This window comes from Rattus norvegicus, chromosome 1 (assembly GCF_021556685.1).
Source record: "Rattus norvegicus strain SHRSP/BbbUtx chromosome 1, alternate assembly SHRSP_T2T, whole genome shotgun sequence".
NCBI classification, from domain to species: domain Eukaryota; kingdom Metazoa; phylum Chordata; class Mammalia; order Rodentia; family Muridae; genus Rattus; species Rattus norvegicus.
The window spans coordinates 41,543,453-41,680,178 of NC_141534.1; the positions used below are offsets into that span (position 1 = coordinate 41,543,453).

At 41.1% G+C, this 136,726-nt stretch overlaps 2 protein-coding genes and 2 pseudogenes across 19 annotated transcripts; 2 read left to right on the top strand and 2 right to left on the bottom strand.

The window, feature by feature from the left end:
• The first annotated feature begins 6,226 nt into the window (after positions 1-6,226).
• On the top strand, positions 6,227-19,071 carry Nid2-ps6 (nidogen 2, pseudogene 6; annotated as a pseudogene). The gene is made up of 4 exons (XR_015645091.1): positions 6,227-6,514; positions 7,269-7,575; positions 12,765-12,995; positions 18,208-19,071. The product of XR_015645091.1 is annotated as a nidogen 2, pseudogene 6 (transcript).
• Positions 19,072-23,691: 4,620 nt separating this feature from the next.
• Positions 23,692-96,616, top strand: LOC120100087 (uncharacterized). Of its 16 annotated transcripts, none has more exons than XR_015645076.1 (15): positions 23,692-23,894; positions 53,760-53,831; positions 54,127-54,287; positions 56,139-56,204; positions 71,852-71,987; positions 72,085-72,386; positions 76,986-77,092; positions 78,392-78,578; positions 78,669-78,763; positions 81,976-82,211; positions 87,285-87,419; positions 91,126-91,235; positions 92,328-92,514; positions 95,408-95,645; positions 96,423-96,616. XR_015645076.1 is itself a non-coding variant. In XM_087598354.1 (13 exons), exons 3-7 carry the CDS (start codon positions 54,252-54,254, stop codon positions 78,702-78,704), a joined length of 432 nt encoding a protein of 143 aa, XP_087454480.1. In that variant the 5' UTR covers positions 23,692-23,894; positions 53,760-53,831; positions 54,201-54,251; the 3' UTR covers positions 78,705-78,763; positions 81,976-82,211; positions 87,285-87,419; positions 91,126-91,235; positions 92,328-92,514; positions 95,408-95,645; positions 96,423-96,616. The 16 variants fall into 16 exon arrangements, 3 of the variants coding, with proteins under 3 accessions (XP_087454480.1, XP_087454494.1, XP_087454491.1); XR_015645072.1 differs by having other exon boundaries at positions 54,201-54,287; positions 72,085-72,335; XR_015645074.1 differs by having other exon boundaries at positions 54,201-54,287; positions 72,085-72,335; positions 78,487-78,578.
• On the bottom strand, positions 58,745-60,340 carry Hnrnpa1-ps47 (heterogeneous nuclear ribonucleoprotein A1, pseudogene 47; annotated as a pseudogene). Its single transcript, XR_015645050.1, has one exon. The product of XR_015645050.1 is annotated as a heterogeneous nuclear ribonucleoprotein A1, pseudogene 47, transcript variant X2 (transcript).
• A 29,511-nt stretch (positions 96,617-126,127) lies between the features above and the next one.
• On the bottom strand, positions 126,128-133,253 carry LOC148006924 (retinoic acid early-inducible protein 1-epsilon-like). Its single transcript, XM_087602192.1, has 3 exons — positions 133,229-133,253; positions 126,666-126,917; positions 126,128-126,402 (listed from the first exon to the last, which is right to left on the bottom strand). Exons 1-3 carry the CDS (start codon positions 133,251-133,253, stop codon positions 126,128-126,130), a joined length of 552 nt encoding a protein of 183 aa, XP_087458318.1.
• Between the last annotated feature and the right edge of the window lie 3,473 nt (positions 133,254-136,726).

The following is a 136,726-nucleotide window of genomic DNA, read 5'->3' on the forward strand; positions in this document are numbered from 1 at the left end:
CATGCACACACATCAAAGCTAGAAGTATGTCAGAATTGGGCACTTTCTCTCTAACACCATCCACTGTGTCAGTAAAGCTCTGTCTGTTGCACCCAGGCCTGAATTACAGACTTGTGTATAGAATGGTGTTCCCAGCTTCCTTTGGGGTTCTAAACTCAGATCCTTATGCTTATGTATGAAAAACTTTACTCTTTCTCCCTTTTTTTTAGCTCGCTTTTTAAAAGTACATGTAGGACATAGTAAGTTAAACTCTTATTATTGCAACACAGAAACAAGTTTGTTGACTTATCACCTAGTATTTTTCCTCTTTTAATACTTTAATGAATAAATTTGGCCTATCAATGCATTTTATTACACCCCCTGCCCCCCCCACACACACCACAGACTTCAGTTGGCTCAAATAAAGGTGTCTTACTTAGTTAGGGTTTTACTGCTGTCAAAAGACACCTTGACCAAGCCAACTCTTATAGGGACAACATTTAATTGGGGTTGGCTTATAGGTTCAGAGGTCCAGTCCATTATCATCACAGTGGGAACATGGCAGTGTCCAGGAAGGCATGATGCAAGAAAAGATGAGAGTTCTACATATCATCTGTAGGCTACTAAGAAAAGACTGGCTTCCAGTCAGAAGGAGAAGGTCTTAAAGCCCACATCCACAGTGACTTACATACTGCAAGGCCATACCTTCAAATAATGACATTTCTTTGGCCATACATATTCAAACTACTATATTATACTCCGTGGCCCACTTAGGTCTTTTCAAACACCTGAGTATATGGTGCCATAAATTGCCATAACATAATGCTTAAATATTTAGGCCAACTTCAAAAATCCCATACACTATGACAGTCTCAATAATGTTAGAAGTCCAAAGTTCAAAAAGTCTTCTGAGATTTATCTTATTACTTACCTCTGATATCCAACTCAAGACTGGAAACCAGCTGGCCATACACCAAATATCTCCATGTCTAATGTCAAAGCAGTCTTCAGATATCAAACTCCTTTTTCATTTTTGTTGACTGTGACAAAATTCTTTCTCCTGGGCTGGTTTCTCTTGATATTAGCAGCTTTTCTTGGAAGGTATCCCATGTCCATAGCATCTTTAACATTTTGAGTACTATAAGTCAACCTCACAGATTCTTGTTCCAATGTGTGGGATCCAAACATGATCTTCTGGTCTCTTCCAAAGGGTTTGGCTTACTTCTTCAGTTCTGCCCTCTGTGGCACTCTATGGTCTCCTTGACTCAACTCAGGTACTATTGCTGTTATGGATGGCAATCTCATGGTACTGGCATCTCCAATACTCAGCGATCTTCTGTTTCAACTATGCTTCACCAATAGACTCTTATAATGTCTCTTTATAGTGCCAAACCTCAACATCTTCCCATGACCACTTAAGTATTTGTCCATGAACTGTAACTGATACTGCACCTTCACAAATGACTGTCCCTGGTCTTACCTACTCTTCATGACCCCTTCATATATTCAAAATGTACTACCTAGGTGATTCTTACAAGTTACCAAGTCCAGCTACAGCATAAGGTACAATCTTCGCTATCTTTGGAACACAAATTTTTTGTCCTTTCAGAAAACTACTGCCAGACTTCACCTCAGTAATGCTGGTGTCTTTATAATCACCACTAACTTATTAGCACCGCTAACCACCAACAATTGTTGCAATAGTCCCTTCTGTACTTTAATTCCACGGAACCATGTAGATAAGGATGCCTTGTGCTGCTAAGTTTTATGGCTGGAACATGTCCCCACCCACTCAAATCCCCACCCCTTATGCTGTTACAGCTTTCTGTTTTCCAACTTCCTCACTGTTTATGCATAGTTGTCCTAGAACTTGTTCTGTAAATTAACCTTGAACACAGATATCTAGATGGTTCTGTATCCAGGGATTAAAGGTGTATACTGCCATGCCTGGATCTAATCTTAGCTGGGTGGGATCTTGCCCTAAAATCTCTTAATCTGTTATTGCCTAGGACATAGGATACACTTCTATTGTGCTTCTTGGTGCGCCTCTAATATTTGAACCATATATTTTGTATTTTTCCTTTCTCAGTTTGCTCTTTTTCATTAAAATGTTCTTCATAAAAGTAAGCTTTAGGAACCACACAACAGAATTTATACCTGGCTATTTTGAGATTTGCCTATCCAAAGCAATTAATCTAAATCTTTGCACCTTAACTTCAGGCAGACTCTTCTTACAGTGGCCAAATGCAGCCAGCCAGATTCTTCACCAAAATGACACAAAAACTGTCTCTGTACCAAATACTGAAATTCTCCAATGAAACCATTTTGGCCAGGTCTGCACAGTTAAAATCACTTTTGACAACAAAGTCTTTCACAGTCCTTCTAGGATAGGCCATTAAGCTTCATTTAAAGCACTCCAATACTTTCTAAATCCAAAGTCCCAGAATCCACATTCTTCTAAGCAAAAGCATGATCAGGCCAATCACAACAATAGCCTAGTTTTTTGTGTCAACTTCTGTCTAAATTAGTGTTTTAGGGGACTGGTAAGGCAAATCAGGGGTTATGAGCACTGGCTACTCTTTCAGAGGTCTAGAGTTCAGTTCCCATCAACAACATGGTAGCTCACAAACATCTGTAATGGGATCTGGTGTCCTACTCAGGCAGGCAGAGTATATGCAAAAGGGCACTGATACATTAAATAAATTAAATTGAATTAAATCATTAATAAAAAAGTAAATAAATGAGTGTTTTAGAGCTGTTCATCAGACACCATTATCAACTCAACTATTAAAATGACAACATTTAATTGGGGGTGGTTTACAGGTTCAGAGGTTTAGTCCACATCATCAAGCCATTCGTAGACATGTAGGAGGGACTGAGAATTATACAACTTTATCTGAAGGCCACTAGGAGAATACTGGTTTCCAGGAAACTGGGACACACATACTAGAGCCCATACCCACAGTGACATACCTACTTCAATAAGGCCATAACTGGTTTTAATAGTGCAACTCACTGCATCAAAACTATTCAAACCATTACAATTGTTACTAACCCAGATGGGATGCTGTACACTGTTCAACAAACACGTTGAAAACCACCTTCATGGTACCTCCACCCACAGTTATTTTTCCTATGAAATAACAAGAAAAATGAACCATGCCTAGTGAAGACTTGTTGCTACCTCACTACCAGCTTCAATTTTCATGTCCTTCCTAGTGTTGGCAAAGATACCCCATGCCCCCACCATGGTTGTTGTCATCCTGCTTTCACAACATGGTTTAATTTATTCTCGCTCCTACCTCTGCCTATGCTAGAAGTCAAAGCTGATGAGTAGGAGAAACATAGAGGAAAGAATAAACAAATCTGTCAGGCAGAAAAATAAGACAATAAAATTTATTATAGGTTTTGATGGTCCAATTTGTTACAGAGAATTCAGATATATTAGTGCCTACAGCATTTACAATTCAGAGGCTATCGCTACACAAATGACAAGTGATGTTCCTTTAATTTATTATTGGTCTTATTTACATAGTATATAATCATTATGAAAAATCATAACCATTTTGTTACTCCTCTAACTGAGCTCCCTCAACTTTTTAGTTCCCTTGCATGCAGTTTTCTCAGGTGGCTGTTCCAGGTGGAATATTTTAACATGAAAAAAAATTCAACAGCCTCTATAATAACTATATGTTACATGATGCTGGTAAGTCATTGTACTTGAGCAAGTTGTTCTGTATGGTGTTCCAAAAAATGTCTAGTGTAAAGCAGGACACATAGAACACAAACTGTATGTCTTTGTCAGATATTCACTGACGTAAAATTGATAGATCGATAATAAAAAGGTAGATGACATTTAGGTCATAGACTGGCAAATTATATACAATGGTCTAATAGATTGAGTGTAGATGATTGATAGTTAATGCGTACAATATGGATGCTGACAAACAAACAGATGGACAGTGTGGTAGTTTGAATGAAGACTGAGAAGTGACACTATTAGGAATTATGGCTTTTTGGTGGATGTGTAGCCTTGTTAGCAGAAGTATGTCACTGTGATGGTAGGCTTTGTGGTCTCACATATGTGCACAAGTCTGGCAAGTGTGATTCAACCCTTCTGCTGACAGCCTTCAGATCAAGATGAAGAACACTTAGCTCCTTCTCTAATATCATATCTGGCTGCATGCTGTTCCCTGCCATTAGCTTAGTTTCCTTAGCACAGTGTCCTCCTGATTTGGTTATCTATTGATGTCCAGCAACTCCTCTCAAATGAAATGCCTTAAGACAACACATATTTAGTAATTCTCAGGGTCATTATGAATTAAGAATGTGTTATGGCTTAAATGAGGCCCTTGCTTCAAGGGTCTATCACATGGCTGCAACCAAAGTCAACCAGCGTTGTGGTGCTATCTCAAGACTCCACAAGCTCATTTATACGTCTCTTGGCAGAGTTTGGTTCTTGCTGGCTGGTGACCAGAGGATCTCTGGAGCTCTTTACTATGTGTTGCCCTCCTAATGCAGTATATGGCTTCTTCAGAACCAGTGGAGATATGGTGTTGACTGGCAAGCCAGAAAGGCCATTGAAGTGAATTCTGATCACTATGGCCCCATTCTGTTGGTCAGAATTCACAAGCAAGCCTATCCTTCTCAGGTTGGCAGGGGTGGGTTGTTGGAGAGTAGGAGTGCATGGGAGGATGGGGGTTTAGACAAGAAAGAGAACACTAGGAAATCAAGCTGTGGGGATTCCATCTTGGATTTTGGTTTGCCTCTAATTTGTAGGCTAGACCTCCAGTCAATGTTAGAGCTATTGTTATGCTGGATGGAGGGATGCTGAGCCAGAGGCAGAATGTATGGTGGGTGGAAGAGTAAATAAGGTGACTTTGGACAAGTCAAATCGCCTCCTGCCTCTGAGACATCATTTTGTCCTCAGCAAAATGTAAATACTTGGTCACAGGGGGGCAAATGAGAAAAAAAAGTGCAAGCTTCAGTTTGTTTTCAGAGGGAGAAAACATAGCTCTCTCCAGCTTGTGGGGACAAACTGCTCTGGGCCTTTTCTGTTGTGTTGATTCGGAGCCTATCAGTCTGGTATTTTCAAGGATTTTAGTATTTGGCCCCTTGGGGCCAAATAGTAAAGAAATATATTAAATAACATAAAAATAATTAAGAATTACATGGCTGGGATAAACACAACGAGAAAGCTGGTTTTGGGAGTCCTTTAAAGTATCTCTAAGGCTTTTTTAAAAACTACCTTTACTTCTATGGAGCCCGTGGGTGGGGGGTGGGCCTAGCTGAGAGAAAACTGGCTGTATGTGGGAAATTTCACGCTCCTGATAATAAAATGGTAATAAAATCTCATCTGGCTCCCGAGGCTTAGAGCAGAGGGGATGTTTATGGTGGAGGGGGTTCCCCAACACAGGTGCAGCTGCTTTCCAAGTTGTGAGGTTTTCCAGGCCTACAGGGCAGCTGGGGTTATGGACTCTGTGGCCTCCTGCTAGTGTAGTTCCTTTACTCCCAGGCTTTGGGAGAAAACACTCAGTTGTCCCGCCCTGGCGCCAGGCAGCTTCACTCCAGGCTCCAATTGAATGGTGTCACACAAAGTGGGATCCACAGTCTGCGCTGGGGTGGTTTGCCCCAGGGAAGGTAAACAGCTGGGGAGGACATTTCGGAGGGTGGCAGTGTCCTCCCAAAGGTTAGCCAGTGATTGGGGATAGAACTTGGGAGTCAGCCTTTCACAAAGCCATGCTTCTCAGCAGGAAATGAGGGTGGGGCTGAGCAGTCCCGGGATAGAGACGAAGGTCCTTTGAATCTATCAGAGGGCCTGGCCTCTTGCAAGAGGGGTACCCGGGACGCCAGGGCAGGGAGCACACTCCAGTGTGTAATCTCATTACCCTCCCTCGCTCTGCCAACCTAGCGTGCACAGTCGCTTACAGCCTACAGCTGCCCGCGCGCCTAGTGTCCCTCCAGCCCATGAGGTCACCTCCTGCAGAGCCATAACCCATACTGGAAAGTTGTGGGTAGCCCAGGAGTAGTTGGGACAGCCCAGACCGGATCTGGCCAACAGTCTCACCTTCCCGGCTGCTTCACCAATCTACAGCAGTCTTAGAAAACCTAATGAGAACTAGTTTTAGTGGCCGCTGGCAAACTTTCTCAGACTCGCTGATTGGTCAGTGGCCGAGAGCTGTAGCCAATCAGTGCGGTGGTTGGGCCCGCATTGCGGGCCGAAGGTCCGTGTGGGCATCTGGTGGGCACTGTGGCCTGCAGAGACTCAGGGTGTGGAGGGTAGAGCCAGGGAGGAGTGAGCATGTCTTGGGACCTGACAGCCAGGCGGCTGGCACCGCCATCACCGCTATCGCTGCTCCTGGTGCTGGTGCTGGTGCTGCTGTCCAGAGCCGGAGGTCTGCGTCCTGAAGAGCTCTTTCCTTAAGGGGAATCATGGGGAGACAGGCTGCCTCGGGAGGGCGACGATGAAAGCTCCGCGGCTGTGAAGCTAGCAGTACCTCTACACTTCTATGGTGTCCAGTTCAGCAACCTCTACGTAAGTTCAGCTCCCAGAGGTGCGCGGCTTGGTGTGGGGTCGTAGTTTCTTCCCAGGGTGTGGAGCAACTAACCTCCATGTTTAACTGTCATCGCCGCTGGGGACCAGGCTTAGCAGCGGCGCTGCAGCTTCTTGATCCCTACTGTGGAGGAATAAGGATCATTTCAAGGGAGAGCTGGAACCGTCCCCCTCTACTTCGACTTCCCACGCAGGAAGATGAAGTTGAGGCGGCTAGTGCGGTTTGCGTTTAGGGGCGGTGGGAGGCTGTGCATGCAGACATAGGAATCTAATTAAGGACAGGGCGCCCAAGGTGTGCAGGGGTGGAGAAAGATGAGCGGGTTCCAGAGAGGCCGCACCTGTGGGTCGCAGTGCACTTGAGGACTGTCACCAAAGTTGAGTTTGTTACCCTGGATGTGTCTCAACCTGCAAAGAGAAGGGAGTCTTCTTGACTCTATTAGAACTCGGACCGTAGGTGCGTTCGACTGGTGGCTGCCCTTGGGATTGAGCTACCACTGTTTTGCCCTTTTAAAAACGTTTATGTGGGGCGGGATTCACGTGCCACCTCATGCGGGTGAAGAGCAGAGAACAACCAGTTTTTTGTTTTTTTGTTTTTTGTTTTTTGTTTTTTTTTTTTGTTTTCTTTTGTTTTTTTTTATCCCACCTTCTGTCGGGTCCTAAAACTCAAGTCGTCAGATTTGATGGCAGAGTGCCCTTACCTGCTGAACTGTCTCACCGCCCTGTGGTCTTATTGTAGGTGGGCACCAATGGCATCATCTCCACCCAGGACTTACCCAGGGAGACTTAATATGTCGTTGATGATTTTCCTACTGACTTCCTAGCCATCGCCCCATTCCTGGCTGACATCCACTCGAGTCAGAGCAGTGGCCGGATCCTGTATGGAGGACACCTCCTGGGCTGTGCTGTGTCTGGCTGCTTGCTACCTGTGCACAGGCTTCCTGCTGACCAGGTCCAGCTTCCCCACTACCCACTTCTTCCTGGCCACCTGGGAACAAGTGGGCCCCTAGGAGGAGGACAGTCTTGGGGCTGCGTGGTCTAGAGAGGTAAGTGAGGGGTACTCTGCAGCTGAGTAAACAGAAGGGTTGGGCTTGAACCGGAAACTAAGGCATTGGCTAGGAGACATTCATTGAAAAAAATTAAAAATTTGGGAAATTTAAAAAGGAACACTTTTTTTTTTTTTTTTTTGTATGAGCTGGGTGTGGTGTCACTTGCCTTCAATCCCAGCAGAGTCAGAGAGGCAAACAGATCTATGTGAGTTCTAGGCGAGCCTGGTCTACAAAGTGAGTTCCAGGACAGAATACAGAGAAACCCTGTCTTGGAGAAACCAAAAATAACCCGTAGGTTCGTGTGTACATTTCTAGTTATTTCTTTAGCATATTGTTGCCGTTGACAACAGTGGGTCCACAGTGCCCATATTACTGTTTCACTTGCTTGTTCTGCTGTATAGTATGCTCTGGTCAATGTATTTCTGTAACATTTATTACAACCGTATAAAATCTCACCCTTCCTAGTGGTCACTAAGGTTGCTCCCGTGACGTTTTTACTATAATCAATACTATAAAATGCTTTATAAGGTTTTTTTTTATTCGTGTTTGTTTGTTTGTGTGTGTGTGTGTGTGTGTGTGTGTGTGTGTGTGTGTGTGTGTGTGTGTTTATCTTTCTCTGTGTCTGCTTGTGTTGGTAGGGCCAGAAGAGGGCTTGGGCCCCCTGAAGCTGGAGTTGTTACATACAGGCAGTTGTGAACTCCTTGACTGAGAATGGATACAGAGATTTGAGTAGCATGCTGCAAGGACTACAAGGTGCTCCTAACTGCTGAACCACTTCCTCAAAGCCAACACTTTTAATGTGTCAAAACACTGCACAGCCTTAGCTGACATCACAGGAAAGTGAGCAAGCATGCCATGAACTTCTTAGTAAGTTCCTTGTAGCTTTCTCCACATTGCCTTTGTAACAGTTTACATACTTCTGTCTGCAGGAGCCTGCTTTGCGGTCTCCCTGGAGAAAACACCAACTCTGCTCTGGCTTTGGTCTTGGCAACATGTGAAGCGGGTGTGGGTGGGTGAGGGTAAATGGCCTCATTCCTGGTGTAGGTAGAGACAGAGTCCTCTTGTGAAATTCCACCTGGGTGTAAAATGCCATAGACCTGGAGCAAATCTGTGTTTGCTTTAACTCCCCTAGAGCCTCTGAGCTACAGAAGTGATGTCTTCCCTAAGAGATTGCCACTGACACTTGTTCTTGTCACTGACAGTGGCTGTGTTTGTTCTGTGAACTTAAAGGAAGAGACATATTTTCCTAAAGCCTGCACCAGCAGAAATGGAGAAATAAACATTGTTTGAAGCTACAGTTTCTTACTTGACAGGTTAACATCCAGTTTTGTTTACTGACTAGCCTTGTAATGCCTTGGGTTTGACATCTCAATTACAGTTCAACAGAATACCTTCAACTCAAACACTGCCTCCTTGGGGCAGGCCAGCCAGCTAGAGGGCTAGAGAAGACGGTCCCCACTGTTAAGTTTCATTCACTCAGTCATTCATTTATACATTCTTTTTAAAACGTTTATCTAATATCATGTATAACAAGCTTATAGTGGAAAAAAATAAACTTTTCTAATACAAGCAACTGGGTCACCAATTCTAATATTTCTATTTTCTTATGGTCTTTTTTAAAAATTTTTCATTTATGAGTGAGAGTGTGGGTGTGCATGCACATGTGTGCATATGCATGTGGGAACCAGAGGTCAACTTTAAATGTCTTTGCTTGGGAGCCATCTTGTCTTTCTACTCAGGGTCTCTCTGGGACCTGGGGCTCCCCAGTTAGGCTAGGCTTGCTGGCCAGTGAGCCCTAGGGATCTGCTTGTTTTTCTCTCCAGAGCAGAGATTACAAGTGTGCTGCCACGACCTGCTTTTCATCTGGGTGCTGCCATTCAATTCAGGACTTCATGCACGCACAGCAAGCACTACATAGGGTGTGCTGCCTTCCCAGCTTCTCCTGTAATGTTAAAAAACTTTATGTCACAGGGTTAGGGTTAGGAGCTAGGGGGTTAGGGTTAGGAGTAAGGGGTTAGGGTTAGGGTTATATATGCAGAGAGTCATATATATCATATATGATCTCTATCTAAACATAGTCGATATGTTAATTCAGAAACTATTTTTACACAGTTTCCTTATATCGGCACTGAAATAGACATAGACTCTAAGCGGAATGCTCTTACTCTGAAAGGCCTCTCTTACATTTAGTAGGAACACCATTGATAACCTTTTGTTGTGGTAATATGGTAGACTCTCCAGCTAGAGCTTCCTCCTAACCCATCCTGATTCAGGGATTCCATTTGGGTAGGTTTCAGTGAGCAAGCAATTTCTCCAGGATAGAAGGCAGAGCATGTATCAGCCTGTGCACTGGAGGTTAATGTACTAGGGGCATGGCAGGCACAGTGTCTTTCAGAAGAGCAGGGTGTTGGGATCTGATGCAGGAGCACTCAAGGGTAGAGACGTTGTCCCCTCTGAGGACTGCAATTGGTTCCTGGAAGTAGGCAGCCTTGAACAATTTGAAGTTGGGGGAGTCTGACGTTTATGTTGTTCCTTTTGTTTTGCTTTTGATCCCCGCTCCCCCCCCCCGCCATGCATCTCAGGTTGGCCTCAAACCTCATAATGGAGGATGATCTTTTATCTCTGATCCTTGACCTGACTGACCTGTGCTGAGATAGTAGGTGTGCAGCATCACAACCTACCCATTTGAACTGAACCCAGAGTGCAGACTGAGCCACAGTCTTTCTGGTGAACTTAGTTAGTAAGGGTCGAAGGGCAAACTACTTAGACAACTGTTAAATAGTCTGTTTGTTCATACCATCAGACTTCTCTTTAAATTTTTAAAATTGTGTTTATGCATATGGGTCATATGCTTACACACAGTTGCATGCAGTGCTGGTGGAATACCCTGGACCGGATTACCTACAGTTGTGCGCTGTCATGTGAGTGCTGGGAAATGAACATAGGTCCTCTGGGGGAAGAGCCAATGATCTCAACCAGGGAGCCATCCCTCTGCCCCCTCTCCTTACCTTCTTGCAGGACTGTTTTATACTGTCTTCTCTACACAGTCCCACAGGATAAGTACAGTAATTACTGTTTATATCACAGAAGAGAAAATAATTTCCAAATCTGCCTTAAGTGAGGCAAAGTCACCTTAGAAGACATACTTTTCCCCTTTCTTACACTTTTCATGCAAGACCCATTTTCTGTACACGAATCATATAAGTAGTTACAGTAACAATCGTTGCGCTTTTTCTGAAGACATCTAATAAATAAGGTTAGCGTTTTAGTGTTCATTGTGGCTTTGGTGCTAGGACAGTTCTTGGAGCCATATTCAAAGGAAGTGTGAACTGGAGTGAAGTTGCTGTGAAGGATGCTTCTGATGATAACCTCACTTTGAAATTACTGCTCTGCTGCTCCCAAGGAAAATTCAGCTGAATTAGCTAGCCTCTTGCAACAGAAAAAACAAACAAACAAAAACAACATTTAGAGCAGGAAGCATTTACACTGAGGCTCCGGGGTCTTGAGGCTGTGGTGGGTCCCAAGTGTTTTAGTGTTTATTTGACATGAAGGTTACAGACCCAGAGAGATGAGTTTACTACTTAGGATTCTCATTTCATTAGCAATATTTCATTAGAAATGGTCTTTGACAGTTTCCTTTTGGTGTCCGTGCATGCTGTACCTGTATCTGTGTGTGTGCCTGCGCATGTGGGCGCACGTGCAGGCACACACAGACATTCATGCATGGCTCACATTTGTGTGGAGATGCATGTGTGTGCAGACCAGAGAAGAATTTTGAGTGCCATTCCTTAGGCACTCTCCACCTTTTAAAAATTATTTATTTGTTCTGCATATATGTGCATGCTTTGACACTGTGGTAGTTACAGCACAACTTCAGAGTCAGCTCTCTGCTAATCCTCCTTCATGGGGTCTGGGAATTGAACTCTGGTTATCAGGCTTCTGAGGTAAGCGCCTTTAACCTGTTGAGCACTCTATCCAGCTCCCTTTCAAATCATTTTCAGGCACGCCTCCCTCTGACACAGTACTCAGCAGCTAATCTAGGATTGATTGCTGGGTGACAAGGTTCTCGGAGCTGCCTTCCGTCCTGTGGAACTACAGATCTGGGACTGACAGACACCATGACTGTTTTTGTTCAGTGTGTATTCTAGGGATCAAACTCAGGTCCTCATGCTTGAATAGCAACTCCTCACACTGAACCATTTTCCCAGCTCTTCCTTCAATTTTGCAGTTCTGGGACTTGAACACAAGTCCTCATGAAGGTTAGCTAAGTAAGTCCTTCATGAATGAGCAACACCCATAGGCACAGTACATTCTTTCATTACACCTTCCAGGTACTTGTGTAGTCAGGCACAAGGCAGAAAACACTTGCAACAGTGGTCTTGGAAGACACAAGCCCTCAGTCTTCATTTTCTAAGCTGTAGATTGACATGGTAGTGCTGACTTTTTAGGGTTGTCATGAGAATTAACCAAGGCAATGTGTTGTTCCTGCCATGTAATGATCTTGTGGTAGAACTCCTTTATGTAAGGACTTGGTTTTTTTATTTCATGTTATTCTCTCTGTGTGTGTGCATGTATGTGTATGTATATGTTTATGTGCTACATGTGAATATGTATGTCTATGTATTGTGTGTGTACGTAAATAATCTATGTTTATGTTGTATATGAAATTGTGTGTCTGCATGTTCATGATGTGTATGTATGTCTGCATTTGTGCATTATGTGTGTGTTTGTATATGTGTGTGTGATGTGTGTGTCTGTGTATGGTTTATGTGTATGATGTGTGTATGTGCATGATGTGTGTGCTTTTGTGTGTCTGTATGGTGTGTTTATATGCATATGGTGTGTGCAGGTTGTGTGTGAGTGTGTGGTGTTTGTACGGTATTTGCATACTGCATTGAGGCCACTAGTGTGTGCATGATATATATGTGGGGTATGTGTATGGTATGTGTGTAGGACATGTATGGTATGTGGTTTTGTATGATTCATGTGTGCACATGCAGAGATTGGGAGGAGATCCTCCCGGTACCAGTTCTCTCCTTTTACATTGGTTCCTGGAACTGAACTCGGATTTCAAGGCAAGGGATCTGGCCTCTGCCCCCTTGTTGGAATACCTTACCTGTGTTCTGATTTTCTTCTTTTGTTTATTTCTTTGTTTAAGGGTGTCTGCAATTCCTTTTTGTCCACAGCTGAACACTCTCCAAGCCGTTCTGGCATCTGATGAATGTGATTCCTATGCCCTCTTTCTCTATCCTGCCAATGGTCTTCAGTTTTTGGAACTCGCCCCAAAGAATCCTACAGTGTCCAGCTGCAGCTTCCTGCGAAGGTGGCTTCTGCCAAGGGGAAGCAGATGACCTGAAGAGAAAAGCCCTGTATTTCAGCCTGACTAACAGTGAGCAGTCGGTGAAGAATCTCTACCCGTGAGTAATGTGGAGTGTGTGACTGTGCTATGCACTGGAAGGACATTAGTAGGGACACTATATCTAGTGGCCAGAAACCTTTGGTGGCTTCTAAGAAAGGCGCTGGTTCAAAACCAAGAGCTAAGCTGGACCTCTGGAGCTTAAGGCTCTCCAAGATGTAAAAGATTCTTTCTTTTTCCTGCACTATCTGTCAGGCATAGAAACCAGAAGCAGCAGTGATTATATGTTTTTGCAGAACTACTGGGGCTTGCTGTGAAAAACATTGTTCTTGGGGCTACACAAAAATATCCAGTCATAACTAACTGCCTCAGTGGAAGCTTTTCAGGTTAATGATTTCTGGAGAGGAGGCATCATGATTCAGTCTTTCAAACAGGTATTGTTAAGGATTAAATTATGAGTACTATAATGGGGGGAGGTAGATGAGGCTTTTAGTCATCTCAGGTTTCGCCTGGCATCATCACCTGAAATCATGCTGATTGGTTTACCCACACCGTTGCCAGAGACATATCCATTTCTTAGTCTCCCCAGTGGGTTATTCTGCTAGTGCTGCAGTAGGCTATTCTGCAGGTGTCTGTCCAGTTGGTGCTCCTATGAGACTATTGACTTCAGGTGGGCTCTTTTGTCTTTGTATTCTGCAATACCAGCTTAGCCCACAGGAGTTACTTTGTGGCTTCCCATAGTTGCTTCTCAGTCAAACTAAAACTAGATCGTGGGCAGATAGAGTGACAGAGCAAAAATTTGCTGATCACTTTATCTGCAGAGCATTGTGATAAAACACTTGCAGATATTATCTTAATTAAAACTCTCTCAGCTTATAGGCGGTAAGTATAACTATCTTCCCAGTTTTACAAATAGTCTTACTGAATTTATGAAAGGTGCTTATGTCAGAGTTAAGTGGCCAAGCCATAGTCAATACAACTCTGAAGTATGGATACAGGGGTGATCTCTTATGCAGAGTAGATAGGGTGTTTCTTACTTGGATTTCATGTTACCTGGTTGTTTGTATTTTGATTCATTTTATCAGTCACTCAGGGTTACAGCTCATTCTGCCACTCTCCTGCAATTTTGATATTTCTGGAAAGCATCAAAGGAGACAGTGAAGAACCGGAGTGAATGAATGACAGTGTTTGTGTGTGTGTGTCTGTGTGTGTGTGTGTGTGTGTGTGCACGCGCGCGCATGCATGCGCATGCATGTGTGTGAGCACGTGTATGAAGGCCTTTATGGCTCTAGTAGGGAAACACAACTTTCTCCTCACATGTTTTTTGCACACACACACACACAGGCACAGCAGCTTCTTATGGCTATGCAGGTACCAATTCTCATTCTAATACTCTGTGATTCTTGGTCCTTCCCAGATGCTGTTGTTGTCCAGGGGATCTGCCTTTAAAATCATAGTATTTCAAGCACTCAGCCCTATTTCCAAGGGCTCTACATACAAGTGTCCCATCCTGTTCTGTGATCCGTACAGGGTCTTGGTCTCCATCTCACCCGTTGTGTAGTCTAGACTCTAGAACAGACTTAGCAGTTGGCCTCTATCCTTTCTCCTCTAACCTCTTACCCTCTAGCTTAAAGACTCTCTCTCCCCAGGTTGTACCTAGAGCCCCTTGGAAGGAGGGCTGAGTGCTTGAAATACTACGATTTTTATGACACAGGCGTGTGCCAGAAAGAAGAAGCGTGAGACATGACCAGAGTGATTGACAGATTTGGTGTGCCTCACGCTTAATAAAATGAGACAAACTACAGGCAATGGAATAACATAAAATGCAAGTCAGAATTATCCTACCACTACTCTGAGTGACAACTCTGCTACCTCCCCTTTCACTGTGGGTTTTGCTTCCCATTCAGTGTTTCCATACTTAACACTGTCTCCTAGGTTTCTTTCCTCCAGATTCTGTCAGTATCGTTGTCTTAAGGGTTGAAACATTGCATCACACATGCCCAGCATTGAGGACAACATTTGTAAACAAAGTAGCTCAGGATCATGGTCCTAGCTACCTCTGGATACTTTGTTGTATCCCTCCAGAAGAAGAACATTTTCCTAGTCCTGGAATCTCTTCTTCCAAGAGAGGTCATACATTATTCATGTTTGCAGGCCTCTTCTGAAACATATGCATATTCAGGTAGAGAAGAGAGTAGTTCCTGGGAAAGGATTAGTCACAGGCAGGCCAGCATGGCTGTTCTGTTTTGTGATACAGTTTTTCTTTCTAGGAGACAAATTCTATCTGTGAGCATTCAAAATGACCTCAGTGTGGAGGGTAAATTAACTGTTTAGATTCCCCCCAGGCAGTGTGGCAAACGCCAGGATATTGATTTATGTCTCATTAGAAGGCATTTATTTAGCTCCACGCTTGCATGATTTGTATTTTCCTACTCTTTGAAGCTTTGAAGCTGTCCACTTCCAAACTCAAGAGGTTTCCCAGCTGCAATACCCCTGCTGTGGGATGGGCTGGGGCTCCAGGGTCTCTTCTTACTGATTGGTTTCAGTTTTTAAAATTACATTACTGTGTGGGAGTTGGGGGTTGGAGGCAGCTGTTAGGGAGGTGTCTGGGTCGGAATTCAGTTTGTCAGAGTTTGTGCTCTCCCACTACCACGTGGATTCTGGGTATAGCTCTCAGCTTTTGTAGATAAGTGGCTTTCCCTGCTGAGTCATTTTATCAGCCTGGAGTTTTGTCTTCTGTGGTGTGTTTTATTTGCAACCCTAATTTCTATAAGCACCAACTGAGGGCAAGAGTTGAAGCTCTGCTGGTAGAACACTTGCCTTGCTGACACAAAGCCCAGAGTTTTGACCTTGGTGCCACACAAACAGAGTTTAGTATCACAGCTGGTATCCCAGTGTTTGGGAGGTGCAGGCAGGAGGAATAGAAGCTCAAGGTTATCCTCAGCTACATGCGACTGTGTCTCAAAAAAATGAAAAGAAACCTTAGCAATTGAATATAACAAATCACAGAAGGGACGAACACTGACCTGACTTGGGGAGGAGAGGGTTTATTTGGTTTACTGTCCTGGGTCACACAGTGCATTAGAGGAGCCAAGTCAGGAACTAAAACAAGACAGGAACCTAGAAGGAGGCAGGAACTGGAGCAGAAGCCATGGAGGAACATTATTATTGGCTTGGTTCCTCTGTGTTACTCAGACTAATTTCTTACACAACCAGAGATGGTACCCTAGGGTGGTATCACCCATAGTGAACTGCTCTTCCTCCCACCAATCATTAACCAAGAAAACGCCCCTCCCCCAGACTTGCCTTCAGGCCTGTGTGATTGAGGCAGTCTCTTCTCAGGTCTGCATCAGAGTGACAAAATCCAGCCAGTACAGTAGAGTATCATGAATACACTTGGGTAGAGGTAGTGGCTAGTGGACAGTGCACAGAATGAGAGAGAGAAAGAGAACTGAAGAGAACCTCAACTCTCTTCATTATTGCAGTAGAAACCTAGACTAGAATGATGAATACTTGCCCCAGTGAACAAAGATCTCGTTATATGATTCAGTGGATCTTAATACTTCTCTTTAGCCATTCCCTCTTATTCTTGATTGTGGACTTTTGAGGAAATTACATAATCTGGGAGAATTTGAGCTTTGGTCTTTCATGCAAACACAGGATTGATATCGTTGGCTAGGTCCCGCTTTCCAGAGTCTTTTTTTTCCTCCCTCTTTATTAAATTGGGTATTTTTTATTTACATTTCAACTGTTATTCCCTTTCCTGGTTTCCAGGCCAACATCCCCCTAACATCTTTCCACTCCCACTGTATATGGGTGTTCCCCTCCCATCCTCCCCCATTACCACCCTCCCCGCAACAATCACGTTCACTGGAGGTTCAGTCTTGGCAGGATGAAGGGATTCCCCTTCCACTGGTGCCCTTACTAGACTATTCATTGTTACCTATGCAGTTGGAGCCCAGGGTCAGTCTTTGGGTAGTGACTTAGTCACCTGAAGCTCTGGTTGGTTGGCATTTTTGTTCATATGGGGTCTCAACCCCCTTCAAGCTCTTTCAGTCCTTTCTCTGATTCCTTCTATGGGGAGGTCCCGTTCTAGGTTCAGTGGTTTGCTGCTGGCATTCACCTATGTATTTGCCATATTCTGGCTGAGTCTCTCAGGAGAGATCTACATCCAGTTCCTGTCAGCCTGCACTTCTTTGTTTCATCCATCTTATCTAGTTCGGTGGGTGTATATATATGGGCCACATGTGGGGCAGGCTCTGAATGGGTGTTCCTTCAGCCTTCCAGAGCCTTCCTAACCCGAGCTTTCTCTTAGGGTTAGGAGTCGTCTTACGCATGGCTGTCCTCTTCACAGCAAGCATACCATTGACACTGAGATAGTATGTGACTGAGCTGGAAAAGTAGTGCCACATCCCAGCAGAAGATCTTGAGTTTCAGGATAGCTGGGACTGTCTGGTGAGACTCCTCTGAGAAAAGAGATTCTTGGGAACTAAGAGGGGTTCATGGTCTACTCTACAGAGAAAATGAAGATCTGTTCCCAAATACTGAGCCTCATTTTGACTAATACATTTGTATCTCACCCAAGTTGAACTTTTGCTCAAAAATTGTTTTAGACTTGGTCATTAAAAGTACTCATAGATCTATCATCCTCTGTCATTAATACATTAGTCCATGTGAATCACAGTACACAGAGATGTTTGGAAGACAAAGTTTCTTGTTAGCATGAAATTCTTGCCCTGACTTTGCCAACTTTTGGCTGTATGATCTGAAGATTAGCTAACCTCTCAAAACCAACTTTTTCCTCACTAAGATCTAGCACAGCTACCACCCCTATCTTGCAGAGCCCAGTGAAGACTGATAAGCACCGGTGTAGGCACGGCTTGTAGAAATCAGTACTATTTAAGTGTTTTAGGAATTGTAAGCCTAAGTAAGCTTGAGTCTGATTTAAGTTTTCATTCACGTAGAGAAAGCATAAAATATTCTTGCATTCCATGTTTGCTCTCAAGACAGCCAGGTTTTGACAGAATATTTGATTTGGGCTTCTGGAGCAGACATATAACCTGATGACTTAGTGTTCCATACACAATGCCAGACAAAAGGCAGCTCATAACAAAGTTCCTGTATGGTATTTATCTCAGTTACTTAGAAGCTTTGCTTCTGTTTGACATAGCAGGCAAAGTTTGACTTTGATCGTTAAAGTCTTTTGATTTCAAAATAAATTCTGAAGGAGGATGAATGGACTGGTTATAATCCACTCTTTCCTCTGTTCTTAGACTAAGCAACCTGGGGATTCCTGGGGTGTGGGCTTTTCACATCAGCAGCAGGCTGGCCCTGGACAATGTCTGTCCAGCTAAGGTCAGAGGTGACCATTCCACAGTCTGCTCCTCAGTGCTGGAGCACTCTTTCAACAGTGCTGGAGCACTCGTTCAACCATGCTGCAGCCCTGGAGATCTATACTGAGGACAGTTTCAATTATTACAATGAGAATGGAGAGGATGTACACTACCCACCAATTGAACCAGGGGAGGCCCTGGAAGGCCACAGCAGAATGGATGTATTGATGTGTCTTTCAAATCAAAGGCTAATCCGAGCTGTGTGGATGTTGGCACCCTGTCTCCAGATTCTGATCACGCTTCTCCTTTGCCACACCCAGCCCCTGGTAACTGGCCATCCTACCTGGAAACAGAATCGGCATCTTTGGTCCATCAAATCAAACAGGGGCCACCTGTGGGAGAGGTAGAGGTCCTGGATTTCAAGGACCCAGCATTGCTTTTGGATCCAATGGGCACCAGAACCCCAGCTCCTCCACAGGCAGATGCAGCTTTCCTAACTCCAGGCAGGAAAGACCTTGGGAACAGAAACACCCAGTCCTATCTAGTGCCTTCAGAGCCAGATGTTCCCGTCGCTCCTTTGTAAGGAGAAATCCTTCCTAATTACCCCGAGTCTAGTCACATGCCACCCCTGAGTGGAGGGAGGTATATGGTAGGACTGGAGGACCACGTGAGTTCTACAGCTCAAGGCAAGTGCATTGAAAAACTGGGCATTTGAGGTTTTGTTTAAAGAAAATATAGCAGAGTGGACAAACTAGACATGGTCATTTACCTGGGCCCATCCCTGTACCGGGCAGGCTGGGACAGGCTGGGGCAGGCTAGGGCAAGCTAGGGCAGGCTAGGGCAGCCTGGAGCAGGCGGGGGCAGGCTGGGGCAGGCTGCGACAGAAAGATTGTCTAGGTTCAAGAGTGGCCTGGGCCATATAGAGAATTCTATGCCAGCCTGGATTATGCAGCCAGCTCTCCTCCCAAGTGTAATGAAAAATTTTGGTTTGCAAGTTCAGAGAAGGTGAGCCATGTTGAGGCTTCATAGGCATTGCAGGATGGAGGGTACAGCCATTTAGCTTTGACTGTGGTAGTTACCTGTGCAGGCTTAGGCAAACATGCTGAAGAGCCTTAGGGAGAGAACATGGTGTAGACACCTGTGTCTGCTATTACTTCTGGTTCTTGTCCCCACAACTGTGGCCTTCACCTCCCCTGAACCACCTTATCCTGGTTCTGTGACTCACTAGCACTAAAGGTAGCAGGAAGAAGGCAGGGGAATGCCCAGAGGGAACAACTTTTCATCCACCCTGATGGACTGGGAAACTGGACCTAGATTCATCCTCCCCCACACCTTTCTCCCCCTCTCCCTGCTCAATGATCTCTGCAAGGAGGACGTGGTCACACCTCTCTCCACAGCATTTCAACTTCACAGTTTTTCTGTCAGTGTTTTGACAAAAACATTAACCTAGCAAAGAGGACCTTCTGGTCCTGGTGGGACATTTTCTGCAGGTTCAGGAGTTGTTTGGAGAAATAGTTCAGGAGGGAAGAAAACACTTTGTGTTTAACAGAGTATAGAGTAATAGTTAGGGTAGGAGCGTTGTTGTCAAGTTTGAATCTTGGCCATGCTAAGGCAACTTATTTTACCCCCAAGTCTCTGATTTTCATTTATAAACGTATTGCCAGGATTTGTTGTTAGTATATGTTATGTTTTGAGTGCCTGCATTAGTCGGTTCCTTAGAAGACAATTATGGCCATCGTTACTAATCTTTAGAGGATTTAAAACATATCAAACTGGAGGATGGGGTGGGGGAGGGGGAGAGAGTGAACAGCTGGGCTGGAAAACAGAGAAACTGAAAACAGAAAGTCTCATTAAAAAGCTTTTGCCTCAATGGTTGGAACTGGAAAATATCATCCTGAGTGAGCTAACCCAATCACAGAAAGACATACATGGTATGCACTCATTGATAAGTGGCTATTAGCCCAAATGCTTGAATTACCCTAGATCCCTAGAACAAACGAAACTCAAGACGGATGATCAAAATGTGAATGCTTCACTCCTTCTTTAAATGAGGAAAAAGAATACCCTTGGCAGGGAAGGGAGAGGCAAAGATTAAAACAGAGACTGAAGGAACACCCATTCAGAGCCTGCCCCACATGTGGCCCATACATATACAGCCACCCAATTAGACAAGATGGATGAAGCAAAGAAGTGCAGACGGACAGGAGCCGGATGTAGATCTCTCCTGAGAGACACAGCCAGAATGCAGCAAATACAGAGGCGAATGCCAGCAGCAAACCACTGAACTGAGAATAGGTCCCCCGTTGAAGGAATCAGAGAAAGAACTGGAAGAACTTGAAGGGGCTCGAGACCCCAAAAGTACAACAATGTCAAGCAACCAGAGCTTCCAGGGACTAAGCCACTACCCTAAGACTATACATGGACTGACCCTGGACTCTGACCCCATAGGTAGCAATGAATATCCTAGTAAGAGCACCAGTGGAAGGGGAAGCCCTGGGTCCTGCTAAGACTGAACCCCCAGTGAACTAGACTATGGGGGGAGGGCGGCAATGGGGGGAGGGTTGGGAGGGGAACACCCATAAGGAAGGGGAGGGGGGAGGGGGATTTTGCCCGGAAACCGGGAAAGGGAATAACACTTGAAATGTATATAAGAAATACTCAAGTTAATTAAAAAAAAAAAAAAAACTAAAAAAAAAACTTTAAAAAAAAAAAAAAAGCTTTTGCCTCCTGGCTCCTTTTCTCCTTGATGAAGTTTGATGAGCATTTGTTCTTGTAAAGCCAAAGGCGTGGATTTCTTTTAACGGTTCTAGAACTTTCAAATTCTAACAATCTCCAAAAATATTCAGTGTGAGTTCTTTCTATCTAAAGAGATTTAAAGGCAGGAATCAAATTTTCCTCAAAGGGATTTTGTGTTACAGATGTGTTTCTGAGTGGCCTTTTGTTGGGGTATGTATTTTCCTGGCCCAGGAAGAGCACACAGTTATTGGAAAATAGGTCTGTATACAGTTGTCTGAAACCTGAAGAGCAGGCTATGGCCCAGCACAAAACTGTAAACTGATCTAAAACCTTCAGAGAGTTTTCTTTTGCAACTCGGTCATGGTTCTTGAAGGGTGAACTTTGTAGATGACAATGTGTCACAGTGTCAAAGGTTGTGTGTGGCTGTTTAAGAGCTCAGAAAAGCCTGAAATGGAACCAGTCACTGGGAACTGAGGGTAACAGCATAACCCAGGAGGGACATGATCTGTGGTATTTAATCAGCTGCCAAATGTAGTCAATGCTGACATCTGAATGCTAGAATGTTTATGAAAAAGACGTTCAGGGGGAGATTGTCCAACTGGAAGCTTTTAAGTCTTAGAGGAGAAAAATTCTTTTAAATTTTATTTAAAAAATATTTATGTGTGTTCATGTGTGGGAAAGCCTAGCACTTAAGAAAGAATGTTTAGTGAGCTGTGTGAAGCATAGAAACATGTAATTGTTATTATTTATGTTGAGAGGAAACACTGGTGTCCTGGAGGTTTATCTGGCAGCTGTGGGCTTACTCTGGGCAGCTGTTGACATCGGGCTGAGACCTTCTAGTACCAGCTAAAGGTAGGAAATCCGCGCTTCTGGTAGTGGATGGACTTGAGTTCCCCACAGCTCTGTTGTGTAGTTTGAAGACAGATGCTGTTTGAACCTTATTTTCTGAATAGAGAGCACCCTTCCCAATAAATTTTAACTTCCCCTTGAAGCATATAGGATTGGATTTGCTGAGTCAGGGAATTAGGATTTTGTTGAAGGCTCAGAAAATTTCTCTTCTTTTTAATATTGTTTTCATTAGGGTGTGTGTGTGTGTCTGTGTTTGTGTGTGTGTGTCTGTGCTCGCCTGCCTGCCTGTGTATATGTATTGAAAAGAAAATTATACGAATTCTAGGTTTAGAAATATAAAATTAAAAGAGTTAGCCCCAAAAGCCACAAACTCAGGGCTAAGCCCTGCCGCCAGGAATAGCAGGCCATAAAGATAAAGAAAAGGAATGCAAAAACCAGCTCAAGCTATCAGCTTACTCAGAGTCATACTTTAACCAGATGTCCTCCAGACCCTGATAAGCCCCTACTTGTGCTTTTCAGCCATTGTGTCCTGCAGAGAGCACTCCAAGAAACTGGGCAGCCCAAGCCTAACCAGAGGTGTTTCAAATACAAATGCTCCATCAATTTTGACAAACTTTTAAAAATAATGAGGACCTGAAGACCCTACCCTTCTCCTGATTTAGTAGCTCTGTTCCAGGAACCAGGGGACCATAAAACCTTCTGGCGTCCCCTTATCTCCTGGAGCCATAAAACAATCCTGTAACTTGTGGTGCATTCCCCTTTGACATCCCCCATCCCCTGGTGCTCACAGCCTCTGCCTTTAAATACTCTTTTTCCCAGCCTCTCGGGGTCGACACCTCTGTCTCCTGCGTGGGATATGTGTCGGCCCGGAGATCTCTGTAATAGGTCTCCGTAATAAACCTCGCCTTTGCTTATTACATCCAAAATGGTCTCTCTGTGTCTGGGGTCCGCGATTTCCCAAGACTTGAGTAAGGGTCTCTCTGCGTGGGATCTTTCAGTATATGTGTTGTTTCCGCCCCATGGGAATAGGAATAGGAGGGGTGCTCTGAAGTGGCACCCAGGGCAGCTTATGCAGCATGATGGTATAGACAGGTTCCATGCTGCTACCCTGAGCAGTGTTTCTTTGTCCTGAGAGCTGGCTGCAGCCCTGCTCATATTGGGAGCTTTCAATTCCAGGCTGCAGTAGGTTTTTGGTTGTCACAGCAGAGAGTATCTGCATTCTCACCGCCAGGGAGGTGGGCTCCATTTGCAGAGAGAGAGATTCATGGGGAAAGACTGCAGTGCATTTGTTAGTCTCAGTAGACTGAGCAGCTGTGAACTTTCCCTTCACTAAGGCCATCCCTAACTCAAGCCTCAGGAACTGTTCCCTACAGCTTTTACTCTGGACTGAGCTCACCCTCCCTGTTGCCTGCCCTGATCCTCAGCTTCCACCTGGTTCCCAGCAGCTACACAAACAGACCAGTTCTTTTAGTATGGGGCAGGGATTTTGTTGCAGCTTTCAACCTGGAGTAGCAAGCGCTGCTGAGGTGCTGGGGTCCTCGCAGCTGGGAGAACTGAAGTAGAGGAGGAAGGTGCGGCCCAAGGTCGCAAGCTCTGGGCCAGGGTGTGGTGGTCTCACAGGTGGCCATTTCTGAGCATCATTTCCGCTGCTGTTTCTCACCCCCTGGCTTCTGATACTCACAGGCCACTTCTGACATTCCCATAGCGACGCAGGATGGGGAGGGGCCTGTGGGCAGCAAGGAGACACACCACCCAATCTGGATCAGGCGACCCAAGTGTGTCTGTTAGCCCCACCTCCGCCCTCTCCCCCATTTCCCACCCCCAGACTGCGGCCAAGCTGCTAAAGTGGTTCTAGCTGTTGGCGGGGTCCTGCAGCTGTGATAGGCTCCTCCTCTCCGGCCCCTCCTCCCCACCCACTTCTCAGGCCCTCCTGGGATAACTGTCCTCCTCTGGGGCCCTGCACCTGCTCCCAGCCATGGTGGCCAGCCTCACTGCTCTCCTCGTTTACCTCGTTTTCTCCTTGGCCATCCTGGTCTAGACAGGTAAGGTGAGTGAGGGCTGGGGCACCCGGGGACCCTGCCCTGGTGCCTGGGGGTCGCTCTGTGCATGAGAGGCTTTGTCTCTATCTGGCTGGCCTGAGGTGTGGGGTCGGGGTAGGAATAGGGAGACCTGGTTGCTCTGGGCGTAGGGCTGAGGGTCTAAGATTTTCTGGAACTGAACCAACTCTGCATTGAAGATGAGGGATGGGACCTTCTTAGGGCTGGTATGAAAACACTAGGATGTTAAAATCCTAGCCAAGTATCAGTGATAACAGCTGTCCCCAGCAGTTTACCTTGGGAAAAACCTTGGAAAAAGCAGTCATTTTGAAAATTGGCCTTGAGGCCACCTGCAGCAAAAGCATCTGGAGAGCTTCCCAGGAGACTTTCTGGCCACTTTCATCGGGAACTCGGAGGGTTAGTAGAGAGACAAAGGGAAATTAGGGTGGGGGCAACTTGTACTTCTTAACAGCATCCTACGTGCTTTTTGTGTCTGTCCCTACACTTCTAGAGACTTTGGTCATATTCTGTGGAGGAGGTGGACACAGAAATTGTGCTGAATCAAGGGAACACGTTTCTTTCACCTTGTCCAACTCAATTTGTAGACCATGCCTCGGTGGCATTACCTGGGGTCTGAGGTTAGAAATGCAGCAGTTCTGAGTTATTGAGACAGATTCAGTGATTTATTTAGCTAGTAATCAGATCCCCAGAATTTTCAGGCACATTCAAGTCTGAGTAGTGTCCTCTTATGATAAATACAATCTGTGATTCATAATAGCATCTTAAGCCTGGACCAGCAGAGTCTTCTTTCATTTATTATGTCCCATCTCCACATCAGGAGGGGAAAAATAGCTTCAAGAAAACACTGCAATTGTAGTTGATTCAAAGCAGCATTATGCTTTGAGCTTTCTAAAACTGAAGGCAAACCCGACCAGTGAGAAACATAGGTTTAGGCAAACCAAACTTGGCCTTAGCACTGACTTCTAGCAAGGTTTATGTCCCATATAAGGAACACTGGGAAAGAGAACTCCTTACCCAGGTCATTATGATAAATGAATGAATGAATGAATGAATGAATGAATGAATGAATACAGAAATGGTTTTCCTAAGGCAACTCTGCTGGTGTTGGTACAAGAACCTTTCAGTGAGCTACAGAGAAATGGCCAGTCTGGGTTCTGAGTTGTAGGAACTGATGCTGCAGAGGGTGAAGACAGCCAACACTTGTGTCTCTGCAATGACAATATGGTAGAGGAAGAAACCCAGCACAAACATCAGATCTATGTCATGGACTGCTATGGAGGGAAGAAAGCAAACAATCACAGGGATAAAGAGTGGCTTATGATTTTAGTCTCCCTTTGGGGATAAAATTTTTATTGTCTAGTGGCCTTTTGTAGAGAAAAGTATCCAGTAGCCCACCTTGAGGTTTGTGTCCCACGCACTGCGGGAGATGACTGAGACTGTAAATGTCAATAGTTTTTCATTGCTGAGTTGAAACACGAAGCCCTGTGCATGGTAGATAATTGCATCTTATAGCATGGAGGTTTTGAAACTAGACTGAATGCCCTTAGCTTTTCCTGCTTTGAAGTGAGAGAGATGGGAGAAGCTGGTAGAGGCGAAGTCATACAGTGATTAATTGGCGGCTAGGGTTTGCTCCCAGGATTCTATGACTCCACAGTCACCATCTTAAAACACGTGGCATAATTCATTTAGACCTGGAGGTTGCCCCACTTCTAACCTTCTGTGGCTTTCTGAAAACGAGTTTTCTAAACCCGTTCAATCAGTTCATAAAATGACTAATATTAGCAAAAGACGTCTCTGGTTCAGGAATGTGTCCATCTTAGATCAAGTACTACTCCCTGCGTGTTTTTGTGCCCATCATATTTCTTCCATCCTTGTTTGCTTGCTTCCTTTTTTTAAAAGACAGAGTCTCAAATTTGCTCTGTGTTCAAAGCTGGCCTTGAACTCTTGATCCTCCTGCCTCTGCTTCCTGAGACCTAGGCTTACATTCCTGATTCTCTTGCCTCTCCCACCTGAGACTTGGAGTTACACTTACGTGCCACCATGTCTGACATGCATCTTGGTTTGAATCAGCACTACAATTGTTTAGGTTAGATAATCCTCACTTCCAAGTAAGGGGACTGTGGCTACACATCAGAAAGAATAGCAGGGTTCAACCAGATAAGAACGCCGCTCTGTAACACTTTGTTTTGTTTCGTGTGACCTAAGAATACTGAACCAGAAGTATCTTTGCTTTAAAGGTCGGGACCTAATTTTTCTGTAGTGGGGTCCAGGGAGCTCTGCCCCAGTGTCCCTTTATTCTTGTTCCTGGTCCTCACTAATGGGTTGTACCTGAACAACCCTAGAAGGCATGCAAAAGGTTCCAGAAGCACTTTGGAACTCCTGGAGGGTTCCAAAGTCCCTCCAGGCGCTAGGAAGTAGCAACACATTTTAGCTCTCAAAAGTTGAAAGGGTGATTAAAATGTAACTCTATAGAGACAAAGGGGAGTTAATGGTAATGTGTTCTACTGCTTCTGAAACATCTTTTGACGACAGGTGCATCACACACATGTATGCCACATACCAACCTGGGAAGGTTACCATAGTTATCTGCTCTGACACTCACCGTACATAGTGACTTGTTTCAAACTGCTTTGCAATTCTATCTCGCCATAGTCAGGACCATCCAGTCAGATAGACAGCTCTCAATGGACAAACTACAAATGGCTAATAAATATTTGAGGAAATGTTCAATATCCTAGGTCTTTGGGGAAATGCAAATTAAAAATGCTTGAGCTTAGAATGGTTTTGATGAGGATGGGGTGGGGGCGGCTTACTCAACATTGGTGCAGCCACGGTGGAAATTAGTATGCGGTTCCTCAAAATCTGTGAATAGAACTCCCATATGATTCAGCTTCACCACTCCTGTGCATATACCTAAAGGAGCTTAGGTCAACAGACCATGAAGATAGCTGTGCACCATGTTTGTGATCATTCCCAATAGCTAGGGAATGGAATCAGTCTAGACGCCCATCAGTTGACAGGTAGCTAATGACAATGTGGTACATAAATGTACATAATAAAGTTTTGAGACGATTATCATTATCATTATTTTTATTATTATTTTACTATTGGGGTATATATGTCTAGCCACACTGTAGGGTACACATGGAAGTCAAAGGACAGGTTTCTTTATTTGATTGTCTTCGTCCACCCTACAGGTCCCAGGGATCAAACTCAGGTTATCAGGCTTGATGGCAAGTGACTCTACCTACTGAACCATTTTACCAGCCTCACAATGGATTTCATTCATCTGTGAACAAAAAAAGTTATATTCCTTGCTGGAAAATGGGTAGAACTGAATATAATCATGGATAGAAGTGAATATGATCATGTTAAGTAAAATACGTCACCCAAAAAAACAAATACCCATGTTTTTCCTCTCATGTGCTAAGTCTATATGTGTATCCATGTATATATTTATATTTATAAGACATGAAGATAAAGCCGAACTGTTGAGAAGAGGTAAGGGAATAGTAATGTGGCAAGAAAAGGAGGAGGTTAATAGGGAAAAGATAAATAGAACCTTTTTCTCAGATGTGAAATCAGAAGGAGACTAAGTAGTGGATAATGGGGACGGTGAGCATGAGTGAAGTATGAAATGTCATAATGAAGCCCACTACTTTATACGTTAATGTTAAAAACAAAATAAAAGAACTGGTCAGTAACAGTAGGACTGTTGGTCCTACATAAGCAACGTGTAGCTCTAAAGGCTTTAGCAACCTTTTGGGGACGTTACTATTCATTTCTTCAGTAATCCATGGGGATGATGGCCCTTTTCTCCTGGTGTGGCAGTTATCAGGATTAAATAAATGTGTCTAAAGTGCTTAGCAAAGGATCTGCCTTCCAATAGCCCCTTTCAGATTAGTACTTATTAATCTTACTTCTTCGATGTTACCAGCAACATTTTAATAAATACACTTTGCAAATCCTGACAGTGTTGTTTACATGAAATGGTCAGAGATCTCACACCTATACAAACAAAAAGGGGGAAGGGGATGATGGCAAGTGACAGCTTAAAGGGCAAAGGCTTTGGGAAGTAACATAATCCTTCTAGAAATAGAGAAAGGTAATGCTGTACGTTCTTAAAGAATCATAAAAATCATTGGATTAGACACATTGAAAGGGTGACTTGTGTTATATGAATTCTATATTCATTTAAAATAATCCCCAAAGGCTGAAGATGTCGCTCATTGTCAGGTAGAATATATATTTCACATGTGCAAGGCCCTAGGTTCTATCTTCAGTCCCACAAAAAGAAAGGAATGAGTAGATAAATGTAAGTTTTTTAAAAGGTAAGCTGGATGTGTTGGCCTATGTCTATAATCCCAGCATTTGGGGATGATGCAGAAGGATTGCTGTGAGTTTGAGAGCAGTCTAGATTACGTGATGAGGTCCAGGCTAGCCTACGGAAAGGAAAGGAGTCCAAAATACCACATCACGTCCAATAGAGAAAAAATGCTTTCCTAATTATACCCTATGTGGTGACACATGCCTTTTAATCTCAGTGCTCCACGAGCTGAGTCAGGAGGATCTTGAATTTGGGGCTAGACTCCGCTCAGCAAACAGCCAACCAGAATAAGGTGTACATAATTGTGGGTAAGAGCACAATGACCCCAGTGCTAATTATGCCGAGTGGCCAGGCTGGGTTCCTAACAGGAACTTGTGCACTGATTTGGGGGTATCAAGCTTTATAGATGTGCCCCAGAAAGACTGTGGGATTGGCTTCAAGCTCCTTGAGTGCCTTCATCAGTCCTGGGAATTGGGCATCATGAGGACAGAGAGAATTTTCTTTCCCTCTGTGGTTCTGGGGTCACCATTTTGTCAGCTAATCCTCCACAGGGTCTAGAGCCTCATTCTTAAGACGTTTGATAAGTTTTCAGCCCCTCCTTTGGTGGTATAGGCCATGTCTTCATTTTTCAATACAAGACAGACACCAGGTACCTGTATCAAGTGTACAGAAGACATTTGAATGGATATTTGTGGGTAGCAACAAAACTAAAGTTATGGTTGGGGGTCTCCACAGCGTGAGAAATGGTGTTAAAGTAACACAGTGTGAGATGACAACGAAAAGACTGCTCAGAGGGGCCTGAAGCCAGGAGCTTCACTGGGTTCTGAGAGTAGACTTTCTAGACACACTGACTTTCCTATCTCCAGTTGTGCTTCCTCATTGATGGTTTGGCTTTTCCAACTTTGTGTCTACTGTCACTTTGTACATTTTGAATGCTGTTCCTCTGCTGCTCTTTGTTCCCAGAAAGCCTGGCACAGAAACTCCTGAACCTTTGTTTATTCTAGACTCAGCTCTCCCAGTAGCCCGCTCAGAGGTCCAGTGACTGAGGATTTGTTGTTCTAAAGTAGGTATATATAAGATCACCATTGGATTTCTGGTGAATGTCTGCAATCTCAACACTCAGGAGGTGGAGGCAGGAGAACCAGGACTTCAAGGGTAGCCTCAGCTACACAGCCAATTAGCGGCTACCCAGTGGTATATGAAACCTTGACCCACTTTTCCATACATCTGCATATCTGCCCTTTGTGGCCTTCACAGTCACACAGTGTTGCTTTCATTGAACTCTGCACATTGTAAGTCCCATAGGATGGTGGAGAGTCTAGGTAACGGTACATATTCCACCATGAAAGTGGAGGAGTGTCCAATGAACTTTACCCCAGTTTCTCAACAGGCACAAACTCATGGAGTTGTAGGGTCCAGCTGAAATGCTGCACCCATAAAGTTTTCCCCAGTCTTCCCAGTGGCAGTGACTGTATACCTCTAGCATGAAACTGGTCCCTTTAGTTCTTTGAGTAGCAATGACCATTAGAGGTATTTGGTGACCTGCACATCTCTTTATTTCTAGCCCTTTGAATGAGGCCATGATGTGTCTGTCAACTGTTGGTTGTCACGTTCCCTCTCCATTGGGGTTGGGCGTGAGCTAGTTGGATCCAAAGATTTTTCTAGAATTTTCTCTATGGTCGAGGCTTCATACAGAGAGTACAATGTCCAGTGGGACAGGTCCCTTAGTGGAATTGGCAGAGCATCGGTCTTCAGAAGTCTAGATCAGGAGCTGGGGCAACCTGGGGGTCCTTGTCTATGACAGAGAAAAGTTACGTAGGTTTGCCTGTTTCTAGATGCAGACTGCAGAGCAGTTCCTTAGCACCAGGCCTTTGAATTTTAGCCTGGAAGTTGTATGCGGGTTGGGGTAGCATAGTGTGAGAAACCTGTCTAGCATATATGAGGTTCTGGGTTCCAGGAAGTAGTGGTGGGGCAATAACAGGAAAAGGAAAGTTGGTTGATTGATAGTAGATATCTTGTAAGCAAGGGAAACGTGGGTGTTATCCTGTGTGGTGTAAGATGTTTGGCACATAATCTCTTGCCTTTACCCAGCAAGTACAGCACCCTGCTCACTTGCCTTGCAACCTGAAGACGACTGCAGAGAGCACCCAGTGTGTGCCGGGCAGTAGATTTCTACTGGTGGAGCACCAGTGATATTGACAAAGATGTCTATCTCATGACTCTTGAGATATCTCTGTATGTGTGTGGTTCTAGGGCTGGGAAGGAGGAGAGCCTTGTACATATCACTCAGATGCTCTACTGCTATGACACAGCCTAGACCTTGGCAGAGTTTTTCAGAGACAAGATCTCTGTGTGTATGTCAGGCTTGAACTTATAAGCCCCTCCTGCTTCTGCTCTGAAATGCTAGGATAAAAGGTTTCAGACAGCTTGCAGATGGTTTTTTTTGTTGTTGTTGTTTTTTTTTTTTGTAGTTCCCTCTCTTGATTTCAATATACTCAAACATCAAAGTTTTCTGTTTTCCCTGCTGCCTCAGGACAGATGTGTTGGAAGAATTGAGGTCAGGGGCCATCTCTGTGGGTTGGTATCAGCCGCACTCATCTGAGACCTCTCCTGGACTCTGGTGAGCTTGGGCTGTCCTAACTGTATAGCAAGTCACTGAGATGGGTAGATGTTAGGTCTTGCCAGTCTCAGTGCCTGATGACTTTTATTTTATTTTTGTTTTTGTTGTTGTTTGTTGTTTAATTTGAAAATCTTTTATAACAAAAGTTTTAAGAAAAAATGTGCTTTGATGACTAGTGGAAGATGTACTCTGTCTTATGCCTTAAAATATATTTTAACCTGTAATATGATAGATATCAATAGTCAGAAACCATATTTAAAAAGTACATGAAGGTCTTCAAGTGTTTTAGCATCTAGAGTTGTAAGACCAAAAAGTTTGATGCTTCCTTTTGCAAAATGATACTCAGGAGTGTGGTTTCTGCTGTGCACAGTGTTTATCACTTTATTGTTATGAAATGATACTCAACTGTCTCCTGAAGTGGCTGTTTTGGTTCTGGCTGCCAGCAGTGTACTAAAGGAGCCATTGTGTAATGGCCTTGCAGCACTTGTCAACTTTATCATGATCTAAACCCACAAGATTTACACATTTATTATACAATGACATTATAATTATATATTTGTAATTATATTTAATTTACATGCTTCTGATTACTACGGGGTTGTCTAAGATAGTTAAGACTTTGGCTCAGTTCCTTGTGTATATTTTCTCCCGGTTCCTGCTCACAATGCTCTTTTTTCCTGTTTTCTTTGCTGTATTTTTTCATTTTTTTATTATCATTACAATATCTATCTATTGATCTGTCAGTCTTTCTTTCTATCTATCCAAGTCATTCCCATTGTTTGCCGTAATCTTAAGTAGTATATGAAAGGACTGATAATTTCTTTATTGACTTATTTTAAAAAGTCAGTATCTTTTGTTTATCAAGTCACGTACTTTGTGTTAATAGACAAGGACGTAAAATATTCTTCTTTGCTCTCAGTTTATAATCTAGTACAACAAAATCAGGAGAATATAATATAAACAAGGGATTGAACCTAGCATAGTCGCTTACTAGCCAAATGCTTCAGAGTTCTATGCACAGCCCCAACCTTGTCTTTCTAAAATTATGCTTTGTTTTTGAGATCTACTTACCTGCAAGTTTCTGCCACGTACAGCTGAGAATAAAATTTTCAAAGTTTTAAATGCTATTAGGATTCCTCCCCACTGCCATTGATTTTTTATTTTTTAGAGATCTTCCTGTGTAGCTCAGTCTGCCATGAAATCTCAATCCTCTGCCTTAGTGTTTACAGTGCTGCCACTGGAGGCCTGCCCCACTATGCCTGGCCTACCTTGGGCTTTAAAATATTGTTTTAGATTTACTTTTTACTATTTTATCACTGGAAATATTTTTCCTACATGCATGGATGTGTATCATGTGGTGCTTTGCGCCCGCAGAGGTCAGGAAGGTGTTCGATCCCCTGACACTGGAGTTACAGATATAAGCAGCCATGCAGAGACTGGAAATCAGTTGCCAGCACCCCGGTCAGGTCACTTACAACCACCATAGCTCCATGTCCAGAGGATCTGAGGCCCTCTCTGTAGGGACTGCACTAATACAGATTTAACCCCTCGGCCCCTATATGCATAATTTAAAAAATCTTAAAAGATGTAATTTTCTTTTACATTATTCACATTTCCCATTCAAATGTGAGCTATGTAATTCTTTTAACTTTGGGTTTGTTTTCATAATCTTATTCATTTTCATTTCTCACAGGGCTGTTGCCAAGCATTGTATAGTATAGATTCCTGTTATGAATAGGATCTTTTCCTCCTCCTCCATTTCTCTAACTCATGAATATTGTTGCCTGAGAAAACTTAAGATTTTTTTCATATATCTGAAATTAGCAGCAACACCCTTAACTACTTTTTAAAGTTTTGTGTGTGCATGTATAACATGAACAGCTTCTGATGATGGATGACCCATAGTCTCTAGTCTATACACGCATGCACACACAAAAACACACACACATGAGAAAGAGAGAGCTAGAGAGGCCGAAAGATAGAGATAAAGATAGAGAAACAAAGACAGAGAGACAAAGACAGAGAGACAGAAAGACACAGAGACAGATGGAGACGGAGAGAGGGAGACAGGGAACACTTCACTGACTGAGCTACATTCCTCCACCCATGTTTTGTTTTGCTGTGTAGCCTAGGAATGTGCCAGAATGCTTGGTTTTGACCAAGTTTTTGAAATGTGTAGTTATAGAATACTATCCATTAAGTCCAGTTGAATATATGATTCGTACACAAACAGGTTTTTTGGTCTGTTTTATTTACTGTTATATCCCTAGGACGTGCAAGAGGGTAGGTGTTTTTCAGTTCAGTGGAAGGAATAACAGATAAATACCAAATTTTCCATTCACAAGCACAGAGCTATAGTGATTTTGTTTAGAACCAGGCATAGTGGGGAAGTTGAAGTAAGAAGATGGTTTGTGTGTCTTCTTATTCTCTGATTCCTTTTATATGGTAGCTCTCTGCCTCACCAGGCTTCTTATTCATGAATTTTCATAACAGCTTTATTTGAAATTGCCTGATACTGGAATGAACTCATATGTTCCCGACAATGGAATGAACTGTAACAATCACTTGGTGCACTCCGTTGGGAGAGATGGCTTCACAGTTGGGGTGAATGGACTCAGACAGTGTTGAACACGTCAAGTAGTATGATGCCACAAATATGACTTGGTTGGAATTTCCTCACTATGGAGGCAAAAAACAAATTAGTGATCATTTGGGTTCTGAGGTGGGTAGTGGATGGAGACCTAGGAGAGGTAGAGACAAGTATGTGTGTTAATCGGAGGTGAGGAGAAGGGGCCATTATTGTGATATAACTGTTCTTTGCCTGGACTGTGGTGGGGTCACATGACACATTTGACAAAAGTATGGCTGAGCAAACATTCTCCAAAGAGCGAAGGTAAAACGGCGGAAGTCTAAACCCAGTGTACGGTTGTGTGAATTTCAGTATTTTTGTTGTGATGATAGACTATGTCTTGCCATAACATTATGGCAAGGAAGCTTTTGGAGGAAACTGAGCGAAGCACAAGAAATCTCTTCTGTTCCTTCTTACTACTCTGTGACCCTGTAGTTATGTTGGCAAACTTTTGAGATCCTGTGACTCGGTAATTCTGAAAATATCTGCATACATGTCATGGGTAGAGGGCAACACCATGTGTCTTCAATTGTTCTCTACTTTAAAAAAATATATTTATTTATTTGCCCTTTTATGTCTGTTTTGGCTGCTCATATGTAAGTGCATCACTAGAATGCAGTGCCAGAAGAGGGCGCCAGATCTCCTTGAACTGGAGTGCGGGTGGTTGTAAGCCAGGTAACATACCCAGTGCTAGATTTACAGCCGAGCACCACCACATCCGACCTTTATATGGCTGCTGCACACCTGAACTCATTCAGGCTCTTATGCTTGTGCAGCATTAACGTTACTGAGCGATCTCCCTAACCCTGTTTGACTGTTTGAAATAGAATAGGCTTTTCTGACATTGGAATCGTAGCGCCCAGTTCCTCATGCTCATGTGCACAGCTGGTTTCATGCTTGGGCAGTCAGGCTTAGGTTTTGGTTGGAAGCCACATATATTTATGTTCCTTAAGACATAAGACCTCCCTCTCTCCACCTCACACCCTGAATACTTGGCAATTTTTCATCCTTCTTCTCGGCACACATTATACAGGGCATCACTGATGCAGATGGGAGCTGCAGAACTCCTGATCCACTAATATGTGAGACATGTCATCTGCTGACTCTTGTGGTCCCTTACCGAGCCACTCTGTTAGGCCTCCCTCACCATGATGCACTTTATCCTCTAAGACTGGAGTCAGTGTGAGGCCTTCCTCTGTAAGTTGCTTCTGTCAAGTGTTTGTCCCAGCCACAAGACTAGAAGTCAGAGAGTGGAGAGATGGGCTGGGCTGTTCCTCACTTGGTTCAGAACTTGCTTGGTCCCTACCATCAGGTAATCCCAGGCACAGAGACTGCACTTACACATGCTGTCAAGGTGCATTCTAGCTGCAGCATGGCTCAGGACTCTGTGCCTTTGCACCTGACTGATAGCCCACTGCGTAGCTGGACTGCATCATAGGAGATGACCTGTCCTTACCTTTCTCTAGTTTTACTTCTCTCTTCTTTCCTTCTCCTCTCTCCCCACCCAGTTTCTTCTTGTATTCCTTTCAGCAGACTGGATTGCCCCAGTGATCCTGCACTTCTGCTTGTCATGCAATGGAAGATAGCTGTGTTGCTGTCTGCTCAGTAGTGTTACAAGTGATATGTGATTGGCCAGCATCACCCTTTTTATTGTTCTTGGGTAATTTTCCATATCCCACGTGTTTATCCTGAGAATAGATGTTTGAGTTGCTTTGTTTTTATTACAAATGAAACATGTCTGAGAGACCAAGGAGGGGCATTCCTGACTAATGGAGCACATATATGTCTAATGTCTTAAGAAACTTCTGGGGGTTTCTAAAATGTTCCTACCATGTTACACTCTCAGTAGCAATGCATGGCACATTCCATTCTTCCTAAGATTAAGAGGAACTTCCAGAGAAACAGAAGTGACTTAAATCATAAAAACAAATTCACTGAAGAAGAGCTTTGAATCACTAATAAATGTTGACTGAAACACAGAAAAATGGTAGAAGCACTTTGGAATGCCTCCTCTTTCTAGCTAGTGTCTGTGGACACCCATGTGCTCTTTTTTTTTTCTTTCTTTCTTTTTTTTTTTTTTTTTTTTACTGTTTCCCAGGTGTTTGGACAGACCAAGGATACAGACATGCATGCTTGAGGACATAATGTTTTAATTATACAGATGTGTGTGGCATCCAGCTTGAAGTTCTCTGTAAACAGGGCCAGCTTTTCCTCACATTTTCCTCTTCTCTGCTTTTTCTTTGTATAGAGGCATATAATGAAAAATGATGATTTCTGTTCCCTCTGATCAAAGACTGTTAACCTTTCTGCTATAGCCTTATCACAAAGCCAAGAACTACTCATTGAAGGGGGGAAATGGGCCTGTTGACATTTTACAGGATTTTTTGAAATGTTAAAGATCTTTTTGAGGGTGGGGCCAAGGGCACAAACACCTGTAATGTGTGCACTGTCCTGAGTGTCCTTACATTCTCAGGAAACAGGCAACTACTGCTTTGTCTGTACTCTTGGAACAAACACATACCCTCCTGAAATGACCAAAGTTTGTTGTGCTGATAGAGGGGGCATGCGGTAGACTGGGCTGAGGCCTTCACAGCCTCTGTTGAGGGAGTAGTACTGGAGGGGCGAGCCTTTCTGTCTAGTATTCTTAAACAATGCTTGTCATTTGGGGCTTTGATATGTTGCTTAGGCTATGACTTGGCAGGACACTTCCATAGAGCAGGGCACACAGATTTGTATGGTACCAACGTGGCAGGAAAGCAGTTTCCTGACGGAGAAGGTCTTGTTTTTTTTTTTTTTTTTCATTCACTTAAGAATTTAAGAGGAGGGCTCAAACCCTCTGCACTCTGTAATTTTGGTCAATCGTCATTGGCTATCTGTTAGTCTGGCAGGCATGAGTTGTAAAAACATGAAAACAGTATTGGAAAAGGATGTTCTGGCTCAGGGGGAAACCCAGGCTAGAGGCTTTGCAAACTTGACTTTAAACATCTTTTTTCATAGAACTTAGCACAGCTAGTGATGCTGGGGGTGGGGGTGGGCAGTGTAGGGAAGAAACTTAATTATGCAAATTTTGATCTGAAAGCTTTATTCCTATGTTTCCTGGCAGGCTGTTCTTTAATCTCTAGAGCAAGATTGCTCAGAATTACCATATATTCTCATTAATTTCATTAAAATTATAGCAAAGGTTGTTTTTGCTATAATCAAGAGTGATTTTGATTAATACTTAGGAAATCAAACCCCTCGCCAGCAGTGGGAATGAGAACAACCTTCTCAGTCAGTCGTCCTTTCTCTTCCTTCTCTCCCCTTCTTGCAAAAGGCCAAAGATACAAATGCACTGGAGGGAGTTTTAAGAGTCTCTTTGCTTTTGCAGATAGTTCTAAGGAAAACACTCCAAAATGGGAGTCCATTTTCCTCTCCCTTGAGTGCGAAGAAAGAACACATGAGTGCACACCAACCTACCTTGGCTGGCAACAAACAGTGCCAGGAGCACACATCCTCTCTTACAGGCTGACTGTTAAGTCAGCAGAGAATGCTGGGAAAATCTTGAAGATGAAGAAGGTAACATACCCATGTACCCATGTAACGAGGACATGGAAACCATAGACAGGTATTAGATAAAATCTAAAGGACCAATCGAAGATGATCTATCTTTGCTTTTAGAAACCATACCTGAAGGCATCCCACATTATAACGTGCTTTGTCTCCAAGCATAGTTTCACACATGTGTTTTTGTGCTTATGATCTGTTCATAAGCGTTCATTAGTACACTGTGTACAGTGTGAGGAGGAGCAGGTCATTGTGGGAGAAACAGATACTGGAAAGCTAGTCATTTGACACGCTACAGTTTCTAATGTTTCAACCACACCTTCCTCCATTTTCCCTCCCTTCTTTCCATTCTTTTGAGTACTGAGGCTGGAAACCATGACTTGTGTGTGCTAGACAAACACTCTATCAATGACTCTGTGTTGCCTCCTTATTGATCTGTGTAATAATTTTTGATCACAGGATAGGTGTAAAGTAGTGTATCTTCACTATCTCCTCCTTCAAGGAGTGTTCAGTACTCTAATCAAAGACAGAACCCATTTGTCCATTGTCTTTTACCTTGCCAACCTCTATGGTTCCTGCTTTTAGAACAAAGTGGGGCTAGCTTACAGGTTCAGAGGTTCAGTCCGTTATCATCAGGGCGGTTCAGGGCAGCGTCCACACAGATGTGGGGCTGGAGAAGCTGAGAGTTCAACATCTTCTGAGGGCAGATAGGAGAAGACTGGCTTCCGGGCAGCTTTTAGGAAGTGTTGTCAGACTACTTCTTATGTTTGGACACTGTAGGTATCTGTGTTGCACTGCTTTCTTAGGGCTACTGGGACACAGTGGAGTTAAAGTACTACATTAACAACTGGCCACACAGCAACATTTGATCCATTAAAGACTGAATACATGACAGTATGTATTATTTACTTCTTTATTGCTTTGAAAGACACCATGGCCAAAACAAATTAAAAATAAAATTAGGATGATGTTTCCAGAAGGTTAGAGTCCATGATGGCAGAGAGAAGCCATGGTGTCAGGAGCAGCTGAGAGCTTTTGGGTAATTTAGTGTGAGTGTGCGTGTGTGTGTGTGTGTGTGTGTGCGCGCGCGCGCGCGTGTGTGTGTGTGTGTGTGTATGTGTACATGCGAGAGTGTGTACATTTATGTGTATGTGTATGTATATGTGTAAGAAGAGAGAGAGACACAGAGACACACACACACAAAGAGAGATTGATATATATCATGGTGCCTGTGGAAGTCCAAGAAAAGTTATGGAGTTGATACTCTCTCACCTCTCCATCGGTTCAAGGAATCGAGCTCAGGTTGTCAGGGTTTCTGGTCTTTATGCAGAAGATAACTGTACAATCAACTGGATAACTTAAAATTTGAAAAGAAATAATAATAATTTTTTTTACAATTCCCCAGAGTAGAATTCCCCAGAGTTCAAAATATCAGCAGAGCCATGCTCCTGAGTGCTCCTGGATTGAATGGAATCCTTCCTCCCCTTCCACCCCCCCCCCCCCCGCCATTCTTAACTACTTTGTATCTCACTAAAATATAAGAACAGCTAACCAGTTTCCTGTTCATAGATGTGATGTCTTGGAAGCCTTTCTTCTGGGTTTAGGTTAGTGTGAGCAAAGGATGTGTCCCTCAGGTGAGTGGAATGCCATCCTTTGTCACCTCAGCTTTCACAAGTCCTTTGTAATCACAGTAATTGCAAGAAGCTGTGCAGACGACAGGGCCATGGTTCAATGTTCACAAATGCCAATGTGTAGCAAAGGCCTAATAATACACTAGGTGTGAATTATGAACCTCAATTAAGGCCTTTGCCAGTCACATTGCCCAGTTAGAATATACATAATTGTAAGTAGGACTCCATTTTTTTTTACAAAAAGAATAATTGCTTGTTAAAAGTGTGACATTCAAGAGTTAGCAGAATAGGATGTGGAAAGATTTCCCAATGAATACTGCAGACCTCAGGAGAACAAAGGCGAGCACGTGGTTTATTTTAAACAGATGTCACCTGCTGTGGAAACTTCTTTCAGGCAAAGAATACAATGTTCTTACTGTTCTCCAGGCCTGTGATGGATTGTTATATACATAGGAGAAAGGGGGAAATAGTCTCTCTATTTCTGCTTTGAACTTAGATGCCTAAAGCAACACAAATCCATCCATTTACATTTTGGGTATTAGGCGGCTGAAAGATTCCCACTAGAATAAAGTTCAGCTTTAGCAGTGTTGTCCTCCTCTGAAGGCTCTAGTTTCTTTGCCTTTCCTGAGTTTGTTCGTATTGTTTGTTTTGTTTCTTTTTGTTTTGTGAAATGTGTCTTCATCTTATGGATCATGGCTCCTTCCCCTGATCCACTGACCACATGTTGTCTGATTATCACTCTTCCTTTCTTATCATGACCCTAGATTTCACTTTGAGCCAGTCCAGATAATAGAAGATAATAACTGTATCTCCAATAACTTAGAAGATAGCTTAGTTACATTTTATAGTGATTTCTGCCTCGTAAAGTATCAACTGTGTATGCCCTGACACTCGAAATGAGAACACCCTTGAGGGATTGCGTGCATTACAGGAAATTGAACATTATATCATTACCATTGTGTCATGATGTCACACTGTTTTTATTTTACGTAAAACCACAATAGATTCTCAGAAAAGATCATATCTAGACAACTTCCATATATGGTTTTAAAAACAGTATAAGATCTTATGAAAAACAAAAATGAAAATTCCACAATATGTGTGTTAAGTGAGGGGTCAGCTGAAATGACTCAGACCCATTGCAGGGGCTTAAGTACTTTTTCCTTCCACTAAGTGGTGGTTAATGAGCACACAGTAAGCTAAATGGACTGTGCATGCAGTCTTCTTCTTTTGTAGCCTGGGTTCTGCTATTTTTCACAGGTCTGGTATTCATGTTTTTGCATGTGTCTCATTTGGTAATGTCTATGTTCCTCACAATGCAGGTCTAGGTGTGACAAACATGTTGAGTGTACAGTGGGGTTGTGTCTCAGCGGCTCTACCACAGATGTCTTGCCTTAGGCCTCTTGGGCATTCTTTGTGCAGAAATGTTAGAACTCATCTACCCCGGGATCTAAAGGGATGTGGGGTGATAGCCAGGACAAAATCATTCTGGTTGGTGGGGGGAGGGGAAAAGGGACATGATGCTTTAAGTGTGTTTTAAAAATGATCTCTTTTACTTTTGAAATTATAACATCATCCCAACATTTCTCCATTCCCTCCACTTCTCCTCCCACCAAACCCTTGCATGTGGGCTGGAGAGATGGCTCAGTATTTGGAAGTGTATTTCACTCTTCCAGAAGAACTGAGTTTGGTGCCTAGTACCCTTGGCAGATGGTTCACAACTGCCTGGAATTCTAGCTCACAGGCTTTGATGCCTCTGGTTGCCTTGGGCATTCACACATACACGGGATGAAAATAAAATAAAATGTTAAAATAACTCCCATCTATTCTTGCTTGCTCTCTTTCAAGTCTACGACCTCCTTTTTCATTAATTGTTGTTACATGCAACTATGTATAGATTTTCCTACATACATAAATATAACCTATTCAACCTGTCTGATGTTGCTTGTATGTTTATGTTTTCAGTGCTGACTACTTGGTATTGGGTAAAAATTGACCTGCTCTTCCCCGGGGAAGACTATCTCTCTCTCACTATTTCTTATTTGCATGTAGTTCTTTGTGTAGAGTGAGGCTTCACGGGCTTTCGTCCACTTTGGCATATCTATTAGCTTGGTAAATCAATTAATTTATTGAGGCTTAGTTAGTGAGAAGAACCTGTGTGACTGAAAGGCAGCTGCATCACCAAAAGCTCACCAAAGAGGCTGGGGAGAGGATTCAGTCCGTAAAGTGATTGCTGCATAAGCACAGGAGTCTGAGCTCAATACCGAACAGTCACGTGACAAGCCAATGCTAGTGGCACACACTTGTGCTCTCATTGTTGGTGAAAGGGGGAGAGCAGATCCTTGGCACTGAGTAGCAAGCTGACTTGACTTAATTGCTATGTTCTGTGTATGTATGAAAGATTCTGTCTCAAAAAAGAAGGGCCTTCAAATACCCACAAAGGTGTGTGTGAACCCAAACATAGAAACATACACACACACACACACACACACACACACACACACACACACACCTGCACATACATCTACAAAGTTTGGTTTTGAAGTTCTACGCCAGCATGGGTGATGGCTCACCAAAGCTGCAGCTATAGAGCTCTCTGAACAATTTAGAGGTAGCCCAAGGAACCAGAGGCATTTTGTTAAGTTTTATATGCCCTACGAGTCTACGTTCTTACTCTAGGAAGGAATTAGCAGTGACTGGCTTTATGGAGGACCATACTTTGAGCTGTTGGAAAGGACAAAAGTCCTTAAAGTAAACGGTGTGCAGTAAAGAGTCACAGTGAAAGACCCCCGGAGTGGGGAGACCCTCACTCAAGTCTCGGGATGACGCAACCCCCCAAGAACTCACACAAGACCGTCCTTGTTGTAATTACATAAGGTTTATCGATAGCAACCAGTGCACTGGGGTCGAGACTCGTATCCCACGCAGAGGCAGTGGATTCGACCCCAAGAGGCTGGGAGAAGAGGTATTTAAAGGGAGAAACCACAACCCGAGGGGGCAGGGATGGCGTCATAGAATAACAGTGAAAAATCACAAGGAAGAACTCTCTGTCTCTCAAGATTGTTTCCTAGGAGAAGCTGTCTCTTACTTCTCAGATTGTTTAACTTCATGGTCTGCTAGTTCCTAGGAGAAGTTGTTTCCTGCTTCTCAAAATTGTTCTCTAGGATTTATGGTCAGCTAGTTTCTGGGAGAAAGCTGTTGAGCTGGCCAATGTAATTATTCTATAGCCCTAGGAGAGGCTTCTTGGAACATACAATTCTGGGGCCTAACCTGTTTTCTTTTTTTTTTTTTTCTGCTCTAAACTTTGTGTCTAGGGGGGAAATTTTAAAACTTTTATCTTTCAACAGGGTAGGTTGTAGCTGGACTGGAACTAAAATCCTTGCCTTGGCTAGAGCTGCTTCACTCCAGTCCGTTTCTATCTTCAAAAGGCCTCTTTCATTATATACCTTCCTCCTCTTCTTTGAGGTAGGGTTTCAGCGTGTAGCCCTGGCTGGCCTAGGACTTGACAGGTACACCAAGCTGTACTTGAAATCGCTGTGCATACCAGGCTTGCCTTGCGCCTCTAGTAGAACGTCTGCTGACTCCCAGTTCCTGGGAGTAGAGAGGCTCTGGAGAGGACCTGGATTCAGTTCCCAGCATCCACAGGATAACTCGCAGATGCCTCTAAGTCCAGTTTTAGGGGATCCGATACCCTCTTCTGATCTCCAAGGATTCTCGCACACTCATTGATTTTATGTGTGTGTGTGTGTGTATCATATTAATAACATATATTAAATAAATGAAAGATATATCTATATATATTTCTTGCCTACGTAGGTGCATTATATCACTCTTTCCCTTTGCTGAGGAAAGGTTTTCTCTTTCAAATTAGCTGCCCCTAAGCCATCATCCAGCTCACACACAAGTCTTGAATCTCCTTATGAGCAGCAGTAATTGGATGGACCAGAATGTGACAAGGGGAGCGGAGCAATAAAACAGGCGAAGTAATGTCGCATTATTTCCAGACTGGTATCTCAGGGAAAACTGCTTAATGGGCTGCTTGTTCTGTAAGTCGGGTTAGCATTCAAGTGTGTGTTTCTGGGGTAGTGCTTTGGGCCCAGGGCTAGAGAGAGAACTGTCCATCTCTACTGGTTTACGGTAGGTTAGTGTCGGTCAAGAGGATAAGATCTCCGGTCTGAGTGGAGACTGGTTCGATCCCTTTGGTAAGGGATCACCATAGAAAGATTGGCTCACCAACTAAAACCTTACTGAAAAGATAGAATGGTTTTTAAAATGAAACACTGTACTTTTCTTTCCCACGATCCCACCACCATTGTGCAGAGGCTTACCGACCAGTCATGTAAAAGGTCCTAAGTCTACCCTATGACCAAGTCAGAAAAGCATACATATTTTTCACATTTTCTATCTCTTTTCTAAGTGTTCTTTCCTTAGTACTGGGGTCTTTATCCCCAGCATTTTGGGCCTCCCTACTCTTTCCTTAAAACCTGTAACCCCACATGTGGCTGCTTGCTGGCCATGAGCCTAACCTCCATGGCAGCTTAAACAGCACGGCTTGGCCCTTCTCCTTTCTCGTCCTCTGGGAGCTGCTAGGGCTTTATAGCTTGCCAGTCCTGGGGTTCTTCTTCTGAACTCTAATAAATCATCCTTGTGGTTCTTCATGAGTCTGTTTTTAAGTCCTGTTGTCAGTATGGCTCAGAATCCCAGAGGGGACCTTAATCTCCCCTGTGTCACTGTGGGAGGAAGATTATAAGAGTTGAACTTGATAATACTGAATCCCATGTTCAGGATTTGGAAGTAATATGTAAAGGACTCTGAAAAGAAGCAAGAGTTGGCTACTGGGCTCTAAGCTTTTGGCTCAGAAACCTTTTCGGTGCATTTGTAAGCTTGGCACTAGCAGTAATCGCCAGGTTGTGGACACGGTCCACATGACCTTGTAGCTTTGGGCAGGTTGAGTATGGTACAGTGGGTGGTTCCATTTAAGTGGTGCTCACAGTGCTGTTTGGAGGAGTATATGGGAAGATTTGGAGGGAGGGAAGGGAGAAGTGTTGTAGTCATAATCTCAAAAATAAAGGGCCTTTTGCACACACCAAGTAAGTGTGCTATCACCAAGCCATTTCCCTAGTCTAATAACGTTTCCTGTATTCATTTACCTAGATAAAGCTTGAGTTTTTTTCCCCCATACCTTGGCTACTGTGAATAGTTGTGCACTGAGCACGAGCGTGCAGATGCCTCTGATTTACCAACCTCAGTTCCCAAGCTTCATATAACTGGATTATAGGATAATTCTATGCTTACTTTTCAGGAGTGTCCATACCATTTTCCATAGGCTAGGACTAAAGCTGGCTTCATTGCACTTGCAATTTTTGTTTCCTCAAAGATTAGACTTGTCGTACATTATCTTTTAATTCATCAGTTGGCCATAAACATCATTTCTTTGTGGAAAATGTCACTTAATTGCATGGGACATTCTTTAGCTGTGGTGAAGCATTTTGGTTGGACACATGTTAGTCTCCTTGTTTTGTGGTGCTGGGAATTAAACCCAGGGCTTTCCACTTGTGGAGTGAGCCCTTGCCCTGTATGCTCCGCCTCACTGCTGCAGTTTGCTTTTTTGCCTATGCTTTGGGAATGCTCTTCAGGAAACCATAAGCCAGACCAATGGCCGCTACTTCTTTTAGTAGCTCTTCAGGATTGGGTATCGCATTTAATAAATTGCAAATTAATTATGATTCAGTTACTGTGTTGGAATAAAGGTCTAATTTTATTCTTTTGTGTTTTCCCACCAGTGATTCCTGAAGACACTATCCTTAACCCTTTGAGCATTTTCAACTCTCCGTAAGAGTTACGTTCGAGTTTATTTCTGGGTTGTGTATTTTTTTTTTATATTCTCTCTTTTTTTTTTTTTATTAACTTGAGTATTTCTTATATACATTTCGAGTGTTATTCCCTTTCCCGCTTTCCGGGCAAACATCCCCCTCCCCCCTCCCCTTCCTTATGGGTGTTCCCCTCCCAACCCTCCCCCATTGCCGCCCTCCCCCCATAGACTAGTTCACTGGGGGTTCAGTCTTAGCAGGACCCAGGGCTTCCCCTTCCACTGGTGCTCTTACTAGGATATTCATTGCTACCTATGGGGTCAGAGTCCAGGGTCAGTCCATGTATAGTCTTTAGGTAGTGGCTTAGTCCCTGGAAGCTCTGGTTGCTTGGCATTGTTGTACTTTTGGGGTCTCGAGCCCCTTCAAGCTCTTCCAGATCTTTCTCTGATTCCTTCAATAGGGGACCTATTCTCAGTTCAGTGGTTTGCTGCTGGCATTCGCCTCTGTATTTGCTGCATTCTGGCTGTGTCTCTCAGGAGCGATCTACATCCGGCTCCTGTCGGTCTGCACTTCTTTGCTTCATCCATCTTGTCCAATTGGGTGGCTGTATATGTATGGGCCACATGTGGGGCAGGCTCTGAATGGGTGTTCCTTAAGTCTCTGTTTTAATCTTTGCCTCTCCCTTCCCTGCCAAGGGTATTCTTTTTCCTCATTTAAAGAAGGAGTGAAGCATTCACATTTTGATCATCCGTCTTGAGTTTTGTTTGTTCTAGGGATCTAGGGTAATTCAAGCATTTGGGCTAATAGCCACTTATCAATGAGTGCATACCATGTATGTCTTTCTGTGATTGGGTTAGCTCACTCAGGATGATATTTTCCAGTTCCAACCATTTGCGTACGAATTTCATAAACTCGTTGTTTTTGATAGCTGAGTAATATTCCATTGTGTAGATGTACCACATTTTCTGTATCCATTCCTCTGTTGAAGGGCATCTGGGTTCTTTCCATTTTCTGGCTATTATAAATAAGGCTGCGATGAACAGAGTGGAGCACGTGTCTCTTTTATATGTTGAGGCATCTTTTGGGTATATGCCCAAGAGAGGTATAGCTGGATCCTCAGGCAGTTCAATGTCCAATTTTCTGAGGAACCTCCAGACTGATTTCCAGAATGGTTTTACCAGTCTGCAATCCCACCAACAATGGAGGAGTGTTCCTCTTCACATCCTCGCCAGCATCTGCTATCACCTGAGTTTTTGATCTTAGCTAATCGCACTGGTATGAGGTGAAATCTCAGGGTTGTTTTGATTTGCATTTCCCTTATGACTAAAGATGTTGAACATTTCTTTAGGTGTTTCTCAGCCATTCGGCATTCCTCAGCTGTGAATTCTTTGTTTAGCTCTGAACCCCATTTTTAATAGGGTTATTTGTTTCCCTGCGGTCTAACGTCTTGAGTTCTTTGTATATTTTGGATATAAGGCCTCTATCTGTTGTAGGATTGGTAAAGATCTTTTCCCAATCTGTTGGTTGCCGTTTTGTCCTAACCACAGTGTCCTTTGCCTTACAGAAGCTTTGCAGTTTTATGAGATCCCATTTGTCGATTCTTGATCTTAGAGCATAAGCCATTGGTGTTTTGTTCAGGAAATTTTTTCCAGTGCCCATGTGTTCCAGATGTTTCCCTAGTTTTTCTTCTATTAGTTTGAGTGTGTCTGGTTTGATGTGGAGGTCCTTGATCCACTTGGACTTAAGCTTTGTACAGGGTGATAAGCATGGATCGATCTGCATTCTTCTACATGTTGCCCTCCAGTTGAACCAGCACCATTTGCTGAAAATGCTATCTTTTTTCCATTGGATGGTTTTGGCTCCTTTGTCAAAAATCAAGTGACCGTAGGTGTGTGGGTTCATTTCTGGGTCTTCAATTCTATTCCATTGGTCTATCTGTCTGTCTCTGTACCAATACCATGCAGTTTTTATCACTATTGCTCTGTAATACTGCTTGAGTTCAGGGATAGTGATTCCCCCTGAAGTCCTTTTATTGTTGAGGATAGCTTTAGCTATCCTGGGTTTTTTGTTATTCCAGATGAATTTGCAAATTGTTCTGTCTAACTCTTTGAAGAATTGGATTGGTATTTTGATGGGGATTGCATTGAATCTGTAGATTGCTTTTGGTAAAATGGCCATTTTTACTATATTAATCCTGCCAATCCATGAGCATGGGAGATCTTTCCATCTTCTGAGGTCTTCTTCAATTTCTTTCCTCAGTGTCTTGAAGTTCTTATTGTACAGATCTTTTACTTGCTTGGTTAAAGTCACACCGAGGTACTTTATATTATTTGGGTCTATTATGAAGGGTGTCGTTTCCCTAATTTCTTTCTCGGCTTGTTTCTCTTTTGTAGAGAGGAAGGCAACTGATTTATTTGAGTTAATTTTATACCCAGCCACTTTGCTGAAGTTGTTTATCAGCTTTAGTAGTTCTCTGGTGGAACTTTTGGGATCACTTAAATATACTATCATGTCATCTGCAAATAGTGATATTTTGACTTCTTCTTTTCCGATCTGTATCCCTTTGATCTCCTTTTGTTGTCTGATTGCTCTGGCTAGAACTTCAAGAACTATATTGAATAAGTAGGGAGAGAGTGGGCAGCCTTGTCTAGTCCCTGATTTTAGTGGGATTGCTTCAAGTTTCTCTCCATTTAGTTTAATGTTAGCAACTGGTTTGCTGTATACGGCTTTTACTATGTTTAGGTATGGGCCTTGAATTCCTATTCTTTCCAGGACTTTTATCATGAAGGGGTGTTGAATTTTGTCAAATGCTTTCTCAGCATCTAATGAAATGATCATGTGGTTCTGTTCTTTCAGTTTGTTTATATAATGGATCACGTTGATGGTTTTCCGTATATTAAACCATCCCTGCATGCCTGGGATGAAGCCTACTTGATCATGGTGGATGATTGTTTTGATGTGCTCTTGAATTCGGTTTGCCAGAATTTTATTGTGTATTTTTGCGTCGATATTCATAAGGGAAATTGGTCTGAAGTTCTCTTTCTTTGTTGTGTCTTTGTGTGGTTTAGGTATAAGAGTAATTGTGGCTTCATAGAAGGAATTCGGTAGGGCTCCATCTGTTTCAATTTTGTGGAATAGTTTGGATAATATTGGTATGAGGTCTTCTATGAAGGTTTGATAGAATTCTGCACTAAACCCGTCTGGACCTGGGCTCTTTTTGGTTGGGAGACCTTTAATGACTGCTTCTATTTCCTTAGGAGTTATGGGGTTGTTTAACTGGTTTATCTGTTCCTGATTTAATTCGATACCTGGTATCTGTCTAGGAAATTGTCCATTTCCTGAAGATTTTCAAATTTTGTTGAATATAGGTTTTTATAGTAAGATCTGATGATTTTTTGAATTTCCTCTGAATCTGTAGTTATGTCTCCCTTTTCATTTCTGATTTTGTTAATTTGGACGCACTCTCTGTGTCCTCTCGTTAGTCTGGCTAAGGGTTTATCTATCTTGTTGATTTTCTCAAAGAACCAACTTTTGGTTCTGTTGATTCTTTCTATGGTCCTTTTTGTTTCTACTTGGTTGATTTCAGCTCTGAGTTTGATTATTTCCTGCCTTCTACTCCTCCTGGGTGTATTTGCTTCTTTTTGTTCTAGAGCTTTTAGGTGTGCTGTCAAACTGCTGACATATGCTCTTTCCTGTTTAGTTCTGCAGGCACTCAGCGCTATGAGTTTTCCTATTAGCACAGCTTTCATTGTGCCCCTTAGGTTTGGGTATGTTGTATCTTCATTTTCATTAAATTCTAAAAAATTTTTAATTTCTTTCTTTATTTCTTCCTTGACCAGGTTATCATTGAGTAGAGCATTGTTCAATTTCCACGTATATGTGGGCATTCTTCCCTTATTGTTATTGAAGACCAGTTTTAGGCCGTGGTGGTCCGATAGCACGCATGGGATTATTTTTATCTTTCTGTACCTGTTGAGGCCCGTTTTTTGACCAATTATATGGTCAATTTTGGAGAAAGTGCCATGAGGAGCTGAGAAGAAGGTATATCCTTTTGCTTTAGGATAGAATGTTCTATAAATATCTGTTAAGTCCATTTGGCTCATGACTTCTCTTTGTCGACATCACTGTTTAATTTCTGTTTCCATGATCTGTCCATTGATGAGAGTGGGGTGTTGAAATCTCCCACTATTATTGTGTGAGGTGCAATGTGTGTTTTGAGCTTTAGTAAGGTTTCTTTTACGTATGTAGGTGCCCTTCTATTTGGGGCATATATATTTAGTATTGAGAGTTCATCTTGGTGGATTTTTCCTTTGATGAATATGAAGTGTCCTTCCTTATCTTTTTTGATGACTTTTAGTTGGAAATTGATTTTATTTGATATTAGAATGGCTACTCTAGCTTGCTTCTTCTGACCATTTGCTTGGAAAGTTGTTTTCCAGCCTTTCACTCTGAGGTACTGTCTGTCTTTGTCTCTGAGGTGTGTTTCCTGTAGGCAGCAGAATGCAGGGTCCTCGTTGCGTATCCAGTTTGTTAATCTATGTCTTTTTATTGGGGAGTTGAGGCCATTGATATTGAGAGATATTAAGGAATAGTGATTATTGTTTCCCTTTATATTCATATTTGGATGTGAGGTTATGTTTGTGTGCTTTCATTCTCTTTGTTTTGTTGCCAAGACGATTAGTTTCTTGCTTCTTCTAGGGTATAGCTTGCCTCCTTATGTTGGGCTTTACCATTTATTATCCTTTGTAGTGCTGGATTTGTAGAAAGATATTGTGTAAATTTGGTTTTGTCATGGAATATCTTGGTTTCTCCATCAATGTTAATTGAGAGTTTTGCTGGATACAGTAACCTGGGCTGGCATTTGTGTTCTCTTAGGGTCTGTATGACATCAGTCCAGGATCTTCTGGCCTTCATAGTTTCTGGCGAGAAGTCTGGTGTGATTCTGATAGGTCTCCCTTTATATGTTACTTGACCTTTTTCCCTTACTGCTTTTAATATTCTTTCTTTATTTTGTGCGTTTGGTGTTTTGACAATTATGTGACGGGAGTTGTTTCTTTTCTGGTCCAATCTATTTGGAGTTCTGTAGGCTTCTTGTATGTATATGGGTATCTCTTTTTTTAGGTTAGGGAAGTTTTCTTCTATGATTTTGTTGAAGATATTTACTGGTCCTTTGAGCTGGGAGTCTTCACTCTGTTCTATACCTATTATCCTTTAGTTTGATCTTCTCATTGAGTCCTGGATTTCCTGTATGTTTTGGACCAGTAGCTTTTTCTGCTTTACATTATCTTTGACAGTTGAGTCAATGATTTCTAGGGAATCTTCTGCTCCTGAGATTCTCTCTTCCATCTCTTGTATTCTGTTGGTGAAGCTTGTATCTACAGCTCCTTGTCTCTTCTTTTGGTTTTCTATATCCAGGGTTGTTTCCATGTGTTCTTTCTTGATTGCTTCTATTTCCATTTTTAATTCCTTCAACTTTTTGATTGTGTTTTCCTGGAATTCTTTCAGGGATTTTTGCGATTCCTCTCTGTAGGCTTCTACTTGTTTATTAATGTTTTCCTGTGTTTCCCTAAGTGTGTTCATGTCTTTCTTGAAGTCCTCCAGCATCATGATCAAATATGATTTTGAAACTACATCTTGCTTTTCTGGTGTGTTTGGATATTCCATGTTTGTTTTGGTGGGAGAATTGGGCTCCGATGATGGCATGTAGTCTTGGTTTCTGTTGCTTGGGTTCCTGCGCTTGCCTCTCGCCATCAGATTATCTCTAGTGTTACTTTGTTCTGCTATTTCTGACAGTGGCTAGACTGTCCTATAAGCCTGTGTGTCAGGAGTGCTGTAGACCTGTTTTCCTCTCTTTCAGTCAGTTATGGGACAGAGTGTTCTGCTTTCGGGCGTGTAGTTTTTCCTCTCTACAGGTCTTCAGCTGTTCCTGTGGGCCTGTGTCTTGAGTTCACCAGGCAGCTTTCTGCAGCAGAAAATTTGGTCTTACCTTTGGTCCCGAGGCTCAGGTTCGCTCGTGGGGTTTTTCCCAGGGGCTCTCTGCAGCAGCAGCAACCAGGAAGACCTGTGCCGCCCCTCCCGGGAGCTTCAGTGCACCAGGGTTCCAGATGGTCTTTGGCTTTTTCCTCTGGCATCCGAGATGTGTGTGCAGGGAGCAGTCTCTTCTGGTTTCCCAGGCTTGTCTGCCTCTCTGAAGGTTTAGCTCTCCCTCCCACGGGATTAGGGTGCAGAGAACTGTTTATCCGGTCTGTTTCCTTCAGGGTCCAGCGGTGTCTCTGGCAGGGGTCCTGCCGCTCCTGGGCCCTCCCCCACGGGAGCCCAGAGGCCTTATACAGTTTCCTCTTGGGCCAGGGATGTGGGCAGGGGTGAGCAGTGTTGGTGGTCTCTTCCGCTCTGCAGCCTCAGGAGTGCCCACCTGACCAGGCGGTTGGGTCTCTCTCTCACGGGGTCTGGGAGCAGAGAGCTGCTGCGGGCCGGGATCCGCGGGTGTGGGACTTCCGGTAAACACAGAACGTGCCCGGTCCTAGAGAAATTCTGCTTCCGTGTGTCCCAAGCTCACCAGGCAGCTTTCTTGCAGCAGAAAATTTGGTCTTACCTGTGGTCCCGAGGCTCAGGTTCGCTCGTGGGGTGCTGCCCAGGGGCTCTCTGCAGTTGCAGCAACCAGGAAGACCTGTGCCGCCCCTTCCGGGAGCTTCAGTGCAGCAGGGTTCCAGATGGTCTTTGGCTTTTTCCTCTGGCATCCGAGATGTGTGTGCAGGGAGCAGTCTCTTCTGGTTTCCCAGGCTTGTCTGCCTCTCTGAAGGTTTAGCTCTCCCTCCCACGGGATTTGGGTGCAGAGAACTCCCTCCAGTTATATTTTTCATAATCACTTTATATATTTTTATATTTTTCATAATCACTTTAATAGTTTGTGTGCTTCTAGAACTCTATTCATTTCCTCTAGCATGTCTGATTTGTTGGAATACATTGTCCATTGCAGTTTCCTTTGTACTTATTTAGTATTAGTTGCAATGCCTCCTCTCCCATTTATAATTTTGGTCATTAGATCAAGTTTTGAATCTTGTTTTCTTTTGTCAAAAAGCCAACTCCAGATTTCCTTTCATTCCTCTCCTCCCCCTTGTTTTTCCCTGTTTGTTCTGAGGAAAAACCTAGGACCTCTACGTAAATGCATGCTTGCTTCTGAGCTACCCCACCAGCCCACAAGAACCTTAGTTCCATTAAAGCTTCCTGATGGTTTTCTTGTCTAGAATCCTTTGTCCTCCCTCCTTTCTACACATCCTATTCCTGTGCCACTTCTTCCTCTTCCTCCCTCTTTTGAAACTGAATCTTACTATCTTGGCAAGCAGTCCTAGCTGGATCTCAAATGCCAGGTCCTCCCACCTCAGCTTCCTGGATCGTGGCTGTGTACCAGGTGGCCTGCTCTTTCCAGCTTCGTAACAACTTTTCCTCTTATGGGCCATGTTTCTGTTGTCAAATATCTGAACTCTTTACTAAGCATTCAATTCTGAAACACTTCCTTCTGAAAATTGAATGGTTTAATATTTAAGCAAATGGAACCTATTCATTTGCAGTTACTATTATATAAAATGAAACTCATTGCTTTTTGTTTTGGAAGTTTAATTATTTCAGCACCCTTTGTTGAATAGATTTCTTGCTCCCTTGAGTTGCTTTGCATATGTATAAAAAAAATCACTTGAGCAGATCTGAGGTCTTTTGAGCTCTTCATTCTGTTCTGTTGCCTATATCTATCTACCTGCCACATCTTTGATAAATGTTGACTATGAAATATTAGGTAGAGTGATTCATCCCACTTTATTCTTTTTAAGGTTTAAAAAAGACAATCTCAGGTTCTGCCTTCCCCAAAAAGTTTAGATCAAATTTGACTCTTTCTGGAAAGAAACAATCAGTGGGACTTCTATAGGCTTTCCTTGAACATAGAGAGTGTGGGAGCTGATGTTGCCAATCTGGTGTGTGTCTTTAATTGGATCTTCTTGGTTTTATACCTTTAGGTTTACTCTACGTTTATAGTAATTTCACTCACCTCTGCTTTAAATACTTTGCTTTCTGAGACACTGCTGAAATGAGTTCCATAGCATCGACATGTAATAGTGATGACAAGGCAGTGTCCAATCCATCACTCACAAAATGCCACAGTAGATCTTCTTTACTCTTAACCTGGGCCCCATGTGACCACACTGAAGTGGACTAGTAAACCTTACATGTCACCTTCCAGTGACGTATTCCCAACAATTGGCCTGTAGGGTCATATCACGTTTGACTACAACACCCATTTGTTTGTTGTTCTGTGATGGTGCAAGTGAGTTGTTTGGAAATCCTTGTTGTTTTTTCTTTTCATTTCTTTCCCCTTTTGTTTTTGTTGTTGTTTCTTTAATGGAGGGTTTCTCTTGGCTGTCCTGGAACTCACTCTGTGGACCAGGCTGTTTTCAAGTTCAGAGATCCTTTTGCCTCTCTTCCGGAGTACTGTGATTAAAAGAGTGCATCGCCATAGATCACATGAAACTCAAGAAGGATGACCAAAATGCGGATGCTCCTCTCCTTCTTTAAAAGGGGAACAAAAGTACCCTTAGCAGGGGATAGGGAGGCAAAGTTTAGAGCAGAGTCTGAAGGAACGGCCATTCAGAGCCTACCCCATATGTGGCCACCAAACAAGATAAGGAGGATGAAGCAAAGAAGTGCAGGCTGACATGAACCGGATATATTTTTTCCAAAATGTTTTCTGCTGAGTGTTTAGAAATTAGCTTTTTAGATCTTTGATCCACTTTTAGTTGATTTTAATGTACGGTATAGCATGATCATCAAATTTTCTTTAACCACTTTCAGTTTGTAAAGTTCTCTGTACATCACATAAATGCTAGCTTAGAAAACAATTCTCTGCACACTACAGACAACACCAGCTCATTCATCTCTGGGCATCATAATCTGCTGTTCAGTTCTTGCACTAACAGTAGAGGAAACCATAGCTCAAAGGTCTCCGGGATCATCTAAAATTCCCTACTCCATGTGTGCAGCAGATCTGGGCTCATGTTCTAGCTCTGGTCAAGTGGTGAGATGTGTGTGTCTCTGTCCCCAACCTATGAAGAATGGTTAGAATCTCCCTCACTTAAACCTGTTCTATCTCTTTGCCATCTTTCTCCAGGTAGTCATGAGTTTGTATAGGAGCTTTAATAAGTACTAACGATGGTCTATTCACAGTGTGACTTCCTTAAACTATGATGTAGGTATACATTTTATTATTATTTATTTTTTATTGCTTTTTTCCCTCCTACTTTCAGAGAGATGGGACCACATCACCACTACTACAGCGAGAAGGCCAGGAACAACTAGAGCACTGTCAAATCCTACGGGTAAGACAAGCTCTCAGAGGAAAAAAGGAAGGAAGGATTTTTCACATCAGCTACCTGTTTCAGTGGGTATCCTAGTTTGTGTTTCTATGGTGATAATTAAACACCACGATCAAAGCCAACATGGAAAAGAAAGGGTTTATTTTATTTGGCTTATGAATAAAATAAGGGTACCACCAGCATAGGGATGGTACCTTCCATGGTGTACCGTGTCCTTCCCACTGATTGATCACTGAGAAAATGCCTAACAGCCTGAGCTTATGGAGGTCTTTTCTTAAACACGGTTCCCTCCTTGCAGATGGCTCTACCTCATGCCGACATAAAAACTACCCAGTACAGCAGTGATTATCTCTTTTGTTCTGTGATCCCCAGAACTTGATGGATTTGACTTGGAAGACTCCTTGGATGATTGGAACGATCTAGATGGCCCCAAAACACCAAGTACAGGAGAAAGAGGAGGTAAGTTCTAGATGCTCAACATCGCAGGCCAGTGCTATAGCTCCTGGTATGGTTTGTCTTATACCTGCAGTGGCGTTCTGAGACGTACAGGGTACTGTAGATCTGGGCCAGATATGGGCCACGTCAAACTGTAGGAGAACCCCACAACGGTAATACTGATATATTTTGGTCTTGGGATTCTCCGCATTATTGGAAATCTCAATAACTATTGTCTGTGTGTGTCATATCTATATCTGTTTATCATCTATATATTTAATTTTTTTAAAAAATCAGTATTGTTCGTATAAAATGATAATACTAAACCAATACATATTAACATAAATAGCACATTGTATGAATCTGTGTGTCGAGAGAAAAACAACTTGTCAGAAAGTGGCATTATTTTATACTTCTTAAAAATTTCTAGAATGTCAGTCTTTCTAGGAGATACCTGGATTCTCATATTGAGATATGCAACCCACTTAAATACAATTAAATTCAAAAGGGTTTAAAACAGATATATAAATGAATGATACATTTTAAAAAGTGTTTAGTAACCTTTCCTCACTTAGTTCTCCTTTCATTACTTTTCTGGTTGCCCTGAACAAGGACCTAGCAAGCAAAGAGAAGAGGAAGTATTCTTTCAGCTTATCATTTTAGAAGCGATGAGGCTCCGATATGACTCTGCTGCTCGCTTTGTATCCACACACAGGAAGTGCAGAGACAGAGACAGGAAGTGGGCTAGTAAAACTCAGATGTCAACTTTCAGTGATGTATTTCCAAAAGCAGGCCTCAAGAGTCCCAGCACATGAGCCTATAGGGAAATTTCACGTTGGAATTACAACACCCGTTCAATGGACTTGTGCCCATTTGTAGTTTTCTAGCATTGCAGGTTAGTCTTTTAGAAAACCTCGTTCTCTTATGGTTTATAAAACTTCCGTGTAATGCTGCATGCTATAATAAAAAAATCTAACTTGCTGCTAACACCACCCATACCACTGGAAAAGAACCATGGTAGCTTATAAAGGCTTCGCTCGAAATCTTGTCGACAAGCACCATCAGTGGCTGTCCTGGACTGATCGATTCATTTCATTCAGTTGTAAGAAATGCTTCCCAAGTCATCCAGTTGGTACGACATTCATTCTGCCTGGCAAAAGTGGTCTCATGACACAAAACAGACAAAGCCAAGTAAGAGAAGGAACAGTGACGCCAGGGGCTTAGCAAATCACCCCCCTGTCCTCTGGAATACAGCAGGACGGCTTTAAGCACACTTTGCACACAGAGCATAAGACATTCAGGAAGATGTGTACTTAATTACTGAACTATGATTAATAATGATTCTGCTTCTCGTATTAGTCATCTGTGATTGTGTCGCAGATTGTGAGAAAGTTGAGACTTATTTTTGCAGAAAGGCATTAATCTCCTTGGTTCAGTTAAGAAGCAGAGTCTTCTATAGAGTCAGACCTCAGAGAGCTGCCATCCAGGCAGGGGGATGGCATCTCATCTGAACTTAATTATAGGATTGTATTTCTTCTCTCTGTGGTCGCACAAACGCTCAAGATGATTGGACGTTCTACAGAACATATACATCGGCAGTGAGCTGTCTGAGGGGTGGTTGAAATTTTGCCTACCCCCTTTCTTCCTTGTTCATTTCCCTCAACCTCCTTCCCTTCCTCCTCCTTCTCCCCTTCTCCATCGATCCTTAGTATGAGCACAAGGTGTGGTTCTGAGACCTTACATCTGCTGTGCCACTGAACCACACTCTCAGTTCCATGAAGAACACTCACATGTCATGGACAACTTTAACTAATCCAAATGTTTGCTGCTGAGATTTTTTTCTTTTGGCCACTGAAATGTGTGGTTTTTCTGTAGGTTGGTCAGACAAGGATCTTGAAGATATCTTGGGAGACGGGGAATACAAACCTGACAAGAATAAAGGTAGGAATGTTGCTTTGTCTGGCAACACATGGATTCTCCTTAAAATGCTAACCATCCAGCCGCCAGGCAAACATGTCACTCTCAGCCTCTGGCAAATCAGGCTTCGACATGTGCACTTGTCATGTGCAGTGGGCTCTCACTCTTGCGGGTGGGGGCTCATTTGTGAGCCATCCTGGGATGCTACCCATTTGCTCTGTTGCTCTTTAAGCCTGAGCTGGTGTCCCCACTACCTAGGTGCACCACGTAAGCCAGTTTTCCATGCAGTGCAAGGGTTTAAACTTAACATGGCACACATTTTAAAGAAGCCCCTAGCAAATCAGATGTTCACAAAATTCCTTTGGATTCCATTTCCCCTTCCCAGGGGAAACACTTCCCTCCTATTAGATCCCAGGAAGTGGAAACTCTCCTTGGGGTGTATCGTGTGAGCAAAGAAACTATTTTCAATTAAAAAGACAAAAAGTTGGGGGAGGGGAAGGGGAGGGAATGGGGGCTGATGTACAGGAAGGGGGCAAGGGGAATAACATCTGAAATGTAAGTAAAGAAATATATCTAATAAAAAATTAAAAAAAGAAAAATTAATACAAAAAGCAATTTATAAAAAAATTATCTAATGAAAAATTAAAAAAAAAAAAGACAAAAAGTCGCACATCGTTCCTTGCTGGTGGGTCTGAGCCCCGAGGCCTGTTTATCAGTTGATAGAATCCATTCTTACCTTAAAGATCATGGGAGCTTTGCTACTTTGCAACAGAATTTCAAGGTAGCCATCCCTGAGGTTTAACTGTGTTTAAATGTGTAGGAAAATTAAACCACAGGATCAGACTGTCTAGAATTTTCAATCCAGTCTGACACACAAAACAAAACACAAAACAAAAACAACCAACTGAAAAAAAAAACAAACCAAAAGTCCTTAATATTAAAAAAATAATGTAGCACCGGTCAGAGTTTTAAAATGGTTCAGGAAGACTCCTACAGAATCTTCACCCAGCCTCCCCCAAGGAGCCTCCATTGTAGAACTATAGAGATGGTTGTTCTAAATCGGAAGTTCTTATCTGTGAAATAAAGTCACCTATTGAAGTTGTTATCTGTGAAATAAAGTCACCTATTGACATTTTGGAAATTATGTTAGATCTCATTGTTTGTGTGTGTGTGTGTGTGTGTGTGTGTGTGTATGCATGTGTGTGTATGTCTGTGTGTCTGTGTGTGTGTCTGTGTGTATCTATGTCTCTGTGTGTGCACCTATGTGAATGTGTGTCTGTGTGTGTGTGTGTGTGTGTCTATGTCTGTGTGTGTGCCTATGTGTGTGTGTGTATGTCTGTGTGTCTGTGTGAGTGTGTGCCTCTGTGTGTATCTATGTGCATGTGTGCCTGTGTGTGTATGTGTGTCTGTGTCTGTGTGTGTGTGTGTGTGTGTGTGTGAAATTTTATCACATGTGTAGATTTCAATAGCTCTTAACACAACCAGGGAGAGATTATCAGAAAATCTCTTCTGCATGCTGCCCCAAGAACAGTCATGTCCTTCCCAAGCCTCATGTTTGCAGTTTCCACAGCTGTTTGTGACTGAAACCTTTCTTCACACATCTGTCAGATGGGATCTTAAGCTTGGATGGGGTGAGATGTCTGAGGCTTGTGTGGTGAAGTTCATCCTGTTGGAACCCATAGGTGTCACATGCCACAGTTGTGACCTTTCAAATAATCACTTTTGACAAGATTTTGGAATGTTGTGACGTTTGAAACGCTTTGTTTATTATTCAATGTTATGATGGACAAATTGTAGCAGGGTCCAGAGAATTCAAGCTTTGAGTCCATCAAGACCCCTCTTTCCAAGTCCAGGCTGAAGTTGAGCATTTGCTTCATTCTTGCAAGCGCTGTGCCTTGCATATGGGAACAGTGTTCTGTTGCTTAAAATGGCCTGCAGTCATGTTTGTCCCCAGAAACACCTTTCCAGATAGTGTCATCTCGAGGAAAAAGCCATAAAAGCCTCTAAGTTAAACTTCCAGGGGTCAGGAGGACACGGAGCATTTAAAGGGTGACAATTGGTATTTCCAGATGGGGAGAGAAGGGCAGGGGTTACCTCTGTAAGTGTGCACGGGAATGAAAGCCTGAGTGACAGGCTGGGGGCTTCTCTTCATTAAATGTACTTGTTTTAGCAAGGAAGAGGTGTCCGGAAATTCTTTAATTGGGCTCACATTGGAGCTCATCTTGTAAAGAATAATTAATTGTTGGCTACGGTTACTCCCTCCGTCACCCATCACTGTAAGTGTTGGAAAAGAAGATCAAAGGGCGACACGGGAGCACGGGTGACATTCACAGACACCGTCCCTTCCACTGAAAACCAAGCTCATGATGGGGAGGGAAGGGGAAGCGTCACATAATTTCCATACATTATAAACTCAATTAGCAAACTTCCTCGACTCAAGTCTTTACAACGTAGCTTCAGTCGTTCTGGGGTGGATTTGTCAAGTAATATGTTATCCGTTGTGTATTTTTTCCTCAAGACAACATTGTTGACACACTGCGAGTGTGTACCTGAGTCCTCCAGCATTTCTTTTTTTTTTTTTTTAAAGTTAAAAATTCCTTAATTTTTTATTCCTGGTACCACTACCACAATTTACAGGGCAATATACCTGATGTAATGAAAAGAAAAAGAAAAAGACAAAGCTACAACAGATAAAAGACCTCAGGAATGTACATCTAATTGACACTACATTGCATTAATCGATAGCTGCACTTTTGCAAACTGTGGCTATGACAGTCCTGAACAAGGAGGGCTTCCTGTTTAAGCTGCAGTAACTTTTCTGACTATGGATCATCGTTCCTTCTGTGGCAGATTTTTACAGTTCCTCTAATGCATTTAGGACGACTGTCTCAAAGTAACCTGCAGCTTTCCTGACAACTCCTCGCTCTCTCTCCTGCTAAGAACTGTAGCCGTTTGTTTGTTTTATTTTAAAACCTTCTGCTACCATATCCACCACTTCCACCTCCAGATCCATAGCCACCACCATAGGGACTGCCTGAGCTTCTTCCACCAAAACTGCCCCCCTTCATGGGTCCATAATTAGATTGTTGCTGTCCACTATAATTTCCAAAGTCATTATAGTTCCCACCACCACCATAGTTACCTCCACCAAAATTTCCTCCTTCATTGTAACCATCATATCCTCCTCCTCCACCACCATATCCACCACCTTGGTTTCCATATCCTGGTCCACCACCTCCATAACCTCCTCTACTACTGTAACCAGGACCACCACCATAGTTGCCACCATCACCTCCAAATCCATTATATCCACCATCACGACCTCCATAACTGCCTCTGCTGCCACCACCTCCACCACCATAGCCTCCTCTTCCACCAAAGTTTCCTCCACGCCCAAAGTTTCCTCCGCCACCACCAAAGTTTCCTCCACGTCCCATAAAGTTGCCAGATCCACCTCCACGACCTCTCTGTGATCCAGCAGACTGCATCTCTTGTTTAGAAAGGGCCTTTTTCACTTCACAATTATGCCCATTAATAGTGTGGTATTTCTGAACAATTTTATCAACTGTGTCATGATCATCAAAAGTTACAAAAGCAAATCCTCTCTTTTTCCCACTCTGCCTATCTTCCATAACTTCTATGGTTTCAATCTTGCCATACTTTTCAAAGTAGTCTCTCAGATAATATTCTTCTGTATCCTCTTTAATACCACCAACAAAAATCTTCTTCACCGTTAAATGGGCACCAGGCTTTAGAGAATCCTCTCTAGAAACAGCTCTCTTTGGTTCCACCACACGTCCATCAACCTTGTGTGGCCGAGCACACATTGCAGCATCCACCTCTTCGACACAAGAGTAGGTCACAAAACCAAAGCCTCTGGAACGTTTTGTTTGAGGATCTCTCATTACCACACAGTCTGTAAGTGTGCCCCATTTCTCAAAATGTTCTCTTAAGCTGTCATCTGTGGTTTCAAAGCTCAGACCACCAATAAACAGCTTCCTCAGCTGCTCTAGTTCCTTTGGATCATGGCCCTCCTCCCCCCGGCGGCGGCGGCGACGGCCGGAGTCAGGCTGGGGGCGACCTGGCGGCGGTTTTACCTCCATTTTGAGACCGGACTCGCCTCTTCCAACTCGAGTTCAATATGGGACCGAGAGGAAGAGGCGGGGCTAGTAACCACGTGATGTTCTATCCACGCGCCGCCCGCCCATCGGGGCGGGGTCACGCCCCTCCAGCATTTCTTGAAGTGAGTGGCTTGCAAACCCTCTGTTCTTCCTCCTCTGAATTTTCAGGACTCACACTGTTGCCATTTTTTGCAAATGGCCTTGTTCTTTTGTTAGTGTGGATTAGAGAAGGTCCAAAGAGGTTTCTTTGGAGTTGTTTCCACAATATTTCTGGCTTTAACGTGGGGAAATACTGTTCCATGGTGAGGAGACATATCGGACACCCACAGTCGCTCCAACAGATCAGGGAGTGCAGCATGAACATAGGGAAGTTGTTGAGCTGCTCTTCATGTATAACATTGCGTGTTTTGATGTAGATAACAGCGCATTACCTACAGAATACTCTCAGTTTTGTGGTATGAAATGGATGAACATGGCTGTGAGAGATTTTGCAACTGCAGGAATACTATATTCCCTGGTCGTTAACCCAGATGGTACATTTTGGAGTAATTTTTCTGTTTGATCTTATTTAGCAATTATAAGGTTGTTTTTGCCGCAGTATTTTCTCTATTACTTTTTTTTAGTAATTATAAGTTTTTTACAGCAATATTTTCCCCCTTTTTATTACTTTTTTTCTGTTCTTATTACTTTTTTTCTCAGCAGGATTTTGTTTTACAGCCCCAGCTTGCCTGGATGTCACAGGTTTTTGACTTAGCTCTCTAGGTTAAAGGGTGGCGCCACCTGGCGTAGCTTTATTTATTGACTTTAAAAACATCATAACTCTCTTGCTATTTTTTGAGACAATAAGAGCACATTTTAAAAATAGTTAGAAGCCCTTGCTGTTTCTTGCTGGAAGCCTGGGACACTCACAACATCCCCAGCAGTTGTCGACATAATCACTCCACCATCCCATGATTCTCTGTGTCTTTGATAACCAGATGTGTCAGGCACTCTATGGGAGGCACAACCTAGGTGGCCCTCAGAGAGGGGCAGACTCCTGCCTCATGTCCCTGCCTCTCCCAGGAAGTGGCTCCACAAGACTCGAGGCTGACGTGTGTGTGTGTGTGTGTGTGTGTGTGTGTGTGTGTCTGTGTGTGTGTCTGTGTGTGTGTGTGTGTGTGTGTGTGTGCATTGTCGTCTTTGTTTCTGAGCTGCTGAAAGTCTGACACTTCTGTTAACAGCAGAGCTTACTCATAATTTCTTAACCCATTGTCTTTCCCTATAAGAATAATAGATAATTAATAATTAATAGTAACATTAATAAAGGAAAGATGTTTATTTACCTCCAAGTTCTGGGAGCCGGGTGACCAAGATGGGTGGCTATATCTGGTGAAGGACTCACGTTGCAGCCTAACATGGCAGAAAAACAAAAGGGTAAATGGGCACAGACCCATAAGGCAACACAGCCTGCTCTTGTGGCACCGAACAGAAGCATCACGGTTTTTACCCCAAGGTTCTGTGGGGACAAGATTTATTCAAACCACAGAGCACAACTTCCTCACTGAAGTAATTCCTCTTATTCTATGTGGCCCATCCAAGTAAAGGTGGTTGCTATAGCGACAAGGTCCCTGTAGCCTCAATCGGGCAAGCATCATAGTTTTGTAATCTTTGCAAATTCAATCAGAACAGGGGATTTGTCCTGGTCACAGTTTCATGTCTTTGAATATATGTGTTTTTAGAAAGTCCGTATACATCGTGATCTCATGTTCATGCCCTTGACCAAGTTTCTCCTCATCGTTCTATAATAATTCATATCACCGAGCCCTTTTCCATATATTACCAAACATTTTACTTCCCTAATTTTCAGTGGATGGACTGCCAGACCGAAGGCTTCATGAAAGAACTGTGCTGCTGTGAACGCTTGTATATGGGCGTATAGAAGATTTCACACAGTCATAGTTTTTAACTGTCTTGAGTACTTGTGGGCATTGGCATCCGCTCAGCATCTGCTAGGGCCTCTGTGCTGGGTCCAGACATGGCTTTGTTTAACTTGTGGGTGCCCCTTTAATACCCGAACAATATATTATATATTGTTTCTTTACTAATCTCACTGCACTTGCGCAAAATTCTCCTCCTGAGACTTAACCAGAGAACACAGTCTCTGCTGGGCTTTTCTGAGACGTCCTTTGACTGTGCAATGAATCTGAGTCTTCACCTTAGCCTCAGGCAGACTCTTCAGACAGGGGCAAAAAGCAGCCACATTCTTCACCAAAACACCACAAAAACAATCTCCAGGCCACACACTGAAATTATTCTCCCTGAAGCCTGTGCCAGGTCTATGCAGTTAAAATCACTCACAGCCACAAAGTCTTCCTGCCAGGATAGCTCATTGGGCCCCACTCAAACCATTTCGTGGCTTTCCAAATCCAAAGTCCCAAAATTCACATTCTTCCAAATAAAGTATGGTGAGGCGTATCAGTAATACCCAGGCCTTGGTATCAACTTCTGACTTACTTAGGGTTTTACTGCTGCGGACAGACAGCATGACCGAGGCAGCTCTCACAGGGACAACATGTGACTGGGGCTGGCTTACAGGGTCAGAAGTTCATTCCATCATCATCATGGCAGGAGCAGGGCAGTGTCCAGGCAGGATGGTGCAGGAGGAGGTGAGAGTTCTCCATCCTCATCTGAAGGCTGCTAGCAGAGCACTGAGAGACAACCCACACCCACAGGGCTATGCCCACCCCAGCAGGGCCAAACCCTCTCCAGCAGGGCCAAACCCACTCCAGCCAGGGTCACACCCACTCCAGCCAGGGACACACCCATTCCAGCAGGGCCACAGCCACACCCACTTATTTCTGGCTCTTATTTCCTTTAAGTACGATATCTGGGACCGTTTGGTGGAACACCATCTAACTCCTTCCCTCTATATCTATTGTCTGTCCTTGGTGCTCCAAGCTGTCCATGTATGTCAGTTTATGGCTGGGTTTTGCTTCTAGTTGCTTGAATGTTTTGTGTTTCATGTTTAAAAGAAAAACATGGTTAAAACTTTAAATGCTGGTTGATTCCTCCCTTGATTTAGTTTTAAGTCCTTTCAAGAAAGGAACAAATAAATAAAAAGCAGTTTAAATTGACCTTTGGAGACCTGCATCATAGATAACTGGTTATCTCTGGTGTCACAGTCATGCTTGTCTCTGACTGGATCTGGCATCAATGGAGGAATGTAGCTGGGAGTCTAGGTCTGTCCACTGGGGAAGCTCCCCAGGGGGCTGGCTAAATGTTTACACTAGCTGATCTTAAAGGTGCCAGCAGCTTCAAAGCTTCTATGGTAATGGAGCTGTTAGCTGTCTCTCTTAGAGAAATCTTTGACTGTGATTATTGGATTCAACAGGTAACAAGGTGCTTCTTTTAAAATGACAGCTAGAAAAAGTAAAAATGATGTTTGATCTAAATACTAAAGATATGTGTTGTCACTTCATTTTTTTCTGTTTGGTTTTAAATGTATAATGCGCTCTACATGTCTTGGCTATAGGTGACTGGCTTTTAAGTTATTGGGTATGGTTAAAAATTTGTAACATTGGTAACAGAAAGTTGGCTTAAAACTGGAGTCATTCTAGACAACACGTGGCATGAGCCAACATAGGGAAACAGGTCTAGATTGGGATCATATTTTAATATAACTCTTATCATGGAAACAAGACTTATAAAAGAATTTAGGACAATGTCTCTTTGGTGAGGTATTAGAGCCTGCACCATTGCTCGTTCATATGCAAGACTTGGCAGTCATACTTTATAGCTCGAGGAATGGACTTGGAGTTTTGGAGAGACTGGATTTTAGAGAATAGATTGTTTGTTGGAGGGTGAGTTCTGCTTTCCAAAGTTATGGCTGTGCTCTTGTGTTACAAGGGAAACTTAAAGATTGTGGTTAATGATTGCCAGTGTTACATTGACTACTGTTTACAGTTCGATCACAGAGAGACACAGGATTCTAACTCACACATATTTGTGATTAAGGAAAAATCAAACAGGTGGAGATTTTTACAAAGGGTTGATGAGACTATGGAACTTATAAGAACACTACAGCCTGGTTGCTTACTCCAACTGCTATTTCAAGAAATACATATAGAATTATTATAGGTTTTAGAGATTGTTTTTATGCTGTTTCTTTGCACTCTGGGGTTGTTATGAAATATTGCATTATTGTGTTCTCTTGGGTGTTGTTTGCCTTGACCATACATTTGTATGACTTTTTGAAAGAAAAGTGTATCCACTCTTATTTATTTTGATGAATTGTTCTTTGGCTGACTTTTGTCTGTGGTCCCTCTGCATGCAGTTCCCTCAGTGGCCAGCAGACGCCACTAGATACCCTCTTACAGATGATGGTTAAGCACACTATAGGTCCTCTGAGTGAGCAGCAGATTTTGCATTGGGTTCTGTTGTTTATGACCTGGAGTTTGCCTCTTCCCTATGTTTATCTCTGGTGTTAACTGTCATTCATGTCTCTGACTGGATCCAGCCTGACTGGAGGAATGTAGAGCTCTGTGAGCTGGGTGACAGCTGGTCTCCTGGGAGTCAGGTAGTACTGTCTCTGTTTATTGTGGGCCTCCTGTGTCTCTGGTTAGAGCAGGCCTCCAGGGTCCCTGGAGTACAAACCCACAGGCCACAGAGAATTTTGAGAGAGTCTGTCCTATTATTTTCTATCTTCCCTTCACATTTCCTACATCTTTAATAGAGTACAGAGTTGGCAACTATGAATTATATTTCCTAGGTGTCTCTCAAACCAAGAGTTTGCATGTGACTAAGTTCTAGCCAGAAACATGAACAGAGTCCATAGGCAAAATGTCTGCCATTTTCTTCTTTTATGTTTACCCTCCCTAGTACTGAGGATCAAATTCCTATATTCTCAAAGATAGTTGCTTTATTCAATATCAAGAATGTATGTGTAAACTGTCAACATCTGGTGTTGGGAATTCTCTTATTTTGTCCCCAAAAAGCCTCACTTCTAGACCTGAGTGCCCCTGAGGGCTTCAACTGATAATAAAGAGTTGCCATAGCCAATGGCTGAGCAGAAAGATAAACAGGTCAAGGGATTGGGAGAGAGGAGAGGATGAAGAGAGTCACCATGATCCAGAGTTAGAAGGATCAGATTTAAGAGCTACGGGAGAGAAAGCATCCTATGATGTTGGTAGAAGGGAACTGGACCCTATTGGGGGAGTGGGGTGTTTCCCAGAAGGTAACAGGGCAGCAAAGATAAAACATAGATTTAAAAGGTGTTAAACCTGGGATGCTGGGTAGAAGGGAGATGTATGGTAGCTGTGAGGAGAATTAGAAATGTGTCTTTCATTCTCGAAACCAGAGAACACTTGGGCAGGTGCCATGACTGTACTAAGGAGCCAAAGTTGTTTAATTAATTCACTGCTATAGTCTGGTACATTGAAGTCCCAAGTGAGGGTCGCATTAACCTGGACAAGAGTTACACAGCCCAGTCAGCCAATGCACAGTTTATTCAGTTTCAACTTCTTTTAAAGGCAAAGCAGGATAAAAGTTTCCCACCGTTTCTAGTTCTCACCAGCTGCTATTTCTCTAGCAATAGCACATACTGGATCAAAGTGACCCAAACCTCCTTGCAGAATCTGTCAGCAGTCCAACTCTTAGACGTGTTAGAGGTGCTGCTGTCTAATTAAGGTATAAACAAAGTTACTTTCTCATGAGAAAATGACCATGAAGTCCACGTCCTCAGATTCCCAGCTTATTTGGGAGACAGAGCACCAGGATCCTCTGCTTGAGGAATTGCCTCCTCTGTATCTCAGTGTGCTGAGAGTGGCCGAGCCATCCTAGGGTGCCCTGCAGCTGGCAAGCTAGGAGCAGTCGCCTCATGACATTTCTCTAAATTAAAGAAAAATAGTGTCAACCCTAATCCCTAGAGAATGGCTAAGCAGACAGAGGGACCTGTGGCCCTGAATAGCCAGAGAAATGCTGCCCTCTGTGGATTGGCTATCACAGGCAAGGGAAAACTCTCAATATTTGCACCAGATCCAGTCTTTTCCAATAGTTTGGCCTGTGTCCTAATTAACTTAAAAACACTTAATAATTTTACTATTAATAATTTATTCCACATTTCAGCTACATAATTCAGACTGTGCCTAAAATGGGAAAAATGAAATTAAGTAAATTCTTAGTAATCTCAGATGTAAGAATCAGGGACTTTAGAGAATTGTAGAGCCTTTGTTGTATAACTAAACCTTCAAGAAGTTCCTCTTAAACCTTGAGTGTAACCAAGCAAGACTGAGCCAGAAAGCAACATTCTGGTTCACTTTTATACTAGACTCAAGGACAATCATATAGAATACACACATCAATCACAGACATTTTCTTTTGTCCTCTCCTGCTTACATGGAAAGCAATGGAGCCAGAAACTCAGATGATAAACTTCAGTCCAAACACAAGAAGCCAATTAAAATAACAACAACAATAAAGAAACCTGGTTTGATGGCACACACTTTTGCTGGGGGAACACAGACTCCATATCCCTAGCCAGTCAGCCAGGCTGACCTGTCCTATTCCTAGTCAAATGAAAACTCCCATTTTATAAAATCTGGTGGATGGCACCTGAAGAGTAAACCCCAAGGTTGTCCTCTGGCCTGCACACATGCAAGCTCACATATGCAGAGCCACAGGACCAAACTAGCCTGTAAAAGGTTTATCATGAGCCAGGAAGATAGCTCAATGGATAAAGGTTCTTGTGTGGCCAAGCCTGACATAATCAGTTCAATACCTGGGACCTACTCAGAAACCTGACTCCTACCAGATGGCCCTGACCTCCATGCTTTGAGGTTTGGTCTGTTGCTCTGTATTGTAATGCTAACTGTAGGCCTCCACGGCCTGATTGTCCCAGAGACAAGAGAGTCCACATGTAGACCCAAGTGATGTAAACTTGTGTCCCCAAATTATTTCTGATAGACGAAGAAGGATCCCAACAGTCAACAGCTGGGCACAGGGAGGGTTTAGCATCCCAGGACTTGAGGCATCCAAGAAGAACCATGAGGAATAAAGAAGGTGAAGGGAGGAGGAAGACACCATGGGTCAGGTGGGTTGGCTAATTGGAGTTAAGAGCAGCCCAGATGAAGCACAGCAAATTATATAGTGGGATTATTAGCTGGGAAACAGACATAACAGCCAGAGGATCCATATCTGCCCAGCTCCTGTGCTGATTAAGGCTTAATGTAAATATAAAGCTTGTGGGTGTCTTTTATCTGGGAACTAAGTGGTCAGAGGCAGGGGAGAAAACCTGGGTTGGGATTAAATAATTTCTACAACATCTACCCTCACAACTCCTGCCCCTCTACACACACACACACACACACACACACACACACACACACACACACACACACAAAATAAGTATAATTTTAAAAAGGGGGATAAGGAACTTGTCATCAACCATGGGGATCCAAGTTCTATCACTAAAACCCATGTGGTAGTTGGATGACATCCTCACTCATTGTCCTCTGACCTCCATATATGCACACTAAGACATATAGGCATATGCACACAGAATATGATAATGTATCAATTAACGGATTAATAAATTAATTAAAGGTTTTTCAAATCATCTGTTTTTGGCCCCCGCTCACTTCTGTTTGGTTCGTTTCCCCACATCTGCCTCTCCTTCTCACATGCCTTTCATGCTTGCATGTGTGTTTCTCCTCTCTTAGTGTCCATGTTTAACTCTATATTCACTTGTTTATAAACTACAGATCTGGTGGCTAGACACATGGTTTCCTGGTTAAAAGAACTTGCTGTGCGATCATAAGGCTTGGAGTCCAAATCCCATCATCCTGCAAACACCAGCCACTACATCTGCCAGGAATCAGACAACATCCTCTTGGGCAGAAATAATGAAATACTGCCAGTAATTTGGAGGAACACACACTTACAAATATATGGCAAAAATGCAAAAGTTGTCCTTTTAAAATGTAGCTCACAAAAGTGTTAGGACCTGGGTTATGAATCAAAGGGAAGTAAAAATTCTGGTTCCTTTTATACCATGTGAGCCAATCAAGTACTGTTATCTCTACAAACCTGTTCCTTTGTCCTTACGCCAAATTTAAATAGTGCTTTGGGATATTAAATGGGAAACCACTTAGCAAAGAGTCCTGGAGCATAGTCCATACTATGGAATTCACCAATTATTATTAAGTTTTAGAACAAATGTTAAAAAACAAGTAGGGTTTCATGTTCATTTTTAAGTGTCAGGCACAAGGCTTACAATCCTATGACACAAGGTTGAGAGTGATATATAAAAGGAATTACAAAACACCATTTGCCAAGGACAAATGCTAAGTAAAAATATGCTCCAACTTGAGAACCAAAATACAACATGTAGGAAAGCTCCTTGTACAAAATGGTAGAAAACATCACACTAAAGATAATAAGACACCTCTCCTTCCTGAACACAAAAGAAACAGAATTGCCTGAGATCTTCTTGGGTTTTCCTGTCTGGATAAAGGAAGCCCCAGTAAGTTCTTTCGTCACCACAATCGTATTTCCAGTAGAACATCAAAGCAAAACCTAGGAAAGCCATCTGTAGCTTTCCCATTCTCAGCAATTCATTTTTATTTCATTCTAGACTTACCGATAAACTACTTCGAAAGGCAAACAAGTTTTGGTAGGCAGCAAAATTTCACTCAAAAAATAAATAAAAATGAATTCTATTTTATCTTTTGACAACAATGAAAAGTGTCAGAGAACAAGAAATGGTAGCACACCTTTAATCCCAGCACTCTGGAGACAGAGGTAGGTGGGCAGATCACTTGACTTTCAAACCAGGCTGATCTATAGGTTACTCAGGAAAAGTTTGTGCATCACTGAAAAATCCAGCCTCCAAGAAAAGGAGAAAGAGAGAGAGAGAGAGAGAGAGAGAGAGAGAGAGAGAGAGAGAGAGAGAGAGAGAGAGGAAGAACCAATTTAATTAAAATGTTTGGATTATATGTTTATATGTTTCTTTGCTTGGGGACTGGAGTGCAGAGGGTTTTCTAGCAAAATAAAGCAAGCAGAATTTACTTATGAACCCTGCAGGCTCATTTCCCACAGCAGTTCTATCCACCCCACTGCTAAACTCTGCAGAGCATGGACGGAGTGGGTATGAAACTTCTCTAGTTTTCCTTCAAGCTGTAAACTGCAGGCCAGTATCATCCTCAATGCTGCCTCCCAAAGTGGCATCTTCATCTCATACCATCTCATCCCATGTGGTTGGGGGAATGAGGAGGATATGCAGGCTCTGATGCTGTTTCCCCTGTGTTTACTTTCCAAATGCTTTTATATCCTTGCTGTTTTCATGTTCCCCTTATAACAAAAGCCTCTGTGGCACTATTTCTATGTAATTGTCTCTAGCTTGTCACTACATGACTACATGGTGGCCAGACTCTGCTGACTTTAATAGATACCAGAGAAAATTTGAGATCCCCCCCCCAACCCCCTCTGCCTTTATCTTGCTAGTCTCCACCCCAGCTCAGTAGTGCATCGTGAGAGGATTCTCACAGAGGTGTGTGGACAGTCTAGTTTCTGATGAACAAGCTCTGTCTACATCACTTCCTCAATGACAACCCCTCAAACCCTAGGATATGCATCCTAGTAATGTGAGACAGCCAGTATGAAGCCCCTGACTTTTGCTTACGGCAAACATTTAAGCAGGGCATATCCTGATATCAGGTTCAGGGAAGTTTGTCTGCCTGACAGGTGGCTTTGGGTCTCCGTGAGTAATCCCTACTTAAAGGTGGACTTGTCACAGAGCTGAGTCTTACATTCTTTTTTTTTTTTTTTTTTGGTTCTTTTTTTCGGAGCTGGGGACCGGACCCAGGGCCTTGCGCTTCCTAGGCAAGCGCTCTGCCACTGAGCCAAATCCCCAACCCCGAGTCTTACATTCTTAGAACTTCATATCTTATCAATTACACTTCTGGGCTTCGTGCTTTCAGTCGCCACATATTCAAGTCACCAGTTTTGTTTGTTTATTTGTTTGTTTGTTTCCAGTATTGGACAGAGAGAGGTAGCAGTTCTACTGTGTTCTGTGTTTCAGACATATGACTGGATGGTTGACTTTCTGTCTCTACTTCTCCAGGTAGACCATCAGGCTGGATTAGTAAATTGGAATCCTCATTTTGTAGTTCAAAAGTGACTTCTTACCACTTCTCGTTGTAGCATCAGCATCTCAGTACAAGTTTAGTTTATACATAGTCTAGGATTTCTTAACAGAAAATATATTGATACCCTCAGCTTTAGAACTGAGACATAAAGCTTTGCTAATTTTCAGTTCCTGTTCTTGAGGCCATTGTATTTGGGGAACATCATGTGATTAGTAATTGCACATCAACTTGGTCAGGCATGGGATGCCCAGGAGCTGACTAAATAGTATGTCTTACAGTATCTGGAAGAGTGTTCTAAAGAACTTAGCATCCACACTGGTGGACTAAAGGACATAACTCCTCCTCTGTGTGTGTGTGTGTGTGTGTGTGTGTGTGTGTGTGTATGTGTGTGTGTATGTGTGTATGTATGTGTGACATCTGGCCAGTTGCTGGCTGAATAGAAAGAGGAATATAGGTGAAGGTTGATTCCTAGCTTGATTTGGGGGATTGATCTGTCAGTGACATTTTTAATTCTCAGGCTGTCAGGCTGACTAGATCTCAACTGTGAGCTCTACAGTTTTGAGATTTCTTTCAAACATAACACTGACTTTACAAGTAGACACACATAGAGAGCCACATGTAAGTCAAGGGCTGGAATACAGACTGAGAAAACTGTTCCTAGGCAGTTTTGTAGCTTGAGTGTGAAATACACTATTGAAAAAAAACATTTGTGCATCATATGACTATGTATACAGAACACACATGCAGAGAGAGACATATACAATTGGTTCTATTTCTTTTATTTCTTTGAAGAACTCTGACTAATACTTAGTACTTGAAATCTAAAATTCATAGTTTTCTTTATGGATCTGTAAGTCAGAGGCTTTGGAAGGCAAGTTACTTGCTGTAGGTCATTCTTCAAAGGAAGGCGAAGGTAAACATGAAGGAAAGGTGAACGTCATGGAGGAAGTTAACACTGGGCTTGCATAGTTACATTGGCAGGACTCGTGTCTTTCAAAACACTCAATCTTTACTTCCTGATTTCTACACATGTCTAAATGTTTTCAAAAGGAGTTCTAAGAACTCCATCTGTGCCTGGTAGTAAACTAGACAAGGCTCAGACCATTCACTGTAGCAAACAGAAGTCACTGAAACCTGGAGATTAGATTTAAAGGATGTGCACTGTCATCCACACAGTCCACAGAGTTCTGTGAAGTTTCTATGTTGCTGGCTATTGGATGTTTGCTATCCTCCAGCACCATCAGTCACTATTCTTGGTTTTTGTTTTGAGCCTGAACCTCATTGAGGACCTGCTAGAAAGGCAGTCTGAGTAGATCTCTGGTCATAGAGAATAGCAAGAAAAATGAGAACCATGAAGGTAACCTAGAACTCATGAAGGACTGAAGCCTTTGAGGATACACTGGATGTGCACATGTCTTACCGTCTCCAGCCTTAGTAGCACCAGTATCCTGCAGAGGAGCTCAACGATCCGAAAATGTACATGACTTGAGACTTGAAGAACCATTGGTGGAGACCGAGGAGTTCCAAGTGCAGATGATGTTCTATGCAGCAGGATGAGCCAGCAGGTCAGGGGGAGTGTGGGATGCCACCAGCATGCCCAGAGACTTGCATTTTGTTTTTAGAGTGGGGACACAATGATGATGCTTCTCTGCTGCTTTTCAGATGACAGGCAACATGACACTTGCTCAATCGCAAACAAGTGCTTGTCACAAGGATTCTGGATGGTGTTTTTTTCTCCTCTGGAAGATACAAGGAAACTGAACCATTCAGCTCCTCCAAGGCTTCAGGCATCTGCATGGAAGGCACAGCAAGAGGAGAGACAGTGTCAGTGCATCCACTGCTCCACCACAGTCTGATTTCTCATTAGGAAAACAAAAGGCCTCCCAGGAATTCGGAGACCTGCAAAGAAGGAGGTAGAAACAGCTTTCAAATGACTGAAAAGCGTTTTTAAAAAAATCTATTGCGTAAGTTCTCATGTGAAGTTCATAGAACACTCACTTCCTAGTTTGAAAATTGGTATTTGAGGAGCAAATTAAACATCCAAACTTTGTAAAATCTTCCTGAAAATATATCTTAAGGAAGCCAAATAGGTCCTAATGATGACTGTTTTACTGTCTTCTATACTGTATAATTAAGAATATGGAAAGCAATACAGAATCAGAAAAGCCCACATTCTGTAATTCCTATTAAATTTAGCAATTTAGTTACTATGTTGAATTCTAAGTAAAATGTTTAGTTGTTGGGACCTAAGAAAGTCACGTAGGACCAAAAGTAACACTGCAGAGATTGCTTTCCTGTGGCTGATGGGGAAAGAGGGGCTAAGGGTTCAGTGAAAGCTCAGACTGGACCAACAAGCTCATCAGGTAAAGGAACTTGCTACCAAGCTTGGTGACTTGAGTGTGATCTCTGGAATCAGGTCCAAAGGACAGAACTCCTCCCAAAAGTTATCCACTGATGCCACACAGTGAACAGTGGAATTCATGTGCACAAGTGCACGCACACACACACACACACACACACACACACACACACAAAGAGAGGGGGGGCATGAATAAACATAATACATTTTGCAAAGGCTCAAATGTCACAGTGCCTAAGAATGAATCTTAGCATCTAGTCAGTGTTGCAGGACAGAAGGCAGAAGCAGTCCATGTCTTCAGCAAGCTAGCATGTTTCTAAGAATGTGGGTCCTGAGGCAAAACAAGGTTTGGAACCAGGGTGTGTCCAAACAAATGGACCATAAAAGGATTTTTTTGAGGACTTGATGCAGACATTTGCACTTGGACCAGAATTATTGTTAATGTTGGCATTCATTCTACACTCCACTGAGCCAAGCTCCCTGGGCAAGCCATCCCCAAATAGGACTTGGAAGTGCCATTTCCACATCTAGCTACTAGGATAAAGAGTCCCACCTCTAAATCCCCTGCCTGTGAGTTCAGAGCATTCCAGGGGTATCTGAAAAGATCTTCCCAGTACAGGCCCAATACCTCTGAGATATTCTCATGCTCTTCCTACCCCAGCTTTAGTCTCCTTGATGGTGACCTGGGCCCTTGAAAACAAAAGTAAAAAGTTCTTAAGAAGCTGTGGCTTTTTGTTTAGCTTCTGGTTCTTAGTGGCTTTGATGAAAAGCTGAATTATAGGAAAAAAGATTTTGCACATTAATTTGGGATCATAGAATTCACATCCAACAAACTGGCGAGACTGGACTCAGAGCTGGAGAGGGGAGACCCAGATGGAACTTGAGAACTGTCCAAAGCTACATCCCATTTCCCTTTGCAACTGCAAGAGCGGGAGAGACCGATTTCTGAGTTGTGCTGATTTGTCCTATACTAGGCTTGGTAATGAGAAAGCACAGTGCCTCCCTTTGTAGCCTCAAACTCCAGGCTCTCCTATCTCAGTTCCCCATGCATCAGGAGGGCACGTATGCGCTGCCACAGCGCTAGCAGGAACAGGAAGCTTTCTGTGTTCTGTTATCTTCTTCATGGGCTGAGGCTGAGCCTGGAGTCTCCATGTCAGTAGCATCTTTCAAGGCTGTTCCTCTGCAGCTCTGAAACCTTTTTTTTAAAATACAAACCAAGTTTATTTTGCCTTTTAAGTAGTGTTCATATAGCACTACAGCTAGGTAAACAATGTGAATTAGTATACGTCATCTCAAAAGCCAGAGTCTTGTTATCGTTGTTGTTGTTTTTTAATGGGTTGTGTAAAAGATGCAGCCTATTCTAACAGGATAAATATTTTTAACCATTTCATTTTGAGTTAATGAAGGCTCACAAATGAGCAACACTCCTCATTGAGGAAAACAGAAAGCTATTGTCGACAAGGGACAGCTCACACACACAAGCAAAAAGAACTGTGTAAAAATAACTAACTGTTTCCATATTAAACCTTGACCACTGGGGAGATGCCTGTGGAGGTTCACTGTCAGAATATTCAAGCACTTGGGCACCCTCTAGAGGAACAACTTGAAAACCTTCAAAACTTCATTTGGAAATAAGAAAAATCTGATTTTTACCTAAGCTATGAAATTTTAAGCTCAGAAGTACCACTTGGACATTTTTATTTGGAAACCTCTCCAGAAGGTGTCTTGCTCTAAAGCACCCATGAAATGGGCACAGCCACTGTCTTTGCTACTGTTCCAGTCCTTTCTGTACAGCAACACAGGGACAATCATCTCCAGTTTCTGAACTGCAGTAAACTGTAAGCACTGCTACAGTGTGGGAAAGCTAGCTTTCCTCCAGTTCTTAGGGATAGCATTCTTAACATTTGAATGCCTGTAGCATCGCTCATCTTTGGCCCTTCTTCCTCCCTCCTTCCTGTCCTTCTATTTGTCTGTGCTAGACAAGGTTCTGCCATTAGACTGTCACCCCATATCTGAGTTTCTTTTCCTAGGATTAAGTTACCAAATCATGTAAAGTCACATCCCCTGAGATGACAGCTTGTTTCCATGTCACTTCCTTATGGCTGTTCTTTTGAGAAAGGCTCTCAATGCACAGCTCAGACTTAACACAACCTAGAGACCCTCCTGCCTCTGACTCCCAGACCACATCACTTTCATCTGAAATGAGATTAAAAGTTCAAGTTTCAACTTTTGTCCCCAGTCCTGGGAGCTTTCTCTCTTGAAGATGCTCTGATAATTTAGTGGGCCAGCGTTGATTTGAATCAGTTTGACTTTGGGTTGGTAAAAATTTTCACTGAGTTCATGGACTTCATTTCTTCTCTTTGAGTCTCTGAGAACCTGGTTCTTATTTTGTTCTTCAGGGCCCAAGTGTCCAGAGATTAGAAATACACCAAAGGTGAAGATTCTAGTAAGAAACCTTGTCCCATAAACTCAGGACTTAAAGAGAACGCTAAGGATGACTTAGAAGTAAAGGCAATGTATTTTTACACTGTTCATGGGGAGAATAAAAATCAGTAAGATAGACGGAAAGAGGACACTAAAGAAAACAGAGACCTGCCCATGAGACCTTACAGGTATCTGTTGGTTGGGGTTCTCTGTGAGCTTGTAGCCCCAACATCATCTCACCTGGATGTTCTACTAATATCATGCCTGGTTGAGTTTACAGTTGTTTAAGATCAGACATAGTACCAGTGTCGTAGTCAATGTTCTATTGCTATGAAGAGACACCGTGACCATGACAACTCTTACAGAGGAAAAGTTTTAATTGGGACTGGCTTAACATATTTAGGGGTCTAGTCTATTATTGTCATGGGGGGGGTGGGAACACAGGAAGCCATGGTACTAGAGAGATAGCTGAGACTTCTACATTCCAATCAGCAGGCAGTAGGAAGGGAGCAAAGACATTGGGCCTAGCTTGACCATTGTTACATTCTCTTTTTGATCACCAAGAAACAAATAGATTTAGGTCTGTGGAGATTTCCAGGCAAATGTGGTGGTTAGGCCCTGTAATTCTAACAACCTGGAGGCACAGAATAAGTCAAGGTGAAGACCAACTTCAGCCCAGAGTGAGACACTGTCTCAAAAAAAAAAAAAAACCCACAAAGAAAAACAAAAAAAGAAGAGCCTGAAGAAATGTACCATACCTTGATTACATAACCTTCTGGATACCCTGAGAGATTACTGGGGTCAGGCTAGTTGGACAATAAATCTTAACAGTGAACAGCACTGATCAATCAATAGGCCTTGACTGTATATAAAGAGAAAGGGGGTGGAGCATAAGTATTCATTGCTTTCTGCACTCTCAGAGAGGATAAAATATAGACAGCTGCTCAACCTGCCATGGTGGACTGTGGCCTCCAATTTTTGGCCAACATACACCACTTCATTAAGTTGATTCTCAGGCATGTGATTTAGTAATGGGGAAGGAACTCATGTGGTAGGACATCTACAAATCCGTGTGAACAGGCAGGCATGTTAAAAATAGGGAAAGGCTCCAGAGAAAGCTTCATAAACAAGAAAATCTCCAAATTGCAGTCTTTAAGTATACTGTATGTACAACACCAACATTAACATGTAAAACATATCCAGATTTCAAGGAGAGACATTCTAGTCATGGTGGCACATGTGTGTAATCCCGACACTGGGAAGATGAAGGAGGAGGATCTCTGTGAGTTTGGGTCAGCCAGGACTACATAAGCTGGGAAGTGGAGTGGAGATCTATGATTGCAAGGAGTGTTGTAGTCTAGAAGCCAGGAGAGGCAATTTGAACAGATGGTAGGTTTACTTCATTGCTATAGCAACTAGGACTCTGCTTCATTGATTCTAGTCTTAGGGAAGAAGAAAAATAAGATCCTGCATGATCTCAACTAATGATTCTCAGCCTCCCTAATCCTGTAACACTAATATATTTTCTCATGGCTTTGTGACTCTTAACCATTACTTCATTTTGCTTCTCTTCATAATTCAAATTTTGCTCCTGATTTGATTATAAAGAAAAATGGATGGAATATCTGATACGAAAAATATATGTGACCCCGTATTGATTATGACCCACAAGTTGAGAATCACTGGTCTAAACTGCTAATTTTAAACAAAAATGTTTTTCAAGTACTTTCTACAATGTACATTGACCATTACTATTTTTGTTTTATTTTCAATAAAAAAGGATTTTATTATTAACATCGATGGAAGCTTACTAACCTTGGATTTTTATGAAAATTGGCTTAGCATCCCAGATGGAACTCTGGCTGGAAAAATTAATGGCATTCAAAGGTAATGATACAGTAAACACTTGGGGAACTGCACCAATATATAAGCAATGCTTTTGTAAGGTACATAGGCTTGTGTTTACAGGATTATAAACTGGAATGATGTTCTATGCCAAGAGGTTTCCTTAGGTCACACATGTATTGTCACTTTTTAAACATACCCATTTCTCAAGCTAGCATGTTGAACCATGTCTATAATCTTACCTGGGAGCCTTCTCCTTTATAAATGTCATGATTTAGAAGACAGTCTATGTAACACGTGTTCAGGTCAGTTTAGAGTATTGGTTTAGTTCCTGTGTGAGACAAATTAAAAGAAGTAAGTGTGTATAATACCTGTGGGTTACTTGCATCCTAGAATTGTTACCATGGTATTATGAATAGTTCACATGGTCAATATGTGTCATTGATTAGAACAGGAATCTCTTACTGAATTCTTCTTTCTCAACTATAACTACCTAGAGAAGTCTAGATCAGGTATAGCTTTGACTTTTTGAATCATTTTTCTGTGATACATAGAATGATTTCATACTTAACCAGAGCTTTGAGCTCCCATTGCAACCCAGGAGCCCTGCATCTCTGGCTTGCTGTAGCAAAGCTTTTATAATTGCATTTTGTAGGGTCACAAGTGTGCTTTCTGCTCCTTATGTTCTAGAGTGTCCCAAGAGTGTTACATGAACTTATACTACATTAGATATTAAATGTGTCTCCACTCCATTATGGTTGGAAAGATGGTTTGCTGTTTAATAACACTGGATGTTTTCATACACAGAATACACATGGTTTTCAAAAATCTTCATTCATTCTAATACCAGGACATTGAGTAGAGTCCAGAGTGTGATTTTGCTCCTTATGTTCTAGATTGTTATAAGGGTGTGTCATCGATTCATAATACATTAGATATTAAATGTGTCCCCATGGTGGCAAGAAAGATGGTTTGCTGTTTGATAACACTGGATGGTTTCACACAGAGAATATACATGGTTTGCAACAATATTCATTCATTCTGTTACGAGGGATCCTGACATGTTCCTCTGGCTTCTGTGGGTAGCAGTCATACATCTAGTACAATGAAATTCATAAATAATTTGAAAAATGTTTTTTCTGTGATTCTGTACAGAAAAGTGATTTGCAGAAAATATTTTATGTAATACTCTAGCTATATATTCTTCCTTCTTTTGAATTCTGATTATACTGTGAGTTGGTCTACAAAACATTTACCCTATTTGTTCTTTGTAGTTAGATTTCTAACTTACATTATTTTCAAGTTGGTCTAACCTAAAATTCTCCTTTTTTCTTTGTTTAGCCTATTGCAACAGATCCTAGAACCAAACTTTATAGTATTAAAACATCTCATATGTGTATTAGTAATAATAAAAGATTCTTCCATGAATAATTTAGACAGTTACAGGTTATCTCTGCGCATAGCTCCACATGTACTGTGGGGTCAGACTTCGAGAGATTCATTATTTGGGAGTGACGTCTTAAGAAAGGTAAGAGGATCTGAAATTTGCCTTTGGGAACAAAAGTCTAATTATTATTCAATAATTGAGAATACTTTACAAAGATGATTTCTCTAACAGGAAACCCTAGGATTGCATTCTTATGGAGTGGAGTAGAATATGTATTGATCTATTTCAGGAAGATTTGGGAAGGGAGATTTTTAATGTAGTTTAAAGTAAGTTAATCATTTCTTTCTACTGTTCTTTCCTTCTTTCTTCTTAGGTATTGATTTAGATATTGATGTTTTAGCCAACAATAATCTGTACATATAATGGTAATCCAAGAAGACTAGAGTGAAATTTTAAAAGATCTGGATTACCTAGGTTTTGTTTGTTTTTTCCACTGTAGCCCTATTTTTGGAGTATAGAATAGTTGTGTTTCACAGTGGTGAGACCATGATATCACTAAATATTCACATCATGTGAATTGCTGGTCATATTAAAGCACATTGCATATGTGTGTGTGTATGTATATACATATATGTGTGTATGAGTGTTTTTGCATGTGTACATATACGTGTAAGTGTACTTGTACATGTGCATGTATTAGTATATGTATATACATATGTAATGATGAATAATTGGTGTATATTATTTTGTATGCTTTCCATTATTTTAGCACTAACCTATTTCAGGTACAGTTTTATGATCCTCAAGTATACTGTAGCTGTTAATTTTATTATAAACGCATATACATCAATATTCTTCACTCATTTATTTACTTTATATCCTGATTGTAGTCCCTTCCTCCAAGTCCCATCTTTACAACCTGTTTTTCCCTCCATTCTTCTTTACCTCAGTAGTGTAGACCTTCCATTGACACCAACCCACTCTCATACATCAGTTCACAACAGGAATAAGTGAATCACCTTCCACTGAAGCCATACAAGCAGCACTGATAAAAGAAAGCAATCCAGTTGTAGACTACAGAGTCAGAGCCAGTCTGCATACTGGCTAGGGGACATGTGTGTGTGTGTGTGAGTGTGTGTATGAGTGTGAGTTTGCATGTGTACATACAACTGGTAGGGGACATACCTGAAGATCAAGCTGCATATCTGCTACATATATATAGGGGCCCTAGATCCTGCTGCTGGAGCATATGATGGGGGAGATCCTGCAGATTCAAAGCTGAAGGATCACAATGATTAAAGGCTACAGCAAGATACCAGGATATAGAGGGAGAGGCATCTCCAGGACGTTCCAGTATTGAGAGTATAGAAAAATGCAGAGAGCTTAAACCAGACTTATTTCACTATACATTTGCAAGAAAATCTGTTTGGACAAGAGGGTATAATGTGTGACCACTTACAGCACAACACATCTCACACACTGTATTTTTAATTTTTTAAATTTTAGTTTAATTTTTTAAAATTAAATTTAAATTTTTATTTAATTTTAATTTTTGAAATTTAGTGAGGGGGGATTGTTTCCAAAGGATATATGGAAGGATTGAAAAATGAAATGAGAGTTACTTGGTAGCATGATTAGAAATTTCAGAGAATTAATAAAGGACACATATTTTGAAAAGGATAAAAGATAAAGAAAATGTAAATATGACAGAAAGCAAGGTACATGTTAACTAGTAGCTCCCAGGTATTAGGTCCACAGGAAAGAAGATACCATGATGTTACTCACAATGGAGGATGATAGCCCAAGGGATAGCTTGAATAAGATTCTTGCTCAGGACTGTACTTGGCTTGAACTAGAAACGTAGCTTGTTTAGTTAATTTCTAATTACCAAGGTACTGGAAACCTAAAATCCAAGACTATATCAAACTGCATGTTTAGTCCAAATGAAACAATAAAATGCATTTTTCACTCTTAATAACTATTAAAGATTCTTCCTTTATGGACAGTTCTTTTCAAATATTCTTCTGTGTGGTCAGGTATGAAAACAAAGAAGCAAAACTATCCTGTACAATCTGCATATAAAATAAGACTATCCTGTGCAGGAGTGCTCAAAAATAAACAGGTGCATGGTGAGAAGAAACATATGTGATGAATAGAGTTTGCCTAACCTAAGTCATCATCTCAGAAGAAAAGTAACTTACCAGCGTTGTTCAATTTAGGAAGTGTCATAATTTTCTACAATTGCTGTGACAAAACACTGATGAAAAGCAACTAATGGAAGACAGGTTACACTCCACAATATTCTTGCAGTTACCAGTTAAATACTGAGAAATGTCAGAGCCAAAAATAAAACAGGGAGGCAAGAACTGAAGCAGAAGCCTAGTAGGAGCACTGCCTCCTACCTTGTATCTCATATCTTTCCTTTTCTGACTAATAACTCAAGGGTGGCACCATCCTGGAGATCTGGGCCCTACAAATTCCAAGGTTAATCAGGACAATATCCCTTAGGCTTCACTATACAATAGGTCCATCTGATGGAGGCATTTTCTCAATTAAGACTCCCTCTTCTCACCAACTTCTCTCAGTCACATTTCTATTGCCTTAATAAAACATCAGGATTTAAAAGACCAACCAAAGAGTGCACATGGGGGGACCATGGCTCCAGCTGGATATGTACCAGAGGATTGTCTTATTTGGCATCACTAGGAGGGGAGCTGCTTAGTCCTGAGGGGCTTGATGGCCTAGGGTAGGGGAATGCTAGGTTGTTGGGGCAGGAGTGTGTAGTCAAGTGAGAGAAAACTGCAATAGAGGCAGGGGAGGAGATATAGGATTTGTGGAAGGGAACTGTGAAGGGGGATAAGTTTTGAAATGTAAATGAATGAAATAAACAATAAAAAATAAAACTACATGACCAGGGAAACTTATTGAAGTAGGTGGTTATTTGGGACCTACAAATGCTGAGCGAGTATAGCACCTCAGTGTCATGACAGAGGAGCACGACTGCAGAAAAGAAGAAAAAACAAACAGGAAGCTGAGACCTGATGGTTCTTATCTTGGGAAGCAAAAATGTAGCAGAGAAAGTACATTGAAAATGGGCACCTACCTTTTGTAACTACAAATTCTAAGCAGTGGCACTCCTCACCAGGCAGACCAAGGCACCAGAAAATTGTCAATGAGAGGGTATTGCGATGCCTGGAACTAGAGAGGCATCCCATTCAAAACATCACAATAAACAGCTACCCCCACCCACACACAAAAGAGTAACACACAGCAGTCATTAATTTGGTACACTCACAGTTTTTTTGCAGCATATCAGTTCTGAAATGTTGCTTTGGTTAAGTAATTCTTCTGTTCTTTGCAATATGCATGAAATTTTAACAAGTTGTATAAAAATGCAAAAGACTTAGGGTCTCCATTTCAAGACTTCATTGCATGGGTTCCTATCTGTAATTTTCCTCCTAGTATTTCTTTTCATTTTTAAATTTATTTTGTAAACTATGTGAAATGACAATCTTGTTTATGCCTTGTGGTGTTACAGATGTCTCATACAAATTATGATTGACAACTATGATCCAATATTTGGAAATGATGATATATTTAGTAAACACATTGACAAAAGGTCTGAAGACTTAAAGACATACAAAGAATTAATAAATTATTCTGGAAAATCTCCTATTATGATAAAAGCCATAGCTGGCCACAACTGGAAAACCAATGATATTGATGAAAAATTTAATATTTCATATGCTGCACTGTAGGAAGAAGGTCCTACAGGTAAGACAAGATTTATTTATTCATCAAATGAATGGAATCATTTGATCAAATCATTTCATGATGTCATAAATTTGTGTATATCAGAGAAGCTTTGGGACACAAAATGATTATTTGAGAGAGTATGGGAAAAGTTTTTAAACATCATATATATATATATGTATGTATATATATACACATATACTGAAATACATCTGGATACATCATTCAGGTATGTATGACACATTCTTTATTTAGAGTATCCACCAATATTGTCTGCTATATTTTCCCCTCTTTCTTCCCATGCTCCTTAAGTTAGAGAATTTCTTGCATATGAAATTATTATGTTTGATAAGATCATTTAGAAACAATGATTTGATTTAAAAATTGATTAAACATTCTGCAAGATTAAGCCCTGCATCACTGTAAACATGCTTTGGTTTCCTAGCATGAAAATACTAATGTTTGTTTAATTTCCTATGAGAAACAATATTTGTCAAAATCTTATCATTGGTAAAAATATTTGCACAGGATCCACTACAAAACCTATGAGAGGTATGATAAAGAGGTTAAACTCACCTGATTATCAGGTGGCAGCACACAAATTCAAATACATTTTTAACTGAAGTAATTCTTTCTATAGAGTTAAGAAAATACACCCAAATATTACCCTTATCTTAAGTGATGTGAATCTATCATCTGAGAATATTTGTCTGATGATGACACTTTATGTTTCATTTAGTAGGACAAAACAGAACAACTACCACATATAAGTGGTAGTGGGTGATTTAAGATGGTCTAAGGTCATTGTATTTTAATGTTCCCTTCTACCTCCCATTTAATCATATTAGAAGAATTATTCCAAGATCCTATGTTAGTTTTATATTTCACCGTATTAGTTACAAATAGTTTCCACTCATTGTACTTATTTTATGCTGCATATTTCATATTGTTTGCTATTATAACAAATGTTAGTAAATTGGGTTATTGCTTACACTCCAATGTGCCTTGTTCATGGTCCTACACAGTCTTTGGAAAAATTTTCAGTCTCTGCCTCTACAGCCCAGTTATAATACTAATTTTCCCACCTCAGTTATCAATGTGTGGCCAGAAGCTAATGACACTGAATAATCCCTCAGAATTCTGCATAGAATCCCGTGCCATAGAAAGTTATGAATAAAATTCCATTAACAATCAAAATTAATCATCACACATGATGAACTTAGAGGTGGATCATGGTTTTAGGATATACAAAATGACCTGAAAAGATAATCCAGTGTCTAAAGCAATTGAGATTTAGACTTTGTGACATGAATTTGGGTCATCAAAACATACATTAAAAAACAAACAAAAGTAGGTATTGTAGCACAATCATCTCTAAACGAGAAGTTTCTACCTCAATAAAGATGGCAGTCAGATACAGTAACAGAAGCTTATTGGACAGATATTTCTGACATATTGTTCAGTAATGATCAAAAGACACTCCCCCCCCCCAGGGGTTGGGGATTTAGCTCAGTGGTAGAGCGCTTGCCTAGGAAGCACAAGGCCCTGGGTTCGGTCCCCAGCTCCGAAAAAAAAAGACCAAAAAAAAAAAAAAAAAGACACTCCCCCCCCCAAAAAAAAGAGACAGAGAGAAAGGCCAATACTGGAGGCTCCTCATATGTTAATAAGCTCAAAGCTCTAATTAATCTCTAAATATACATCACCAGTGATGTGATCTGCTTTATTTTTACACACACACACACATGCATGCATTACGTGCACTGAGAAATGCACAGAAGCATACAGCATATTTGTTATATCTCTCTTCATCACCTGAGGCCTCAACATGAAATATTGTTTATTCATGGTTTGTCTATCTCAAAAGTGTCTGTAATCCAAATGTGAGAAATGGAAATCTTAGAGAAAACCTCCAGTAAAGAAATTGATAATTTCCATATTTGCTGTTCTTGGTCTTTCCTGAACTCCCATTACTATAAGTTTACAATGTTTTCATTTATTACTAGTATTATTTTAAATTTTTATCAAAAATTGAATTATAGCACTGTAGCCTGACTTTTCTCCCTTAAGTCCATCACAGTCACTGTACTTTCATATTCATTTCAATATTGTTTTGTACATGTTTATATATATATATGTATGTAGGTATATATTTATCTTTACCAATATGAATATTACTTGAGTTCATTTTGTTCTGTTTGTGAATATGGTTTCCATGATATACAGTGTGTATTAGACAATCCATATGCAGGTCATTTCTGGAAAAATTAATATTCTGTCAGTCATAATTAGCTGCCTATAACTTTTGACAAGCAAAATTTTGACCATTGCCTTAACACTGCATTGACATTGCTATTATTCTGATTTTGCACCTATTTTTATGAGAGGCAATTTCAAAACAGACTTTCAAGTATGCTGGGTCTTACAGTATTTGTAAGGCCTCTACAATAGTCCCTGAGCTACAGAGCATTTAGCTCTAGTGTACATGTATTCACTGGTGCTAGATTTTTTGTAATGCAATTATCTCTTCATTGTGTCCAAGTTTTTGTTTTCTGTAATGGTCTCCATTTTCTATACAAAGAGGCTTCTTTGGTGTAGGATGATGGCCCCAATTGTTGGTCATATAAGACTAATATTTAATGCTGTAAGGAACGTCGCTAATTTATTAAATTAATGTCATCAATTTTAAAGTTTATGACCAAACTAGATACATAAATCGGACTAGATTTCTAGCTCCAGCCATGATTTCAATCTTGGTGAGAGAAATTCTACAAATTGTTAAAGTACTTCCTGTGGCTTTCCCCCAAAATATGGATGCGTCAGGTAGCACTTGGATTTCTCTCAAGGTTGGTGGCTTGAGTGCCAGTTGCCAAATAAATCTTACAAGGCATCTCAGCAATCTACCTGGATATGTCTTAGAAGCCTCTAGGTTTAAGTCAAAGTTCTAAGGTAGATAAAACAGTAGGCAAGTTGACACGTTAGGGAAGCAATTGATAGTGGTACCCACCTGTAATACCTATAAAGTACGATGATAACCAGTATGGCAAGATAGCAGAATAGGTTCAATAAGTGACACTAAGAGCTCAGTTCAAAACAACTGTTCTTTGTTTAGACTTAAATGTATTTTCTTTACCATAGAATTGAACATGGTTCTGGGTCTTTCATTTGGTTTCTCAGAAAAAAATGTTATTCCTAAGTATGCTTTTAAAGTTCAACATTTGGTATCTTGTTATTTCTCTTTAGGATCATCCGTGCAGGTCCTTTGACTTGTCCAAGTCACACATTTTCACTCCTCTCTGACAAGATAAATTCATTTTCCTAAAGTAATATGATATAAATGTTATATAAATATACAATTCCTTCTTTTTGGTTATTTTAGTTTTCTTCTTTCCACATCTGCAAGTAGCCTTAATTGACAATAGTCTAAAACATCAAAAGTTGAAATTTCTAGCAATAAGAGTGCTTACCATATTGAGTTAATTGAAGAATAATTAACAGTGAGTGCCTTATGTCTGAAAGGATGATAATGATTCTATCACCTAGAATTTCCTTATAGTGTGTGCTGCTCCTCATCAAGTTATTTATGAAATATTATGACACCAATGGCTTCCTTTGCTGATCTTTGGTCATACTCAATTTACTCTTGTTTCATAGAGCATATGTAAACAAATAAGATAATATTAAAACTGCATATGACCAAGGGGACATATATTAGAAATGCAGAATTCAAAGTATGTCTTTTTGAAAATAATATGATAGTATACATAAGTGAGCCTAAATATTCCATAAGAATAATCAGATATCTTGTAAATTCTTTCAAAAGTAGTAACATACAAGATTAACACACAAAGTGAGTACTCCTTCTTTGTAAAAATCACAAACTTACCGAAAAGTAAATCAATGAAAACCTGTCATTAACAGTAACTTTTAAAATTATTAAGTTTCTTGGGAAAATTCTAACCAAGAAATAAAAGGCTTTTATGATTAAAAAAACAAAACCAAAAACAAAAGAAAAAAATGAAAAAAAATTCAACCCAAAACAAGGCAAAATGTCTTATAAATTGAGCAGATATCAGATAATGGAAAGATTCCCACATGTTCATGAATCAATGAGATTTAAAAATTAAAATTCTAGACCATCCTGTAGTAACATTTTGATTCTATCCTTTGAAAGCTTGATAAAATTTATAACAGTCTTGATGTTATTAGGAGAAACAATATTGTAGAAGTGATTTTTTAAACTTCTTTCCTCCCAGTCTTCTGCCATGTTCCCTTGACCTCACCCATAAAGCCTCACCAACATCACTTCCTAAACATTAACTGAACAAGGCAACACCAATGAACATGGAAAACTAAATGGCACCTGAAACCTAGACAAAGGAATATAGTCAATTGCATCGTAAACACGAGTATGCGATTTTATCTAAAACAAGTGTATTTTGTGGATGCAGGAGAATGATGAAACCTGCTTTCTGACCCAAACTGATAGTCTGTATATTATTGGTGTGAGACAGTTAATGCTTAGAGTTATTAATGAGCAGTATTTATGGTTCTTTGTTATTTTTTTGTTGACACATACTTTTCCCCCTCTTTTTCGAATGACTACAGGGTTATTTATCATTTCTGTCCTCTTGTGTATATGTACGTTATATTCAGCCTGCTGTTTGCCTTTTGTAGACCAAGATTGATGATGAGAAATGACTTAGTGGTGCTTAAACTATGTAATGTTTCTCCTCTTTTGTTGATATGAATGATGCTTTTGCTCAGTAATAAAGTCTAGTCTAGTATCTGTATTCTTTGAAACCATGGAGAACGTTGATGCAGGCCCACTATATTTTAGAATATCCATTGAAAATTCAGGTATTAGTCTAATGTAGTTAATGTTATGTGTGACTTTGTCTTTTTCATTCATAGCTTTTCATATTTTTATTTCTATGTTCAGTTAGCCTTTGACTATTATGTGTCTTCTTGATGTTTTCTATGCTTCTAGTACTTTAACACATATCTCTTTTTGATTTGGTGTGATAAATGCAAAGGATATACAAGGTTAAAGAGAGTTCAGTTTCAAAAATGATTTCCCTTCTTTCTTATATGCAGAGAAACAGAAAGGCTATATATATATATACCTAGCCACCAGTTTTTTCTGATACAACACCACCAAGAAAGAAATGCTTATTTGGCAAAAATCTTACAAGCATTTATGTCGACAGAAAGCTGCCTGCTCCAATACTTGTGAGTATCATTTTGGCTTTCTATAGCACCTTTTTCCTCAGTAAGCTTTTAATCAAACTGAGGAATGTTTAGATAACCAATCTATGAGAGTAACATCTTTTTAAAACAGAAATAAGTTCTACTGTATTTTGAATAATGTAATTGAAAGAAAAAGAGAAGAAATACCATTCCCATGTTTTGCACTGACTGCATCAGAGATTCAAACCCACCAGTATGTTGGAGGAAATAATTCTATGGAAGTGCCCCACTAATTACCCAACTGTAAAGTCTTGCAGCTTCTTTAAGACTCCACATTTCTCTGGAATCTCCCTTAATATCATTGCCTCTGAAATTACTCAATACTTAAAAATATCTGTAGGCTCTTCCTTTAAATGATCAATGAATTAGATGAACACACTTATATATATATATATATATATATATATATATATATATATATATATTAACATCATTTATCCTAGTGGAGTATATTTAAATGCCATATAATATGGCTTAATCTATTTTAAATGAGTTATTAAACTTCTTTGGAAACATCTTTAGTATCCAACATCACTTTTAGCACTATAGCTGTGATAGGAATTTATGCTGTTTGTGAACAAATTTATCCTGTCTGACACATGAGCATTACTGCCAATTTCTTAGGTATTTTAGAGCAGAACCTCCAGTCTGATTTCCAGAATGGTTTTACCAGTCTGCAATCCCACCAACAATGGAGGAGTGTTCCTCTTTCTCCACATCCTCACCAGCATTTGCTGTCACCTGAGTTTTTGATCTTAGCCATTCTCACTGGTGTGAGGTGAAATCTCAGGGTTGTTTTGATTTGCATTTCCCTTATGAATAAAAATGTTGAACATTTCTTTAGGTGTTTCTCAGCCATTCGGCATTCCACAGCTGTGAATTCTTTGTTTAGCTCTGAACCCCATTTTTAATAGGGTTATTTGTTTCCCTGCGGTCTAACTTCTTGAGTTCTTTGTATATTTTCGATATAAGCCCTCTATCTGTTGTAGGATTGGTAAAGATCTTTTCCCAATCTGTTGCTTGCTGTTTTTCCTAACCACAGTGTCCTTTGCCTTACAGAAGCTTTGCAGTTTTATGAGATCCCATTTGTCGATTCTTGAACTTAGAGCCTAGGCCATTGGTGTTTTGTTCAGGAAATTTTTTCCAGTGCCCATGTGTTCAAGATCCTGCCCTAGTTTTTCTTCTATTAGTTTGAGTGTATCTGGTTTGATGTGGAGGTCCTTGATCCACTTGGACTTAAGTTTTGTACAGGGTGATAAGAATGGATCGATCTGCATTCTTCTACATGCTAACCTCCAGTTGAACCAGCACCATTTGCTGAAAATGCTATCTTTTTTCCATTTGATGGTTTTGGCTCCTTTGTCAAAAATCAAGTGTCCATAGGTGTGTGGGTTCATTTCTGGGTCTTCAATTCTAGTCCACTGTCTGTCTCTGTACCAATACCATGCAGTTTTTATCACTATTGCTCTGTAATACTGCTTGAGTTCAGGGATAGTGATTCCCCCTGAAGTCCTTTTATTGTTGAGGATAGTTTTAGCTATCCTGGGTTTTTTGTTATTCCAGATGAATTTGCAAATTGTTCTGTCTAACTCTTTGAAGAATTGGATTGGTATTTTGATGGGGATTGCATTGAATCTGTAGATCGCTTTTGGTAAAATGGCCATTTTTACTATATTAATCCTGCCAATCCATGAGCATGGGAGATCTTTCCATCTTCTGAAGTCTTCAATTTCTTTCTTCAGAGGCTTGAAGTTCTTATCATACAGATCTTTAACTTGCTTGGTTAAAGTCACACCGAGGTACTTTATATTATTTGGGTCTATTATGAAGGGTGTCGTTTCTCTAATTTCTTTCTCGGCTAGTTTCTCTTTTGTGTAGAGGAAGGCTACTGATTTCTTTGAGTTAATTTTATACCCAGCCACTTTGCTGAAGTTGTTTATCAGCTTTAGTAGTTCTCTGGTGGAACTTTTTGGATCACTTAAATAAACTATCATATCATCTGCAAATAGTGATATTTTGACTTCTTCTTTTCCAATCTGTATCCCCTTGATCTCCTTTTGTTGTCTGATTGCTCTGGCTAGAACTTCAAGAACTATATTGAATAAGTAGGGAGAGAGTGGGCAGCCTTGTCTAGTCCCTGATTTTAGTGGGATTGCTTCAAGTTTCTCTCCATTTAGTTTAATGTTAGTAACTGGTTTGCTGTATATGTCTTTTAGTATGTTTAGGTATGGGCCTTGAATTCCTATTCTTTCCAGGACTTTTATCATGAAGGGGTGTTGAATTTTGTCAAATGCTTTCTCAGCATTTTTTAATGTCTTTAGGAAAAAGACATGAAACTGTGAGACCTTCTCACATGGAAAATAAGTAAGCTTCACCACTATTCCTGCTGGGTCTGTAAGCAAGGTGTACGTGTATACAACAGCTTTACGCTGTGTGAGCCTAAAGTACAGATTCAACAATTATACCGTCAGGATGAGTTAATTTTGGGTGCTGTCATTTTTTGATAGTTGCCTATTCCAAGAAGAGGACTTTGGTTTTGGTTTGATTGTTTTGGTGGATTTTTAAACCATTATCATCATCATCGTCGTCATCGTCATCGTCGTCATCATTTTACATTTTTTTGTTTGTTCATTTTATGTCTTGTATACTGCCCCCTACCTATTCTCCCCTCACAGGGTCTCTCCCCTTCTGTGAGCTGCATTGGGACCCTTGGGTTGTCCTCCTACCCAGGCACATCAACTCTCTTCAGGTTTAGCACATCTTCTCCCCCTAAGGCCAGGTGGGGACAGGTTTTCACAGTCAACAGCTTACAGATAGCCCCTGCTCCACAAGTTCGGGGACCCACAAGGAGACTAAGCTTTACATTTGCTAGAAATTGTGCTGTAGGTCATGCTACAGCTTCTGCAGGATATTTAGATGTTAATTCAGCCTTTGACAGCTCCCAGTGGTGCTGCTCAGTTGATTCTGTAGCTCTTCCTGTGGAGTTCCTATCTCCTCCAGGTCATGGAATCTCTCCCCCATTTCTTCCATACAAGCCCTTGAGCCTGTTTCAGTCAGCTGCTGGGTGGAGCCTCTCAGAGGGTAGTTATGATAGGTTCCTGTCTGGATATTCCACATAGCATCTGGCATTTTTCAAGGCAGAGAGAGCTTTGGGCTGGGAAGTGGAGTGCAGATCTATGATTGCAAGTCATGGTGTGGACTAGAAGTCAGGAGAGGCAATTTGAACAGACCATAGGTTTATTTCATTGCTATAGCAACTAGGACACTGCTTCATTGATTCTAGTCTTAGGGAAGAAAACACAAGGTCCTGCATATAGGTTCCACATTTGATCCAAGATTCTGGGGAGATAGAAGTTTGGGAGTCTTTTATGTAATATGCTTTCAACCAATGATTCTCAGCCATCCTAATACTGTAACACTAATATATTTCCTTATGGTTTGGTGATTACTAACCACTACATCATTTTGCTGCTTTCTCACAATTAAAATTTTGCTATTGGTAAGAATTATAAAGAAAAATGGAGAGAATTTATGACATGGAAGATATATGATATGTGAACCCCTAATGGATTATAACTCCCAAGTTGAGAATCACTTGTCTAAACTGTTAATTTTAAACAAAAATGCTTTTCATGTTCTTTCTAAAGTGTATATTGACCATTACTTTTTTATTTTCATTTTAAAAAAGGACTTCATTGCAAACACTGAAGGAAGTTTACTTACTTCTGACTTATATGAGAATTGACTTAACATCCCAGATGAAGGAACTCTGGTTGGAAAAATCAATGCCATCCAAAGGTAATGATACAGAAAGCACTTGGGGAACTGTACCAATATAGAAGCAGTGTTTTTTGTAAGGTCATAGGCTTGTGTTTACAGTATTATAAGCTGGAGTGATGTCCCATGCCAAGAGGTTTCCTTAGCACAGACACGTATTGTCACTTTTTAAACACGTTCATTTCTCAAACTAGAGTGTTGAATCATGTCTGTAATCCCTCCTGGGTGTCTTCTCCTTTATAACTGTCACAGTTTAGAAGACAGTCTATGCAACACCTTGTGTGCAGGTCAGCCTAGAGTATTGGTTTAGTTCCTGTGTGAAACAAATTAAAAGAAGGAGGTGTGTATAATACCTGTGTATTATTTGCATCCTAGTATTATTACCATGTTACTGTGAATATACCAGATGCTAAATATATGTCATTGGTTAGAACATGAAGCTATTAGTGAATACTTCTTTCTCAGATATAACTACCTCGAATAGTCTAGGTCAGGTATAGCTCTGACTTCTTTGAATCTTTTTTCTGTGCAATACTTCAGAGAATGATTTTGTGTGTAACAGGAGCATTGAGCTCCACATGCTACCCAGGCGCAATGCATCTCTGTCTTGCTGTAGTGAAGCTTTTATAATCGCATTGTGTGAGGTCACTAGAGGGCTTTCTGCTCCTTATGTTCTAGAGTGTCACAAGAATGTTACATGGATTTATACTACATTAGATATTAAATGTGTCTCCACTCCATGGTGCTTGGGAAGATGGATTGATGTTTAATAACACTAGATGTTTTCATACACAGAACACACATGGTCTGCATCAATCTCATTCATTCTAATACCAATATCCCGACACCTTCCTCTGGCTTCTGTAGGAAGCAGTCAAATATCTATTACATAGAAAATCATTCATACTTTTAAAATGTTCCCATGATTTTATACAGTACAATGATTTGCAGAAAATATTTTATGTAGTACTCTAGCTGTATATTATACCTCTTTTGAATTCTGGTTATACTATGAGTTGGTCTACATTTTCCCTGTTTTCTTCATAGTTAGTTTTGTAACTAACATTAGTTTTCAGATGGTCTAAAATAAAATTATCCCTTTTCTTTGTTTAGACTTCTACTGAAAATTCCTCAGGCAAACTTTATCCTTCTAAAGCATCTCATTTGCATATTAGTCATAGTAAGAGACTCATCCACGAATAATTTAGACACTAACAGGTTATCTATCCGGATAGCTCCTTATGTTTTGTGGGATCAGACTACAAAGGACGCATGGTTTGGGAGTGATGTATCAAGAAAGGTAAGGGAATCTGACTTTTGCCTTTGGGAACAAAATTCTCATTGTAATGCAGGAAGTAGGAACACTTTGGAAAGATCATTTCTGTAAAAGGAAACCCTAGGATTCCATTTTCTGGAGTGGAGTGGAATATATATTGTTCTGTTTCAGGAAGATTTGGGAAGAAAGATGGTTAATGTAGTTTAAAATGAGTGAATCATTTCAGTCTTTCTTTTGTTCTTTCTTCATAGATATTGATTTTGGCCAACAGAATGCTTCACATATAATGGTAGTCAAAGAAGACTAGAGTGAAGTTTAAAAAAATCCTATTTACCCATGTTTTGCTTGTTTTTTTTTTCATTCCAGTCCTATTTTTGGAGTATATAATAGTTGTGTTTCACAGTAATTAGACTATTATATTATTAAATATTCACATCAAGTGAAATAATAGTCATATAAAAGTACATATCATATATATATATTTCAAATGTGTGTGGATATTTGTGTGTGTATATGTAGCTGACAAATTGGTGTATATTATTTTGTATACTTTCAATTACTTTACCACTAATGTATTCAGGTGCAGTTTTAAGTTCCTCAGGTCTCAAGGACCTCCACATCAAACCATATACACTCAAACTAATAGAAGAAAAAGTGGGGAAGCATCTCGAACACATGGGCACTGGAGAAAATTTCCTGAACAAAACACCAGTGGCTTATGCTCTAAGTTCAAGAATCGACAAATGGGATCTCATAAAACTGCAAAGCTTCTGTAAGGAAAAGGACGCTGTGGTTAGGAAAAAATGGCAACCAACAGATTGGGAAAAGATCTTTACCAATCCTACAACTGATAGAGGGCTTATATCGAAAAAATACAAAGAACTCAAGAAGTTAGACCGCAGGGAGTCAAATAACCCTATTAAAAAATGGGGTTCAGAGCTAAACAAAGAATTCACAGCTGAGGAATGCCGAATGGCTGAGAAACACCTAAAGAAATGTTCAACATTTTTATTCGTAAGGGAAATGCAAATCAAAACAATCCTGAAATTTCACCTCACACCAGTGAGAATGGCTAAGATCAAAAACTCAGGTGACAGCAAATGCTGGTGAGGATGTGGAGAAAGAGGAACACTCCTCCATTGATGGTGGGATTGCAGACTGGTAAAGCCATTCAGGAAATCAGTCTAGAGGTTCCTCAGATAATTGGACATTGAACTACCTGAGGACCCAGCTATACCTCTCTTGGGCATATACCCAAAAGATGCCCCAACATATAAAAAAGACACATGCTCCACTATGTTCATAGCAGCCTTATTTATAATAACCAGAAGCTGGAAAGAACCCAGATGCCCTTCAACAAAGAAATGGATACAGAAAATGTGGTACATCTACACAATGGAATACTACTCAGCTATCAAAAACAATGACTATGAAATTCATAGACAAATGGAGGGAACTGGAAAATATCATCCTGAGTGAGGTAAACCAATCACAGAAAAACACACATGGTATGCACTCATTGATAAGTGGCTATTAGCCAAAATTCTTGAATTACGCTAGATGCACAGAGCATATGAAACTCAAGACCGATGATCAAAATGCGAATGCTTCACTCCTTCTTTAAAAGCGGAACAAGAATACTCTTGGCAGGGAATAGGGAGGCAAAGATTAAAACAGAGGCAGATGGAACACCCATTCAGAGCTTGCCACACATGTGGCCCATACATATACAGCCACCCAATTAGACTACATGGATGCAGCAAAGAAGTGCAGGCCGACAGGAGCCGGATGTAGATCGCTCCTGAGAGACACAGCCAGAATACAGCAAATAGAGAGGCGAATGCCAGCAGCAAACCACTGAACTGAGACAGGGACTCCCATTGAAGGAATAAGAGAAAGGACTGGAAGAGCTTGAAGGGGTTCGAGACCCCATATGAACAAAAATGCCAACCAACCAGAGCTTCCAGGGACTAAGCCACTACCCAAATACTATACATGGACTGACCCTGGGCTCCAAACTCATAGGTAGCAATGAATAGCCTAGTAAGAGCACCAGTGGTAGGGGAAGCCCTTGGTCCTGCTAAGACTGAACCCCCAGTGAACTAGATTGTTGGGGGGAGGGCGGCAATGGGGGAAGGATTGGGAGGGGAGCACCCATAAAGAAGGGGAGGGGGAGGGATTAGGGGGATGTTCGCCCAGAAACCGGGAAAGGGAATAACACTCGAAATGTGTATAAGAAATACTCAAGTTAATAAAAAAAAAAAAGAATATTAAACCAAAAAAAAAAGAAATGCCAAGAGAGCATAGCACTTCAATGTCATGACAGAGGAGCATGTCTGCAGAAAGAAAAAAAAAAAAAAACAAAAAACAAAAAAACAAAAAGCAGGCTGAAACCTGGTATCTCTTGTCTTGGGAAGCAAAAATGTAGCAGAGAAAGTACATTGAAAATGGGCACCTGTATTTTGTAATTCCAAATTATAGGCAATGGCATACTTTTATCAGGAGGGCCAAGGGACTTAAGCCACCAGAAAGTTGTCACAAAGAGGGTATTGCCATGCCTGGAACTAGAATGGTATCCCATTCAAAACATCCCAACAGAAACCCCCAATCCCCCTACCCCCTAAAAATGTCAACAAAAGACAGTCATTAATTAGATTAACTCACAGTGTTTGGCAGCACATCAGGTTTGAAATGTTGCTTTGGTTAAGTAGTTCTTCTATTCTTTGCAGTATGCCTTAAATTTTGACAAGTTTTGGTAAAATGCAGAGAACTTAGAGTCTCCATTTCAGAAACTTCATATCATGCGTTCCTATCTGTGGCAACTGTTATTTTCCTCATAGTTTTGGATTTCATTTTTAAATTTCAATTTTGTAACCCATGTGAAATGACAATCTTGTTTTGCCTTGTGTTGTTACAGATGTCCATTATACAAATCATGATCAACAACTATCATCAAATATTTGGAAATGATAATATATTTAATAAACATATTGACAGAAGATCTGAGGATTTAAAGACCTGTGCAGATTCAATAAACTCTTCTGGCAAATCACCTATTATGAAAGAATTCCTAGCTGGCCACAATAAGAAAACATGAGATAATGGTGAAAAATTAAAAATTTCATCCATTGCTCTGCAGGAGGAAGGTCCTACAGGTGAGTCAAGATTTATTTAGTCATCATATAAATGGAAGGATGACATCATTCACTTATTTCATAAATTTGTAAATATGAGAGCAGTTTTGGACCCAAAATGATATTAGAGTATGGAAAAACTTTTTAAACACCACTTTAATTAAATTATACTTAAATTTATGCATATGTATATACAAACCAATATATATGTATATATAATTTATATGTACACACACAAACAGACAGACAGACACACACACAAATACTTATGTACTATATATACCACATGTAAGTATGACAGACTATTTATTCAGCCTTTGTAAGAATCCCACAATATTGCCGTTCTTCCTATGGTCTTTAAGTCATAGAGGATTCATGCATATGAAATTATTATTTTTGATAAGATCATTTAGAAACAATGTTTTAATTTATACATCCACTAGAGATTCTGCATGTTTAAGTCCTGTACCACTGTCAACATGCTTTTTGATTTTAATGCAAAAATAATAATGTTTGTTTAATTTCCTATGAGAGACAATCTTGCCAAATGCTTAGCATTGGCATAAATATTAAAATGCACAGGATCCATTACAAAACCTATGTGAAGAAATATAAGGAGGCTAAAACGCACCTGATTAATATGGTAGTACCACTCAAATTCCTATACATTGATAATGCAAGTAATTATTTGTATAGAGTTAAGAAAATATACTGAAAGATTACTCTTATCTGAAGTGAAGTGAATCTATCATCTGAGAATGTTTGTCTAACAATAACATTTTATGTTTCATTTAACAGGACAGAACAGAACAACTACCACATATAAGTGATAGAAGGTGACTGAAGACATTATAAGGTCATTCTATTTTAATGTTCCCTTCTACCTTCCCCTTAATCATAGCAGAACAATTATTACAAGATCCTGCTTCAGCATTCATATGCTATCATAATAAATGTTATAATAAATAAAAGTGTTATTGTTTACACTCCAATGTGCCTTGTTCATGATTCTCCATAGTCTTTGGAAAGTGGCATTTTTCTGTCTCTGCCTCTACAGCCCAGTTATAGTACTTGCTTTCCCACCTCAGTTTCTAAAGTGCAGCCAAAACTAATGACGTTAAATAACCCCTCAGAATTGTGCCCAGAATTCTGTGCCATACAAAGTTCTAAATAAAATTCCATTACGAATCAAATTTAATCATCACACATGATGAAGTTAGAGATGGATCACAGTTGTTAGATTATACAAAATCACCTGAAAAGATCAGTGCTTAAGCAACTGAGATACAGGCTTTGTGACATGAATTTGGGTCAGCGAAACATACTTTAGAACACAAACAAAACTGAGTATTGTTGCACAAGCATCTCTAGACCAGAAGCTTCTACCTGGATGGAGGTGGGAGTTGGAGACAGTAGTTAACAAAAGCTTATTGGCCAGATATTCCTGACATGTTGTTCAGCAATGATCAAAAGAGACCTTATGCCAAAAAAAAAAAAAAAAAAAAAAAAAACCAAACTGAGAAAGACCAATACTGGATGTTCTTTTCAAATGTAAATAAACATGCTTTACACACACACATGCACTCATACACACATATATTCATCCTTATACATTACATACACTCAGAAATATACAGAAGCATACAGTACATATGTTTTATCTCTCTGCATAACCTGAGACCTCAGCATGAAATATTCTTTATTCATTGTCTATGTGGAAATGGTCTGAAATACAATTTTGAGATATGCAAATCTTAGAGAAAACCTCCAGTAATATAATTGATAATTTCCATATTTACTCTTTCTTGGTCCCTCCTGAACTCCCAACTATAATAATTTCAAAATGTTTTCATTTATTCCTATTATTATTTTAAATTTTTAAAATATTTTTATTAGATATATTTCTTTACTTACATTTCAAAGGTTATCCCCCTCCTGGTTTCCTGTCCATAAGCCCCCATTTCCTCCCCTTCCCCCCACACAGGTGTTTCACCTATGCATTATTAAAAAATGAATTATAGCACTATAGGCTGACTTTTCTCCCTTCAGTCACTGCAATCTCAAACTCATCAATATTGTTTTATATATGTGTTTATTTATGTACATTTGTATCCTAAAAATATGGATACATCTTGAGTCCATTTTCTTGTGTTTGTGATTTAGTTTCCATGATGTACAGTGTGTATTAGACAATCCATATGCAGGTCATTTCCATAAAAATTAACCTTCTGACGGTCATCTTTAGATGCCTATAACTTTTGACACATGAATTTTTTCCACGGTTTTACTAGTGCATTGATATCGCTAACATTGTGTTTTTGCACCCATTTTTATGACAGGCAATTTGAAAACAGACTTTCAAGTATGGTGGCTCTTAAAGTATTTGTAATCCCTCTTTTACAATGTTCCCTGAGCTGTAGAGATTTTCTCTATAATGTGCATGTACTCACAGGTGCTGCATTTTACACAAAGCACTTTGTGTCCAGTTTTTCTTTTCTGTAATGGTCTCCATTTTCTGTACAAAGAGGCTTCTTTGATGAGGGATGATGGCCCCACTTGTTGGTAGATATAATACTAATATTTAGAATCCTGTAAGAAGCGTGGCAGATTTAGTAAATTAATGTGATAAATTTTAAGGTTTATGACATCACTAGTTCCATAAATCTGACTAGATTTCTTGCACCAGCCATCATTTCATTAATTTTGAGAGAAATTCTTCCAATTATTAAAGTATTTCATGTGACTTTTTCCAATATATATAAATGCTTTAGGTAGCACTTGGATTTCTGTCAAATTTGGCGGCTTAAGTGCCTGTTCCTAAATAAATCTTACAGGGATGTCTCAGCAATCAACTGATTGTAGATGGATATGTCTTAGAAGGCTCTATCTATACGTCACTGTTTTAAGGTAGATAAAATAGTAGGAAGGTTGACATGTTAAGGAAGCAAATGATAGTTTTACTCACCTGCAACACCTATGAAATATGACAATAACCAGTATGGCCAAGATATCAGAATAGTTGCAATAAGTGACACTAACAGCTCAGTTGTAAACAACTGTCCTTTGATTAGACTTAAGTGGATTTTTTTTACCACAGAATTGAACATAGTTCTGGGTCTTCATTTGGTTTCTCAGAAACCTAAGGACTCTTTTAAAATTCAACATATTATGTCTTATTATTTCTCTTTAGGATTGTCAGTGCAAGTCCTTTGACTTGTCCAAGTCATACATTTTCACTCCTCTCTGACAAGGTAAATTCATTTTCATAGTATAATGTAAAATAAATTAAATATAAATATTTAATTCCTTCATTTTTGACTACTTAATTTTTCTTCTTTCCACACCTGCAATTAGCCTTAATTGACTATAGTCTGAAACATTAAAAGTTGAAATTTGTAGTATTAAGAGAATGCTTACCATACTGAGTTAAGTGAAGAATATTTAGCAATCAGTGCCTTATATCTACAAGGATGACAATCATTCTATAACCTAGAATTCCTTGCAGTGTGTGCTGCCCAACATCTAGTTACTTATCAACTATTATCGAACCAATGACTTGCCGTGCTCGTCTTTGGTCATACTCAATGGACTCTTGTTTTGTACCACATTTCTAAACAAGTAGGAAATATTACAATGGAATGAATCGAAGGGGACAAGCCAGAAGATCTTGGACAGATGTCATACAGACCCTAAGAGAACACAAATGCCAGGCCAGGTTACTATATCCTACAAAACTCTCAATTAACATAGATGGGGAAACCAAGATATTTCATGAAAAAATCAAATTTACACAATATCTTTCTACAAATCCAGCCCTACAAAGGAAAATAAATGGTAAAGCCCAACATAAGGAAGCAAGCTACACCCTAGAAAAATATAGGCAGGGCAAGTTTTCACGAATGGAGCTGCACTTTCTAAGCAAATTCTCCTTTGTTCCAAGCGGGACTCACTTGTAGCAAGCGTAGTTTTCAAGATATAGGCAGGGAAAGTTTTCACAAATGGAGCTGCAGTTTCTAAGCAAAAGCTCTTCATTACAAGCGGGACTCGCTTGTAGAAGGCGTAGTATTCAAGATATAGACAAAGCAAGCATTTAGTGAATGGAATCGCAGTTTCTTGGCAAATTCTCTTCATTCCAACTGGGAACCACTTGTAGCAGGCGTAGTTTTCAAGATATAGGTAGGGAAAGTTTTCGCGAATGGAGCTGCAGTTTGTAAGAGAATTCTCTTTGTTCCAAGCAGTACTCACTTGTAGCAGGCATAGTTCTCAAGATATAGGCAAGGAAAGTTTTCGCGACTGGAGCTGCAGTTTCTAAGCGAATTCTCTTCACTCCAAGCGGGGACTTACTTGTAGCAGGCGTAGTTTTCAAGATATAGGCAGGGAAAGTTTTCGCGAATGGAGCTGCAGTTTCTAAGTGAATGCTCTTCGTTACAAGCGGGACTCACTTGTAGCAGGCATAATTTCAAGATATAGACAAAGCAAGCATTTAGCATACGGAAGCGCAGTTTCTTGGCAAACCGTCTTCGTTCCGAGTGGGAACCACTTGTAGCAGGCGTAGTTTTCAAGATATAGGCAGAGCAAGTTTTCTCGAATGGAGCTGCAGTTTCGAAATGAATTCTCTTCGTTCCAAGCAGTACTCACTTGTAGCAGGCATAATTCTCAAGTTATAGGCAGGGCAAGTTTTCACGAAAGGACCTGCTGTTTCCAAGCATTTCTCTTCCATCCAAACGTGCCTGACTTGTAGCAAGCGCAGTTTTCAAGATATAAGCAGGGAAATTTTTTGCGAATTTAGCTGCAGTTTCTAAGTGAATTCTCTCTGTTCCAAGTGTAACTCACATGTAGCAGGCGTAGTTTTCAACACATAGGCAGGGCAAGTTTTAGCGAATGGAGCTGCAGTTTCTAAGCCGAGTCTCTTCGTGATATGCGGACCTCACTTGTTGCAGCCGTACTTTTCAAGATATAGACAAATCAAGCGTTTGGCGAACAGAATCACAGTTTCTTAGAGAATTAACTTCGTTCCAAGTGGGAATCACTTGTAGCAGGTGTAGTATTCAAGAAATAGGCAGGGCAAGTGTTCGTGAATGGAACTGCAGTTTCTAAGCGAAAGCTCTTCGTTACAAGCGGGACTCGCTTGTAGAAGGCGTAGAATTCAAGATAAAGACAAAGCAAGCATTTAGTGAACGGAATCGCAGTTTCTTGGCAAGTTCTCTTCATTCCAACTGGGAACCACTTGTAGCAGGCGTAGTTTTCAAGATATAGGCAGGGAAAGTTTTCACAAATGGAGCTGCAGTTTGTAAGCAAATTCTCTTCGTTCCAAGCAGGACTCACTTGTAGCACACGTAGTTTTCAAGATATAAGTAGGGAAAGTTTTTGTAAATGGAATCACAGTTTCTAGGCGAATTCTCTTCGTTCCAAGTGGAACCACTTGTAGCAGGCGTAGTTTTCAAGATATAGGAAGTGCAAGTTTTCCCAAATGGAGCTGTAGTGTTTAAGCGAATTCTCTTCGTTCCAAGCGGGAGTCATTTGTGTCAGGCGTAGTTTTCAAGACATAGATTAAGGAAGCGTTTGGCGAATGGAATCAAAGTTTCCTGGCGAATTAACTTGGTTTCAAGTGGGACTCTGTTGTAGCAGGCGTAGATTTCAACATATAGGCAGGGCTATTTTTGCCAAATGAAACTGCTGTTTCTAAGAGAATTCTCTTCGTTCCAGCGGGACTCATTTGTCACAGGTGTACTTTTCAAGATATACACTAATGAAGCGTTTGTGGAATGGAATCGCAGTGCTTGGCAAATTTACTTCATTCCAAGTGGAAGTCAGTTGTAGCAGGTGTAGTTTTCAAGATATAGGCAGGGCAAATTTTCTCAAATGGAGCTAGAGTTTCTTAAAGAATTCTCTTTGTTCCGAGCGGGATTAATTTGTAGCAGGTGAAGTATTCAAGATATAGACTAAGAAAGCGTTTGGCGAATGGAATCGCAATTTCTTGGCGAATTAACTTCGTTCCAAGTGGGCCTCAGTTGTATCAGGCATAGTTTTCAAGATATAGGCAGGGGTAGTTTTTGCAAATGGAGCTGAAGTGCTTAAGCGAATTCTCTTTGTTCCAAGCGGGACTCATTTGTAGCACGCGTAGTTTTCAGGATATAGCCTGAGGAAGCGTTTGAAAAATGGAATCGCAGTTTCTTGGCGTATTAAATTCGTTACAAGTGGCATTCAGTTGCTGCAGGCTTAGTTTTCAAGATTTAGGCAGTGCAAGTTTTAGCGAATGGAGCTGCTGTTTCTAAGCGAACTCTCTTCGTTCCAAGCGGGAGTAATTTGTAGCACTCGAGGTTTTCAAGAAATACACTAAGGAAGCTTGTGACAAATGGAATCGCAGTTTCTTGGCGAATTAACTTCGTTTCAAGTGGGAGCCAATCGCAGCAGGTGTAGTTTTCAATATGTAAGCAGGGCAAGTTTTTGCCAATGGAGCTGCAGTGTTTAAGCGAAAATCTTCATTCCAAGAAGGATTCATTTGTAGCAGGCGTAATTTTGAGGATATATACTAAGGAAGCATTTGGCGAAAGGAATCGCAGTTTCTTGGTGAATTAACTTGGTTACAAGTGCGACTCAGTTGTAGCAGGCATAGTTTTCACAATATAGGCAGTACAAATTTTTGCAACTGGAGCTGCTGTTTCTAAGAAAATTCTCTTCGTTCAAAGCGGGACTAATTTGTAGCACGTGTAGTTTTTAAGATATAGAATAAGGAAGTGTTTGGCGAATGGAATCGCATGTTTCTTGGGGAATTGACATCGTTCCAAATGGGACTCAATTGAAGCAGGCATAGTTTTCAAGATATAGGCAGGGCAAGTTTTCTTGATTGGAGCTCCAGTTTCTAAGCAACTTCTCTTCATTCCAGGTGGGACTCCTTTGTCGCAGGTGTAGTTTTCAAGATATAGACTAAGGAAGCGTTTGGCGAATGGAATCACAGTTTCTTGGCAAATTAACACCTTTCCAAGTGTGACTCAGTTGTAGCAGGCGTAGTTTCAGAATATAGGCAGGGGTATTTTTCGCGAATGGAGCTGCAGTTTCTGAGAGAATGCTCTTCGTTCCAAGCGGGAATCTTTTGTAGCAGGCGTCGTTTTCAATATATACACTAAGGAATCATTTGGCGAATGGAATCACCGTTTCTTGGCGATTTAACTTCGTTCCATCTGGGACTCAATGTTAGCAGGCGTAGTTTTCAAGATATAAGCAGGGCAAGTTTTCGCGAATGGAGCTGCAGTTTCTAAGCGAATTCTCTTCGTTCCAAGGAGGACTCATTTGTAGCATGCGTAGTTTTCAAGATATAGTCTAAGGAAGCATTTGACGAATGGAATCGCAGTTTCGTGGCGAACTAACTTGGTTCCAACTAGGACTCAGTGGTAGCAGACATACTTTTCAAAATATAGGCAGGGCAATTTTTTCGCGAATGGAGCAGTTGTTTCTAAGCAAATTCTCTTCGTTCCAAGTGGGTTTCTTTTGTAGCAGGCATAGTTTTGAGGATATAGACTAAGGAAGTGTTTTGCGAATGGATTCGCAATTTCTTGGTGAATTAACTTGGTTACAAGTGGGACTCAGTTGTAGCATGTGTAGTTTCAAGATGTAGACTAAGGAAGCGTTTTGCAAATGGAATCACAGTTTCATGGCGAATTAACTTAGTTCCAAGTGGAACTCAATTGTAGTAGGCATACTTTTCAAGAGATAGGCGGGGCATGTTTTCTTGAATGGAGCTGCAGTTTCTAAGCAAATTCTCTTCATTCCAAGCGGGACTCATTTTAACAGGTATAATTTCAAGATATATACTAAGGAAGCATTTGGTGAATGGAATCACAGTTTCTTGGCAAATTAACTTCTTTCCAACTGGGACTCAGTAGGAGCAGGCATAGTTTTCAAAATATAGGCAGTGCAAGTTTTCGCGAATGGAGCAGCAGTGTTTAAGGGAATTCTCTTCGTTCCAAGCGGGACTCATTTTAGCAGGCATTGTTTTCAAGACATAGTTTAAGGAAGCGTTTGGTGAATGGAATCGCAGTTTCTTGGCCAATTAACTTCATTTGAAGTGGGACTCAGTTGCTGCAGGCATAATTTACAAGATTTAGTCAGTGCAAGTTTGCTCAATTGGAACTGCAGTTTCTAAGCGAATTCTCTTCGTTCCAAGCAGGACTCATTTGTCGCAGGTGTAGTTTTCAAGATATAGACTAAGGAAGCACTTGGCGAAGGAATCGCAATTTCTTGGTGAATTAATTTCGTTGCAACTGGAACTCAGTTGTAGGAGGCATAGTTTTCAAAATATAGGCAGGGCAAGTTTTCGCGAATTGAGCAGCAGTGTTTAAGCGAATTCTCTTCGTTCCAAGCGGGACTCATTTTTAGCAGGCATTGTTTTCAAGATATAGAGTAAGGAATCGTTTGGCGAATGGAATCACAGTTTCTTGGCCAATTAACTTCGGTCGAGGTGGAACTCAGTTGTAGCAGGAGTTGTTTTCAAAGAATAGGTTGGGCAATTTTACTCGAATGGAACTGGAGTTTCTAAAGGTATTTTCTTTGTTCCAAGTGGGACTCATTTGTAGCAGGCATACTTTTCAAGATATAAACTAAGGAAGCGTTTGGCAAATGGAATCGACATTTCTTGGAGAAGAGAATTCGCTTAAAACTGCAGCTCAATTTGCGAAATGTTGCACAGCCTATATCTTGAAAACTATGCCTGCTGCAACTGAGTCCATGTTGGAACAAAGTTAATTCACCAAGAAACTGCGATTTCATTCACAAAACGCTTTCTTAATCTATATCTTGAAAACTATGCCCACTACAACTAACTCCCACTGGGAACGAAGTTAATATGCCATGAGTCTGCTATTCTATTCGCGAAACGCTTCCTTAGTCTATATCTTGAAAACTATGCCTGCTAAAACTGAGTTCCAATTGGAACGAAGTTAATTTGCCATGAAACTGCGATTCCATTTGCCAAACACTTCCTTAGTATATATCTTTAAACCTACGCCTGCTACCTATGAGTCCGCTTGCAACAAAGTTAATTCGTCAAGAACCTGTGATTCCATTCTCCAAACCCTTCCTTTCAAAATGCTTCCTTAGTCTATATCTTGAAAGCTACGCATGCTACAAATGAGTCCCGCTTCGAACAAAGAGAATTCACTTAGAAACTGCAGCTCGGGAGATGGGGAAAAAAAGAAACTGCAGCTCCAGTCGAGAAAACTTGTCCTGCCTATATCTTGAAAACTACGCCTGCTACAACTGAGTTTCACTTGGAATGAAGTTAATTCACCAAGAAACTGCAAATTCATTCGCCATCACTTCCTTCGTTTATATCTTGAAAACTACGCCTCCTACAAATGAGTTCTGCTTTGAACTAAGAGAATTCGCATAGAAAGTGCAGCTCCATTTGCGAAAACTGGCACTGCCTATATGTTGAAAACTATGCCTATTACAACTGAGTCCCACTTGGAATGGAGTTACTTTGCCAACAAAATGCGATTCCATTTGCCAAACGCTTCCTTAGTCTATATCTTGAAAACTCTGTCTGCTACAAAAGAGTCCCAGTTGGAACAAAGTTAATTTGCCAAGAAACTGCGATTCCATTCGCTAAAGCCTTCTTTACTATATATCTTTAAAACTACGCGTGCTACAAAAGAGTCCCGCTTGGAATGAAGAGAATTCGTTTAAAACTTCAGCTCCATTTGCGAAAACTTGCCCTGCCTATATCTTGAAATCTATGCCAGCTACAACTGAGTCCCAGTTGGAACGAAGTTAATTCACCAAGAAACTGCCATTGCATTCGCCAAACCCTTCCTTACTCTATATCTTGAAAACTACGCGTGCTACAACTGAGTCCCGTTTGAAACGAAGACAATTCGCTTAGAAACAGCAGCTCCATTCGCAAAAACTTGCCCTGCCTATGTCTTGAAAACTACACCTACTGCAACTGAACGAAGTTATTTCGCCAAGAAACTGCAATTGCATTCGCTAAATGCTTCCTTAGTCTATATCTTGAAAACTACGCCTGCTACAAATGAGTCCCGCTTGGAACGAAGAGAATTGGCTTAGAAACTCCAGCTCCATTCGAGAAAACTTGAACTGCCTAAATCTTGAAAACTACGCCTGCAGCTACTTACTCCCACTTGGAACGAAGTTAATTTGACAAGAAACTGTGATTTCATTCCTCAAATGCTTCCTTAGTGTTTATCTTGAAAACTACACCTGCTACAAATGAGTCCTGCTTGGAACGAAGACAATTGGCTTAGAAACACCAGATGCATTCAAGAAAACTCGCACTGCCTATATCTTGAAAACTACGCCTGAAGCATCTGTGTCCCACTGGTAATGAAGTTAGTTCGCTAAGAAACTATGATTCCGTTCGCCAAAAGCTTCCTTAGTCTATGTCTTGAAAACTATGCCTGCTACAAATGAGTCCCACTTGGAATGTAGAGAATTCGCTTAGAAAAAGCAGCTCCATTCGTGAAAACTTGCCCTGCCTATGTCTTGAAAACTATACCTGCTATAACTAACACTTGGAACAAAGATAATCGCCAAGAAACTGTGATTCCATTCGCCAAACCCTTCTTTCGTCTCGATCGTGAAAACTACTCCTGCTACAAATGAGTCCCGCTTGGAATGAAGAGAATTCGCTTAGAAACAGGAGCTCCATTTGCAAAAACTGGCACTGCCTACATCATGAAAACTACGCCTGCTACAACTGAGTAACTCTTGGAACGAAGTTAGTTCGCCAAGATACTGCGATTCCATTCGCCAAACGCTCCCTTAGTCTATGTCTTGTAAACTACGCCTGCTACAAAAGCATCACACTTGGAACGACAAGAATTTGCTTAAACACTGCAGCTACATTTGCGAAAATTTGCACTGCCTATATTGAAAACTACAACTGCTACAACTGAGTCACACTTGGAACGCAGTTAATTCGCCAAGAAACTGCAATTCCATTTGTCAAATGCTTCCTTAGTCTACATCTAGAAAACTATGCCTGCTACAAATGAGTCCCACTTAGAACAAAGAGAATTAGCTTACAAACAGCTCTTCCATTCGCCAAACCCTTCCTTAATCTATATATTGAAAACTATGCGTGCTACAAGTGAGTCCCACTTGGAACGAAGTTAATTCGACAAGAAACTGATTTCATTTGTCAAATGCTTCCTTATTCTATATCTAGAAAACTATGCCTGCTACAACTGAGTAACTCTTGGAACGAAGTTAGTTCGCCAAGATACTGCGATTCCATTCGCCAAATTCTTCCAACAGTATATCTTGAAAATTACGCTTGCTACAAATGAGTCCCGTTTGGAACGAAAAGAATTCGAATAGAAATCCAACTCCATTCGAGAAAATGTGCGCTGCCTAACTCTTGAAAACTATGCCTGCAGCAACTGTGTCCCACTTGTGACGAAGTTAATTCACTAAGAAACTACGATTCCGTTCACCAAAAGCTTCCTTAGTTTGTGTCTTGAAAACTACGCCTGCTACAAATGAGTGCCACGTGAAAGAAAGTGAATTTGCTAGAAATTGCAGCTCCATTCACGAAAACTACCCCTGCCTATTTCTTGAAAACTACGCCTGGTACAAATGATTCCCGCTTGGAGCCAAATTAATTCGTAAAGAACATGCCATTCCATTGGCCAAACCTTTTCTTACTCTATATCTTGAAAACTATGCGTGCTACAAATGAGTACCTCTTGGAACGAAGAGAATTCGCTTAGAAACTGCGGCTCCATTCGCGAAAACTAACCCTGGCTATGTCTTGAAAACTATACCTGCTACAACTGTCTCCCACTTGGAACGAAGTTAATTCGACAAGAAACTGCGATTTCATTCGTCCAATGCTTCCTCACTCTATGTCTTGAAGACTACGCGTGCTACAAATGACTCCCGCTTGGAACGAAGTTAATTCACCAAGAAACTGCAGCTCCATTCGCCAAAACCTTCTGTAGTCTATATCTTGAAAACTACGCCCGCTACAAATGAGTCCTGCTTGGAAAAAAATAGAATTCGATTAGAAACTCCAGCTCCATTCCAGAAAACTTTAACTGCCTAAATCTTGAAAACTACACCTGCAACAACTGTGTCAACTTTTAACGAAGGTAATTCGCTAAGAAACTACGATTCCATTCGCCGAACCCTTCCTTACTCTATATCTTGAAAACTACACCTGCTATAAATAAGTCCCCCTTGGAAGGAAGAGAATTTGCTTAGAAACTGCGGCTCCACTGGCGAAAACTAACCCTGGCTATAGCTTGAAAACTATGCCTGCTTCAACTGAGTCCCACTTGGAATGAAGTTAATTCGACAAGAAACTGCGAATTCATTCATCCAATGCTTCCTTAGTCTATATCTTGAAAACTACGCCTGCTACAAATGAGTCCCGCATGGAACGAAGTTAATTCGCCAAGCAACTGCCATTCCAATTGCCAGAACCCTTTCTTACTATATATCTTGAAAACTACACTTGCTACAAATGAGTCCCGCTTAGAACAAAGAGAATTCGCTTAAACAATGCAGCTCCATTTGGGTAAACTTACAATGCCTATATCTTGAAAACTATGCCTACTACAAGTGAATCACACTTGGAAACAAGTTAATTCACCAAGAAACTGTAATACCATTCTCAAAACGCTTCCTTAGTCTATGTCTTGAAAACTATGCCTGCTACAAATGAATCCCGCATGGAACCAAGTTAATCGCCAAGAAACTGCCATTCCATTCGCCAAACACTATTTCTTGAAAACTACGTGTGGTACAAATGATTCCCGCTTGGAACGAAGTTAATTCGCAAAGAAACTGCAGTTCCATTCGCCAAAAGCTTCTGTAGTCTACATCTTGAAAACTATGCCCGCTACAAATGATTCACGCTTGGAACAAAGAGAATTCGATTAGAAATTCCAGCTCCGTTCCAAAAAATTTTAACTGCCTAAATCTTGAAAACTATGCCCGCAACAACTGTTACAACTTGTAACGAAGTTAATTCGCTAAGAAACTACGATTCCATTCGCCGAACCCTTCCTTACTCTATGTCTTGAAAACTACACCTGCTATAAATGAGTCCCGCTTGGAACGAAGAGAATTCGCTTAGGAACTGCGGCTCCATTCGTAAAAACTAACCCTGGCTATATCTTGAAAACTGTACCTGCTACAACTGAGTCCCACATGGAAACACGTTAATTCACCAAGAAACTGCAATTCCATTCGCCAAACGCTTCCTTAGTTTATATCTTGAAAACTACGCCTGCTTAAAATGAGTCCCGCTTGTAACGAAGAGAATTTGCTTAGAAACGGCTGCTCCATTCGCGAAATCTTGCTCTGACTATATCTTGAAAACTATGCCTGCCACCACTGAGTACCAGTTGGAATGAAATTAATTCGCCAAGAAACTGCCATTCCAATCGCCAAACCCTTTCTTACTCCATATCTTGAAAACTCCGCGTGCTACAAATGAGTCCCGCTTGGAACGAAGAGAATTCGCTTAGAAACTGTGGCTCCATTTGCCAAAACTAACCCTGGCCATATCTTGAAAATTATACCCACTACAACTGAGTCCCACTTGGAACGAAGTTAATTCCACACAAAACTGCGATTTCATTCGTCCAATACTTGCTTAGTCTATATCTTGAAAACTACGCCTGCTACAAATGAGTCCTGCATGGAACGAAGTTAATTCGCAAAGAAACTGCAGCTTCATTCGCCAAAAGCTTCTGTAGTTTATATCTTGAAACTATGCCTGCTACAAATGAGCCCGCATGGAACAAAGAGAATTAGATTAGAAACTCCAGCTCCATTCCAGAAAGCTTTAACTGCCGAATCTTGAAAACTACGCCTGGTACAAAAGATTCCTGCTTGGAGCCAATTTAATTCGTAAAGAACATGCCATTCCATTGGCCAAACCCTTTCTTATTCTATATCTTGAAAACTACGTGAGCTACACTTGAGTCCTGCTTGGCACAAAGAGAATTCGACAAGAAACTGCAGCTCCATTCGCGAAAACTAACCCTGGCTATATCTTGAAAACTATACCTGCTACAAATGAGTCCCACTTGGAATGAAGTTAATTCGCCAAGAAACTGGAGCTCTATTCGCCAAACACTTCTGTAGTCTATATCTTGAAAACTAGGCCCGCTACAAATGAGTCCCGCTTGGAAAAAAGAGAATTCAATTAGCAACCCCAGCTCCATTGCAGAAAACTTTAACTGCCTAAATCTTGAAAACTACGCCTGCAACAACTGTGTCAACTTGTAACGAAGTTAATTCCACAAGAAACTGCGATTTCATTCGTCCAATGCTTGCTTAGTCTATATCATGAAATCTAAGCCTGCTACAAATGAGTCCCGCATGGAACTAAGTTAATAAGCCAAGAAACTGCCCTTCCATTCGCCAAACCCTTCCCTACACTATTCCTTGAAAACTACGCGTGCTACAAATGACTCGCGCTTGGAACAAAGTTAATTCGAAAAGAAATTGCAGCTCCATTCGCCAAAAGCTTCTGTAGTCTATATCTTGAAAACTATGCCCACTACAAATGAATGCCGCTTGGAATAAAGAGAATTCAATTAGAAACTCGAGCTCCATTCCAGAAAACTTTAGCTGCCTAAATCTTGAAAACTACGCCTGCAATAACTGTGTCAACTTGTAACGAAGTTAATTCGCTAAGAAACTACGATTCCATTCACCGAACCCTTCCTTATTCTATATCTTGAAAACTACACCTGCTACAAATGAGTCCCGCTTGCAACGAAGAGAATTGGCGTAGAAACTCAATCTACATTGGTGTAAACTTGCCCTGCCTATATCTTGAAAACTACACCTGCAGCATCTGTGTCCCACTTGTAAAAAAGTTAATTCGCTAAGAAACTGATTCCATTCGACAAACGCTTCCTTAGTCTATATCTTGAAAACTATGCCTGCTACAAATGAGTCCCCCTTGGAAGGAACAGAATTTGCTTAGAAACTGCGGCTCCATTCGTGAAATCTTGCTCTGACTATATTTGAAAACTATGCCTGCCACCACTGAGTCCCAGTTGGATCGAAGTTAATTCGCCAAGAAACTGCGATTTCATTCGTCCAATGCTTGCTTAGTCTATATCTTGAAAACTACGCCTGCTACAAATGAGTCCCGCATGGAATGAAGTTAATTCTACAAGAAACTGACATTCCATTTGCCAAACCCTTCCCTACACTATTACTGGAAAACTACGCGTGCTACAAATGACTCCCGCTTGGAAAGAGTTAATTCGCAAAGAAACTGCAGCTCCATTCGCCAAAAGCTTCTGTAGTCTACATCTTGAAAACTACGCCCTCTACAAATGAGTCCCTCTTGGAACAAAGAGAATTCGATTAGATACTCCACCTCCATTCCAGAAAACTTTAACTGCCTAAATCTTGAAAACTACGCCTGCAACAACTGTGTCAACTTGTAACGAAGTTAATTCGCTAAGAAACTACGATTCCATTCGCCGAACCCTTCCTTACTCTATATCTTGAAAACTACACCTGCTATAAATGAGTCCCGCTTGGAACGAAGAGACTTGGCGTAGAAACTCCAGCTACATTCGTGTAAAGGTGCCCTGCCTATATCTTGAAAACTACCCCTCAGCATCTGTGTCCCACTTGTAACGAAGTTAATTCGCTAAGAAACTATGATTCCATTCATCAAACGCTTCCTTAGTCTATATCTTGAAAACTATGCATGCTACAAATGAGTCCCCCTTGGAAAGAAGAAAATTCACTTAGAAACAAAGCTTCATTTGAGAAAACTTCCACTGCTTAAATCTTGAAAACTATGCCTGCAGCAACTGAGTCCCACATGGAACGAAGTTAATTTACCAAGAAACTACGATTCCATTCGCCAAAAGCTTCCTTAGTCTATGTCGTGAAAATTCTACCTGCTACAAATGAGTCCCGCTAGTAACGAAGATTATTTGCTTAACACTGCAGCTCCATTGTAGAAAACTTGCCCTGCCTATATCTTGAAAACTACGCCTGCTACAACTGAGTCCCACTTGGAATGAAGTTAAATCGCCAAGGAACTGCAATTCCATTCACCAACCCTTCCTTAAACTATGTCTTGAAAACTACATTTGCTACAGAGGAGTCCCACTTGGAACGAAGAGAATTGGCTTAGAAAAAGCAGCTTCATTTGAGAAAACTTGCACTGCCTATATTGTGAAAACTATGCCTGCTACATCTGAGTTGCACTTGTAATCAAGTTAATTTGCCCTGCCCATATATTAAAAAATACGCCTGCCACCACTGATATTATTTAATAAAATTCTTAGCTTTTGGTTAGGGTGAGTCTAGAGGGTCGGTTCATACATTCTAGAAATATATCTAATAGTCACAATAATGTTAGGGCGCCAACCGGGGTAGGCTATAATGTCCCCTAAGTGGGCTAAAGATGGCCAAAGACAGTATATCTTGGGACCTGTGTCATTCCAGCATCTCACAGTTCTAAGGTTCTACTTAGTCAATTAGCTTTTGTGGGTTGAGGTCTTCCTGAGAACCCCTTTTCACACATGTAATGTTGTTTTTGTGTCGTTCTGTGGCCTGTCTCAGCTTTAGCCTGTGTCTTTGATTCAGTACATTTGTGTTCCACCTTCAGATAGATGCTCTGTGGTAATGTCTACATATTAACGTCCTTCCTGCAAAAGGTTTAACTTAAATTTACTGAGAAGTAAGAAAATGTACAATCTTAGCTCAAATTTCTTTTAATTCATAATATACAAGCAAATCTAACATACTGAATTATTTTAAATTTGTGAGGAAAACATGAACTATTGCATTATACAAACAATGTCACCAGGGTATTGAAGCTCGGTGTGAAAAGGTGCATTAAACAATGACAGTGTGACTTGATAATGCTGTGCATCTAAACCCACTTTGCAAAACACAAAGCATGGAGAGGTTTTCTGTGTTCAAGGTTTTATACCTTCCAGGAAAACAAGAAGCTAATTCTTCACTTTTAAAAGGGGAACAAGAATACCCTTGGCAGGGAATAGGGAGGCAAAGATTAAAACAGAGGCAGAAGGAACACCCATTCAGAGCCTGCCCCACATGTAGCCCATACATATACAGCCACCCAATTAGACAAGATGGATGAAGCAAAGAAGTGCAGGCTGACAGGAACCAGATGTAGATCTCTCCTGAGAGACACAGCCAGAATACAGCAAATACATAGGCGAATGCCAGCAGCAAACCACTGAACTGAGAATGGGACCCCCATTGAAGGAATCAGAGAAAGGACTGGAAGAGCTTGAAGGGGCTCGAGACCCCTTATGAACAACAATGCCAAGCAACCAGAGCTTCCAGGGACTAAGCCACTACCTAAAGACTATACATGGACTGACCCTGGACTCTGACCTCATAGGTAGCAATGAATATCCTAGTAAGAGCACCAGTGGAAGGGGAAGCCCTGGGTCCTGCTAAGACTGAACCCCCAGTGAACGTGATTGTTGGGGGGAGGGTGGTAATGGGGGGAGGATGGGGAGGGGAACACCTATATAGAAGGGGAGGGGGAGAGGCTAGGGGGATGTTGGCCCAGAAGCTGGGAAAGGGAATAACAATCGAAATGTAAATAAGAAATACTCAAGTTAATAAAGAAAAAAAGATTTAATCTGAGGTCTTTATATTCACTTATGAAGTCCTTACTTCTACATTTCTGGATTTTCTTCTCCTCCTCAGTCTCTACTGTCATACCTCCTCCCTGTACTGAAACCACCAAAGGGTAGTTTTCCCCTTTAATCACTGTGGGTTACAACTATTTATTCCTGCTCACAACCTACTTCTAGTTTTAAACTTGTGGTGTCTTTGGCTGATCTCACTTAATCCTCCAGTATGATGTCTATTGTCTAGATTAGAAGTCACTAAGATAGTGCTGTGGAAGGGCCATCCATCCCTGCCATTTACACAAACACTACTGTCAGCAGCGAGGACCACTTGACCTCTGAGTGACATCAGAGCCTGGCCTTCAACCTCATGCAACAACTCTTCCCCTCTCCAAAATGTAGGTCAATCCCTTCTTAAATTTTATGGTCTTTTGACCATACCCTGTACCCACTCTGCAACCCCAACCAGAGCTCTCAGTGTCCATTCTCAGCAATACAGCTCTTCCAACAGGAAACATCTGCATCATTTATCCATGAAATACTCTGCTCATATTTCAAGGCAGAAGTGTAGATTCAAAGAATACCTCCAATGAAAATAAAATCAAAATATCCTCTTTTAGTACCCAGAGTCTATTGCTTGGAGTCTGACTCAGTTCCTTGCAATAAATCCTACAAGTAGACAGTGAATTATACCAACCCTGGCACCTCAGGCCAGTGGTTGAACAATGGTGCTGTGAAACTTATTATCTAAGAAGATGGGAGCTCTTTCCCTCTTATTTGGTCCAATATGAACATAAAAATGGCCCTGAAGATGAGGCTGGGTAATATCTTATAAATAGTATTAAAACTCACCATTCCATATCAGAAATATTGCCTCTGGAGAAGTCACTAGCTGTGATTTTGTCCAGAGTCTATCTTTTTCCTGTGTATATATACACATGTGTGCATGCTTGTTCATATACTCATATATATGGAGGCTGCACATGACCTTCAGATGTCACTCCTCAGGACACCACTCACAATGCACTGAATTGTGAGCTAGTGTTTATTGCAACTGACCAACTCAACTACTCTGGCTGAGGAGGAAGCCCTAGAGATGCACTTGTCTCTCTCTGTTCCCTACAGTGTTATTACAAGCATGTGGCCCCACAGTGTGCATGGGGTCTGAGGCGGGAATTCAGGTCCGCATGCTTGTCAAGAGCAAGCACTGTATGACTGAGTTGTCTCTTTGTCTCCCATTCCTCACTAAAACGTTTATATCATTTTCAGCCACTGAATGTGACATTGCTATGCCTATGCCATACCCCCTTGTAGTTCGTGGCATGGCAGTGCCAGCTAGTCTAGGACTGTTACTGTCATGTGTTCCTGCTCAGGTCTGTGATCCTGTGCATCCCTAGAGGCAGCACTATTTGAGGATTTGTCTTCTCTTTAGTCCATTACTCATTTTTCTTACCCAAGTTAATATTTCCTTAATTTTCTTTTGAAAAGTATAAATTTGAAGTATGGTATAAATCTATACCTATCGTATACAGTAATAATCATAGATGTGTGATCTGATGTTTGCTTTTATTTTCTGTCTTACAATTAAATTTGCTAACCCACTCCTCCTGAGAGGCTGTTTCTAACACCTTGGTCACATCTCATCCTGAACGGTGTGAGGTTGCACTGCAGTATGAGGCAGGCATTGGGTCAGTGGAGCAAACTTTGTCTCTGTTGACCAGGGTTTTGGAAGGATGCTGAATTTTCTATCATTAGACATTTCATTTGTTTGAAAAATATTTGTGTATTTCCAACTTCTTTGCCAATAGACTATTTGCTCACTGAATTTTTATATTATATATATGTGAAATTCCGAATCAGTGAGCTTTGCCAGGAAAACACACGTTCACATATTTGTCTTAATTTACCAGCTCCATCCAATTCACTGGCTGTAATTGCCAAGTAGTCCTAATTATCTTTGACAACTGGTACCTAGCCAACATGGGTTTTTTACTCTAGTGTTAATTACTAATATAAACTCTGATATCACATTGAACACCACAAAGTTATCATATGTACTTAGATCACAGAATGTCTTTAAAGAGTGAAGGAGTTGCCATTAGCGTTCACAGAGTCTAGACTTGAGGTAGAGACAGAGGGATTCTCATCACACAGACTCAATGCAGGTGATTAGAGGTTAAGGAAGTTTGTGGAGAACTGAAGAGCTGCAGGGCTGCACCAGGCCTCAGGACTGAGTGAACTGCAGAGGTGAGGTGTAGGACCCAGGATCCAGCAGATGAGATGCAGATCCACATTACCATGAAGCAGCATATGACCTGTCAGACAGTGATTAAAGGAGGAGACATTAGCAGTGTGGATGGAGCTGAAGCCTTAAGATGGTTAGGAGTCCTCTGCTTGCAGGTTCCCTGAGACACAAACAACCCAGGGTCAAGTTTGTAGGGGCCATAACCATTTCAAGGTTAGGTGGCCTCTTCAGGTATCCAGATGAGAATAAGTTAAATCCTTAGACCTAGTTTCTGATATGGTTTTGTTTGTTCTTTTGACAAGATGTGACTATGAAGCCCAGGGTGACCTTGAACTTGGTGTTCCTTCTGCATCGGCCTCCTGAGTGCTGAGATTACAGGTCAGTTCCACAATGACAACTCCTTGAATAGTCTAATTATTTCAATCATTTTGTCTTAAGGGCGGTCCTAAGCCTGCAGCTACTAATGTACTGATGGGCTCTAGGTATAAGATTTGCTATTGTTATTCAGTGAGTGTTATATCTAAACACACACCCAAGCAATCTTCTTGCTTCCATCTCTCAAGTGCTAGGATAACAGGAAGGTGCCCAAGACCATCTCAGATGATACCAGAAACTTCTGTAATCTTTAATAATATTATGTGTGATTGTTGACTTACAGAATTTCAGGTATATAACCCTGGAATGATATAGTTGGGTCACATGGTAGTTCTATTTTTTTGTCTGTTTTTATTTAGAGACAGTTTTTCTATTTAGTCCTGGCTATCCTAAAACTCATTCTATAGACCAGACAAACTTTGAATTCAGAGATTTGCCTCTCTAAGGCTGGGATTAAAGGTAGGTACTACCACCACCCCAGAGTCAGTTCTTTCCATCCACATGTATTCGTGTGTCCTCAGGAGTGAGCTCAGGTTGTCAGTCTTTGATAGCAAATGCCTCTACTTGCTGAGTCATCTCACCTGCCCCAGATTTGGAACTTCTAAAATAAATTCCACTAAAAAACTTGCAATTATTGTCTATAGCTATAATCTATATATCTAGTCTCTGTGATGTAAAATTATAAATAAACACTGTGACTGTTATGGTTTAGGTAATTGCTTTCTCATTGGATCTGAGGCCTGGTCCACAAAAGGGGAATCCATGCTTGGTTCTGTAAACCTGCAGAAACCCATGGCTGAGCTGTTATAGGCCCTAGTGGTAAACCCTCTATTGTCCTAGAAATTGTCACACAATCAAACTGACTTCTAAATATTTATGTTTATAACCATGGTCTCTGGCTGCTCTCCTCCAAGGGTTCTATTTTTGCAGTGGGGAGCAGTTAATGTATGCCTCAGAATTATTCACAATGCTGAGAAAAAGTAACTATGGATGCTTACCCTACATGAGACATTGATATTAACTTCAGCTTCATGAGTCGGCAAGACTTCAATAAAGGGAACTGATAAAATTTGAGAGCCAGAGGATGGAGAGGAGTGTGGCAAAATGTCCTCTGGACATAAAATGGACATTACACTTTGAACTCACAGTTACCTGCAGAAGCTCAGGCCAGTTAAAATTCCACTATGGATAAGGGAGGGGTGAGCAGACCTGACATTTAGCTGGGGAACAATTGGCCCCTGGTGACTGCTAGAGATTGAGTGTCATTTTTCTTTTGGGGTATGGCCAGTGATAGGTTGTTCATACTCCAGAAGATGTCTCTACACCAATGTGCATATTCTAGCAGCACTAATGTGTTATAAAAAATTCAAATCGATTAAAGCTTTTGCGTAAGCTCTCCTCTCCACCTGGGAAGAACCCAGGCTCATAAGAGCCAAAGAAGTATTGAAGGGCAGCCTAGCAGAGAGGTATACATTCAGATTTGAAAGTCGTTTCCAACTTTGTTCTTAGCAATGAGCATTTCTCACACCCGGGCTGGTGTTTGTACCGCATGAGCCGTTTCCCCCACATCTACGGAACAAATATAAGAAATAGAGCAGACCCACGGATCCCTGCCCAAAGCAGCTCTCTGCTCCCAAACCCCGTGGGAGAGAGCCCTCACCGCCTGGACAGGTGGGCACTCCTGAGACTGCAGAGCGGAAGAGACCACTAACACTGCCCACCCCTGCCCACATCCCTGGCCCAAGAGGAAACTGTATACGGCCTCTGGGTTCCCTTGGATAAGGGCACAGCAGCAGCGGGTCCCCTGCGTCTGAGACACCGCCGGAACCTGAAGGAACCGACCAGATAAACAGTTCTCTGCACCCAAATCCTGTGGGAGGGAGAGCTAAACCTTCAGAGAGGCAGACATGCCTGGGAAACCAGAAGAGACTGCACTCTGCACACATTACTGATTCCAGAGGAAAACACCAAACGCCATCTGGAACCCTGGTGCACGGAAGCTCCCAGAAAAGGCGGCGCAGATCTTCCTGGTTGCTACCCCCGCGGAGAGCTCGTAGGCAACACCCCAAGAGCAAACTTGAGCCTCGGGACCACAGGTAAGACCAACTTTTCTGCTCCAAGCGACCTGCCGGGTGATCTCAAGATGCAGGCCCACAGGAACAGCTGAAGACCTGTAGAGAGGAAAAACTACACGCCTGAAAGCAGAACACTCTGTTCCCATAATTGGCTGACAGAAAACAGGAAAACAGGTCTACAGCACCCCTGACACACAGGCTTATAGGACAATCTAGCCTCTGTCAGAAATAGAAGAACAAAGTAACATTAGAGATAATCTGATGGCGAGAGGCAAACGCGGGAATCCAAGCAACAGAAACCAAGACTACATGGCATCATCGGAGCCCAATTCTCCCACCAAAGCAAACACGGAATATCCAAACACACCAGAAAAGCAAGATGTAGTTTCAAAATCATATTTGATCATGATGCTGGAGGACTTCAAGAAAGACATGAAGACCTCCCTTAGAGAAACACAGGAAAACATTAATAAACAAGTAGAAGCCTACAGAGAGGAGTCACAAAAATCCCTGAAAGAATTCCAGGAAAACATAAATAAACAAGTAGAAGCCCATAGAGAGCAGTCACAAAAATCCCTGAAAGAATTCCAGGAAAACACAATCAAACAGTTGAAGGAATTAAAAACGGAAATAGAAGCAATCAAGAAAGAACACATGGAAACAACCCTGGATATAGAAAACCAAAAGCAGAGACAAGGAGCCGTAGATACGAGCTTCACCAACAGATTACAAGAGATGGAAGAGAGAATCTCAGGAGCAGAAGATTCCATAGAAATCATCGACTCAACTGTGAAAGATAATGTAAAACGGAAAAAGCTACTGGTCCAAAACATACAGGAAATCCAGGACTCAATGAGAAGATCAAACCTAAAGGTAATAGGTATAGAAGAGAGTGAAGACTCCCAGCTCAAAGGACCAGTAAATATCTTCAACAAAATCATAGAACAAAACTTCCCTAACCTAAAGAAAGAGATACCCATAGGCATACAAGAAGCCTACAGAACTCCAAATAGATTGGACCAGAAAAGAAACTCCTCCCGTCACATAATATTCAAAACACCAAACGCACAAAATAAAGAAAGAATATTAAAAGCAATAAGGGAAAAAGGTCAGGTAACATATAAAGGCAGACCTATCAGAATCACACCAGACTTTTCGCCAGAGACTATGAAGGCAGAAGATCTTGGACAGATGTCATACAGACCCTAAGAGAACACAAATGCCAGCCCAGGTTACTGTATCCTGCAAAACTCTCATTTAACATAGATGGAGAAACCAAGATATTCCATGACAAAACCAAATTTACACAATATCTTTCTACAAATCCAGCACTACAAGGATAATAAATGGTAAAGCCCAACATAAGGAGGCAAGCTATATCCTAGAAGAAGCAAGAAACTAATCGTCTTGGCAACAAAACAAAGAGAAGAAAAGCACACAAACATAACCTCATATCCAAATATGAATGTAACAGGAAGCAATAATCACTATTCCTTAATATCTCTCAACATCAATGGCCTCAACTCCACAATAAAAAGGCATAGATTAACAAATTGGATACGCAACGAGGACCCGGCATTCTGCTACCTACAGGAAACACACCTCAGAGACAAAGACAGACACTACCTCAGAGTGAAAGGCTGGAAAACAACTTTCCAAGCAAATGGTCAGAAGAAGCAAGCTGGAGTAGCCATTCTAATATCAAATAAAATCAATTTTCAACTAAAAGTCATCAAAAAAGATAAGGAAGGACACTTCATATTCATCAAAGGAAAAATCCACCAAGATGAACTCTCAATCCTAAATATCTATGCTCCAAATACAAGGGCACTACATACGTAAAAGAAACCTTAATAAAGCTCAAAACACACATTGAACCTCACACAATAATAGTAGGAGATCTCAACACCCCACTCTCATCAATGGACAGATCATGGAAACAGAAGTTAAACAGAGACTTAGACAGATTAAGAGAAGTCATGAGCCAACTGGACTTAACAGATATTTATAGAACATTCTATCCTAAAGCAAAAGGATATACCTTCTTCTCAGCTCCTCATGGTACTTTCTAGAAAATTGACCATATAATTGGTCAAAAAACGGGACTCAACAATTGCAGAAAGATAGAAATAATCCCATGCGTGCTATCAGACCACCACGGCCTAAAACTGGTCTTCAATAACAATAAGGGAAGAATGTCCACATATACATGGAAATTGAACAATGCTCTACTCAATGATAACCTGGTCAAGGAAGAAATAAAGAAAGAAATTAAAGACTTTTTAGAATTTAATGAAAATGAAGGTACAACATATCCAAACTTATGGGACACAATGAAAGCTGTGCTAAGAGGAAAACTCATAGCTCTGAGTGCCTGCAGAAAGAAACAGGAGAGAGCATATGTCACCAGCTTGACAGAACACGTAAAAGCTCTAGAAAAAAAGAAGCAAATACACCCAGGAGGAGTAGAAGGCAGGAAATAATCAAACTCAGAGCTGAAGTCAACCAACTAGAAACAAAAAGGACCATAGAAAGAATCAACAGAACCAAAAGATGGTTCTTTGAGAAAATCAACAAGATAGATAAACCCTTAGCCAGACTAACGAGAGGACACAGAGAGTGTGTCCAAATTAACAAAATCAGAAATGAAAAGGGAGACAAAACTACAGATTCAGAGGAAATTCAAAAAATAATCAGATCTTACTATAAAAGCCTATATTCAACAAAACTTGAAAATCTGCAGGAAATGGACAATTTCCTAGACAGATACCAGGTACCAAAGTTAAATCAGGAACAGATAAACCATTTAAACAACCCCATAACTCCTAAGGGAATAGAAGCAGTCATTAAAGGTCTCCCAACCAAAAAGAGCCCAGGTCCAGACAGGTTTAGTGCAGAATTCTATCAGACCTTCATAGAAGACCTCATACCAATACTATCCAAACTATTCCACAAATTTGAAACAGATGGAGCACTACCGAATTCCTTCTATGAAGCCACAATTACTCTTATACCTAAACCACACAAAGACCCAACAAAGAAAGAGAACTTCAGACCAATTTCCCTTATGAATATCGACGCAAAAATATTCAATAAAATTCTGGCAAACAGAATCCAAGAGCACATCAAAACAATCATCCACCATGATCAAGTAGGCTTCATCCCAGGCATGCAGGGATGGTTTAATATACGGAAAACCATCAACGTGATCCATTATATAAACAAACTGAAAGAACAAAACCACATGATCATTTCATTAGATGCTGAGAAAGCATTTGACAAAATTCAACACCCCTTCATGATAAAAGTCCTGGAAAGAATAGGAATTCAAGGCCCATACCTAAACATAGTAAAAGCCATATACAGCAAACCAGTTGCTAACATTAAACTAAATAGAGAGAAACTTGAAGCAATCCCACTAAAATCAGGGACTAGACAAGGCTGCCCACTCTCTCCCTACTTATTCAATATAGTTCTTGAAGTTCTAGCCACAGCAATCAGACAACAAAAGGAGGTCAAAGGGATACAGATCGGAAAAGAAGAAGTCAAAATATCACTATTTGCAGATGATATGATAGTATATTTAAGTGATCCCAAACGTTCCACTAGAGAACTACTAAAGCTGATAAACAACTTCAGCAAAGTGGCTGGGTATAAAATTAACTCAAATAAATCAGTAAGTAGCCTTCCTCTACACTAAAGAGAAACAAGCCGAGAAAGAAATTAGGGAAACGACACCCTTCATAATAGACCCAAATAATATAAAGTACCTCGGTGTGACTTTAACCAAGCAAGTAAAAGATCTGTACAATAAGAACTTCAAGCCTCTGAAGAAAGAAATTTTAGAAGACCTCAGAAGATGGAAAGATCTCCCATGCTCATGGATTGGCAGGATTAATATAATAAAAATGGCCATTTTACCAAAAGCGATCTACAGATTCAATGAAATCCCCATCAAAATACCAATTCATTTCTTCAAAGAGTTAGACAGAACAATTTGCAAATTCATCTGGAATAACAAAAAACCCAGGATAGCTAAAACTATCCTCAACAATAAAAGGACTTCAGGGGGAATCACTATCCCTGAACTCAAGCAGTATTACAGAGCAATAGTGATAAAAACTGCATGGTATTGGTACAGAGACAGACAGATAGACCAATGGAACAGAATTGAAGACCCAGAAATGAACCCACACACCTATGGTCACTTGATTTTTGACGAAGGAGCCAAAACCATCCAATGGAAAAAAGGTAGCATTTTCAGCAAATGGTGCTGGTTCAACTGGAGGTCAACATATAGAAGAATGCAGATTGATCCATGCTTATCACCCTGTACAAAGCTTAAGTCCAAGTGGATCAAGGACCTCCCCATCAAACCCGATACACTCAAACTAATAGAAGAAAAACTAGGGCAGCATCTCGAACACATGGGCACTGGAAAAAATTTCCTGAACAAAATACCAATGGCTTATGCTCTAAGATCAAGAATCGACAAATGAGATCTCATAAAACTGCAAAGCTTCTGTAAGGCAAAGGACACTGTGGTTAGGACAAAACGGCAACCAACAGATTGGGAAAGGATCTTTACCAATCCTACAACAGATAGAGGCCTATATCCAAAATATACAAAGAACTCAAGAAGTTAGACCGCAGGGAGAAAAATAACCCTATTAAAAATGGGGTTCAGAGATAAAGAAAGAATTCACAGCTGAGGAATGCCGAATGGCTGAGAAACACCTAGAAAAATGTTCAACATCTTTAGTCATAAGGGAAATGCAAATCAAAACAACCCTGAGATTTCACCTCACACCAGTGAGAATGGCTAAGTTAAAAAACTCAGGTGACAGCAGTTGCTGGCGAGGATGTGGAGAAAGAGGAACACTCCTCCATTGTTGGTGGGATTGCAGACTGGTAAAACCATTCTGAAAATCAGTCTGGAGGTTCCTCAGAAAATTGGACATTGAACTGCCTGAGGTTCCAGCTATACCTCTCTTGGGCATATACCCAAAAGATGCCCCAACATATAAAAAGGACACGTGCTCCACTATGTTCATCGCAGCCTTATTTATAACAGCCAGAAGCTGGAAAGAACCCAGATGCCCTTCAACAGAGGAATGGATACAGAAAATATGGTACATCTACACAATGGAATATTACTCAGCTATCAAAAACAACGAGTTTATGAAATTCGTAGGCAAATGGTTGGAACTGGAAAATATCATCCTGAGTGAGGTAACCCAATCACAGAAAAACACACATGGTATGCACTCATTGATAAGTGGCTATTAGCCCAAATGCTTGAATTACCCTAGATGCCTAGAACAAATGAAACTCAAAATGGATGATCAAAATGTGAATGCTTCACTCCTTCTTTAAAAGGGCAACAAGAATACCCTTGACAGGGAATAGAGAGGCAAAGATTAAAACAGACATAGAAGGAACACCCATTCAGAGCCTGCCCCACATGTGGCCCATACATATACAGCCACCCAATTAGACAAGATGGATGAAGCAAAGAAGTTCAGGCCGACAGGAGCTGGATGTAGATCTCTCCTGAGAGACACAGCCAGAATACAGCAAATACATAGGCAAATGCCAGCAGCTAACCACTGAACTGAGAATAGGACCCCCGTTGAAGGAATCAGAGAAAGAACTAGAAGAGCTTGAAGGGGCTCGAGACCCCATATGTACAACAATGCCAAGCAACCAGAGCTTCCAGGGACTAAGCCACTACCTAAAGACTATACATGGACTGACCCTCGACTCTGACCTCATAGGTAGCAATGAATATCCTAGTAAGAGCACCAGTGGAAGGGGAAGCCCTGGGTCCTGCTAAGACTGAACCCCCAGTGAACTAGATTGTTGGGGGTAGGGCAGCAATTGGGGGAGGATGGGGAGGGGAACATCTATCAAGAAAGGGAGGGGGAGGGATTAGGGGGATGTTTGCCCGGAAACAGGGAAAGGGAATAACACTTGAAATGTAAATAAGAAATACTCAAGTTAATTAAAAAAAATCTTAAAAAAATTTCAAATCAAAAACAAAAGAAGAAGAGGCATAAAGTAGGAAGGGGACATTTCAGAGTAGAATTGAGAGAAAGAGAGCATGAATGAGTAACAAATATGATGAAAATATATTATATATTCGCATGACCATCTCAAAGAATAAGCTAAATTATTTTATATAAAGTATAGGATACCAAGATGGCATTTTTGTAAGAGGGCTTGTCAACATTTGACCTGAGTTTAATCTAATTCCATTATTATTTAAAGAGCTGATCCTGAAGAGGGAAAAGGATCTAAAATATCTCCTTCATGCTTTATATTGGTTCCATGTTGATGTAACATTTTAGAGGTAGTTGGTTAAATGAAACATATCACTAATTTTTTAAAAAAGGAACATAGTTGCTACAAGTCCTGAATGTCCAGTGTCAGACATCAATCCCAATGTCAAAAATCTAAATGCCTTTTAAAAGATTATATTTTGTATGTATGTTCAAATGCCTGAGTGTACAACCATGCAACATGTGTGTACAGAATACATAGAAGCCAGGAAAGGTTGTTGATTTGTAGCAATGGAGTTACATGTGGTTGTGAGCTACCATGTAGATGCTGGGCATTGAATGTGGGTCTTTTGCTAGAGCAGTCAGTATTCCTAACAGATGTGCCACTACTCCAGCCTCCAAAAGACAAAATTTTGAAAATTGCTTCTACTTGTGTTTACTCATGTGTCCATTAGGTAAAGGAAAACTGAACTCTAAACATCTGACGACAAAGTTGATGAGCTGCATTGAGAAATTACTTGATAAAGCATTATCTTACAAGTCCACTCAAAGTCCCTATTGTTGAGCAAAACTGTGGATCTGTGTTCTTGTGGTCACAATGCTATGTGATAGCAAATCACAACTTCTGGCAATTTCTCCTGCTTCTGCTGTGACATTAACTGGTTCAAAAATATGAGAATTTTGCTGGAGAAAAAGAATTAACAGATCTGTATATGAGGTGGTCTTATAGATAGATATTATCATACTGCATCCCTTTTGCTGTCCAAGTACCCAAGACACAGTAATTAATATTTCACTTCAATCTCCCTTTTGTGGTACTTAGTGAGTTAGCATATTTGGCTGTAGTTTGTGGCCATCAGTGACAACACACAAAAAGAAATGTGGTCACATAGGTAATTAAATTCCACTAAACTGCAACAAATAGACTGTGATAGAGAGTGGCTTGGATTAGACCATTGGAAATGGGCTCCTATGTCCTTACCTGATTAATAAACCAAGAAGAATGAGCCCAGCCCTTTTCTTACCTTTTTTTCACTATTGTAGCAACCCTAGGCAATGCAGTGAAGATTGCTAGAACTACAGTCACCCAAAACATAATACTTTGACCATGGGTGGTAAATGTAGGCTGGGTGCTTATTTCTATAGATGGAATCTGGGGGTAAGCCATGACTTGGATGCTATTCCCTGTAGGTGGAATCTGGGTGGCAAATGTAGGCTGGGTGGTATCTGGGACCTTTACTGTTGATCCTGTAAAAAAAATCAGAAAAAAATATAAATGATGCTGACATTACACCTCCATCAGCAACTTCTCTCTGGGTAGCACAAGGAACTCATGTGTGATAACTATTTTCCCAGACCCTGGCTAGAAAGATGAGTAGAATGTGTGTGTAAGATGTCCTTACAGAGTTTGGCTCCACAGACAAAAAACCACCAACAAATTAATACTCAGTCTTTCAGAGTTTGTTTCACTATCAAAGAAAGCAAATGTCTACTGAAACATCAGACAATGTGACATAATTGTACTGTGTCACAATTTTTTTGTGTTTAATTGAGCCAAAAAAGATAATAAAGCCTTCAAAAGTGATGTTAGGGCTGGTAGAAGGGCAGCTACAGTGGAGCAAGAAAAGGCTGGAAGTATACAATGATGCACACAGACGAGGAGCTCACTGGCAGGCCATGTAGAGCCTGGATCACTGGTTAATAGGGAATGAAAAACATTGGGGGTTAAGATGGCAAAGAGAAATCTTTGTGCTCATCACTGGATCCACAGACAGAAATACCACCAACAAATTAGTATTCAGTTTTTCAGATTTTCCATTATGCACATGTGACATCCACATAGGGAAGTCATCAAACTTTTCAAGAAAACTGCCTGTTCTCTGCATGTTTCCTTGTGGAAATGTACCTACTTACTTGGCATTTCCTTGCAGTTTTTAAAGAAGTTCTTGAACCAGTGAGGGGAATCTCCCATGGAGAACTTCCAGAGACCTTGTTCTAATTCTCTGTTAGTCTTCCATTTTTCTATGGTGCCTCTGTCCTCAGTTGGAGGCATAATCCAAGTAATGCTATTTGAATCGAACATGAAGTGATGCTTTTCACCACAGGTGATTTCCCAGAATGCTTTACTGAGTTGGCCTTGATTATATAGAGACATCATAATGGCCTTCAAGGTTCGATGTCCTGCAAATGGCAAACATAATCATCATCTTCTTCCCTTTTATATAGCCATCAACCCCTTCAATGATCAAGTCTTTCTCTGCATATTTAGAGACCTATATTCTTTACTTTCTTGGCTTGCTGTTTCTTAACATTAAGTACCATGTACTTACAGCTTTGATCAATGTTCAGCTCTTTTACGCATCCACAGCTCACTTCTTATATGTGCTACACCCTTCCTGGAGCTTATTAATAGCCTTTATCATTTCATAGTGCCCCATACTTACCTCTGTTCTCTGGTTCCATGTTATATAGCTGTTTCTGCAACTCTTCTGAAATGTTTTTCAGGCTTTGTGTGAATTCTGTACTTGGAATAGTGTAATTTACCTTCTTTTCTATGTCATTCAAAGGTGTGGCCTTGTTTATATTATCAAATACAAGGAAAGGCACTTCATCCTCTGAGCACTCTCCTTTATACCAGGGCAATTCATGTGTAGTAGGAGTCTTGATATTTAGTTTGCAACTAAGAGAGTGTGTATCTATAAGAGAAACATGGTGGTAAGTTCAAAATGGGAGCAGTGAGCCATAAGACTCATAATTCTGTGACAATCAGAATCCCTTTGAAAGGCAAAGGTTAGAAAGAGAAGCCTCTAATCAAGAGGTCCACCGGCTTTGGATCCTCAATTCTGCACCATCTTTGACTGTCTTAGGTTGGTAGGATACTCAGATACACATAATGTCAGCAGGAGGATTTATCTCACAAGTACTTTTATTGACTTTTATAAAGTGTTGAAGTATAAAATGTACCAGATAGTATTCATGTTCATGTGATTAGACTTAAAATCTGGCTCAAAACATAGGGGGAGGGAGAGATCATAGAACATGGTAAAACTTAATATAGGTGTTCAGGAAGACTCCTGGAGTGACCAAAGGTGTGTGGGTTCATTTCTGGGTCTTCAAATCTATTCCATTCGTCTATCTGTCTGTCTCTGTACCAATACCATGCAGTTTTTATCACTATTGCTCTGTAATACTGCTTGAGTTCAGGGATAGTGATTCCCCCTGAAGTCCTTTTATTGTTGAGGATAGCTTTAGCTATCCTGGGTTTTTTGTTATTCCAGATGAATTTGCAAATTGTTCTGTCTAACTCTTTGAAGAATTGGATTGGTATTTTGATGGGGATTGCATTGAATCTGTAGATTGCTTTTGGTAAAATGGCCATTTTTTGTATATTAATCCTGCCAATCCATGAGCATGGGAGATCTTTCCATCTTCTGAGGTCTTCTTCAATTTCCTTCTTCAGTGTCTTGAAGTTCTTATTGTACAGATCTTTTACTTGCTTTGTTAAATTCACACCGAGGTACTTTATATTATTTGGGTCTATTATGAAGGGTGTCGTTTCCCTAATTTCTTTCTCGGCTTGTTTCTCTTTTGTATAGAGGAAGGCAACTGATTTATTTGAGTTAATTTTATACCCAGCCACTTTGCTGAAGTTGTTTATCAGCTTTAGTAGTTCTCTGGTGGAACTTTTGGGATCACTTAAATATACTATCATATCATCTGCAAATAGTGATATTTTGACTTTTTCTTTTCCGATCTGTATCCCCTTGACCTCCTTTTGTTGTCTGATTGCTCTGGCTAGAACTTCAAGAACTATATAATAAGTAGGGAGAGAGTGGGCAGCCTTGTCTAGTCCCTGATTTTAGTCGGATTGCTTCAAGTTTCTCTCCATTTAGTTTAATGTTAGCAACTGGTTTGCTGTATATGGCTTTTACTATGTTCAGGTATGGGCCTTGAATTCCTATTCTTTCCAGGACTTTTATCATGAAGGGGTGTTGAATTTTGTCAAATGCTTTCTCAGTGTCTAATGAAATGATCATGTGGTTTTGTTCTTTCAGTTTGTTTATATAATGGATCACGTTGATGGTTTTCCGTATACTAAACCATCCCTGCATGCCTGGGATGAAGCCTACTTGGTCATGGTGGATGATTGTTTTGATGTGCTCTTGGATTCGGTTTGCCAGAATTTTGTTGAGTATTTTTGCGTCGATATTCATAAGGGAAATTGGTCTGAAGTTCTCTTTCTTTGTTGTGTCTTTGTGTGGTTTAGGTATAAGAGTAATTGTGGCTTGGTAGAAGGTATTCGGTAGTGATCCATCCGTTTCAATTTTGTGGAATAGTTTGGATAATATTGGTATGAGGTCTTCTATGAAGGTTTGATAGAATTCTGCACTAAACCCGTCTGGACCTGGGCTCTTTTTGGTTGGGAGACCTTTAATGACTGCTTCTATTTCCTTAGGAGTTATGGGGTTGTTTAACTGGTTTATCTGTTCCTGATTTAACTTCGGTACCTGGTATCTGTCTAGGAAATTGTCCATTTCCTGAAGATTTTCAAGTTTTGTTGAATATAGGTTTTTGTAGTAAGATCTGATGATTTTTTGAATTTCCTCTGAATCTGTTGTTATATCTCCCTTTTCATTTCTGATTTTGTTAATTTGGACGCACTCTCTGTGTCCTCTCGTTAGTCTGGCTAAGGGTTTATCTATCTTGTTGATATTCTCAAAGAACCAACTTTTGGTTCTGTTGATTCTTTCTATGGTCCTTTTTGTTTCTACTTGGTTGATTTCAGCTCTGAGTTTGATTATTTCCTGCCTTCTACTCCTCCTGGGTGTATTTGCTTCTTTTTGTTCTAGAGCTTTTAGGTGTGCTGTCAAGCTGCTGACATATGCTCTTTCCTGTTTCTTTCTGCAGGCACTCAGCGCTATAAGTTTTCCTCTTAGCACAGCTTTCATTGTGTCCCATAAGTTTGGGTATGTTGTACCTTCATTTTCATTAAATTCTAAAAAGTTTTTAATTTCTTTCTTTATTTCTTCCTTGACCAGGTTATCATTGAGTAGAGCATTGTTCAATTTCCAAGTATATGTGGGCATTCTTCCTTGACTGTTATTGAAGACCAGTTTTAGGCCGTGGTGGTCTGATAGCACGCATGGGATTATTTCTATCTTTCTGTACCTGTTGAGGCCCGTTTTTTGACCAATTATATGGTCAATTTTGGAGAAAGTACCATGAGGAGCTGAGAAGAAGGTATATCCTTTTGCTTTAGGATAGAATGTTCTATAAATATCGTTAAGTCCATTTGGCTCATGACTTCTCTTAGTCTGTCTACATCTCTGTTTAATTTCTGTTTCCATGATCTGTCCATTGATGAGAGTGGGGTGTTGAAATCTCCCACTATTATTGTGTGAGGTGCAATGTGTGTTTTGAGGTTTAATAAGGTTTCTTTTACATATGTAGGTGCCCTTGTATTTGGGGCATAGATATTTAGGATTGAGAGTTCATCTTGGTGGATTTTTCCTTTGATGAATATGAAGTGTCCTTCCTTATCTTTTTTGATGACTTTTAGTTGAAAATTGATTTTATTTGATATTAGAATGGCTACTCCAGCTTGCTTCTTCTGACCATTTGCTTGGAAAATTGTTTTCCAGCCTTTCACTCTGAGGTAATGTCTGTCTTTGTCTCTGAGGTGTGTTTCCTGTAGGCAGCAGAATGCAGGGTTCTCGTTGCGTATCCAGTTTGTTAATCTGTGTCTTTTTATTGGGGAGTTGAGGCCATTGATGTTGAGAGATATTAAGGAATAGTGATTATTGCTTCCCGTTATATTCATATTTTGATGTGAGGTTATGTTTGTGTGCTTTCATTCTCTTTGTTTTGTTGCCAAGACGATTAGTTTCTTGCTTCTTCTAGGGTATAGCTTGCCTCCTTATGTTGGGCTTTACCATTTATTATCCTTTGTAGTGCTGGATTTGTAGAAAGATATTGTGTAAATTTGGTTTTGTCATGGAATATCTTGGTTTCTCCATCTATGTTAATTGAGAGTTTTGCAGGATACAGTAACCTGGGCTGGCATTTGTGTTCTCTTAGGGTCTGTACGACATCTGTCCAGGATCTTCTGGCCTTCATAGTTTCTGGCGAGAAGTCTGGTGTGATTCTGATAGGTCTGCCTTTATATGTTACCTGACCTTTTTCCCTTACTGCTTTTAATATTCTTTCTTTATTTTGTGCGTTTGGTGTTTTGACTATTATGTGACGGGAGGTGTTTGTTTTCTGGTCCAATCTATTTGGAGTTCTGTAGGCTTCTTGTATGTCTATGGGTATCTCTTTTTTTAGGTTAGGGAAGTTTTCTTCTATGATTTTGTTGAAGATATTTACTGGTCCTTTGAGCTGGGAGTCTTCACTCTGTTCTATACCTATTATCCTTAGGTTTGATCTTCTCATTGAGTCCTGGATTTCCTGTATGTTTTGGACCAGTAGCTTTTTCTGCTTTACATTATCTTTGACAGTTGAGTCAATGATTTCTATGGAATCTTCTGCTCCCGAGATTCTCTCTTCCATCTCTTGTATTCTGTTGGTGAAGCTTGTATCTACAGCTCCTTGTCTCTTCTTTTGGTTTTCTATATCCAGGGTTGTTTCCATGTGTTCTTTCTTGATTGCTTCTATTTCCATTTTTAATTCCTTCAACTGTTTGTGTTTTCCTGGAATTCTTTCAGGGATTTTTGTGACTCCTCTCTATGGGCTTCTACTTGTTTATTTATGATTTCCTGATATTCTTTCAGGGATTTTTGTGTCTCCTCTCTATGGGCTTCTACTTGTTTATTTATGTTTTCCTGGAATTCTTTCAGGCATTTTTGCGATTCCTCTCTGTAGGCTTCTACTTGTTTATTAATGTTTTCCTGTGTTTCTCTAAGGGAGTTCTTCACGTCTTTCTTGAAGTCCTCCAGCATCATGATCAAATATGATTTTGAAACTAGATCTTGCTTTTCTGGTGTGTTTGGACATTCCATGTTTGTTTTGGTGGGAGAATTGGTCTCCGATGATGCCATGTAGTCTTGGTTTCTGTTGCTTGGGTTCCTGCGCTTGCCTCTCGCCATCGGATTATCTCTAGTGTTACTTTGTTCTGCTATTTCTGACAGTGGCTAGACTGTCCCTATAAGCCTGTGTGTCAGGAGTGCTGTAGACCTGTTTTACTGTTTTCTTTCAGCCAGTTATGGGGACAGAGTGTTCTGCTTTCGTGCATGTAGTTTTTCCTCTGTACAGGTCTTCAGCTGTTCCTGTGGGCCTGTGTCTTGAGTTCACCAGGCAGGTCACTTGCAGACATGCTCCCACCTTAATGATAATGAACTGAAACTCTGAACTTGTAAGTCAGACCCAATTAAATGTTGTCCTTTACCAGACTTGCCTTGGTCATGGTGTCTGTTCACAGCAATAAAATCCTAACTAAATTGATTCACCCCCATCTCCCATCTCCATCCTACTCTGGTATTTTATCTCAACATCAGAAAGGAAACTAGAACGTGTGATTTAGACAGTACATCAGTTAGATATTTCTATTGCTGTGATAAAAGGCCAGGTCAAGTTGGGAAGGAAATAGTTTATTTCATCTTATAACACACAGTCCATCATGAAGGGAAGTCAAGGAAGGAACTCATGGCAGGAACCTGAATGCAGGAACTGAAGCAGAAGCCACAGAAGAAGACTGATTCCTGGCTCTTGCTTCCACATGGCTTGCTCAGCCTGCTTTCTTATATCACTCAGGATATCTGCCAGGGCTAGCATTATTCACAATGGGCTAGTCCTCCCGTACCAGTCATTAATCAAGAAGATGCCTTGTAGAGTGTCTGTCTACAGACCAATCCAATGGAGAAATTTCTTGATCAAAGTTCCTCTTCCGAGATAACTCTAGCTGTGTCAAGTTGACAGAACCTAACATGGACAGACAGCTAAGTTTACTATAGTTTGCCATGACCATAAATAAGAATGACTACAGATTACTAACCAAGGGAAAATTTTACTAGATATAAAAGTCTTTCCATTTTAAAAAGACTTTATAATTTTGCTGTCAGAGAACCTAGTTTTAGGCTTTAAAAATAATTGGACTAGGACTACAGTTCAATAGTAGAACACTTGTCTCATATGCTCAAATGCCTGGGTTCAATCCCTGGTTTCACAAACACAAACAAGCAAATTGGGGGCTGCAATCCAGAAAACTGCCTTATGGTAGGTTGAATAAGAATAAACCCATAGGCCATAGATTTGAATGTTTGGTCACCAGAGAGTGGTACTAGTTGAAAGGATCAGGAGAATGTATGTCACTGGGGGTTGGGGAGTAGGCTCTGCATTTCTACAAGCTCAAGCCCAGGTCCAGTAGCTCTCTCTTCCTGCTGCTTGTGAATTTGGATGTAGAACCCCTTCTTTGGGACCATGTCTGCCTATGTGCCACCATGCTTCCTGCTATGCTGATAATGGGCTATACTTCTGAAACTGTAATCCAGCCCCAGTTAAATACTTTCCTTTTTAAGAGTTGCTGTGGTCATGGTGTCTCTTCACAGTAACAGAACAGTGACTCAGATATGTGGTTGCATCTCAGTTAATTGGTTTCTACTCTGCTTAGCAGCCAATCATAGAGTCAGAGGAAAAGTTAGTCACCTACCCCCAGTTTTCATTGCTGGTGCTTGTGGGTGTGGCTAGTTGATTCTTTTTCTTTAATTCAACTATTCTTATCTCGTCAGGTCTTACATTTTATAAAGCTTGAAATTATAGAAGTATAACATGCAGACAATACTCTAACAATATTTTATTTGAGGAAGCATCATTAGAAACATCGAGGAAGGTGTGGTGGTACTTCTGTAACCCTAGCCTTAAAAGGGGTGACTAAGGCAGGTGGATCTCTGAGTGCTCAAGGACAGCCTGGTCTACATAGTGAGTTCCAGAATGGCCAGGGTTATATAAAAAGAATCTGTGTCAGTAAGTAAAAAAGAAAGAAAAGATGAGGAAAATAATAAATGGACAGTACAGAAGTCAAAGCAGGTGACCGGCATTGCTTCAGCTATGAGTTACCTAATAGCCTGTAAACCCTGTAGTTTAGGGTTTACATACCTAAAAGTAGAATTATTTCCAAGTTGTACTATTTTTAGGTATGAAGCAGAAAAACCATGGTTTTGGTGAACACGCATTGTACTTTAGACAAAATGAATGTCAGAACCACATCAAGTTCTCTTTCATTTTTTATCCTTTCTGTGTTTTATAGATTTCAGGAAGTCAGCTCTTGTGATCCTAGATTGTAATTATAGTAGATAAATAAACCATTTAGTGCCTTTCACAATTAGACATACATATTAATTTTAGTCTTTATGAACAATTGATCTGAGGCTGGAGTTTAGTGCCAGAGCACTTGTCTGGCACGCACAAATGCCTGGGTTGGCTCTCAGGCTCCACAAACAGAAGCCAACAAAGAAGCTTAATCGAGTTTTCAGAACAGCCCCCTTTTAAAAGCTGCTCCCCACTGAACTCATCAGATGTTATGAGACATCTTCATGATTCTAGCAGAAACTTAATAATTTTAAATAGACCTGAATATTTAATATGCCTAGTCTGTGTGAATTATAGTAACACTTTGTTTGGGGGGGGGTGTAAGTTGCTGACTTTGATGCTAATATGCAAAAGCAAATGTTAGGGACACACGCAAAGAGTCAGGAGAATTGTACCTTTAAAAGCCCAACCAAACAGTGAAACCCTTATTACCAGAGTCACCTCATGGGATGACTGGCTGTTTACATGCCAGGGGAGCATTTTTTTTTTTTTTTTGCTTAGAAATGGCATAATTCAGCTCTGGCTGGCAGACACCACGTGACCTAGCAACAGCAAAGGAAGAGAGCCAGGAGATATTTCTGCTAGAAATAAACTTATTTGAGTGTTTTTTCTAAAACATTTTGGTGAAGATGTCCTTTCCTCCTAACAAACTAATAAACAAGTAACAATGATAAATAGCATATACTTCTCTTGCCGTGTGTGTACTGGATGATCATTTTACACAGACTGGATTTCTTATTACCTGAGAGTGTATGAACACAAGACAAAAGGCTAACAATGGGCATTTTAATGAAATTGCTTTGCCTGAAGGGCAGGCATGTGATAATTATTGTTTGATTTGTATTTAACTAAGGAGTTAATGATGTTAATTTTCCTCTCCTTTACATTCATTTTTTTTCTGTCTCTCACAATGGTAAATGGTAAAATTGCTCTTCTAGGGAGTGCCATCCATCCTCATTACTGTCAAGATATTTCATATTTCTTTGTGTTGGCAATCTTTATCTCAAAGGAATGCTCTTGCCTTCTTCTGTTCAACTTCAACTTGCAGAACATTCATATCTCCCACAATTTGAATTCTCTTTTTCTCATTTCTGTCCCCCATGCTCCCCTGATGATAGAATGCTGTCTGTGCTGACAGCCATGATCTAGGGGTATGCCAACTATGAAAACACTAAGAACTGAAAATAGCCACCTCTTGTTCTAGTTTCATTTCCGCGATTGTAATAAAAAATATCCCAACATAAAACATCTTAGCTTTTAACTTAAACCAGCTAGTGACGTCACACCTACAGACCCTGACTTGGGAATGATGCTGCCCACGCTGAGGGAGGGGGTTTCCAACATCAATTAACAATCAGAACAATCCCCTCACAGACATGCCCACAAACCAATCTGCTATAGTCAGTTCCTCAATTTGGACTGTCTTAGGTGTGGTGGCATACACCTTTAAGCACAGCACATGGAAGACTGAGGCAGGCAGATCTCTGTGAGTTTGAAGCCAGCTTTGTCTATTATGTAACAAGGTCCAGGACAGACAAGGCTGCACAATAGGGAGAGAGAGAGAAAAAAGACTTGCTTTCCTGGTATTACAAATTGTGTCCAGTTGATATTATTTTAGAAAGTAAAGACACCTGCAATCCTGTGTGTTTATGAGTGGAAACAAAAATGATAGTGATCAATATCAGGGAGATATCAGTGAGTTTTGGCTGAAGATAGATGGAGAAAAGAAAGAGAAAACCATACAATCAGATTATGTAAGAATGGTCCCATCTTTGAAGAGTCTTTGATACAGAGAGCTGGCAAACCATGCCAGTGTCTGTTTGGTTTTGTTGTTTTTTGGGTTTTGTTTTGGTTTTGGTTTTGGTTTGTTTTCATTTTGTTTGCTTTTTGCTTTTGTTTTTAAGGGAAATGGGGGGGAAAGGGATAAAAAGGAAGTGTAAAATATGATATAGGGTGATAACAGAGCCAAATTGACCTTGGCGGTTAGACAAAGGAGAAACAGATGTGAAGCAAGGCAGGAAAGAACTAGTGAGCCTGATTACTGGATTTAGTCTCAGGTCTCTTAGAGTTCCTTGCCTGGCTTCTAGAAATTTCTCTGTTGTGTGAGAATTCCTGTGCAGTGGACACTTATTTTCTCCCCCAGGGCCTTTTTTTGAGAGACTGTATTACAGATGCTGATCTAGGCCTTTGGAGGAGTCTCAGAGGCTGCTCATTTCTCTGATTGTTCCTTAAGCATTCTAGTTGTAAGTGCAGGTTCTGTCCTGCAGGTGGTGTAGAATTAGAGTTTCATAAAGGTTACTCATTGTCAGAGTCCGGATGTGCAGGGCCAGACTTGCCAAACCAGCTATCAGCCATCTGTAGCCACCCCCTCCTCCTCCTTCACCCCCCTGAGTGAGATAAGCCCCCCTGCCCGTGCTGCTGGGCTGCTAGATCGCACGTACTCCTTGCTGATGTAATTTCACACCGAAAGTAACTGTGCACCATTTGAATTGGCCAATCATGTGTAACCTCGAGAATGCCCCTAACCTCCCTTATATAAACCCCCGAGTTTGGAGGCTCGGGGTCGATTCCTCTGTCTCCTGTGTGGGACACGTATCGACCCAGGATCCCGCTAATAAAGCTACCTCTTGCTGTTACATCAAGACCGGCTACTCGTGATTCCTGGGGGCACCTCATCCTGCGATCGGAGCGAGAGACGCGGCTCCCCGTTTAGGGGTACGCTCTTTCATTTGGAGGCCCCAGCGAGATTGGAGTGTGACCCCCTGGAGCCCCGAATGCCACTTGGAGGTACGTTGGTGTGAGTGCTAGAAAGCGGCCGCTGAGTGTGTGAGCGCATGTGGATGTGAGTTGCATGTTACGGATTTTGCATTTCTCGGTACCGGTACAAACGTCTGGGGGTAGAAGAGGTTTCCTACTCCGAACAGTCGGGTGGATGAGTATCCCCACCCAGTGTAAAGGCTAGCTTGAGGGTGCACTCGGGTAGAAGAGGTTCCCTACCCAGCACAGACGCCTGGGAGTAGAAGATGTTTCCTACTCCGGGGTAGAAGAGTATTCCTATCCGGCGCGGGGCGTCTGGGAGTAGAAGAGGTTTTCTACTCCAAACAGCTTTCTTTTTTCTCTTTTCTTTTCCTCCCTTTTTCTTTCTAGATAGCGCACAAGGGGATGCCCCGATTGCGCAGGCTCTGGGAGACGTTCCGCGAGC

Bases quoted from the DNA above. Each gene is read 5' to 3' on its own strand.
- LOC120100087 (XM_087598354.1), top strand. From the start codon at position 54,252: ATGGCCCCAAAACACCAAGTACAGGAGAAAGAGGAG. The intron at 56,205-76,985 runs GTAGGAATGTTG...TCAATAAAAAAG, and splicing joins CAAACCTGACAAGAATAAAG to GATTTTATTATTAACATCGA. The intron at 78,579-78,668 runs GTAAGAGGATCT...TTTCTCTAACAG, and splicing joins GGAGTGACGTCTTAAGAAAG to GAAACCCTAGGATTGCATTC.
- LOC148006924 (XM_087602192.1), bottom strand. From the start codon at position 133,253: ATGCCGGTCACCTGCTTTGACTTCT. The intron at 126,918-133,228 runs GTACTGTCCATT...TTTCTCTTATAG, and splicing joins GGTCACCTGCTTTGACTTCT to ATACACACTCTCTTAGTTGC. The intron at 126,403-126,665 runs GTAAGTATGGGG...TGCCATTTGCAG, and splicing joins CATGGAACCAGAGAACAGAG to GACATCGAACCTTGAAGGCC.